Source organism: Netta rufina (assembly GCF_964035555.1).
Source record: "Netta rufina genome assembly, chromosome: 2".
In the NCBI taxonomy this organism is placed as follows: Eukaryota; Metazoa; Chordata; class Aves; order Anseriformes; family Anatidae; genus Netta; species Netta rufina.
The window spans coordinates 27,190,523-27,334,701 of NC_140124.1; the positions used below are offsets into that span (position 1 = coordinate 27,190,523).

The following is a 144,179-nucleotide window of genomic DNA, read 5'->3' on the forward strand; positions in this document are numbered from 1 at the left end:
GGAATAGTTAAGAAATGTAAATTCTTAGTATTATGCATTAATTGATAAAATGATTTGTAGCATGGAGTCTACTGTAAGAACAGTCGATACTTTACACGCAAACAAGAGATGCTGCCCAGAAGCATGGCACTCTTTTGCATTTTTTTTATTTTTATTTTTTGTATCGCTACACATCTTCAAAAGCTTGAACATGAGCATAAGTAAAAGTAGTTGTATAGTGTTTTATTTCTAGACTGGCACACCATTCCAGGATAGGCAGCACAGAAGAGAGGCCAGGAGGTTGGGCTTCTTCATAGGGAAGAAATGGAAGTTGATAAAACTCTCCTTCATATTTTGGAGGTGATGGCAAAAAGACCAGTGAAGAGACATGACTTAGACCAAGACGTTGTGTTACTCATCGATAATCTGTGCAAGGCCACTGTGTGCAGGGCAGTATTGGTCTCTCATAACAAAAGAAAGATTATCTCCATATAGAGAGAAAGACAGGAAACATCAGTTAAGGAAAAAAAAAAGACAATAGGACAACTAAATGTTGCATAATAACAGCAATATAGTACATATATACTTATAATATACTATATATTCCTACTTTAGGGAAGAGTTCTTCACCCTTGCAGTGTAAATGTACAGAAACCAGTACCAAAGATGTGTTTTAAGAAATCATATACAGTACATTTATGACTGATTTGGTAAACTGTGAAAAAGCATCTCATAGGAAATCCATTGACATATTTTATTGGTTCAAATAGTTACATATTTCTCTGTGTACATCAAATATTCCTTCTGTGTCTGGAGGAAAATACGATATGTGGATATAAAATTAAGTGGTAATTCTGACTCTCATCATCCAATTAATTTCTTCTAGAATTTTCTTCCTTAGATAAATTATGGATTATATCAGCTCACTATAGCATTTACTATGTTGTTATTCTATCGATGTACCATTATTATTTCGATATAGGGTAACAGTAAATCAAAATCAAGGTTTCCCTTTCCAATCTGCTGATATATAGCAGAATTTGGCACAACAACTCACTTCCTTGGTTTTCTGAAAAGTCTATCATGTAATTACTACAAACATTCCCTGTTCTCTCTGAATGTAAATGAATTCATAATGGTGTACTTTTATAATATATGCTTTGCTTCTACAGATTCAGGTTTCCTTGTTCTGCTGATTCCTTTTAATTAAAGCATGCCCATGAAAGCTGGAATGTCAGAGGATGATGTTTGTTGGAGCTGCTGCTGGGTGCTCATGAGTTTGCTGCAGATCTCGAAAGAAAATGGTGGTTTTGAGACAAGCCTAAATGTCTTCGAACAGCTTGCTCTGTACTTATAATTTATGCTTCTTTTTTAAACATGTTAAATTTTAGTTTATACGTAGGCTCAGCCCAGTACTTTTGTACCAAGTGTGTAAAGCTGCTGAGGCGAATGATGCACTCACTACAAGCTATAATTTAGGGCAGGTGGGAACTGCTTGAAATACATGTATCTTCAGAAGTTATTCCTAAAACGCTATTATTACCTAAACTCTCTCTAGTTTCAGAACTAAATATCCTTCCATCCCCCCTGCCCTTTTTCTCTGCTTCAAGAAGAGACTGGTGGAGAGGTGCCTGATTCAGACTTGGGGTTTTAAAAAGTTTTAGCAGCCATTCATCTGCAAGCAACCATCTTCTGTGAGTTGCAGCCACGCTTGGGCTTCAGGATGCACAGCGGGGAATACAGGAGAGTCAGCAGCAAAGACCCAGCTGCCGAATTTCCGCTTTTTCTCAACTGCTGGAATTTATATACTCCCTGCTCATCCCTGTATATTTAACAGTGTTAGCCCCATATGCAGAGAGAATATTTGTCTTTGGCTGTCTGTCTGTGTGCCACGGAGAAGCAGTGGGGGAGGAGGTTATTTTTGTATTTTCATGGCTGTGGAGCTGTTTTCATGGCCAGTGCCTCCCAGAGCCTGCATGAGCCGAGGGATGCAGCTGTACTGCTGAGCGCTGCTCTAGGTCTGCCCAAAGCAGGGCTTACCAAGACACAAAGAAAGCCTCAGAAAACCTGTGCAGGACTATCAGCACACATAATGAAGCTGGTACACATATACAAAAGGCCCACCTACCTGTTACAAACTTCTGAAAGTGAGCAGCACGAATTAATGTAGCACTCATATGTGTCAGTGATGCCCATTCAATGCATCCTGGTGCTGGGCTCAAAGGATCAAGGCGGTCATGCCAGTGTGTTTTACGGTGTCCAGATAAATTACTTAAAGTGCTGTTGCAAAAGTTAAACCCATGTGATCTTTCTTCTGATAAATCTTAAATTTATTCTTTGCATTGTGGCTCATATGGAAGACTTTTGCACAGCTATTCAAATCCTTGAGTGCTTCTACTAAACTAGCACTAATTAAAATTCTTCACTTGCATATAATAAAGTGGGATATTTTGGGTGTTATTTAGCATAGTGAATGTGTATATATGGAAAATGGCTATAAAATGCTGAAATTTAAATTTAATAAACTGCTAGATGGGAAGTTGTAAATGAGAACTCTTATTTAGAAAGTTTGCCACTTGAAAGAGGGCAACTCGCACTCCTACTGGATAGGATATTCCAGTTTTTAGGACCATAACGCATTGCCTGAAGCAATTACCTCAGATGGTGTCCTGCCAACTGCACTGCTTTCCAGGTTTTCAGTTTCTTCTGTGTATGCTCCAGTCAGATGTTTTGAGGTCACCATTAAAGATGTGACCAAATCTCAGGACTTCTTCCATCTTCATGGCCTGTGATGTTAGTGATCCTACTGTGACCCTGAACTCTCTGTCTCTTGTTTTCTTTTCCAAATCATTGCCAATTCTTTAACCTTTCTTTCAGCAGTGGGAGATCCCCCATCCAAGCTTTCTCTTTCAACAGAAATCTCACCAGGCTCTATTTCTACCTCTTATTATTCTATTTGTGTGTTTTCTTAGGTGATTTCTTGTGATTGCATCAACTCAGCTATCACCTCTACAATGCAAGTACTCCTCTTTTCATTATATACACCTGGTTCCCCCTGGGGCTAACATGCTGAAGTCAAGATGACCTTCCTGAATTCTTGCTATGATTTTATCAGCCTGGCTTTGTATCCTTTCCTGGCATACTTCTTTCCTGCAATTCTGAATACAAATTAGAGCCATACAAGTTATGACCATCCGTTGGACACTCATTTATAACCTTATCTTGTATTTTATCATGCAGTTCTTTGTTCTGAGCTAGTTATGCCCATGCATCTCTTCCTCTCAGAAGTGCTCTCATTCACTTCTTTCAGACTTTATTCTAGAAAACTATGCCCAAAATAGATTTTAAAAGCTTCTCAACCCTCCTTCTAAGCTATTTCAAATCCCACTACTTTCATGAAGCATTCGGGAAACTGAGAATTGGTATTGGCCTGGGACATTTTCATCAGGGAAATATTTTTATTATTATTGTTTTTTGTAGCCTTATAAATATATTGTATGCTGCATTTTGTATTACAGAAATCTAGTCTATACTATATAAATACTCAGCTTTATTTTTGCTCCCTTCTTGTTTGTTACTTCAGTTTCTCTTATAAACATTATAAGCTCGTTTGCTTTAAGACCCGCCTTTTTTGGGTGTGTAGAGTATGCAGTACGATATCCCATGACACAACACATAACACTAATGATTATTATTATTTTTAGCTCTACTAACGTAGCATTGCTGAGATTTCCAAAAACACCTGTTCTCCCTGAACACCTGTAGTAACACATGCATAGCAGTAAGAATCAGCACTAAATACCATAATGGTAAAAAGTGAATTAAGTTGAAAAAGTTTAGATAGATTGAGGCATTATTCCTGTGTCATGCCAGCTCATTTCATTGCATCAAAATAATGTAAAAAAAAAAACAACAGTGTGTAAACCAAACTTGTGTAGTATCACATGGCTCAGTCTGGTCAATCTGGTCAGGATTTCACCCTGATTTTTAGGATATTGAGACAATCCCCTGCTGCTAGTCAGAACAGCATGTATCAGGAGAGGAGGAGGGGATGGAGAAGTACTTACGGACTGTGTATGTACAATGCCAGACATAACAGGATCATGATTAATCACTCAGTCACTCGGCTGCTATGACAGTAAACAGGAAAAACGGTTCAATTAAAGAAGGCTGAGGATTATTCTGAATTTAGTTTCTTAAAGGTGTGACAATCCCAGGTCATGTCAGATTCAGCATGTTCTACTTTGGTATAATACCAGCAGCTCAGGCCCACTGAATTGCATAATTTATAAATCACTTCAAGGGAATTCAGTGTGAAAGGTGATATGAAAGTGCAAGTTGTTAACCACCACTGCAGCTGGCTGAGCGTTTTGTTTATTTGCTAACCATATTCTGCGTCAGGAGCCTGTACCACAACTAATTAACCATAATGCTTTATAATTGTATAAACAGAATATATAATAGATCTGTATGATATATAATTAATTCTGCCCTTAAGGAAAGCTTTTGTAACTCAAACCACGTGCTCTTTGAGAACTGCCTCTTTATGCTCTCACTTACAAGGCGTATGCCCCTGCTGGCAGAGCTTGAGGAACCTTCTAGAAAACAGCGTTCGTTAAGCCTGGCCAGGTGTTTTTGTGCAGGACTGAATACTCGTAGCCACATCTCTGATGCAGAGGTGGCTGCAGCTGCCCCTGTGCCTTCCTTTAGGCAGCCAGCAGGGAGGAGAGGGGCTCCTGCACAGAAGTTTATTCATTAAAAACAAAACAAAACAAAACAAAACAAAAAATCCCAACAGCATCAGACTGACCTGCTGTTTTTGTAATCCTTTGTAATTTAAAAAAAAAAAAAAAGTTATTTTTTGTAATCTTGAATTTTGTTGCCCTTACTTTTTTGTATTTGTGTATGTGTGTGCGGTGAGTCCAGGCTTAACTCCCTTATAGCTACTGGACCCACGACACCAGAACAAAACCTGAAACAAACACAAATGTATTTTTTTCTGCATTATGATCCATAAATAAGTACAGCCTGGTGTGGTTAGAGGATTACCACCCTCCTGGCTGGTGTTTGATTTGCTTATCCATCCTTCCTAACAAAAATTAAAAAGGCACACCAGACTTCAGGACACAAGACTTCAAGAGACCCGTGGGATCAGACATCTGATTTCATCTTAGGTGAGGGCCTGCTTCCTCCAGGTGAGAGAACAGGCAGCATCCATCTCTGGGACCCGTTCGAGCAGAGGAGTGAAGTGCCACGTCGCCTTTATGGGGACCTGAGCTTTGCATGTGCCAGGCTGCGGCTGGTATAGAAGTCCTGAAACACCACTAGGCTTAGCAGAGCTGAGTCAGGCTGGTGACAGGCACCATCAGATCCTGTCTCCAGATGAAGCTAGTTACTGCCAGGTGCTAATCAGAGCCAGCAGCCATACCAGCAACCCAGGATGGGAAACTCTCATCCACCTTGCACCCTGCTGATGTTCTCATTGGAGATCCTTTTCCAAAGACCACTCTGCCTTGTGGCATTGGCTCACACTTAGAACATTTAAATGTTAATGATAAAATAAGTTAATACCAACATAAATTGTTTGTAGGAAGGAAAGAAAGAAAAGATAAAAAGAAGGAAAAGATAAAAAGAAAGGAAGGAAGGAAGAAAGAACAGAGCAAGCCATGAGCAGAAGCCTTCTGGATCTCGCAACTGCTCAGCTGAATGGGAGGCATAGCTTCACTTCACACTCCTCTGGAATGATAATCACACCCTTTCTGAAGCCTGACACACCATGGGGAGGATTATCTTTGCACGGCTGTCCAGATCCTTCCCACTGATAACGTTTCTGTACCTGAGAAGTATTTGGCAGAACTGTCGCCATATACACAAACAGAGGAGCTGACTCGCTTAACCTCAGACACTTGTGTTTAGGAGTAGTCTGTGTCAGCTTGTGTGCCCTCCAAACCAACTCTACAGGTCACTTGTGTAATCTTGAAAGCAAAATATACAACTTCCGTGGGGAGCTTTGAGGTTGGTTTATTAATTGGCTTCCAAACCTTTTGAGGTAACTTTTTTTGAGGTAACAAGATTTTTTTGTCTTCTTTCACTGCTTTCCCACCCACACCCACTTCTGAATTCAGAACTGCCTTCTGTCCCTTTGGGAGCTAAGAAGGCAAAAATAAAATAAAATAAAATAAAATCATTTTCTTTTTCCTTCTCCTTTCCAAAATTAAGAGACACAGCCTCTATCTTCTTTCATGATCAACTGCACTTCTTACTCCCTTTCTCTACACTTCATACAATGAGTTATCTTACTTATTGTTCTTTTTCCAAATACGTTGTTTAGTTTGTTTAACATTCCCTCTCATACAACAGAGACAAGCCATTTGCTGCAAGAGCCAAAGCTATAACTCAGTAGTGTAGGGAAGGTCTTCCCCTTGAGATGTTTCATCCTGGGCATACAATAACAGAACAATTACATCAAACAGTTTGGTTTCTGCATGATGACACTGCTTTAAGCTGTTTATCTGAGTGCAGTAGTTATATCCCCACCAGTGCCACGGTGGTTCCATTATATCTCAAGCATCAGGGAAATGATGCATGTCTACCTGACTGGCCAGTCCGTCCGCACATGACTATCCTGGAAAAAAATTCTTAAAGTAGTGTGTGGGTTTTTGCCCATGAAAGCAATTAAGAACCTGAAGAAAACATACAGAACACATTATTGGAACTGCCCTGATATCTCAAAGAAAAAGCTCTTTTCCTGGGCAAATAATACATATAAATGGATTTGCCAAATAACACTTTTCTTTCCAAGGGCCCATAAATCTCAGATTACTCTTGAGAGTAATAAATACTGAAATAATGTTGTTCTTGATTACAGGCAACACTATAACAGCCCTGACTGGTAGTGATTTTATAATTATGTTTGATTACAGACATGTTGCTATTGTACTGATGCAAAGGGGTTATTTGTTTCCTTCTATCAGTCTACTGGATTCCACCGGAGACCAAGAGCACGCCGTGCCAGCGTGCACAGCTTACTCAGCTGCCTTCCTCAGAGCTCTGCCACTAAAGCACAGCTTTTAATAAGGACTTCTGATAACTGGGCCAGCAAAACTTTTTATTGAATTGTGATTAAAACTCTGTGTAACTACATCAGTGGAGGCCACTTTCTAAAAAGATCCTGAATTTTAGCAACTCCTGAGGGCTCTGTCTTGCAAATAAAGTTTTACTTCACAGTGCAAAGGCTAAAGTGACTCATCTTTTTACTATATTACCATTACAGCAAGAAGCAACATGACAGTGAGAAATAAAGAAAAACTATATCCATAACATTATCCCTGCTTTCTATTACTAGAGAACTAAAAAAAGGAAAAGATCTATTAAGTCAATTAGCCCTCCCTCTGTCAATGAACAACAACAACAAAAAAATCACGCCTTACAATTTATTCTCCAGTGCTTTGTTTATTTGGTATTAAATGACTCATGGAATAAGGTTTCCACCTCTCCCCCTGGGAGATTATCCCAGCTGCTGAAACTTTGTAGCAGTTCCCTTTCTTTTGTCTCACTTTTAATGATGCCCAACTTTTTCATTCTATTTTTGTTTGGGATATAAAGGCTACAAAGGAAACTCACCTTCTCAAACCTGCTTTTAAATGCAATTAAGGCTGTGACATGGACCCACAACCCAAGGAAACATGCAGTTAAAATAGAAATGCATCGTATGTTTCACTTAAATATGATGCCACCTCAACAGTACACTTTAAAGCAAACTGCACGCTTCCTTGCTTTTGCAGGTTTATTCCTCAGTGTTATGTAAATGCACTTTTATTGTATGTAAATTACCACTAGGCTAGCTGTTAAAGCCTGTTTTATAGCTGTCACACCAACAAACAACATTTACAAGTAAATATTTGTTCCACCGGCAAATATATTACTTGCCTGGAAATAATTATTATTTCCAGCATTTTGTCTCAGTGCCGTGCCTCTGTTCTGGCCCCATAACCTGTTGTGGGCACAGAACCTCTCAAAAGGGAACTTACATATTAAGAGCATGTAGCCTGTGGAGAAGCAAAATTTTATTCTAAATTTCTTTAAGCAGCTTGGCTCTGTAATACATTTTATTCTTACCCTTCTTACCAGACTGCAGTACCTAATTGACAGGAGACTATTCTCCTGCTTTGAAGATGTAGAGACAACATCTTTATTCCCTGGCCATGGTTGTGGAGCGTGCTGTGTCACTCAATGGCATCCCCATTGGCTGGTAAGGGAAAGGTGATGACAAGTGATGCCAGAGAAAGTTCTGTCCTGTTTGTTGTGCCTGGAAAGAAAGATGGTGGTGAACAAGGCTTCACTGGTGAACAGAAGCAAAGTAGGGTAAATAGAGAGGCAGAAGAAACCCAGACATCTCTCTGAAATGGAGATAGGAGTTCTCAAACCCTCAAATTTGCTTTTTTAAATTGGTATTGTCAAAATATACCCTTATTTAGAAACTGCAGACCCGACAGCTAGGGCACGGTTGTGATAACATTTCATGGTTAATGCAGTTCAAATAAAAATAAATAAACGAATAAATAACAAATAACAACAACAACAACAAACAGATATACATGTAGATCAAATCAAGAAATCTTAATGGAAAGATGCCAGGGACTGTACTATCCGACAATTTTAACTGATTTGATGGACCAGGACAGCTTTTTAAGGGGAGCTACTCATTTAAAAAGTAAAATGCCATAAAAATCGAAGTATTATACAGCACATTTGTGCCTTCCTAATGTCCTTAGAAAAGTAACTGCACACACAAAAAGGTGCCTTTCCTTTCATTTGTTATATTTGGCATGATTAGTAATAAATGTAACTGATATAAATATACTCGGTTTGCTACTGCTATTTGCCTGCTCTTTCCCTCTTTTCCATTCCCTATTGCAGCACAGAGTACCTAACTGGCTTTCTCACAGCTGGCTGTACAGTGTAGCACGAGGGTGCTTTATAAATACTAATAATTATTTTCATTACATTATTGCAAAATAAAGTGTTGTATTATTTAGATATTATCATTGATATATGACAGATAAGACATAGGCAGGAAAAATTAAGGTAAAAAAATACCAGCAGAGTCCATTACTTTTTGACATCTCAGGTTATTAGAATATTTAGCATTTTACACTGTTTCATTAATTTAAGGCACCATAAGGCTTCACCTCGGTGTTCACCAGGCCTCAAGAGTCGTCACACTGCCTGGAAATGGAGTAAAGGGAAAACAAACCCTTACAACCCCTCAGCTATGCTGGTGAAGGGAGTTGGGCTTAGTCCCAGCTGTGCAAATTGGATTTTTTTCCCAAATGATGATCCAGGAAAAGTGATGGTGCTCAAATCAAGTGACCGAACATGGAACAGTAACACAGGGCAGGGTGGCAGGCTAGAGGCAACTCACTTTCTTGCAGGGCATGGTCTGAGATGTTTGACTTGTGAGCTACAGAAGAGTTTTGAATGGAATTACCTGTACCAATAGACAGAAAGAAAAACTTCAGAATGAATAAGGAGCCTGGAAAGAAGAAGGACTGGTGATTTTAGCCGCAAGTTGGATGTTTGCCTTTGTGTTAAACCGAACGCCCAAGGAATACATAATTCAGAAGTCCCAAGAGGTTGGCCTATTTTCCTGAAGACGAGAAGAGGATGTAGCAGCAGGTCTGATTCCCGATGAGATAAGATTTTGTTATAACAAAAGTAATGGTTAATGAGCATGTTCTGGTTTAAATGAGTTATCCACTATTACAAATAAAGCTTCTGGCAGACAGGGAAAAAAAAATAGACAATTATCCAAAATGCTTTTTGATATTCTTAAGGGGAAATCTTATGGTTCTTATTCAGTAGTTTCCTGGCTTCTTCATTATACATTCCTTACTCACAGCAACAATCTTGTGTGCTCAGTGAAGTAGAGCAACAAGTAGCATTTGGCTAAAAAGAAAGCACTGTAATACCTGTAATTCCACTTGACCACATGTTTGGCCCTAAATTGGACCATGAGCAATGCAGCACGAGGTTGTGCTGATGCTCAGGAAGGCACAGCTCCATGGCTGCAGTGTGAGGGACGGAAGGTAAGTCCTGAGCAGGGGGTTTCCTTTTGTTGTGGGAAGATAACCTGAGCGTGTGGAGACTTGAAAGAGGTGGTAGTGCTTTGTGGGGTACTGAACTGAAAACAGAAGTTTTGTCTGCATCTACCTGTTCCATTTTTGCTCCTGGTCCTTCTATTGCTCCTGTTTATTCTCTGTGCTTGAACTTCCTGGCCCTCCTACCTCATTCCCAAATACTTCACTTCTTTTCTTCTTTTCTTTTCTTTTTTTTTTTTTTTTTTTTTTTCTATTTTTTCTCCCTCTTTGTCTTGTCCCATGTCTCATTCGTCTGTTTTACCCAGACTTGTCAAAGGCAACTTCTTCTCTGGAGAGCATCAGCAAATACAGCAGTGGGGGTAATGACTTTGTAATGGCAGCCCTGGAGAATTCAAGGGTGCAATTGCAAGGTAAGTCCCAAGGAGTCTACAGACAGAAGTGCTCAGCCGGTTGGAGGACATCAGATCTGGGCCAGTGAACATTCTGGAGCTGTAAGGAGATGGAGCATGCTTGACTAAGGCAATCTCCAAAGTTCAGCTGACAAAAAAAAACTTTTGATAAAAAAAAAAAAACACCTACATTTTGTTTTGCAAATGCCTGACTTTCTCTAACTAGAACTTTTTCAAGGCAAAATGGGCCAAAATACAAGTGAACCCCACTTGTAGGACAATTTGCAAGTCCTTTAGCAGAGCTGTGCAGCACCAGGAGCTGTATTTTACACCGGAGCCCTGACTACAGATGGCGCCCTCATTCCTGGCTGTGGAGCCCCCAAGTGCAGCTTCTTCAGGACCAAATTTCATCACTTGAGAGCTGCACCTTGGCTTGTTCTAGTCCTCTGCTGCAGCTGGTGTTATCTGATTGTCTCCACCAGAACAGCACTTGGATGTACATACTTCATCTTGTTGTTTTTCTCATCCCAAATGTAATTTTCCCAACTGTAAACTCATTAGAAATAAGTCAACTGTAGGGAGTGGATCAGAAGATACGTAAAGAGAAACACACCCTTTTTCATTGCTGTTTTGTGTTAGATGCTGCAAAAACCTCAGAGGGGATCACAAAGGACTTGATTCTAAGTGGAATGGGCAAAGGGCAGCAAAGAAAATGTAGATGGAGGGAGATAAAAGAGACATGAAAACAATGAAACAAGCTGGTTCATACACTGGGAGCAGAGCATTGATGTCCTCACACCCAGGTAAGAACCCAGAAGAAAAAGACATGTACAGACTTTTTTTTTAAGTGTTTATTTATTAATTTATTTATCTAGCCGTTTTATATATACATATTATTTTATTTTTTTGTAGTTTTTCCTCTCTAAAAACTTCAGGTAGGGACAAACTAACAAAGATTAGGATTGTGTGTGCCTCATGACTGCCTAAACCTTCTCGGTTTCCATGGCTCGTGGCACTCAAGTAAGCCTGTTTCTGCCCTAGAGAGATGAACCCATTAATTGATAATGGTGGGATAGATGTGTGTAGCTTTGCTCCATGCTTGTCTGCAGCTGCCCTGCTCCTTCAGTTTACTCCCTTGCTTCCATGATCTTGCTGTAATGTATAATTTCCACTGCTTTCAAGATGCCTCTCTCAACTGTGCTAAGAATGCCCATGCCTCCCAAAAGGCTTTAATTTCAGACATTCCCGTTACCTCCAGTGTAAACTCCCTAAAGCACATGTGATCTGATACGATTTTCAAGGCAGTTTATTAAAATGTAAATTAGAAGCAAGAAACACTTTTTATGTGGCTTTTGAAAACTTGTCTCAAGGTATTTAAGGCAAATGTGTGTTTTTGAAAGATATGTAGACTCTGATATGAACCTAGTTTTAACTTCACTTTCCCCGTTACATCTTTCTCTGAACATTACAGAGCAATGGTATTCCCTGGGGGAAGTACTCCAAAACCTAGAGCAAACACTTAATGGAAAATACCAGCAATTGGCATATCACTTTAAAATAAGGATAACGCTTTCTTCATCTTGTCTGAACTAGATGTGACATATGATTCCTGGGAGTATGGTGTGGTGGTGTTATACACTGTATGCTAACTCTAGCTGAGACAGCGACAAGGAGGAAGACAACTTTTGGGAAGCAAAGTCTACCCCGTACAGCTGTTGATGGGCTTGGTAAATTTGACTGGAAATGCCCCCGGTGGACCACTGCTCTGAAGGCTATGCAGGCTATGTGTTCACTGGGCTGGGACAGGAAGGCGTAGTCCTGGGTTTGTTTGGAAAGGGAGAATTACTACTGATACTTCACACTGCTGTGTCTGACTATTGCTGGGGAGGTTTGGGGGGAGGGAGGGGTATTTTATTTTGTGGGATTTTCTTTGTCACATGTTTAGCTTCTCTTTATGCATCTGTTGTTCCTATTCAAATATCTCATTTCTTTTGATGGAGAAGGACATGATGGAATTATTTGCAGGGGTTTTAGAATAGTGCCTAAACACTATCTAAATTCAAGGGTTGTGCTAGTTCTTCTTTACTTTAGTCTGGTGTAACTCTGAGCACCGGCAATAACTGCATCGTACCAGTCATTGTCCTGGTCAAACAAAGATGCACTTTTTCTCAGCTGATCCTAAACGATTTTTGCTCTGTAAGACATTACTGTATCAGCAATGTTATCTGACAAAGTTACAGATAGAGAAAAATGTGCTTACTGTTTAAAATACTAGTGTGCACAGACTGCTTCTACAGGTGAATGCTTCCCAGCCATTTTGATTCCAGTGCAGTGAAGTAGAAAAAACAAACTAGATAGACTTCATAAGCTGTGATTAAGCACTGTGCAAAATCCTAGGGGAAAAAACGTCTCCACGCTGTAGTTATACAAGCAAAGTTGGCTTGTGCTAGCAGAAGACTGGACTAATGGAAAAATATATGGTTGATGACTTTTCTTAAAATTAATTTATACAAGTGGCTCTGTTGCCTGAGCACACGTTCATGTGGATGTGAGGTGTATTATTTCTACCCTTTCTGTAACATAACCGTGGTGACTGCATCACATGATGCTAGTGCAAACAAAGTCTCATTAGCAGCCCATGAATAGATGCATTTTCCTAGAATACAGTTTCGCATTAGGACTATCGACTGGTGCCTGGGCTACCAGAGGATAAGGATAGGTACAGACAGCTTTGGAAGTAGAGAATAAGGATGGTAGTCTTTAGTGTAAAGACAAGGATGAGTGTGTATTATATAATTGAAAACAGTACGTGGGACATCGTTAATTCTGTGACACTATTACTTAATTACCAATTGACTCTAAAGCTGTATCAAATAGACTATAACTTTTTAATCGCCACCCATTCTAATTATACCTCTATTATATGCCCTTTTTGTTCTCTTAAAGCCCTCATTTTAGATCTGAGAAGCCAATGCACTAGGCTGGCTTCCTCCAAGAAGCAAGATTCACTGCGTTTCCCTTTCATTAACATCCTATTCACATCGAATTCAACATAAACACTGCTCTCTTGATGGACTCTGCTCATCTTCCTGATCTCATAGCCATTTATTTTTTCCTAGCTATTAAGCTACTCATCTTAATCTTTATTTTCTTTCTGTCCCGTTGTCCTGTGTTACCAATTCATCTAGTGGGGGAACAAAAGCTCTTTCCTTAATGCTGCTGTGGAACTTATTTTCCCCTTCACTCCCTGAAAACTGTTTTTTGGTGTATGTTAGGAAAAAAAAAATAAGATTTCATGTAAACGTAACACGAAATGAGACTACGTTTAATTAGAACCTGAAGAATGCTTTCCAGCGAGAGCTGGCTGTGAGGGCTCAGCACACCCACACAGGCTCGACGTGAGCAAACTTTGTTGCAGGTAACTTAAGATTTGTTCCTGCAAGCGTGGGGAGCGGCGGAGCCCCCCGTAGCTCGGCTCCGCTCTCCACAGCTCGAATCGGGTCGGTTCCCCCTGGGCCCTGCCGAGCTGCCCACCGGGGACTGCCCCCACACGCCGCGGGGGCCGCCATCTTTGCCCCCCCCCCCCCCCCCCCCAGGGACGGCGATGAAGGCAGCCCCCTCCCCGCCCCCTCCCACCGCCCACTGCCAGCCTCCCCTCAGCGCCGCCACATCCCACTTCCCTCCGCCCGCCTTCCCCCTCGCAGGCCCCGCCCCGCGCCTCGCCATTGGCTGAGAAGGAAGAGCGACGGCTCCTCCGGGCAATGGAGCCGGCGCTGTGGCGGCGGCGCCGGCCAATGGGCGCGCGTGCTGCCCGCCCCTGCCCGTGGCGGCCGTGCGGCGGGGCGGCGCGGTGCCATTGGGCGGCGGGGCGGCGCGGGGAGCGGATGGTGGTGGCCGCTGCTCCCGGGCGCCGGCGGGGGCAGGAGCTGGCCGCGGACGCGTCCCCACCCCCTCCCGCCCGGAGCCGTACGATGTGAGCGGCCGCGGGGCTCGGCAGCGCCCCCGGTGCCCACGACGCTGGGGCGGGCAGCGATGGCCGGAGCCCGGCGCGGGAGCAGCCGCCGTCGCCGATAGGAAGCGCCGGGGGCAGCCTGCGCGGAGCCTCCCTCGGGCCGCGGAGCGCCCGTCCCGTCCCGTGCAGCCCCGTCCCGTCCCATCCCCCCCCCTCCACCCCTATTCCCCCCGCACCCCGCGGCCGGTGCATGCGGGGCTCTGGGGACCCCCCTCGGTCCCCCCCCGCCGCCGCCCCGCCATGTCCTCGTCGTCCAGCTCCTCGCAGACGCCCCCGTCCCACCACCAGCCCCCGGCGCAGAGGATGAGGCGCGGCGCCGCCGGCTCCCCCACCGCCGCCAGCGGCACGGCCGGGGGCGGCCCCGGTAACGGCGGCGGCGGCGGCGGGGGGTGCGCGGCGGGGCCCGGCCGGCTGCTGCAGCCCATCCGAGCCACCGTGCCCTACCAGCTGCTGCGGGGCGGGCAGCGCAGCCCGACCCGCTCCCCCTCCGCCTCGGCGGGCAGCGGCACCGGCCCGGGGGGGCGCGGCGGAGGCGGCGGTGGCAGCGGCAGCCCCCCCCCGGCGCCCAGCGCCACGCCGCCGCTGGAGCCGGGCAGGGCGAAGGGGCGGCAGCGGCGCTCGCCCGACAGCGGCAGCAGCAGGAGGAGCAGCTCCCCGGAGAGGCGCAGCCCCAGCTCCCCGGTGTACCGAGGTAACGTGGGGGGGAGGCAGGGAAAGAGCCTCGTCCCGCACCCCCATACGTCCCCCCGCGACCGTGGGAGGGGGGTGCGAGATCCCAAATGTCGCCACACAGCCCTGGAGAGACACCCTAGGGGGGTGGGACAGCCCCTGTCCCCGCTGTGCCCCCCTCCCCCGAGCCGGGCTGTGGGTGTAGGGGCACGGGCAGACCCCAGGTGTGGTGCCCAGGGGCTCAGATGGGTGCCAAAGCAAACCCCGTGCACTCTGTGCTGCTGTGGGGTTTGCTTTCTTAAGGGCTTGCTTCCCTACCCCCCCCCTTCTTCTTTTTTTTTTTTTTTTTTTTTAAAAGTCTTAAGGTTAAAATTATGTAATGTTTTCAAACACAGCCTCCAAAACAAAACCAAAGAAAAAAAGAATATCCCATCTTGAAGTGCTTAAAAGCAAATAACGCCGCCTGCCTCCGTGCGGTGTTTAATGCCGAGCCCTTAGATGGAAAACCAAACAAACAAGCCCCGTGGCCAGAACGGGCCTGTGGAGTTTAAAACGTAAAATTGATCACTGGTGGGTCCGACTTAACCTGTGTCAGGTTGTCTGCTAAATTATTGAGTGTGTTAGAGTGGCAGTGGCCATCTTACCTCCCCCCTTCCCCCACTGCTTGGGCAGCTGAATGAACCGGGCTCAGTGCACTTTTTATGTTGCCCAGCTGTAGCTATCAGGTATCACGCATCACCTCTTCCTGCGAGCGCTTTATGTGCTCCAGCACCCCTCACGCCTTCTGTCCTCTCCCCAGGTCTGTCTCCTTCGTTTCTGTGGCAGGTCGTGGTCCGTGTGGGTTGCCAGCCTGTTTTGTAGCGGTGGAATCTGTTACCTTCTCCCCAGCCCTCCCCCTTCCAGTCTTCGACGTGTAGTAAATCCTTACACACCGTAGTAGTTGTAACTTCAGTAAATCTGCGTAGCCGGAATGGTCCTAGGACACAGGCAGCGTCTCTCCAGTGAGCAAAATGTCACTGCCACCTATGCGCGGAGTTAATTTACGCTGCACGGCATTTGTGCATATGCAGATGACCAAATCTGTTATAATTGGAACAGGGATACCTCATAAGTTCTATCTCAAAATGATCACATGCAGAAGTTTTTGCATGCTCTAAAATGGAGCTGGTCTTCAGTGGGTTTGGTTCATTCAAGCTCTACTTAAAATTGTAAAGGTATATTTCCCCCACTCTGTGAAATATTAGATGTAGATTTCTCTTTTTCTTCTTTCTTCAACTTTTGGAAAATGCTAATGGAAAACCAGGCAAAATGTGTGTGTGTGTGTGTGTGTATATATATATATATATATATATATATATATATATATATATATATATATATATATATATATATATATATATATATAAATAAATCAGTGCCTGTGGGTAGCGCTACCACTGAAGCTGATGATGAGTACTGTAAATGATTTCATTATGGGAACCTGGCGCAAAACATTGTAGTGGTGCAGTATATGAGGGTCTACGCTTAAAGGTGTATTGAGAGGTAGGAATGTGGGCAGTTACCTTCAAGCAAGGGAAAATACTGCTAAGCTGTGAAGCGTTTCATTAGTACATGTAAATTTTTTTTGTTGTTTGAGGGGAAACTTTAATTTTAGAAAGTGGTTTTAGTCTTCTTCATCTGTGGGCTATTTTAGCCTTAATAAATCAGATTGTAAATTAGTACTGAATGTCTTTTCAGTCATTAAACTTGTTTGAGCTTGCCTCTTGGTGAACCACGTTAGCAGCATATACAGCCTGGTTTAGTTTAGTGAGTGCAATATATAAAATCATAAATAGTCCATCAAGAAATCCACCCTGTAATCTGTATGCACTGAGAGGAATTTGGTCTCCCCCCCCCCCCCCCCCCCCCCCCAGGTCAAGCCAGCTGCTGCTGCAGAAGCTGACATCCTCCAGCAAATCCTGAATGAATGAATGAATGAAAACAACGTGATCGCCCTAATAATGACCACAATCGCACACGTCAACAGCTTTATTTTACAGAAATACAGGCACCATTTTCTAGCAGGTTAGGGCAATAAGGTACCCTATTTCTTCAGCCTTGCAAATAAAAAAAGGTTACAGACAACCTCCTTTGCCCCCCCCCCCCCCCCCCATCTAGAGTAGTTTTACGCAATTTGGAATATGGTCGCATGCCACAGGGCAGGATTTTGTCTTTGTTTCCCAGCTTGTTCCCATCATTTTAACACAAGATGTGGAGGTGCTGGAAATGATGTTTGTAGTGTATACGGTGGTAGTAGTATATAGAAAATTGGTCGGGGAGCTGAAGCACTGCTGCAGTAATAATGGAGGACTTGGAAAAAAAAAAATCTGTTTTCAAACACAGACCGTCTTGCTGCAGCTTGTTAAACAATGTGCTACTCCAGCTATTTATAGTTGCTATCAGCACGCAAGTCTCGGGGAAGCTACTTGATTAAGTTTTTTTGGTCAGTTTTTAAAAATGGTTCTCACTGCTGCAAAATGTAAGCTTATGCTCTAGGTATAATCCTGTTGTTTTTCTCACCAGTGCAAGAGCTCTGTTTGTCTTTGGCTCTGCAGTCTGACTTAGATTGTTTCACAAATGTGCTTGTGCTGGAGGCTGCTTATGATTCTGATGGATAGATGTTTTTCTCGTCTCGAGACACCTGCCCCTTTCCCACCTCCTTTCAGCCTTTTCCACTGCAGATTCTTCAAATTGGATGTCCCACCAAGCTATTTTGTTGTGGATATTTTAGTGATTTGCCAGAGGTCCTTTTTCTAAATGAGATTCCGTGAAAACACTTCAGCTTTGAGCCTCTACAGGTCAGCGCAGCTACCATTGCAGACATTGACATCACTACTACATGAATGAAAGCAGCAGGCTGTTTCCTCTCCTATCAGCATCTTTTCTGCTCTAGTTCTAGGATGCTGTAGATGTTTTTGTTCTGCAGCAAAATACCGTGTTTAGAACTGAAACCTGAATTTGGTATTTCATTTAAGCAAACTTGAGGATTTTGTAGTTCTTAAGAAACCATTGATGTCAGTATTTGGTTAATATTGATACTAGATGAGAAATCATGAATTTCAAGATGCCAATTTCAGGATGCTAAAGAAGTAGGAAAAGGGGGATGGGGGGAGCGGATGGGGAATGACTCCTGCTACCGTAGGATAAACCTGCAATGTGCAAATCTACTCCTTTCTTTTTTTTTTTTTTTTTTTTAAACGTGTTATTCCTTACTCACAGATATGTTTTTATAGCTTGTATTCATATTTTAGGGAGCTGGCAACTTAAAAAGTGGTTGGATGTAACAGCATACGGTTCTCTTAGAAGGGATAATAAATGTACCTCTGATAGCATAAATGTCATGCCAACAGAACATGAAGCAGCATGGTTTATGACAAAGGACTATTCAATAATAACAATACAGAAAACCAACCACTTTGAAATGATCAAATGAAAGCTATTACTTGTAAACACTTGTGTTTTGCAAGTTGTTTTCTTCCTTGCGTTACCTGGATAAAATCAGTAGGTTCTGTTATGTAAAGCAGCTTGTATAAATATAAGAGTGGGTTTCCTGTTTAGTTTTTCTTTCACATGGTATGTGATGTTTTGTGCACAAGGAACGTGCAAATGTCGTCTTTATGATTCATGCTCAATGTTGCTTTCATCAAATGCTTTGATTTGTGTAGTGTTAACCATGGTGGTACTTCAGTATTATGCTTCAGTATTTTCTTCACTATTTTGCTAACTTTCAATTACATGGCTTATATAAACTCTTTTCCATAGAAGATTTAGGAGGCAAAGGTTAGTTTTAAAAATGTGGAAAATACTGTAATCAACTTGCCTGTTAAGAGTTCCCAATATCTATTACTTATCAAAATAACTCCTGTTGCCCACACTAGTAAAAAAAGAGGAATTAAAGAAGATGCAAAACAACTGCATAACCAAGGCCTGAGCAATATGTATATCTGTTATGCTAGCAGAATAAAGCCCTGTGGAGTGAGGAATAGGGGAGTACAAACAGTATTGCTGATCTGTAGACTTGTAAGGGATATCAGTATTTAAAAAATAAAAAAATAAAAAAAAAAACAGACTTCAAAAGGCAGAACTATTTTAACATCCTGGATTAAAGCCATCTAATATTTTGGCATCATAAGCATTTGTACCAGAGATCAAGAAGATCTTTCCTTTATTTCTAACAAATGTAGGTAAGGAAGTAATTTTTGTGACGCTTCCTATTTCCTGATGCCTGAATAATAACAGTATTCCCATAATTGTATGGCCAAAACAGTTTTGCTCCAGCTTTGTCCCTCTCTCTTCCCAAAATAGCTTTAGCTGGAGTGTAATATGGTGATATAAAAGACACTGGCTAAATTTGAACCAGTTGTTTTAAAGTCAGAGGCCTTTTAGTTAGATTTCTAACATCATCACATCGGATAAGAAGTTTATTAGATCTCCTTAAAAGTGCTTTGTAAGACAAATGAACTATGCTCCTTTCAGGTGTTAACACAACTGCAGGAAAGAAAAATGGAAAGGTATTTTCTGTACTCCCTCCCCTTGTGTATGCAAAAATGAAGTATATTTATATATCTCTTTTAAATCACTACATGACCTTCAATTCTTATTCTTTGGGAGTATGTGAATACCAGTATGCTACATAGGGTGAAACTGAAGATACTTGCCAACATCCTTGCACGTGTTAAACAGTGCCTAATGCTGACATCTGGTTTCTGAAATTCACTATTCCCGTTTTTTGCCCCGTTCTCAGGGTAGCGGTGGGGTGAACAGAGGCCGTATCTTTAAATTCAGGTAGTGTAGATCAAGAGAACTTGTGGTAGAATCTTCTGAAAAGTCAGTGTTTGCCAAAGTCAGGTTGACACATCATGAGTCGTTGAGCTTTGCTATATTGCTAAATTTGACAGTGGAAAGTTATTTTTAAAATGGGGCTTATGCTCCTACTCTAGATATGATCATGAAAGAAAAAAAAGATACAATTGACGCAGTAATTCTGAAATTTTGTTTCAAAGAAATAGCTGTAATGATGTGAGACCTATTGGAAATATATGCCCCTTAATATTTCAGTCTCTGAATACTTGAGAAACTTTTTATGGTTCTTCATCTGAAGAAGGTAATGGCTTTTCTTCATGGTGGAAAATGAAAGTTCCTGTTTAAACCAGTTGGCACTGTCTTCTGTAGAGAAAAGTGTTGCCAACACTTGACACAATAGTAAGTGCTCCACAGATTTAGCATATGTTCGACAAAATTGTTAATATAGTAGGGTTTGACACACTGAGTAGTACTTTTTTTCATCAATAAAAAATTTAAAAAAGGCCTTGTAGTAAAGAGATGTAACGGAAAAAAATTCCTCTAGACTTAAGATGGTTAACTGTGTTAATGATGATTGTCTTGCTTTAATGTTAATATTTAAATACATTAAGTTCTTTTTCTTTCAGCGCTGCCTCCTGTGTAAACCTGTAGTGCCTAAACAATGGCCTAAGGTGTTTTTAGGCAAGTAAACTAATACTTGTATCTCATCATTAGAAGGGATATATCCCCAGCAACTTGTCAGCTGAAGATTATCCCCTTTTCCTTTGTGTCACCATTTTCAAGGTGTGGACGATTGCAAAATGAAGAGAATGAGACTGCAGTGAAGGAACATGAGTGTTTTTACTTAATATACGTTTCAAACATCCATTCCTCCAAAAAATTCTTCTTCAGTTATGCTTTAATTTTTTCCTCCCTGATTTGACTCTGAAGTTCGCAACCGGTGATTTGTGTTTTGACTATTTTTGAATCAAATTAAATCCCGAAGCTTGAAAATGATTGACAGGTACTGAAAGGGATCACAGTGTGATACTTCTGCAGTACAGGCATCACATGAAGTGTCATGATAGTGTGTAATATTAATCCTTTTGAATAGCGAGATAGTTTCTCCAGCTCTGTAGGTGGGATGCCATCCATGGAAGTACTCTCACCCATGGTTGAAATGGAAATACGTGCTCCCTCAGGAACCCTTTCCTTCTCTCCCAGCTGTGTGAATGTGGCCTTGGGATCACAGCTGTTCCTTTGTGTTCCTGGTGACAAGTGGTGACTCTGCTCATACTGCTGCCCTGGGTAAGACGGAAGAGGGCATCTAGCTACTGGAAGCCCGTCTCAGGGAAGGAAACCCTGTGTGGCCATGCTGGGCAGTGCCCTCAGCATGCGTGGTCTTTAGCCTTGCAGTACTGCCTCGGTCCAGTTCTGTGCATTTGTCTCCTTCACCTTCACATCTGCTTTGGTATCAGTACTGCTTCTTATTAGCCATTAGTCTTACCAAAATACTAACTAGCACACTGCTAAAAACAGATTACTTTTTTTCCGACCAGAGAAAGCTAGAAGGTGTGGGTGTCTTCTCTCAAGTGATAGCTGTTTTCTGCACAGATGACTTGTAAATAGGGATTAACTGAACCTGCTTGTCTTGGGTCAATGTAGGACAGTTGTGATGGAAAGTTTTCATTTTTTGTGGTAGTAGATCTCTTAAGTAGCTTTCTGTATGAGATATTGCTACTTTGGAGACAATAGACGGTTCCCAGTAGGTCATAAAATGTTACGACTTTGAGTTTTGAAACTTTAATGCCAGATTTTTATCTAAACGCTGTATTGGTTAGATCTTATTTAGTGTTGCATGTGCCCTAACAATAAACAATGACACAGTTGTTTATAAGGGTTTAACTTTCACTGCTATTATTGTTAAATTGAGGAGTTGCTATTCGAAATGGATTTCATTCTCTGAATCAAGCACAAATGAGTGATTAACAGCACAGGTTTTTATGTGCAATTTGTTTTGCACAACCTGAAACTAGTTTTACCCAAACTACGCACTTTACTTCTCTTCTAGGAAGAATGTCTTGTATTTTGCTCAGAAAAGTGGTAACTAAGAACAGTATGACAGCAATTCTGTCACAGATTTCTAATTATCTAAAACCTACTGTAAACTATCCTCTTCTCCCTCTTTCTTGCATTATGATTCCACTTTAGACTGTACTTCAACTGTTCTGTTTCTTGAACTGTGCAAGTAACACGTCTGAACGTTAGCTTCATCTTTTTTCCACGTTTCTCACACCAGGCATTAAACAAGGAGATTATAACTGTAGACACACTTCTGAATTTTGAGAATTAATGCTCATACCTGTCTGGCTTTACTGATCATTGCAAGTTCGCTGGTGTTCATACTATGAACTTGAAACTCATTTCTCCAATTAGAGAAATTTATAAATTTCTCTTTTTTGTAAGTACAAATCTATCTTCTGGAAATATTTTCAGTCATAGTAACCACTTGGTTCTGAAATAATTAAATTATTTCTGCCTTACTGTGTGAACAGGGTACCAAGGCATTTTCAGGGTCATAACAAGCAGAGGAGCTGGGCAGCTGTGTGAAGCTGCCCAGCTCCTCTGCAGGTGAACACGAAGTCTTCCTGATAACGTGGTTATAGCACTTGGTGGTATTCCAAGTGGTAAGAAATTTCAGTGTGGGCTTTGTCATGTGGCGTTTGGGATGCCTGGAGTACACCATGCTCCTGCTTAGTCAGCTGAGGACAGATAGCTCACGTGCAGTTGCAAGTGGAGGGCTTGTATGGCAAAACAGGTATCATTATATGCTTTTTAATCTCTGGTGTTTTGGTGTACAGCACCTGTTCTGGTATAATACCTTGTGAAGTTTGCCTGGATGCATACACACACTTTTTTTAAAGGCTTTGTAATTAGAGAAGCCTAAACACTTTAAAGTAGGTGTTTAGGCTGTGGTACCAAAAATTCAAAACTCTGATTTCTGTTGATATCTGTCAGCATTTGGAAGACAAACTGATTTGGAAATAACACGTTGTTAGTAGAAAACAAATTCCGGCTGTTAAATACTTGGCCACTAGCTGTTAATGCTAGTCTGCAGAAATCACCCATAAATCCAATCCCCTGCTTTCTCCAAGTCTGACATGTAAGTCAGCCATCAGCTGTTTGGGAGTAGCTTATGTCAGTGTAGATACGAATGCCTAAGTCTGTGAACGCACCACTTCTAGGGGTAGTAGTAAAGGTGCTTTCATTAGATGAAATGTTGTACTTCATAACCCATGCCAGATCAGAAATGTTGCTGCATAAACCTTTAAAATTTTGCTCTGAGTTGCCACAACTCAGGCTACCCAGACATACAGCATAGAGGAGCCCGTGAGCAGCTCTGCAGGATCTGTGGGTATTTAACGTAGTGTCACGCCTTCCACGCATGATGGCGGAGCTCATTAGGCCAGTAGGACTGGAAGGCACTAATGAGCATAGCAGGTACCTGTGCGGTCTGTGCTCTGGAAAGGTTTGGTCTTCTCATACGGAGTCAGCTGAAGCCGAGTGCTGCTGATCAGTCTTTCTGGAGGGCTGGAAAGTACATTGTAAAACCCAAGTGGCCGTGCAGCGTTGGCTCAATGCTGTTAGGTGTGCACCTCTATATCCAGCATGTCATACGTTACTCAAAGTCTGTCTGTTACGCAGGCTATCTTAACTTTGTTTTTCAAAGCAATGGAGAGTTTGACTTGTTCACTAAAAATTAAACCCCTTTTTATGCTGAGTGTCCCGGAACAGACTTCGAACAGTGTGACTAAAAATATCAAGTAACTGCTGAAGAATGCAGAATGAAAGTTAGGTTTACACAGAAGTTGGGCAGCTGCCAGGTGAAGGGAGAAGTTGTTCTTACTGAAGTAAATTTCAGTTCAAGGACTTCAAAAATTTCTATTCTTAACTGGTAGCTCTCCTTGCTTAATTGTGGCAGTTGGTTGTAAAATAGCCTTACACATCCTTTCTGTAACACTCTGATTCCTCTAGTATTTCACCCTCAGTGGCTCTTTGTTTAAAAAAAAAAGTCAACATGCATGTTTGAAAATATCTGTATTTGAGAAATGTCAGTACAAAGAAGCTTCAGTAATCTTCATAGGTGAAGTGACAGGAGATATATACCGATCTTAGGAGGTTGTCCACCCAGAACATCCAGGTAATTTTGGGGCATTACTGTAGAAACAGAACAATTCATATTTCCAAACCAAGTTGTGTATGCAGTCCATGTAGTGTTTAAAGTAACTCATTGTAAAATTATTGTATACATCAGGCTAATTCCTTCTTCAGAAGCAATTATGGTAATTAAGGTTATTTTATGGAGACTCATGGTTTTATTTAGTGGTATGTTACCTTTAATATCGAGTTGGAGGATGTGGAACGATCTTCTGATTGCAAGAATTGAAGCGGAAACCTAGTTTGACCAAATGAAAGACAGAAATTACTGAGTCTGACAACTCAAAATGTGGGTGAACAGAAGAAATGAATGTACTGACATTACATGTGTAGTAGATGATTTGAGATGTTAGTTTTCTACAGCTAGGCCTGCTTAAGTTGTCCAAAGTTATCTGCATGTCCAGCAAAATAAAAAATCTTACAAAGAGGTAAATGACACATAAGGCTAGATTAAAGTTTCATGTTTCAGAAGAAAATAGTATGATAAATTTGGTTAAACAAGGTTGCTCTGACGAATGTGGAGAGAATCTGATTTAATTAAAAATAGACTATTGGAATCTTTCGAACATCAGTAAAACCTGATGATCTGATTACATGCACATTTATCTCAAAAAGGCTGCTAGGAATTAGAGGAGAGTCTGATGGAAACAGCATGAACTAAAAAGAGCAAGTCACATTATCAATCAAAAAAGTCTTAGCTGAGAATTGTTAAAACCCAAGCAGGCTTTGTCTTTGCATGTTTCTGGTTTTGGTCTTAAAGTGTGCAAGTAAAAGTATGGGAAAAATAGTTGGGGCCAGTCTGTAGCAAGAAAAAAAAATATTAAGGATGGTCCAGGATTAATTTATTGGAACTTACTTTTTCAAAATTGACTCCAAAGTATAGTAGCAAAAATCTGAGGAAATACCATGAGTATTTATTCAATGTTTTCTCCTCACTAATGTGGAGTATAGGCAATCAGTTTTCACTGAGGGCGGTGATTTTTCATCCAAGAAGACACAAGGTGGAAGCCTGAGGGGGAGGATTGTCTGGAATTAGGAATTGCCACAGCTGGGATAGATGCAGATTACAGATTTTAATCAAGTCAATTAAGTGCTTTCTTTTACAGGATTCCAGAAAAGCCTACTCAGAAATTCATTGCTTGCAATTTTCTAAAGCAGTCTTCTGGATAGGTGTTACTGTTTGAGTATAGATAGGAGAAGAGCAGATATAGTCATAGTCTTAAAATTTGGAAATTGCTAAGACCAGTTCTGAAAAGTAGAGATCTATCGGTCTAACTTCTGCTTCGTGTAAAAGCTCAGAGCAAATTCTAAGGGATAGTGGAAAGTGGTGAGTGAGGAACATTGAATGCAGGATGAGAATTCCAAATAGTGTCATGCTCACCTGGTAGTTTTTGTAGGAGAAATAATTTCCTGCGCAGGAAGTAGATCTTATCTGCATAGGCAAATCTCAAAATTAAGGTGATGAAACTTGATGAATTTGAGGATGTTTAATTAGTATGTAGGAAGATTATGCAGCAAGAGTTGAAGGAGCTTGGGAATTTGAAATAACAGAAAATGTGAAATTTGAAAGTATAAAATGGATGCTCATGGATATAAGGTTGCTCTTGAACAGGGTATCTTTTCCTTTATGTGGGGGCTTGTTGTTTGGAAATGCTGAAGGGTGGACTTGAGTGATGTTGGGACTTCTGACTGTCAGCATGAAATGACCCCAGAAAACGCTGGGTATCAGGTTTTGTGGGAATGGGCATCCTGCTGTGTGGGGGCCTGCTGAGACATTGTCTGAGGTACTGCAGAGTTTTGGTCCTCCACGTTCTAAATAAGCAATTCAAATCTAGTTTAACATTTCTATTTTTCAGTATTTTCAGAAGAAAATACTATTTTTGCTTAGTATAATTAGTTCCAGCTAGGGGGATGCTTTCTATCCCTGCTTGCTGATGATCAGAATGGTGGCATCGTACATACGGCCTGACATAGGCTGATTGCAGTTTTTTCTGAATTTTGAGTGTGAAAATGGTGAATCGTGCCTTCTAACTTAAAAAAAAAAATTTTTTTTGTTAATTCAGGATTGTCTGGCTACATTTTGAAGGAAAGTGGAATTAAATTAAAGGTGTACAAAAGCCTTGCTTTTCTAAAACATTGTATTAAATTATCATTATACAAACAAAAAAATCCTTTCAGTCACCCAGTTTATTTGACAGAGGTAGTATTATCTTTAGTAACTGAATTAATTGTAAGTGTTTACAATTTCGTTCAGGATTTTAATTTGCAGTATACTGGAAGTAGAAAAAAACAACTTTACTGCTCTTCTTGGCTCCTAGTTTATTTCTCAAGATTGGATGAATTTATTATTTGGCTGATCTAAATTAATGAACTAAAATGAAAATAATCTCTTTACTTGCAGAAGTGTACAGCAGTTAATGGGTTGGTTTTACATTTCCTAAGTGTTTAGCTACAGAGCTCCAGTCAGTTTCTTTAAAAGTAGGAATATATTTGAAATAGCATAATTTAATAAAATCATGTAAGTTTAGCTTTTTGCGTAGTATTTACATTGTAAGTGATAACCTTACAAAGAAAGATATGTTCTGAAAGTCTTAAATACATAAAAATCTGAAAGGTTTTAAATTAGCGTTTTATCTACCTTGTAGCGTGTCCTGGTAAGGTGCAAGCACGTAGGTGTTACATCTGTTGAACAAAGCAGGCTTTTGTGATCTTAAATGCTTAGTCATTTTATACAGGTCCTACACATGCCGGCTGTAATCTTTGTTAGAAGAATAACTTAGCTTTAGAGGGCAGAAACTTTCTTCCTTATAGTTTGTTTGCTTTTCTTACTCAGATTAGAGTTTCCTTTCTATGCTTGATCTCTAAAGATAATGTTGATTTTAAATGGGAGTTTTGCTCTGAACAAAATCTGACTTCTAAATGATGCACGTAAACCACATTTCACTTGACCTGTCGCTAGGTGGAATGGGGACATGAGGCAGAGACCATGTTTCAACATGTGTAGACAACCAAGTTTTTAAGTCAGCTGTAGGTCCGAAGAAACTTGTGTGCCTGTGGGTTCATTCCTATCTGCCTTTTCCTCTAGGTGTCTGTTCACTCGCTCTGAGCATGGTGCCTTCCTGTGCAGGTGTATGCAAGGAGTTGTATGTCCTTGCAGAGTCATGCATAAAGCCTTTGTGGAAGGAAATGCCTTGATCTGCCTGTTGGATTCAGTGACTCGTCAGAATCCATCGTCCTTCCAGGCTCCTTATCTGTAGCTATAAAAGATAACTCAGTATAATTGATTCTGAAGATCCTTACAGTGGGTGTTGGTCTACAGTTTTATGCGTACAGCCTCCTTTATCAATTGGGCACTCTAGCTTGTAGATTATTTTGGATGACAAGTCTGGGGTTGGAGACCTGTGGACTGCTTTCTGGTTGTCCAATTTGGTTGTTGGGGCCTTGGTTAGATCATGATGTTGTTCTATGCCTTCTTTTTTTGGTCAATTCAATGTGAATTGTATCGGTCTATTTTGAGCAGTTACTTCAGACCGTCATCCCCCTTCATTTTTAGTCATCTTCTGTGTCAGTTTCTGAAAATAGAAACTTCAGAATAGTTTCCGAAGTTGATAAAACTCAATCAAAAACAATGTGGTGCGCATAATACAGACAGACATTTTACGGAGCTGCAATTACAGTATTTTTACTGATGTATCAGAAAATAACTTGAAATGACTGCCTCTTACATCCTCATAGAAGAAAAATTTTTGTGCATTTTCAACGTTTGAACATACTGTTTTGCTTTGTTTTAAGCTATTGATGAGATTAAGCTGTCTTGTTGCAGGAGGAAGACTGCAGTAGCTTAAAATTCATATTTTTACGCACTTAGTTGCATATTAGGGTGGTTTTTTGAATTGCTGTTTGAAATCCTATTTTTGGTTATTATTAGGAACAGCACATGGCAAACAGTATGCCCATTGTTCTGGACTGTTAATAGGTAGGTCAGCAAGTTTGCAGGTTGAGTGAGAAACCAGTCTGTCAGTCACCGGCAACTGGGAAATGTCTTTTGAGTTAGTAGGTCTGTCCTGCGAAGTAATGTCTAGGGACCCGAAATCTCTCACTAATCGTTTTCTTGAGAGATTTTTAGCTCTAGTTACAAGAGAAAAGCCTTCTTGAAAACGAAGATTGAATTTTTATTTATCTTTTTTTTTCTGAGCAGCCTCTAAATTCTCATTATTCAGTCTTTTCCTTTATGGTATCTTAGAGACACGTTCTGAAAATGAGTATGCATTGGTTTCTTCACCTACCTACATAATCAGAGTGGGAAATACCCATCAAATATAAATTCAAGAATCAGTATAGTATCAATATATGCTAAAAAAATCAACAACCTTGAACAGGCTCTTCCAAGACTGTTCCTCCTCTTCTATCTGAAAGTCTGTTAGTAGTACTCAAGGAATCGTGGTCTGAAATAAGTAAGAGCAGATGTATCCTGTTTCTTGCTTCTAGAAGGTCTAACAGAAGAGGGGAATTTCGTCTAGAAATGTTTAGGGTAGCCATGAACAGCTGCTGCTGTAGTAACTGGGCCCCAAGCATTGGGCCATCATTCTCAGTGGTTGCTGTGGGTCACCATTCCTTAATATTCAGCTTTCTATCTTTACATTACAATTTCTGTTCCTGTGCTGTGTTCCCACATAGTTCATTATTCAAAAAGGATTTGCATGGGCACTTCTGAGTCATTGGTATTGCAGATTGCTGTAAATTTATTGCAGTCTCTAGTAGAAATGTCCCAGACAAACATGATTGTTCTTTGTACTGATTTCTAGTCCTCTGCATCTCCTAGCCAGACTAATTGAGCTCCGCCTTTGGGACTTTTGAGAGGAGTCTTAAGCAGATGGATGTCCATCAAGTCACACCAAGCAAGTCCTGTCGAGAGTCTTGCAGGCCTCATGTTTTGAGTATATTTGGACAAAATTCTTCAGAAGTGTTGACTTCCTGGGTAAAATCTGAAATTCTTGTCAATGGGACCCAGGCCTGGGACTCAGTTCAGTAGTAGCTCTGAAGGTGAACCAGAAGGTTCTGCAGAGTACCAAGTAATTGAACCGAAGAGAAGCAACACCTCATGAAACAGTCTCACCTGTGTTGTGGAAATCTGTACCTATATTTCATGGTGTGGTGACTTGGCTGTCTTAAGTAAAGTCATCTGTTACAGATGAGCTTTCAAGAGGAGGTTGAGGTGTTAGTGTGAAAGTCTTACCTAGCCTTTGGGTAGAAGAGTGTTGCAGTTAGCTGATGTTGGTAAAGAGATGGCAATATTAATACTGCTGGCTTCAGGGAAGAATGAGCTTTATTTTTATTTCATGTTTTTGCTCTCAACTTGAGAGGAATCTGTCATCTGAGAAGTTCTTTGGATAATTTTAGTCTTTTGGAGCTGGATATATCTATGCAAAGATGTGAGTGGAAGAGCCTTGGCCAAATTTGAGCTGCATCTGCTAGCTGTTGAAGGAGATGAGGGTGGAAAAGATGCTGATAAATGAACTCCGGTGGATTTCGCTGAAGCAGTTTTTTTTTATCACAGTACCAATGCTAACTGTCAGTCTTGTTCCTCTTCTGCAGGTAACTTGCCTCATTGCGTGCGTGGCAGCACACATTATTTAAGCTGAAATGGACTGTGATCATGGCTGTGAGATTATGTGCAGGTTAGCTGCCTCTCTGCTGGGTGGGGAGGCAATCTCTTCGTTTCAGAGCTGTAGCAGATGGCTTTATTTGAGCCCTATGTCCTTTTCAAAAGAACTGTCATGTGCTAGTCGTACTGAATTACATTTTGCTGGCAGAGAAATGGAAACCTTTTTTTCAGTCAGTCTAGGTGGTATAGCTAGAATTCTTTTGGCTGTCGATGCAGCATGCAGAACCATGACTTCATGTGGTTTATTTTAGCTGATTCCTGCTGGGAGGTAGGATCACTCAGAATTTTACCAGCTGTAGTATTCAAGTGGACCCTTGTGTCACTTTATGTAAAATCATTTATAACTAGAAAGGTCTAGCAATAGTCCTTATATACATACCATTAAAACTCGGGGTGTATTTTAAATAATGCGTGAAGTATTTTGTTTTCCTATAAGCATGTCTTGCTTCTGTAACTTACAGCAACTTTTCTAAGTAATGTTATGTTTCTTAAGTTCTGTGTTCCTAAGGTTACTTGTTCTGGAGGTAGAGCTGAGCTCCTTGTGAGATGGAGCATCTCATCACTGAAAAAGAAAAAGTGTTGTTCTGACTTCTTACCACTGCAGCAGAAACAGTTCATGTTCTTTGAGTGTTGTCAGAGGTGGTACAGTCCAAAACTTGTATGATTTTAGAAACTTTTTTTATATTGCTCATGCTTTTCTCAGTGCTAAAGCCTGCTGGCTAACTTCAGGAATTGTTGAAGTGCTTGAGATTTTGGAAGGTACTTGTTGTGCTTTTTTTTTTTTTTTATTCCTGTACAGGAAAACCAGAGTATGAGGTTCCCATCAGGTGAAAGTGGTTGGGACTGAAGAAAAATATTCATGATAATAACATTAAATCCAGTTGGTAATGAAAGTCTGGGGAGAAGTGAAAGCTCTGTAGTAGTTCCAGAGTAGCAAGAACTCAGACTTAAAATGAACCTTGTTGCCTGTGGCTCCACAACAGTTTAAAACTGATCTGAACCAGCAGTGTTGTGGTCCAGTTCAAGCCTGCTCTCCACTACATCCAGTCACCTTTAAATTATCCCTGTACAAGACAATTTGTCAAATACTAATTTGTAGAAGTTCCTTCAAACTTCATGCTTGCAGATCCCCTTGTCCTTTTTTTTTTATGGTCTAAGGATGTACATATCATAAAACGGTAAGAGATTAAATATTTATTGACTAGAACACAACGCTGCTGGAGCCCTGGCTCTCCTGTGGTTGTTTCTGCCCCATATGTGCTACCACCTCTGCCTCTACTGGTGAAAACTGCATATTTATGGCTTTTTTGGTGTAGATTTTAGTTTTCTTTATATTTAACTCAGTGCATCACTGTGCTATGAGTTCACACATCTGCTCATGCTGTCTCAAGGTAGATGGGAGGAGCAGACAGCAGTAGCTTTGATTTATTGGTTTATGCAGTTGAGAAATTGTCCTTGGTTTATTTTGTGTGATTCGAAGAAATACTAAGAGTAATGGGGACTTAACAAGACTGACTTGAACTCTCCTTCTAGCTTTAGGGTTTGATAGTGTCCTGCAGTTCACATCCAAGATCACTATATTTATAACTTTCCACAGTAGTTTTCGGTGGTGGTTTCTGTCCCCCTTGCAGTGGAATTCTGGGGGTTATTAATGTTGGGATTGCTGTTGCCTTTCTTCTGGCTGTAGAACAAGAAACAGACCTTAGTTCACTCTAGTTGCATGGTTTTTGTTTGTGTGTTTTGGGCTTGCTTTCTTGTGGTGGTGGTTTTTCATAATATTTTTAAAAGCAAACATAGACTTTGCTTATTTCTTACTTCACCATCATTAGACTTTATCCTGCCAGTTTCTCTTTGCATGGTCTCTAGCTTGCTTTGGAATTACTATTTATTTTTTTAAGAACATACCTCACTGCTTACACACTTAGCAACTTCCTTATAGTTTTGTGCTGTGTAATATATTGCTAGTGAACAGAGCATTCAGAGGAATTTTCTATACTCAGACTATCAGGAGTAGTGTAGTGCCATAGTTTAACAGTGAAGATTGGAAGAATGCTTTATAGGTATGCACCCTTGATGTGTTTCAGCACAAAGGTAAATGCTGGCTTCATGTTTAAAATGTGTCACCTTTATTTTGGATTTCAGCCTCCTTCACTTGTAGAAGTTCAAAAGTTTTTTTTCTTAAAATGCAAAATTTTCAAGATTGGAATTCTGTGAGGGTAGATCTGTTTGAAACTGTAGGGATCTGATTTGTAAGTAACAAAGCAATCAAAAAAATTACATTACACAAAGGCAAAATACATATGTACACACCATTGCACTTAGTACACTAATTTATGGCATTATTTAGAACTCATCACCTAGAATGTGTTGTTAACAAGTTGTTTCAGCAGTGTAAATTCATATATCATACAATAAGCATGCTGTATTAGTGCAGACTGTACCCTAATCATCATGTTAATGCTATGTAAAACTCCAGAGGTGTCTGCCTTTTGAGATTTAGTGGTTCTATATGATATACCAAGAGAAGATGTGTTTGGAGGCACTGGCTGTGGTGGGCCACAAAAGCATGCTAGTAGGTCAGTTCTCAAGTTCTGAGCAGTGAACAGGATTTTGGTGGGTTAGATCGGGGCATAGCATGTGACTATTTTGAAAGTAATTTCACTTGCAAACTTATTTTAGTGGGGTGAGCAAGATAGACAGTAGCTATAATATAGGGCTTAGACTGGCTTATGTAAAGCCTTGAAAATGAATATATGAAGTAATTTTGCCTAAAGGACAAAGCTAGACGATCCAGAGAGCATGCCATAAACTGATGTGGGAAAGAGCGATCTCATGAATCACGCGCCTTTCTGCTTTCCAAATGCATGTAGAAGTGTTCCATGATCTAGGTGTATGGGGAGAGAAATGCAGGGAGGAGCCAAAGATTGCAGGTACTGTGATGAGTGAAGGCAAACACAGCAGCTGCCTTGACCTGAGCTGTGTCAGGGAGAAGTACACAGTCACACACTTCAGCTTGCTGAGGCCTGTATTGGGATATCGTAAACAATATGGAATGAGAGACATGAGAGCAAGAAATTTGATGCGTGTTCTCTTAAGAATCATTTTTGCCAGGATTTGTTTTAGTATTTGTAAAGCTGAGCAAGCTGACTTCAAAATAAATAAATAAAAACCTGAACGGATACAATGTTATGCTTTCTTATTCTAAATATCTGGCTTTCCTAAGTAGCATCATCAACATGTTTAAGTTTGCTTTATGTTCTTTGTTGATGAAAATGTATCAAGTAAGTAGCCTTGTTCTTTGCAGATATGGACACATCAAGTGTTGTTGGATTTTGTAGCTAAGTTTTAGCTTTTGTATTTTTCTGTTGTCTGATGTTATCTGCTTTGATGTAATGACATTCTTTTCAGCTTAGCATTTAGACAAAGATTTCTGATATGTTCTAGCCATTGTCTGTCATAGCTAGCTTTTAACATTTCACGACAAATGTAGCCTGACTTTTTTTTTGTTGATTTTGCTCTGGTTTTCCACAGTGGACAGGCCAAAATCCCAGCAAATCAGAACTTCTGGTACCATAAGGCGAACTTCTTCTTTGGACACAATTACAGGACCTTACCTCACAGGACAGTGGCCACGTGATCCCCACGTACACTACCCATCATGTATGAAAGATAAATCTACTCAGGTAAAAGCCATAAGACAACATAACAGATGTTTCATATAATTAATGTCTTTTTGGTAATACTTTTATCACCTGATTTGGAACCTAAGCTCCACTCAATTCCAAAGAAATGTGGTTTCACTTTATAATAAACATGAAGCCCTAAAAATAGGGTACAGTAGTCTTAACCGGTTAGCATCAGTTCAGTAACATTATGCAACTGATAGTTAATATTTTTATGCTTTTATAAAGCGTTTGTTAAAAATTTTCTCTGTGGGCAGGTCTATTGATGCTGAATAAACAGGTTTAAATCTTAGACTTGTATCTGGTCATTTTGAAGCTGCTATATGCAAAATTGTGCTGACTGTTACTTAAAACATAATAGTAGTGGCTGTCAAACTAAAGATTTTATTAAATTGTAATAAATCCATGGGTCTTAAAAAGTTGGGGGGGGGGGTGAGGAGTGAGGTCACTGTTGAGAAGAATTGATCAACGTGTCACTAGAGGGAACTGAAGAAGAGAAAGCATACGGTGCAGTCTTGAGATGTACCTTCTGCTTAGTAGCAAGAAAGATGAATAAAAATGCTCTGTGGAAAATTTGCTTCTTGAAGCCAGACATCAGAATGAGAGCCTTACACCAGCTGCAAAGGGAAGGCTGCTGAGATTGTCCCAGTACTCCTGGATTCTCCTGAGGGCTCTGTCCTTAGTAGGATCCTCTGGCAGGTAGGCTGCTGTGGCATTCCTATTGCTCTAGCACTCCTTGGCTGGGAAAGTGAATGCTGTTGCTTGCCCAAGTCCTCCTTACATTGGGCTTGTTGCCCACAGAAACGATCGCCATCAAACAGGTTTAAAAAAAAACAAACAAAACAAAACAAAAAAAAACAAAGCACATAATTCTGAAAAACCTCATTCCTAGCAAATAAGTCATGCTCTTAGTTTTCCGGTAACGTTGTTAGGGTAAGTCATCTTAGTCTCCGTATTCTGAACTACAGTTGAAAAATACAAGAAACTGTCTTCGGTTGTATTTTTAGTCAAGAGGCCCTGTAGCGATGGTTACATCAGTTGTCTAGCTCTTGTGCCGTGATTCTGGTGCATTGTTACCATGGGTGTCCTGCAAAGAAAAAACAATAGATACTTCTGTCACCCTCGCTTTTGCTTGTAACTCTATTGTGCCGTTAATATTTTTCTTCATGGAAGCTTACAATTTACGTGACACCTTTTAGATATCAAAGATTTTTTCCTGTGGTAACTTTACCTGTAGATATATAGTTTTTGGTTAATTTTCTGTTTCCACTAATTTGTTACATTCTGCCCATTCTGTCGCCACTGCTTAGAGCAAATGCAGCAGCTCTTTAAAATGAGACTTTAAAAAAGTCTTTTGTGTAATACAGAATTTCACATGACAAGTTAGAATGTATAAATAATTTTGCACATCTCTTTGAAGTGTACTGTAACGTGGTGCAGAAAGTCTTCTGACAGGAAAAATAAGGATAGAAAGATTAGAAAAGGAAAAAAACAGTCTGAATTCTCTAAAGCTTGTATTGCTTTTGTAGGTTTTGGAGAGCTATTAGTTGTATGTGTTTCTTAGCTGTAGTATGATCCAGAAGTTCTGTGTAACAAATTTGGGAATAAAACGCGTAAAATTTGTGCTAAGAAAGTTAGGTTTTACAGGAAACTGTGATTGGATCCTTTAAGAAAATACCATCTTCATATTCTACTCATTCATTTTGAAACCAGCCAACCAGTTCTAGCAAAGACGAATAAGCAATCATGAAAGATTTACCTAAAAAGCTGTTAATTGTGGATTTTTTCCCAAGGTGCCTTCATTTCACTACAGACTTTTTTTTTTTAAAACTAATTTCTATTCATCTTCACTTCTATCTATGGCATGCTTCATAGATACTATATTTCTTAACCCTTCTCTCAGAATATCAGACTTAACAAATGCTGTTATGAATGGAATATTTGGAATATTTAAGCATTCACAAACCTTTTCAATAGTTACAGAAAACAGAAACAAACTTGTTACAGAACAAGTTTTGTTTGTTTCTATTATACATGAGCTCTGCACATTTGGCAGTTAAATTGCTTTCCTGTTGAGTTGAAAGTAAGTGTTTCGGTTATTTGACCTGTTGGCTGCCACCCTTGGCCTCTTTCAGAAACAAAGCTCAGGAAAGGACAATGTTTTACCTTTTCAACATAATCAAATGGAAAAAAAGAGGAAGGGTAATATTGTGGTCATTAAAAGGTGAAGGATTATTTCAAATAAAGGTCTCCACCTTTATTCTTAGTTTGGATTTGTGTGGTCCTCTTCTAATGAGGAATTAATTGTTCACTGTCTGTTTATTCAAATTATGCATATATTTAAAAAAAAAAAACACAAACATTTAGCAGTTTAAGTTGGATATATAAATACACATTTTTTCAACCCATGCAGTCCTGAGTAGTTAAAATGTAATAAGCATTGGGCATGGCAACTTTCAGCTTTTTATATGTAAAATGCTTAGTGTGAAGGCTTATGATAGAACTTGCTCATAAACCATTATTGAGTTTTGGTTATGTTTTTGTTTCGGTTACTTTCAAGGACCAAGGATGAGGTCCCAGTTGTTGATAGAGTGCATGCATGGCAAATTAAATTAAAATCTTGCTCTCTATGTGAGTACCAGCACAAGTACTTCTACTTCATGTTTCTTGGCTAAGTAACGCTTCAGCTCAAGGGAGTTCATATAATTTTCAGCAGCTAAAAATAATAATACTTGGTAGTTCAGCAGAATGGAAGATGGTAACAAACAAAATCAATAAAACAAGATAATGAAAATCAATAAACCCCATTTTTTGTATGATCATATTTCATTGGAGAATAAATTCTTGATTGACTTCTAAACCCATGAACAGAATTATCAGTATAACTTTTGTAGGTGGAATAATTATTCCTCTTTCAAGGGTACTTATTTTCCCTAATCAAGCCTTAATTTTAAATCTTGATTTTGTGCAGTTTCATGAAGGTGGTGATTATGGCTGTTCCAAGTTCCTCAGAATTTTTCTAGTTAAAATAATAATAATAAAGAGGTCATATTCTGGTCGTCACTGTGATTAGATGAACCATTAATGACTTTTATTGCAATTCTTTAAACCTGCATATGCTCATGAATAAAATATTTCTCCTTTCTCTAAAATTAAGCCAGTGTTCTAAAGAGTTCTCAATAGCACCTTATTTAAACAGAGGAACAATTTTATTGTTTTAATTTCAGTTGCATTTTGGAGAATAGTAACTATCGTTCATATTGCTCCTACCTCGAGTGTTTTGACAGAAAGCACTGAAGAGGAGCGAGGTTTGTATTTGCTTTTAGAAAAATATGCTACAATTCATATATTCGTGATATTTATGCAATTCCAAATGTCTCAGAATTCCTGTACCTTTGTATGTATATGTATACAACTAGCTGATCTTCAGGGAGCAGTATGTTTTTAGATAATCAACTATTATTTAGTACCATTACAAATGTTATAAATAAATAGTACTAAATAAAACGTTTTAGTACTTCAAAAAATCAGAAATGCAAATAAATTTACTGCTATAAAATGTTATTGCCCATGTTGATGTACCTTGTGTTGACTTTCCCAAATTCTTCTGCTGTTCTACTTCCCTCTTCTTTTTGGTAAAGTTAAAATTTCCATTTAAAACTATTTAAAATTCACTATAGCTTCATTCCATGTTTCTTCTGTCAGGGCTGGGGGCGTTGATTGAGCAACTTTGTATAATTCTCCTGTGTGCTATAGATGTAAGAAATTCCCCCCCCCCACCCCCCACCTTTGAGGAGTAATTCTGTGTTGAAATGGTTATGCCTAACCACAGAATCCCCAGAAACAGTTGGGTAGTTGTCATAGTTTATTAATGTAATTATTTGGCAGTAGTTAAATCATTGAAAACATTTTTAGAAAAATAAAAAAGGGAGGCTAGGGATAAACATATGATGCTGATGTCATAACAAATATATTGCCAGTTAAAATGAATCAATCTGATCTTTCTCAATCTGAATAATACAACCAAAAAAACACCAAATGTCCAAGTGGTATATGATTCAGTGATTCCTCCCCCTTTTTTAACTGGATTCCAAGATGCTCGGATATGCCTTTTTTCATTCTGCATGACAATTACATATTACGCAAACAGCAATGAAGAAAGTTTGCAAAAACGCGTTTCAGAATTTTTACTCCACTACTCTTTAGATTAGAGAGTTAAGCTGGAATGCTGGAGTAAAATGTTTTTCTTCCATGTAGGTCAAGGCTTTAAGGTAATTAGTTACCTGTCATTACTACCCTAGATAAAGTTTTTGTTTTCTTCTGTGTAGAGATTTTGTTTGTTAAAAATAGGCGACATAAACCATGAGGCTGAATTACATGGAGCTTTTCTGAATTGGTTTATCAGTTATCATTATTCTCATGTTATTTAACAAGATACTTTGGGGGGAGGGAACAAGGACAAGGATACTTGTTACATAGCTATGAATTTATCATTCTGACTTTTTCTTAACCTCTCAAATATTTAAGAGGAGTCACCTATAATTGAGTTAATTTCTAACTCTTTAGGACATTTATTTTTGTAAATCTCTAGATTTGAATGCTTTAGAAATATGTAAACACTGATTTGACTTTATCTTCTAGTGCTATTGTTACATTTCTTTTGAGCATGGAAATTCTTCAAAAACATTAGCAAATCCATTGTAAAATGGAGACTTGTTCTTAATCTTTGCATGCATCCCCCAAAACTAGTTCATCTGGGATGCAAGCTAGATATAGTAATTAAAACCAAGGGGTGGCAATAAAATGAGAAATTTAGAGTAATTCAGTCTTATTTTAGGTTTAGGTAGGTTGGTACTCCATGCGGTTATTCTGATCTAAATGAAGTGGAAAGAATGTAGGTGTATATCCCTGATATGGATGGAAAATCAAGGCAGAATTACCAAATGCTTTGGAAGAAATGCTAATCTCTGCAAGGTTGGATGAGTTAGAACAATGGTAATTGTGATTTACATTAGGACTGAGGAGAGCAACCAGATGTGGTGTTCTCAGCGCGCCCTATCCTGTGCACATGCTTTAAGCATTGTGTCAACAGACGGGGACCGTAAGCCTCTGCGCTTCAAAATATAAGTGACTTTCCTCTTAAAGTTGAAACATGCATTGTTTAATGCTTTCTAGATTCTTGCCCTGAAGTGTTTTAAATCTTAGTTTCATCACATAAACTTGTAGGAAAAATCCTACTTAGTTCATAATTAATATAATAAATTTATTTCAACTCTGAAATGGCATTGCCAGATTCAGAGACAGTACCCATGACCTCTTATTTTGTTTCTGACTTGAGGTGCAGCAATTTTGCTTTCATCTATTGTGATTAAGAAATTTATCTTCAAATACTCTTGAGTTTTTTTCTTTTACTCTGTTTTGGTTTGGATGTTTAACACATGGGGAGTACGCTTTACAGCAGCTTATATAAAATAGAAGATTCCATGAACACAGTTCGCAGAAATGGTAAATAAAGCTGGGAGAACAACTTTCAGGAAATGTGGCATATCAAGGGTTCTATACAACCCCATCTTATTTGTGATGTAAATTGCAACATTCAAATGAGATATGAGGTGCTTCTGTATCAACTAAATGTACAAAAAAGAATTCCTGTTCGAATGTGACAAGGGTTTTTTATTTTTTCTGTTTTTGATTGATTATAAAGTTTTGATTGAATATAAGGCTTTGGGGTTACAAAAGTAGAACTTATTTTCATATAGTGTAGGTTACAATATATTAGATGCAGCAATTCATAGAGTTTAAAGAAGAGACTGGCTTGCTATAATAGTCTAGCAACTGCTTATGTTATTTTTTTGATTTTTTTCCCCACCTGATTAAAAATAGAGCATTAATACAACATTGCTTGAGTTCAGCACTATGCTAGGAACATCATACAGTCTGTGTAACCTAATTCTGCACATAAATGTGAGGGGCACAGTCTGCCCCCCCTGTATCTTGATACTTGTATGTATATTTTGAAAGGTTGTGACTTGACTCAATTTTCCAGAGATTGAAATCAGCTATGTGCAATCCTTGTCTCAAGGGACAGTATCTGAGTGGAAGAGCCTGTCAAAGGATATTTGAGGCAGTACAAAATCTGGTGTTAAGTGAATGGATGTTATATATTTGTTATTCAGAATTCTGATTAAATCAGCTGTAATGTAAACATTTCTACTTCTTTAGTAACAGTCACCAGTGTTGTTGATTAATTTTTTTGTGTTGCTATTAGTTTTTGTCCTTCCTATTTGGATCAATATCTGTGCTTTAAAAAATTCTAGCATGTTCTCACTACATATGTTTTTATTTTAAGTCTTTCTATTTGTTGAGAAACTTGCACTCCTTAGTCACTCAGTGTCTTTTCTGTTCTGTTTATTATGCTGTAGCTGATGGGTTGTGAGTTTGTAGTGATCCCTGGTAACGTCCATCTTTCTGGATGTTTCTGCTTTGTCCTTGAATTGTTCACCAAACTATGGAGTAATGTGTTCAGAAAGCATTCTCAGAACATAAATTTCAAAGAATTCTTTTTGCATTGGAGTTTGTCTGTTTTTATAGCATGAGAGTACGTCTACATCTGCACTCAGAATATAGTAAAAATACTTCCAGAAAAGAGTAATTTAAACTGAAAATAAATTGTGAAAGCTCACGATTTTAAAAAGGGAATCATTTTACCCCCATTTTCTTTAGTGCTTTAGAAAAGTGCAAGCCACTTAAATACTGGTGACACTTTAAGAAACATGAGAAGGTAGTAAAAATATGTTCTATTGAGAAATTTCAGGAAGGTGGTAAGCACCTAATCTGCAAGAACAAGTAATTATTTAGAACATAGCTTCATTAAAATGCAGAGCAAGTAAATGTACGCATAGGTAGCATGTGTGTGGCACTGAGGCTTTGATTTTAGGGAAAAGAATAGTGGATTGCTTGGCTGAGTGACTCATGTATTTTTATGGTAGTTTTAAATAGCTGCTTTAACTTGTTTCTCTTGGGTTTTGTTTTGTTTTTTAATAACTGCATTATGGCTTCTTCCCTGGACCTACAGAGTCATATAATCAATACACAGAACCCAAACTTTTTATAAAAACAATTTTTTTCTCTTGGGAACACGCAGGAAAAGGATCAGTAAAAGCTGATTTTCAAAATGGTTGTCATTTTGTTTTCTAGTCGCCCACACAGCTTTGATGGAAGTATTCTTGGTGGCATAAAAATAACAGAAGAAGATGCAGAAACTGCAGGGCTGTCACAAAAGAGCAATGGGATACGTGGGCATATGCATGTGACTTAACACATTAAACATTGGCGCTGGTGCTGGGCTGTAGGCCATATAATACCACAGCAGCCTAACGGTACAACCTATATACAGCCTGAGACTAAAATTCAGTGCTTAATGGCATGTGGGGCTCAACTCTCCAGTCCCCAGGCAGCTGCTCCTACCCCTCTTTCATGAGCAGCAAGAGCGAGCAGCTCCAGGCGTTGCTTATTGTGGTGTTCTCCAAGGCCATGCCAAGCCTCCTTACTTACCAGACAAGTGCCACTTCCATGTGCAAGTGCTGTAGAGATTTCTACATCCTGGAGAGGAAGCAGTAGAGAAAAGCTGTGGAGGACCCAGGCTTCCATGTGTGGAGGGGATGAAGACTAAAGAGAATGAATCTCTGTGGAGAGGTGGATCCCTGATGCTGTCTGACTGCTGGGGTGGGCTGCCACCGCCCCTGGGAAAGTGTCTGCCATGATCCTCTGGTGTTGCCCTGATCCCGTAGCCATGAAAACCACCTCTCATAGTTCTTAGTGGCATGGTTTTATTTCTTGCAGTCAGTATCATTGTTAAGGGTTCAGCTAGTAGCAGTAGGAAATGCTGAAAACGTTTTGTTTTCGTGGATTTCTGTGTTTTTAGCCCTTTTATGTTGTTCATACCCCAAACTCACTCTGGATTTTAACTGTCCTCATTGGTCCTCTGACAGACAGTTGACTCATCTTTTGAAGTGCTGGTGAATGCCCACAATTTTATAAGTCTTGTGGTGAACGAACCCAGGAGGGAGGTGCAGATCTGGCTTCTAGACCCTTCTCAGTCAGGGTTTAGTTTTATAGCTCCGACATACAAGGATTGTTACCAACCTTCTGGGCTTCCAGACAAGGCTGGAAAAGGTCTGGTCTTCTGCCTGTTTAGGTCAGTGTCAGAAATAATCAGTGGTGTACTGAGTCAGAGTTAGCAGTAAGGAATTGATTATATGGCACAGTGACTAAGGAACACAGGTGAGAGAAGGAAATACTGGCTTTTGGTTTCTAAGGTTGTGTTTATATACTTTATTCTTGTGGTTTTCTTAACTCTGCACTGGGTGAAAAATAGAAATGGATGCTGAAGCAGAGATGGAACTAGTCAGGTAATGGTTTTTTGTGATTATCAGGCAGCTATTTTCTTCAATAATGTTCATTGTCTTCATCCTTTGTAAATACAAGTTTACAAAGCCTTAAAATCCATGCTTGTATTTTTATTACTATAGACACTGTTACTGTGGTATATCAAGTTCTGATACTTATTCTTTATGTGTGATGCCTGGACACTGACATGGCAGAAAGATTAAACCAGTAATTTGTGCCAAAAATTTTCTTATGTGGGGAGTTCAGTACAATATGTATTTTTTTTCTCTCCAGACACCTAGCTGTTGGGCTGAAGAAGGAGCAGAAAAGAGATCTCATCAGCGCTCGGCATCATGGGGAAGTGCTGATCAACTAAAAGAGGTGAGAAGTTCTTGCACAGTGGAGCCTTTCAAGTCTTGATATGCCCAGGACATATTTTTTTAATCCCTATCTGGAGTTCAGGAAACTGCACCCTTTCCCTCCCCTCTGTTGCTTTTGAAACAGGTTTTATGTCCAACATAAGAGTTGTTTCAAGACTGGTTGTTTTTATGCCTGTTGGATTTCCTCCCCTCCTACTACACAGTGTTGTCAGCAGAGGAGTGGCCAGAGTGCTGAGGAACCAGTTTGTTGCTGTTATTGTTTGTTCAAAGTTACCTTAGCTAGCTTTCTGTTCTTTAATACTGAAAGAGACAAAGTATTTGTCAGGATGTTACCATAATCTTGTTCAGAAATTTTGGTCGAGTTTAAGGGTAGAGATAGAGAGGATGTCAGTTTCGCAAATGAAACAGGGTAAGTGTTGATACAGTAGTGGTATGGTTACTTGAAATGCTCTTTAGTCATATGTTTTTCTTGTAGACTACAATAGCAACTAGAAAGAACCCATCAGAAATGAAGCAATTTGCATAATGAGAAATTAGATACAGGAAAAGGGTTTCCATCTCTCAGCTGAATGTGCACTATTTCAGCCTTATGCACCAGTGAACTACATTCTGTCCCAACTTCATGCAACTCTGGCTCTGGTCAGTGCCACATAGTTGGCCTCATGTCCCCACAGGAAGGCTATACCCTTCTTCTAGAGCTACACCTTTCTCTTTAAGAAACAAATCTTGCAGCTTATTGTGGTGGTTCCTCCCGCATAGGATGGGACTTTGCACTACTTCTTCATTTTTTTGTGTACGCTCTCCTGGCTGCCTGTCTAATAGAGCATTCAGAAATGAGGAGAAACATATAGGTTGTCTAAGGAGGCATTGTTATTGGCAGTAGATAGTTTTTAGATAGCTGTTGATAGTTATTCTTCCTATCAAAAGGAATGGTGTAAGTTTGATTCCTCAAATACAGAAATCAACTTTGAATATGGAGTAATCGTTCATTCTGGTAGTAGCAATATCCTCATTTTTAAAGACGGGGACCTGAGCTGAAGAGAGGTAAGGATTGTCTGTTTCTGTTTCATCGAGTACCCAATACGAAGCCCATTTTAACTGATTTATTTTACGTGGGCTTTCCAAATGCCCGTGTGACTTCATTTGCAGCTGTAAGCAAATACTCAGAATCACAAGTTAAGTGCCCAGGAATTAGTGCAGAATGAGTTTTGTATCTGAAAAGTTTTTGGCTTAAACATTAGCTACCAGCACAAAGGAATTGTACCAGAGGCAGGAATAACATCTGTATATCCGGGATAACACTTGCTTTTACTGAGAGACCATCCTTCATCATCTGGTGGTTCCTATCAAGTTTTGCAGCAAGCAGCTTTTCTTCACCACATGGCTGTGACTGTCAGTGATAGGGAAACCTTCAGTATGTGAGTGAGTCTTTGCCACTTGATAGCAGTGATCCATTATGCTAGGTTGCCATCCTCTTTATGAGCTGAGCTCAAGAGAAAGATAAACATGTGGCTGGTGGGTTTCATGGTTCCTTACAGATAGAACACAGTAATAAAAAAGGTAAAATAAATAAATAAATTGGGATGTGTAGAAGGGAATTACTTCTATTCGAACTTTGTAAGGGTTATTCACCCTAAGACCTGTCTTACCTCTTCCAGCTTGCAGCTCTTTCCCTTCCTCTGTTTTCCTTTCTCTCTCTCCAGCTTTTCTACGCTGTTTTGTTGCCTTTTCCAGTTCCGCAGGTTTATAATTCCAGTGTCTTTCTGTTTATATTATCCAACTAGCTCTAGTTTACCTTCCATTACTTGAGCTCTTTTCTCAGTTCTGTTTGGCTTCTATTTTTGTCCCTGAATTTTTCCTTTCCCTCACCTGTAAGGCCTGGTTCCAGCCTCTCTGTCCAGCCGTTCTGTGTGTGTGGTGTTTGCTCTCCTGGACATGCAAACCTGTCCCCTTCCTCCACCAAACTACTTAATGCCTGTGTGGTGGATGGTAAGAGTTTGATCAATACCAATAGTATTTGTGCATTCAGTTTCTTTGTGTCTCAGCAATCTGTGGTTTCTGGAAGGAAAAATTCTGAGATGGTTCTGTTTAAGTCTAAAGCTCAGTAGAAAAAGCTGCTGATAACAGCAAATGTAGTTGCCATTTCAAAACATCTTTCATAAACAAATGCAAACTGAAATTTTGCTGAAACTTGACCAGACATAAAGGCTTTTCCAGTGAAATAGGTGCATTCCCAACATAAAGGACTCCCAATCAAATGTTTGTCTTTTTCTTCTGTGTGATTCTTCCAAGGCATTAAACATCTGAAAACTATGCTAATGTGTCTTAGCATAGATAAAATGATTTTTCTCCCCTTCACTTTAATATCAGTCTTAAAACAACTTTAATACTTGTGCTGAAATTTCTGATGGGAATGTTAATAGGAGAGCTGAATACAGCATTGGAAGAAGTCAAATAAAAAATTGACCAAGCTGTAGGTATCTGTAAATAAGAGCTTAAATAATAGAAATAAAAGTATCACCTTTACTGGACAACTGCATTTGTTACCAGTAACGTTAGGTAACGGTACTCCTGCTCAATATTTAGGATTGTTTTCCATAAGCATTTGAGTAAATAAACAGATAGCTATTTACAGTTTCCTTGGTTTGTCACAGGAGTTTAAATTCGTGTTTTCTTGTTCCAACAACTAATGGAATAATTTCTAGCATGTGATTTTTTTTTCCATTGTTTTGATACTGTAAACTAACCAAATATTTGTATGTGTGGTTTTAATTGTCATAAAAGAAGATTGGATGTCCTTCAATCTTTTAAAAAAAAAAAAAGTTTTTTTTCTTGGTTTGAGAACTATTTCAATCAAATGTATTTGTTACCACAACAGGAAACTCTTCTAAAAGCATTCAAATTTATAAACCCTAAAAATGTGCACGTTTCTTATCACTTCCTAACAAGAAGCCTCTTTTTTGATTGATTTTGATTCTGATCTACTGCTTTTTTTTTTTTTTTAACCAAGTCTGGAATATAACTTCTCATAAGCTAATGCCAGGCTTCTTTAAAGTTATTTTAATAGATATCACTCTTGAGTGAGAGGTGAAGATTGTGTCACATACAACAACTCTGATAAAAAAAAAAAAAAAAAAAAATAGAGGCTTGAACCACGGGTATTTTTTCTTCTTTGAACCTGAATAGATAATTATTCAAAGTCAACAGAATTTTAAAAGACCATTCTAGTTATAGCTTACCCTGGATTTTACCCTCAGCTGGAAAAAGAACAAACAAACAGGGTTTGGGGCAAATAGTTTTCAGTATACTAAGACTTTAGTATTTCAGACATCTGATTTCCACCTACCTTAAATACCTCTGTATGTCGTATTTGTTACACTGACATCAGGAAACTCCTGGTGGAAGGGTCCTCATTTTTTGTCTAATAGGATGCTCGAAAAAGACTTCAGAATAAAAGAATAAGATCTGAAGGCTTGAACTTTTTTATATGCTTTCATATATGTATTGAAAGATTGTATGCAAAGGTTTAAGTTGAATTTCTAATTCTTGTTTTACTCTTTGACCTGTTTGTTAACTTGTTTAACAAGCAGCTCACGGATGAGTTAAAGCTTTCTATTGTTAATGATGAGTTTGTGGCTTGTTCAGCAATGGGAAGTTACTGTATTGTGTACTTGATTTGTAGAAGTACAATCTACTAGCTGATAAATATTAATGAACAGTTAGGAGTGGTGAGATGTGACATGTTCTTTCATATTTGTAGTCTGTTTGTCTCTTCAAATGAAAAATTATCAGGATACTCAGATTATTGCAATGCTGTAAAGAGCCAACAGAATTTGCTTATTTATCAGGTTTGTGCCATTAGCTATATTAGATTACATGCATATTACAAGTGATGTAGACAAGCTTTGTATTTATTGCAAATATACTTCTCATTATAAAAATACTCAGCAAGCAGAAAATAGACTTTTCCTAACTTTACTGAATAATCCTTGCTTCAGTTCAGCATGTGTAGTCATCTTATAATTGGCTGCGTGACAATAACCCGTGCACTGATCTTTTTCTTCTTTTTGATTCTGTTGTATAAATGACTTGATGTCAAGGAAAAGTCTTTTCAATACATCAAGAATATTGAAGGCAATGGCCACTGGAGAAAAAAGGCTGAAACATTTCTTAATTCTTCTGAAAAGTGCACAGATATGTTTGTTCTCCATCCCCAGTACAGTCACGCTAAAGTACTTGCAAAGTGTGAATTTAAAAATGCCTTTTGAAACTTAACAGCTTATATGTTTGCAGCTTGTGAAGTAGTGTAATTTTTAAGTAAGTGTATCTGAACATTGGAAGTAGGGTTCAAGTTGCTTTTATTCCCCGAGGAATAAAAGGAAGCTCGGGTCTTTAGAGCTTTGAAAGTAAATTTCACATTTTGAAAGTAAATGTTCACAAAAAGTACGCACACCTGTCAGTAATATTTTTTCTGTAATGGGAACAATGATAAAAAAACAGTTTATTTTTTTCTGGGACAGATCTTGTAAAGATCTTCTAACTATCATTACTGCAATTTGCAGGTATTACTTTCTATGTGAAGTCTTTTTTTGTTGGTGTTCTGTGCAGTCATTTTTTTTTTTTTGCACATCAGTGAAACCACCATTTTGATTTCTCTTTGGGAAAAAAAAATCAGCTGTACCCTCTAAATCTTGATTTAAGACCTATTATGTGGGAAAATACCTGTACTGCATGAAAGGAATTTTGTGCCTTCCCCCTCAAGTTGGTAGAAGGGGAGAGCATTTGAGTTGGTACACTAAAATCATGTTTGTGTTTTTTGGATACACATGTGCAAAGTTAAGGCTTTAATGTTTTCAACAACTGGATGCTTTAAAGGATACATGCTAGATGTTTAAGTGATTATTTACGTGTGTGCTTTTATTAAGGTTGTGTGTGTGTTGGTCACCTTCATGTTCCTTACTTGGGAACGTAAGGAAAATGGTGTTCAAAACCCTTTCAGTTCTTTGTGTCTGCCCTGTTAAGATGGAGTGTTTCATTGCTGTTCTTATTTTTCCCCCAGCATAGCACTTTATTCTCTTTCTGCCTAATATTTCTCACTGCAATCTCTCTATTGCTGTACAGCTTGAGGGCAAGATTCCATCTCCCAGCCTATGAGCAAGGCACCCTTTACTGCCTTGTAGAGGGATGTTTGTTAAATGTCCAGGTAAACCCTAGAAAAAGTGTTACTTGTTACTTAATTTGCAGAACTCTACTCAAAAGTATAACAAAGCTATTGCCTGATCAGGCTGAGGTTGTTGTGAGAGGTATCTTCTGTGTATTGTTTGGCATGCTTGCTTACGCAGGTGAAAACTTGCCACAATGTGCTCACTCCTGTATTTCCTTGTGGCATGTTTTACCTGGTCTACATCCTTAATATGTTCATTTGATATAACTATAATTCCTGATCACATAGTGGTGCTGGGAAAATGTGTGTATTGGCATCAGGTTGCTTTGTGAAAACCACAATACAAGCCATAGCTATTTCTTTCTCTCTTGACTTCAGAATGAAGCTTTCAAAACCTGCTGGCCTTCAAACACTCAGTATCTCATAGCCGGGCTTCAATGACACCGTATTGGTCATCTCTGCTCTCAGAAACAGGAAGAGTTGTTTTTTTTTGTTGTTGTTGTTGTTGTTGTTCTTCTGGTACACTCTAGCACTGTCAGCAGCCCTGAATGAAGTTCAGTGTCAGGGTGTATTTACACTGGTGTAGTACCTGCATCTTCAAGTGCAGGTTCTACCCGGTACCGATCACCTGGGAGGTGCCGTTTACTTTCCTGGAGGGAAGAGAGGCCTTGCAGATGGATTTAGATGGATCGGAGCACTGGGCAGCCATCAATGGCATGGAATTTACAAGGGTAAATGCTGGGTGCTGTAGCTGGGATGGAGCAATCCCAGGCCCAGGCTGGGCGACGAGTGGCTGGGAGCAGCTCAGCAGAAAGGGACCTGGGGGTGCTGGTGGCAGCGGGTGCAGCGAGAGCCAGCAGCGTGCCCTGGCAGCCAGGAGGACAAACCTCATTTTGGGGTGCCCTGAGCACAGCACAGCCAGCCGGCCAGAAGAGGTGATCCTCCCTCCAGCTCCACTGAGTGTGGTGTGGCCCCACTTCGACTGCTGCGTGTGGGTCTTGGCTCCACCACAGAACAGGATGTTCAGGGCCCTGACAGACAGGGGGGCATCACAGCATCAAGATTTTAGACAGTCTAGAGGTGTGTTGGCCTGATATAGCCTATCGCACTGTCCAGATATTATAGTAAGAGGCTATGTTCTCTTAAAGATTTGCAAGCTGCTTGCATCAAAAATCTGAGTCAGAACTCTGATGTGGATTTGTATAGATCTTTTTTATAGCATGGTCCTGAGGAAAGCTCAGAAAGCTAGATTTCATTTAAACAAAAAATAGGGTAATTAACTTTTTAAATAGGAGGAAGCCCACAGGACCAGGCAAAGGCAGCAGAAATGAAAGATTTATATACGGTACTCTCCCTGCCTAGTGTCTTTGCTTTTTGGTTATTCCTGTAGCCATCCATTTCAGTCCACAGCTGTCTTCTAGTCTGGGCCTCATTTTTGGGCCTCATTTTTTTCTTTCATTTTTTTTAAAGGAGCTGAAGATCTTTTCCCTGTTTTTCCCCTACTTCAGCATTCTAGATATAAATCATCATAGATTTATTTTCACATTCCCATATCAAACTGGTTACTTTCCTGCTGCTTCATCTTTCTGAGCTGAGTTTCCTAACTTCCATTGCTCTTACAGCCAGAATGGGAAAGTTCTGGACAAATATTTTTTGTAGAGGTGAAGTATCTCTTCAAACTCCTTTGAAGTTTCTTCTATCATGGTGCCCAGGTGGCACCTTTCATCAAGAGATTAGTCTTGTTCTCTAAATCCAGCTTGTCTGTGTTAGAAACTTGGCCATGCTAAGGCTCTATCTTTCTCCGTGTATTTGACACAGACCCTTTTGGAAATCTAAACTGTCTGTCATTGAAGATTAAGAGTAGTCAACCATTTCTGAGTAGCAGTTCTCTGAATGTGGATAATGAGGTGTGGCAAGACTTGATATGAAGCATTAGAGATGGATCTGTCTTTTGTGAGTGATATTAGAAACACCAAGAAAATTGCAAAGCCTGGAGCAAGGCTCCATTGAAAGCTTCACCAAGCACTGTCATCTCTGACACAGTGTGTTAGAGCAACACTTCACTGTTCAAAGCTGCTTTGAAAGAGCAATAGTGATATATTTAACTACTTGGAGTTGACCACAGAGTGAATGTGCTTGTAGTCTGTCAATCAAAAAGAGGATACTTCCAGGTGATGAAGTTCTTTGAAACTATTTCTGTGTGAATTCACATCTCCTTATTTGCACTTCAGGTTTTTAAAATTTTTATCTATAGCTGAGTTAAAAATGAAATAGGGCCATGCATACTTTGCCTTATATGCTAGCGTGCTGATGTGCTGATCATGGAAGATAGTGAGAAGCGAGCACAAAGGCGGGGGGGAAGGTAATTTTAAAGAAGTATCGCTACCTGTTGTATGAATTTGCGTGTAGTATGAACTTCTCAGGCAATGCTTATTAGAGGGTGAATACTCTTTCATGTAGAAACTATTCAGGAGGATTAAATAAATGGAGGAATTCATGAATGAAATTCTTTAGTTTCTGTTAAGGAACATGTCAAATGAATAATGACTGTAGTTGCATTTGACCTTTAAAATATGTATCATTTGATTACCCATCTTTACAGCAGACAGTAGAAAAGACAATTCTGTCTGCCTGAAGGAATCTGTGGTAATGTAGCCTGTGGGGAAATACTGTTAAATGTATTAAATAAGTTCTCCAAGATGGAGCAACACATACTGATTGATTTTGTTTGTAGAGGCTCTTTTATTTTTCAGTTGAATTACTGGAAAATTTTGGTTTGGCTTAAGGTCAAATAAATTAAGCTATGGGCTTTGCAGTCCCCCAGTTTAAGCCAATTAGTCTAGAAATTGCTACAAATTGTCAGGAGGACTACTTTTGTTTGCATCAGTTATTACAGTGCTTGTTTGTAAATGAGGAAGTTTAGTAATAAGCTAAGCCTGTTGACATGTTCAGGTCTGCAAATAGTGCAGATGCTTTGCAGAAAGTGTCCAGAAGCAGAAGCTTTAATGGTTACGCTTAGAGGGAAGAAAATCCAATGTGCTTCTATAATTCTTTAAAGAGGAGTTAAGATGTCTGTGATTCACTTCATAAAGGAAGAAATGAGCAGATATTAATTTGATACCTCATTATCACTTCACCTGAACTTCTTTCCAGCAGATTGCCAAACTGAGGCAGCAGCTTCAGCGCAGTAAGCAGAGTAGTCGTCACAGTAAAGAGAAAGAACGTCAGTCACCTCTCCATGGCAACCACATAGCAATCAGTCAGACTCAGGTAAGCAGATAGTTGCTTATATTAACAGCCTCCTATCTTATCTGTGTTGGGTGAATAGTCTGCTGTTTCTTCCCATCTTTCTCCTGTTTGGCTTCTTACGTGCTTGAAATTGAAATGCTTAACACCCTGCTGCCATTGCATCTACACTGAATTTTATCTGATAGCCATAATATAATAAAATAATGAGGGCTTGCAAGCAAACATATTAAGATGCTGTAAAAATTCTGAGCATGGCCAGATAAGGCTGTCTTTCCATGAATATGCACTTGCTTCCAAGACTAATTTTTGTGGTGTACTTTCAAAAGTCTGTGTTCCTCTGGAGGGTATTTTCTTATTGGTTTTACAACACAGCTTCATCTGAGCTTGTTTTATAAATAAAAAAAAAACGCACTAAAAGTAAGTGGACTGGATTGGAAGCCCAACAATTTATAAGTCTTTGAGCAGCAGGCCGAACTTCGAATGGGACCCCTTAGACAGTATTTGCATTGAAATTACAGAACCTAGTTTTCTGCTTCTCGAAACTAATCAGTTAGTTACACAGAGGCTTGTAATTCACCCTATTATATATGCATCAGTAAAAGGCAGTGTTGCATCATCAGATACTTGAGGGAAGACCTCATTTTCTTGTCCTATTTCAGGAGTTTTTGTGATACTTTGCTTATTGGTCATTTCCTGGCCAGAAAGGCCAGATCAGAGTATCCCTGTGAAGTTGAGTAAAACAATATTGTTGTCTGCTTTCTAAAAAGATAATTCACCTCAAATATAAACTTAGCTGAAATCAAGGTGGTGCTTGCCACAGTTAACCACATCCCTGGAATTAGAGGACTGGTCATCATCTCATGCTACAGGATGCAAACCTTCATGGTTTTGTTTAGGACAAAGGTTGTCTATAACAACCTTTTGGTTGTTATGGTACTTTAGAATCATTGTCAATACAGGATTGTCTTCTTTGAGAGCCTTCACATACTTTGGTACTAGTGGCTTACTTGAGGTGGAACAACATTAGTGTGTTACAGCTTATGTTGAATTTCCATCATATTAAATGGAAAAATTGTCATCATTGTTAGGCTGTTCCTGTTCCAGACACTGTGACTTGCAGGAAAAACTTAATTCAGACAGGATCCAAGACTGAGGTTTTAGGATGAAAACTCCTGTGTTCAGATTGATGACCATTCTTATGTTCTGTATCAATGGGCAATGTGATGACAGGACTCTTTCCAGCAGTAAGTCTATGATATCAACCAACTTTTTTTTGTTTCCTGTTCCCTATCTCAGGTCTTATATACCTGAGCAAACATTATCAGGAAGCACATCTATGTGAATCATGAATAGGACATCATAATCTCTTAACCTCTCTGATGGGTAAAGCTCAGGCTCCTAGCCTAACATCTTCTGTTTTCTGTTGTTATCCATTTTTCAAAATTTTTCAAAATTATTTGTGAATTTATGCAAACTGTAATATAGCTGATCATTTTCGTGCTAGCCAGGCCAACATTTGTTTTCAGGTCATTTTTGTGTATCGTGAAGTTCTTTTTTAGAGAAAAAAAAAAAAAAGTCACCTGTCCTCTGAGCATCTCTCTCTCTCTCTCTCTCTGTCTCTCTCTTATTAGAAAGGTGCTGACACTGTGAAGAATAGCTTTGGCAAATTACATGGGCAAATTACGTGAGCCTGAACTAGACTCTCAGCAGGGTGCAATGGAGGATGCTCCACAGAGTGCCTGTTCTCTAGATATCGCAAACTGACAGTGAAACTGAAACCAAATGGATTTTAAAACTCAGGCAAGGTTCAGTGAATAACTTTGTGAACCTTAAGCCATTTGTAAAAAGCAGTTAATCTTTTCTCATTTGGCAGTACAGACGTTTGAGTTCTGATTAAATTTCATCTACAGTGGATCTTTAACTTGGTCTCCATGTTACTAACAAGCAACTGTTTGATCTCCTTAAATGTTTGCTCTGTCATTGTATTTTCTGCCAGCCTTTCTAAATAAGTAGTGTTTCAGAAAGAAGCTCTGATGGCTGATCTTTTGTGTTGGTCAGTCCTTTCATGTTCATTCAGTTTAGATAAAATCTCATGTTTAAAACCTGATCTTGTGATGAAGATGTATAAGGAATTAATGTTCTTCGTGAAACTTTTATGCCTCTATAACAAAGGATTCACTGCATTTTGTGTAGGAAGGTATTCTGCTTTCCATCCCAAGGTATGATGTTGCAGGTATCAGTGCCACTATTTGTGCTAAAAACAGTGTTTTTCACAGGCTGAAATCCACTTAAGACGTGTACTTTGCAGTAACATTCTGTAGCACTTGAAACTCGTTCACACGTTTCTGATTTCTCAATAAAGTGTTCTCTAATGAGACTAGTGAAGTTTTCAGTTCTGGTACCGCTGTGAGAAGCTATCCTGCAGGCACTTTTTTTTTTAACGTTCATTTTGCATGAACTCAACCAAAAAAAGGGGGGAGGGAGAGTCCCCCCACCCTAAGGCAATTAACTCAGTAATCTCTTGGAAATGTCCACAGGTATGTTTTACGTTTTGTCTTATCACATGTTGCTGTGGATGAGAGGAAAATATACATTAGGAAGTGACCACTATTGATGGCTGTCAGTGTAGGTGCTAAGCTAAAGCTTTTGGGGTTGACTGTGCAAGACATGCTTTCTTGAGAATGGCTTCTGTTGGTAACAGAACTCCATTTCAACATGTTTTTTCTTTTCCAGAAATCTTGCTTGCGTTTTTTTTTTTAGGTGCTTGATTCTTAAACTCCAATTGTTTTCTTTTAAGACTTCTGACATAAAGTTCTGAAATGTTAGAAGCTAATGAAATTAGAGGTTGAGAATGAATACTTTATTTTTCATTTACTAAAGCCAACGAAGTGCATTAAGTGAATATTTCAGTTGAGTCGTTAAGGTTCAGGAATGTTGCGAAATGCCTTTTAGATCGCAGTTAAAACCATCCACATCCCCCTATTGTGTATTCTGCAGTCTATAAGTCTGAAAAGTACATATACTTGCCTACCTACTGATAAGTAAGGTAGTAGAAAGATTTTATTATAGAATTGTATTGAGTTAAGTAGAGGTGTTTTTAGTGGCTTTTGATTTTATGCAGGCATTTTTTAGTTAAATTTGACAAAGATGATCTACATGGCAAATAATACATGGTTTCTTACTTTACCTGCTTTAGTGCTGATCTCAGACTTATGTTTTATTCCATTTTCCAACTTCAAATCATGTGGCTCTCTACCTTCTAGGCTTCTATTTCCAGATCAGTCCCTATGCCACTGTCAAACATTTCAGTGCCAAAATCAACTGTTTCACGTGTGCCGTGTAATGTAGAAGGAATAAGCCCTGAACTGGAAAAAGTATTCATTAAGGAAAACAGTGGAAAAGAAGAGGTATCCAAGGTAAGCTTATATTAACGTGCTCATAGTTGTTTTTTTTTCTTTGTAACCTATAAACACGTGAGTAAACTTCCTCATGGCTGAAACTACAAATACTTTTCTTCACAGACATTGTTTGAAAATTGTTTAAATAATTTTTATTTTTAAAAGGGCTATTTTTAAAGTGCCCAGTATTTTTAAAGGGCTACTTAGAATGCCCTTCCTATGAAGAACTTGAAAGTTTTTGTGAGAAATGTAAGTGCTCAAAAACTTAGATACTTTAGGCTACAGTACTAAGAAGGGACAGAGATTAATTTACTTGCTTCTATTTATTTGTTTTGTTTTTTTAGGCAAGACTTAAGTTTCCTGTGCTCTGCTCAGCTTTTTGGTTTTAATACTTTTCTTCCATAAACCAAATATGAACTGTTTTTACTTCCTAAAACCAACTGTGATCTCTTGTGGGAGATATCTGTATGGGAAATATAATCTAAGGAGCATTGGAATTCTCATTGAAGACTGTTGCAGTGCTTAGATGACACTTAAAATGTGAAATACTTAGTTTACAGCCACTCATTTCTAAATAACCAATGAAACTTTGCTGTGGTATCAACTGCTGTTTTTTTATCTTCTGTAAATTGTAGGTTCTGTTCTTGTGAATGGTCCTCTAATAGCAATTCAGTACACAAATCAAGCTATAAAACTTTAATCGGAGGGTTAAGATTCCAAAACCTGGTATTTGTATTTCTTTATTATGGCAGTAAACTTAAAAAGCTTTGGAATATTCTTGGCTTCTCCAGAGATGTAGATGTGTTCTGTCATTAAGAATAAAATACGGTAGTAGTAAATGTTTTATGCTAGGTTGCCTTTCCCAAAGCTGTCTCATCCCTTTAGAAGGGTCTGTGTTGGGATAGGGAATAAAGGGGAAAAAAAAAAAAAAAGAAATAACTGAAACCAAAACAAAAAGCCCAAATCAATAAACCTTGTTGCCATCTCCAAAGAGAGTATAAAAAGGTGTATTATAGTGCCACTACTGATGTTGCTATGGCTAGGGTTGTTATCTCTTATGGTTAGAGGACGTTTCATTTATTTATCAGACAAATCATCTTCGTAAATGTTGTCCTTGGGCTTTAACAGCTTATTACTTTGGATGCAGAACTCAGTCTCATAAGTTACTGAATGTACTGGCTCTGGTCCAGCCAAACAGTTAAGCACATACTTAAGTGCATTGTTGGATTGAGGCCAGAGGTGCTCAGCAGTTTACGCAACCAAGGCAATAGTGAACCCTTCGTCCAAACATCTAGTTGGGGAGAGTCTTCAGGCACAAAAGGAGGTCATAAATTAGACATTGCCCTTGAAGTCAAGTCCATCTATGTGGGCAGAGGGCTGTTTCCTGTTACATAACTGTTAATTTCTGTCAGATCTCTTCTGGTGGGACCTAAAGAGGGACTACTAGCACTGTCTTTGAGCTTATTAGATTTCATTGCTTACTTATGGAAGATCATAATAAGAGTAATTCACTGAATCTTACTGCTGGTGAACTTTCTCCTAATGCAGCAATTTAGCTTCTTTTTTAGCCTGGGGGAGTTGGGGCAGCTGGGTTAAAGGTTAGGAATTACTGAACAAAAGATAAACCATAGGAAACCAAAATTCATTAGTTTCACTGCTGGTGAAACAATTTGTTTTTCTTTCAATTTTCTGCCATTCTTTCTAGTAACATTCTGTTTTTTAAAAAAAAAAAAAAAAATGTAACAATCAAAAGCAATTGGTTGCTTTGGGTGATGTGTGAATGATAAGCATTTTAACAGGCTTGTTTGTAAGATTGGTGGGCAACTAGAGCTTTTCTGGTTTCTTTTAACCTGTTTCCAAGCATACTTCCTGTTTCAGTGCATGTTTAAAACTTAGTATGTAAGGAAAGATTTTTTTTTTGTGGTGGGGGAGATACAATTTACAAAAAACACGGAAGAATGATTACCTTTGTTTTTTAGATGCAGTTGCTTATCTAAAATTTAATTCAGATTTAGATGGTATATGAATAGCTTTCTGATTTCTTCCATTTCCTTTCAATAAACACATTTTTACTTAAGTTAAAACAAAATGCATTTTAGTTCTGTTAACTTTTAAAATTTTAGTTTTGTTTTCTTGAACTTTTTTTTGGTTTCTTATCTATTCAGTAGAAATGTGTGAATTTTGGAGCGAACTGTTCCTTAGTTCATCATCTCAAAAGGGGACTAGGTGATGCATAGGACAAAAATAAGTTTGTGGTTAAAGTAGACCTAGTTTATGGATGTTACTTGAATTACTTTTTTAATTTAGCTCCTAGTTAAAATTGGAAACTAGTGAAACTTTCCTTTCATGTTCACACTTTCCTACATAGTCTTTGGATACACAAATCAGTTTCATTTATTTCTAGATTTTTTTTTATTTTGTAGGGTATGATATTCTGTACTTTGTTTTCCTTCTCACTGACTTCAATTTTGGTCATCCTGCATCATAAAGTATAAATTGATCTGGAATATATTTTGTCATATCTTTTGCTGACTTAGTTATATGAATACTTTGGAAACTTTTTTGCCTTTTTCCTACAATCTTCTAGTGATAAAAGTAATTTTACTTCTAGAAGGGTAACTGTAGAGAGAGTAGCCATGTTGTTTTTGTGTTTCACAAAGATAACGGATGATACAGTAATGTCATTAGCTTTTTATTTAATAATCTAATTTAGTATAAAGTTTAGTAATACATGGGCAAAACATTCCAAGCATTTTTTCCTTTTCAGTTTGGCCATATATGTATATATTTTTTCAGATCATCCCTCTTGCTTAGTCAGCTGCAGGCATTTTCATTTTCCTTTCATAAAAACAGAGTTAGAGCTGGCATTTTTTTAGTCCCTTTTTAATAGCATCTTTCTCCTCAGGTTTACTAATAAATGTTATTTCATCTTCTAATGCATTTATTCAAAGATCTGGGATATATTCTCCTTCCTGCTTTATAATTTGGTGACTAGCTTTCCAGGAAATTATAGTTGTGTCCCACTACAAATCGTAAGAGGGAATCAGCTTTCTTGTGTAGTTGTGACTGGTTTTTATTCTTTGTCCTGTTGTGATTCTACTATGTCTACAAATGTTGGGGACTTTGGAACAGTAAGATGATGGACTTACTGTATTTAGAAGCTCCCTGTTAGAATACACTGTGAAACTAGTGAAACATGCCCTGCACTTGGAGGCCTACATGGTCATAGGTCTCTTATTAGGAAAAATAGGAAAAATATTACCTCATCTATTTTTCAAATATACAAAAGATATTAGAAATGAAGCAGTTCTGACCAAATGTCATGCAATAAATGTTAAACTGATTCATGTGTTTCTTGTTTAATTTCTAATGCCTCTGGAAGTAGGTAGTAAAATTCTTTTTATATACCTATCAGAAAACTCGGTCCTATAATAAAATGATTGTTTTGCTAATTTGAGCAGAAGACGACTATCTTTACCTTTATCTGAAAGGTCTTTTCTCCCCTCTCCACGTGTTTGTTGCCAGGAGCAGTCTCTTCAAGATACGTGATGTCTTTTTGCATTTGCACCTTGTCTAATGCACTGATGACTGCATTTACGCTAAAAGGCAGAACCAGTTTCCCATATCTGCCTTTGTTGTTCCAGTGTAGAGAATAGTTTCGATATCAGAAGCATTGAATACTCTGCTCTGAAGAAGTTGCCTCCCAGACGGGCTTGTGAAGAACAGATTATTTTTAAGGATCCCACTGGTATATTATAGTAGCATTCCTGATGCTACTATGGAGGGTGGCTTTAATTTTTTCAAGCAGAAATATTGATACTGGAAAAAAAAAGTGAATTTTAACAGTGTATTAAGAAATGCATACTGTTGTCAAATCGACGGTTTCCATACCTTTGCAGGGAGTTATGAGAATAGTATATAATATCCAAGAACGTACTGTCCCATAGTGGTTGACTGGTGTCTTGTCGGAATGCATTTGGCATAAAGTTAGTACATGACTGGAGTCTTTTACAAAAAAAAAAAAAACAGTATACAGAATGCAGTAATTTCCAGTCATTTTCCATGCATTGAGCATTATGAAAACTAATAACAGCTGTACTGAATTAGCTACCCTATTTCTTGCGCTTTAATGTTGTGAGGGCTTCAGTTTTTAGTATAGTTTAGGAATGACTCATGGAAAGTAACCAGTATTTTTTTTATGTTGATCAGGTTTGATTCATAAGTTTTAAGAAGTGGAATAGTATCTAGCTGATATTTTCATGAGGGGTTTTGCTCTTGTCAAAACCTGGATTCAGTGTGAAGGGGAAGAAATATAAAGAAGCACAATAATCTGAAATACTTGTAGGTGTTTTCTACGTGTTAAGTTATTCTACTTGGAAAGAGTGATAAATATTCAGCTTTTTCCACTTGTATATAGAGGCATACTTGAAAATACAGATTACTTTCTATACCTTAAGTTTTAATTCCGTGGAGGCTGAAGTGAGTAATTTGGAATATACTTCCTGACTACATAAGACCACACTGTTTCTACAGGTGTGGAAGAACATCTGTGTTATACTGAAGTCCTGAATTATGTGCTTACCTTTTCCTGCCTGGAATCCTTGCTTTACCTGTTATGTAGAGTGTGTGCACTTAATGAGTAGCTGTTCAATGTTTTTGTTTTCTCCCTGTTAGATGTGTCCTAATGCTCACTATTAAACCTTGCTTTGAAGTCAAAAATTTATATTTCTTCCTGTTTTTTTTCTATGTAATAGTGTCTCTGAAATATCGTTCTTTTCATCTCACCTGTGTAAGAAGGATGATATCTGTACTTTATGGATGGAGAAACACAAATCCATCAGGCTTCTTCTATAATGTGATTCTTCATGTAATTCAGGGTATTGAATGTCATTTTCAGAGTTTAAAGTGCAGCTCCAGTGGTTTCCTTCTGCATCTGTGAATGAGGAAGACTTTTTTGCAGACCCGGTCCTATACAGACTGGGCTCCCATAAAAGAGAAGGGTTGCCTCAGATGACTTCCTGGCATCTTGTAAAATTTTTGTGAGAGACAGAGACAGAATGCTGTTCTACATGGCAGTTATTTTTTGGTTATGTTAATTGCAAGACTGTTTCCTTTCCACAGCTTCAGTCTTGTTTTCTACCTCTCTTCGGTCTGTGTAACAAATGATATAATGCTTTAGGTCTATCTTGTGCATTGAATGAGTCATGGCCTGTTGGGGGTGATGGGAAGAGCAACACGTAGTCGTGTTGTAACGCATATGCAATGTGAGCAGAACTGTTGGAACAGACTACGCAGCCTTGTCCAAACTTCTGAGCACTTGATGTAGCAACTGTAATGTTCTCTTTATAGCGTGTTACTTTGCTTTTAAATGAAATGTGAAATGCTGTTAACTGGAAGGCTCGTAAGAAGGGAAGGCTCCTCTGACTTTACTGTGTCTGCCTCTTTGTGTAGTATGGGGTGGTTTTCTGGACAGACTATTGCTGAAGAGAGGTGAATGTGATACTTGGACAGTGTACTCTTGTGAAATATTTGGGCTGAATTTTAAGCTCTAGAATGGGCTGTTCTGATTCTGGCATGAATGGAAAAGAAGAAAACAATAAAATAAAAATCTTCAATTGACGTGAAAAGGAAAAAAGGATTCTTGCAGCTAGAACATTTAATCTGTTCTCTATGGCTTGAATACAATCCTCACTGAAGTGAGGATAAAGCTATTATTTTAAATCTTGGAGGTATTTTTACCCCTTCACTTTTAACTGGAACTTTAATACTCTTTCTTTCAAAAAAAAAAAAAAAAAATAGTGCTGTCTTCATGATAAAACTAATTTTCCCACAGGGAGCAAGAAGTAGGGTGTACCAACCTACTACAGTGAACATGTCTGTGCAGTATGTTGCAGACTAGGATGCAAGATCACTTTTGCCAGTGCCAACTAGACTGCTGTGAGCAGGCACTGCTTGCTATCTTAGGTTCAGAACAAAGCTGGTGAATCTTATATAAGCTTGTACTTCTGCTTAGTTCTCAATTTATCCTACAAAAGTGAAGGATGAAGAGTACAGGTGTGTTAGAGGATTACTGCCTACTAGCAAAGCTTGGATAGTTTAATTTGTAACAGTAATTCAGTTTGTTATGACAATAATATGCTGTTGTATTTTGTTTTCTGCTTTTTGTTTTATCCAAATGTGGTATCAGAGTACTTGTTTTTGCTTTATAACAAGTGACCTGTATTGAAGATTGTACTACTAAGTACAATTACGTACAAGGTCTATTTGTCGAGTGTGTGTGAGGGAAGTTGCTTTCTAAAATACCTGTTTAAGCATTTTTCTGATAACACTAATGTGTGTAGATAAATATTGAAGTGTGTTCTATTGTTAACTTTGCATAAGAGGATATAGTTGGCTGGGAACATCTGCATATTATCCCAGCATTGAGCATAATTTATGTTAATTGTGTCCATTTTACATTACATTAATGTTCTTTCAAACCTGATTTGTTTGCTGTTCTTAAGGCCTTGCCTTATTGCTTCAGCTGTGAGTGCTGCAGGCTGACATTACTTGGGAGTTGGATCTTTTCTCTGTAACCTGAATCGCTTCTTTTTCTTGCAGCCTTTGGATATCCCCGATGGTCGAAGGGCCCCATTACCTGCTCACTATCGTAGTAGTAGTACACGAAGCATTGACACTCAGACTCCATCTGTCCAGGAGCGCAGCAGCAGCTGCAGCAGTCATTCACCGTGTGTCTCTCCCTTTTGCCCTCCTGAATCTCAGGATGGGAGTCCTTGCTCAACAGAAGATTTACTCTATGACCGTGATAAAGGTGAGAGTAGAATGGCCTGCCTTTACCTATGGGAGGCATGTGATGTCCTGCTTTTACAACTATCTTCATTTTACTCATTACATCAGTTTTTGTTTTGTTTGATTGTTGTGGAGGGACTGAAGATTTATCTTAAAATTGGTTTTGTTTGTTTACATATCTTTTTCCCTCTTGTTTGTGAAACTTCACAAACATCTTCCATAAATATGTCAGAGGAGCACAGCAAACAGCCTTAACTATTTATGAAGATTCTAATGTGAAGAATTCAGATTGTAACATGTTTCTGTTTAAAAAAGGTTTCAAGAAGGTTTGTGTATGTAGGATTGTGATGTATGCTCATCATGGGTGAGTTACTTGCTGATCAAAACAGTGATGAATTTTTGGACTGCTTTAAAGTACTCTGCTTCTGAACTCATCCCACTTGAAGCTGTTTGGTGAAGAACTCGAATATGAGTTTGAATAATCTGATGGAGAGTAATTATCTGTCACAACCCAAAAATTTCTGAATAATTTCTGTTTATATGTCAATATTCTGCATTTTTTTCTAAGTCTGTAAAAAGTAGTTTAGTATTGCAGGAGTAATCGAGTAATTAAAGGGTAATTCACAGACAGGACACAGTATGAAAATAGAAGCACTAGTGTAAAAAGACTGGACAGTTCTATTTATGAATGAAATTATTGGGCTTCGGATGGCTAGCTAGACTTGATTCTTTTATCAACTGCAAATATGGCCCTCTGTTTGGAGGGATGCATTTGGAAGAAATGTGGAAGCTAAGAGTATATTTCACATGAGATGAAAACTAAGATCTTGATTTGGCAACTATTTACTGATTAGCTAAAGGCAGCAGTGTTTTGATGTTATGAGTAAGATTGAAGCTTTGTTTGTAAATATTCTGTTTTAATCATTCTTTAAGTAATTTTAATTCTATGTAATCTAAAAGCAATAAGATTGGGGCAGAAAAAATCACACTTCTTTGTTTCTGAAAATTATTGCTTTTCCCTCTTAGATTTAAAAGTAAGTAGTAGAAAGCAAATCCACCAGCCCAAATCCTGAACTGGGGGGTATGTGTGTAAGTTAACCACATGAAAGTAAAAGTCTTAGCACAGCATAATAGGTGGCCATGTTCCAAAAATAACATGGATATCATCTCCCCCCACCACATACTACTTTCATTACTTTCCTTTCTTAGAGTATTTGTGTGAGTTGTAATTTGTCAAGACTGAATCACGATATAGATATCCACTAAAGTACTGGCAGACAACGAAATATCTTGACAGGTAATTTGTTCGTATATGTTCTGAAAACTTGTATGCTAAAAAGCAAGGAAATGGAAAGAATCATTCCTTTTACAGTTAGTACTTAATTAACAAAATAACTGGAAACTTTTGGTGTTTTTTATTGGTAGTAAGTAAAGACAGTTTGAAATACTGCATTTAACTTAATGATTTTCAAGGGTTTTATCTTCTATCTAGGATGTTTTTGAACAGCTAATTGGAGTAAAATTTATTGTTGAACTTCATAAGGAGAAGATACTTATTTGTAGGTTTCAATCTTGAGGCTGGCTTTAATGTTAGGTTTGTATTAAAAGCCTGTTTTAGTAGTGGTATATAGGTGATTGTGATAAATGAGCAGCTTTGTAGACTTTAACATAATTGCATTTTTAAATTAAAGATTTATTATACCACATTCATGAAAAATAAAATCTTGAATTGCTCATTGCAACTTTGTTCTTTATGGGCAAGATAGAAACTAGAAAAACATGTAGCAGTTTCCCAAGAAAAAGTAACTTGTTCAGAGGTTGTAAAAGTGCATTGGTAGCCAGATAGGTGCCATTTACGCTCAGATCATTGAGATCACGGAGGCTGGTTGTTCTGAATAAGAATGTTATCAAAATAAAATAAAATACAAATGACAGATATAAATTATCAAATTATAAATGAGGGATATAGGTAGGAATTATGAAGAAATAGCAAAATTTGAGAGAAAGTTTCTTAACATCTGTACTGATGTGAACTACTTTTTAAAAAACTCATTTTTTTTGCACGTTCATTTTAAAGTGATGCTGGAATACAACTTCTGCAAGTTTTCTACAAAGCCTTTCAATTTTGAAAAATGTATTTCCAAATATAACCATGTGTAGACATCTTAAACCAAGATTTTCTGTTATTTTTCTCAAGTTGGAGTTTTATGTTCCTTTTCTGCTGGAATAATTTAGATTTACCATTAAAATTACCAGTTTTATAAATGCTCCTGAGTGTTTCTGAATAGGAAATGAAGGTTAGTAGTTTGAGACTCATAAGCAGTGCAAGGAGCCAGCACTCATACAGACACAGCACTGCTTTACATTTCTAAAGCATCTTTTATTTCTTGTGCAAAGCTGTGCTTTGGCCTGAGGCCCTCACAGCTGCTCTTTGGACTGTATCAGCTGTTTGGTTTACTTTTTTGCAAGGAGCTGCTAAATCTATTGAATTTTTCAAAAGAAAGTGAATGCTAAATTTCAGAGAAGGATCACAACCCTGGTCTAAATAAGAGTAGTGGTACTAAATAGTATAAATTGGAGCAGAGAAGGAAGGGTGGGAAGGTATTTTCATGCCAGCTGGCTTTTATGATTTTGTTTTCAAATATCAGCCTACTGCAAGATAAGTGTAATGCCTTGCTGCATTAAAGCTACCGGTTTCAGTAGATCTGTTTCATGATACTCTGCTCCTTGAGACTAAAATTTTAGAGTGCCATGTAGCATACTTAGTAACTGTGACAGAGGTGAAATTCAAAGCCATCTTAATATATAAGATGAAATGATTCTTTTTCGTATGAAAATAGTGTAACCTGTTTTTCAGGGATTTTGATTTAGGTGCTTCTGCATAGGATTGTGTATTCCTGCTGTTGCTAGCGGGCTGTAACAAGCAGTGTATTCATGAAGATGCTATCTCTTGGACTGGAGATATTTTTTTTTTTTTAACTTCTGGGCATCTGATTCATAGTTTTTAAAATTAAAATTGTATGAGAAGTCTTTGGGCAGTCTTAAAAAAAAAAAAAAAAAAAACCACGAAAAACAAAGGCATTTTTGAGCTTGGAAAATCCTTTTGAACCTATCAGACCAGATCCCAAGGTTCACTGACAGTTTCTTGTTTCATTTAAGTTGTGTCACTCAAAATAAATTGTTCTACGGGTTCTCTTAATCTTTCTTTTCTGTTATTATAATATATGCAAGCTAAAGTTGTGGTGTTAAATATTTTGGTTAAAATAATATTGTTTAGTGTCTAATTACAATTTCAAACATTTTCTAGATAATGGACTGTCCGTTTTAAATATTTATATTCAGAAATTTTGTGTAATAAGGCTCCATATTGTCTTCAGCGCAGTTATGGTAACAAAGCTTGCTTTAGAGGTTACATCTGTTAATCTTCAATCATTGTCATCATAATGAAATTTGATTAGTTTGTTGAAATATGCCAGCAGAGCACACCCTACTGGTGGGAGCCTGGAAGATGCAGATGACAGAGCATGCATTACAGTCTCTGAGAAAGTAAAATAAATAAATAAATAAAACCATGTATGAATACAATTGTTTGAGAATTGCATTTGCAGTGTCGTTAAGGATTAATGATGTTACAGTTCAGCACTTAAGACCTTACAGGATACACACCTACGGACTGGCTTAAGCCACAGACTTCCTCTTATCACTTCAGCTGATGATCTGTTCTTCTCAGGACCCTTCCGTTCTAACTCTGCTGCTGTACGTGTAGAACTAACACTAAGCTTATATGTTTCAGCCTCCTAGTAACCTCATGTATTTTTCAAATGTTCATGTGATGTGTTTGGTCGAAATTAAAAGCTAAGAATTTAGTAAGCTTTAGAAGCTCAGGGAGGCAAAGGGAGGAACAGATGAGTTAAATTATATTGTATATTTTTTCCATGTTTAACAGCTGTCCTGTATAGAAAGTTTCAGCCAAACAGGGCTAAATAAACCAAAAACTTTATTGAAAACTGTACTGGCTAGACAACACACTGAATCTTCCAAGAACTGACTTAACTTTGAATGCAGTTTGATTCTTTCCTTGGATGTACTTCCACAGTTTTCCAGTATTCACTGGAATGAACAGTAGCTCATTTTACATTTCAGAGTTCTTAAATAGAAACTTGGATCTTCAATTTTAAATATTAGAAGAAGGAAACAAACTGTCTGGGTTCTGTTAATGATTTCTGTGTTTGCAATGAGCTGTGTGGGCCAACAGTGGATAGATTCCAAAAGACCATCGTGTGCTCAGCTTGACAAATATCTGTATTGTCTCTAGGCTTTTTCTGCCTTCATACAGTTAACACCAAAAATTCTGTAAATAACAAGTCTGTGTTCACTATAGAGCAGGAAAGAGCAGAATAATCAATATACTACTGAGGTCCACTTCAACCATTTTCTCGTATCTTTCATAGTAAAAAAAAAAAAAAAAAAAAAAAGTGACATTTCAGTTGATTTGTCTTGTAAAGGAAGCACTGATATTTCAAAACCTCTAATGATAAACCTCTAATGATCAGCCTCTATATTTGAGTCGTGCCTATACAAGTGTTTATGTAGTTACTGTTTGCAGGCTCTTAAAGAAAACCTTATATGCTTCAGAGAATCTGGATTATAATGCTTGAAGCTTTGGTTGGTCTTCCACTGTTGCCTGAAAGGCACACCTGAACAGCAGCAGAATAAACAAAGGTATCTGAGATAAAAATGCTAGGGTATCCCAGTCTGGTGGAAAGACTTGAAAGGAGCTAAAGCAGGAGCTGTTAGCTCTCTTCAAGTTACATTCACTTGTAAGTTGGTGGATCCTTTACAATCTTGCCTTTTCGACTCATTTTAATTGTAAACCCACGCACAGAACATGGAGCTACTAATATTAGCCTGAGATAGCTGTTGCTCTTTGAAAAAGTAGAAGCCACTGCAGAAAGCTAAATTTCTGTAATAATTTTTGTACATACTTTGTCTTAATGCATTGAATGTTCTGTTTTCAAGATGAAGGGAAGGGTGGTTCACTTTCTGTTTAAAGTGAACCCTTTTGTGGTCTTAGTCTGTCAAACTTTTGTTCTTCTGATGCTACCAGAGTTGTCTTATCTCAGATTTGCCAAGAAGTACAATGAAGTCTACCTGTTGTGGAGTCTGTCTTGTGTCCTAGGTGTTTATGTCTTCAGTTCTAAACTTGTTTGGTAATCATCTGTAAAAAAAAAAATAAAAAAAAAAAATACACAGGCAGCTAGAGTCATGAAGAATACCTAGATCATATAGTTAGTAGTGAGGACAGAATTGAATTATGAAAGTTTTTACTCTGGATACTAAAACAACTAAATTGTGAACCCAGTAAGGTAGAAGATTGCAATGATGAGATATCAGTACCTGTATTACAAATGTGCTTTGTTTCTTTGCAAATTCTGAACTGTTCATGAGACTTATGAGGTCAATGTTCCCGTGAATTGTTTTAACATATGATGTGCTGTATACACACACTTTCAATAACCGTGTTTATACAGTGAAAAGGCATATTATCATTACCACTCATAATTCTTCTGCATGTGTTATGCATATTACCTTGTTTATTTATGTTTTTTGAATTACATAATAAAGAGTTTGTTTCCAGGATCACAGCTCTGCTTTGTTCCAGTTGCAGAGTTCTGGATGAAAATACCCTCCTGCTATGTGTTGTTTGTTATGTGATAGATTGTTGCTGCACTGAAGCTTTTATTTAGAAGAAATGTGCTATACAAGGGTGTTAGAAGTAGTCTGCAATAAAGGAAGCATTGTGGTAGAAGCAAACCAGCATAGTGGCTAAATTGTGAAAAAAGGCATCTTGTTTGGAAGTCGAATTTAATTAAAAAGCACTCTCAATCTCTAGTAATATAACTGCTTTAAATTTTCAGACAGTGGGAGTAGCTCACCGTTGCCCAAGTATGCCTCATCTCCCAAACCAAACAACAGCTACATGTTCAAACGAGAGCCCCCAGAGGGATGTGAGCGAGTGAAGGTCTTTGAGGAAATGTCGTAAGTAATGCCTTTTATATCAGCTGGTATCTGCAAAGCAGTAAACCTGTTTACTGAGCCTATTCAACTGCAGATGAATAAACTATTCCAGCTGATGGGTTTTTCAGGAGCAAACTATTCTTAGAGTTTGCACAGAAGAGAAATTGAAGTGTTCACGTTGGTTTGAAGAAGAAATGGAGTCTTTTATGCTTGAACTCTTTTTGTGCATTTATAAAAGGCAACAAAAACCCAAGCAGAAAAGCTAAGGTACATTTAATTTCCTAAGCATTTATAAACCTCTTTCCATATATTTTTATGAACTTTGTAAATATTTGTGGCTTAAAACAAAAACTGTTATTTTTTATCAATTCAATCATAGGTTACATTTTGATGTGTATAAAGCATATAAAATGGAATGAAACCTATGTGAAGTGTTGGTAGGCGGTATATTTAATGGCAGACTTTGCTCAACAGCAGAACTATTGAGCAAGAAGTCAGAAATTAAACTGTTGGATGTTTTTTTCCCTAGACTCAGCAGTATTTGAGCACATGCTGTCGAGGTTGCATGCTTAGCTCCTGTGGATGAAAGCATTAAGAAAGGGATGGTTCTTGCTCTTAATAGCATTCGTTGCCTGCTGGATGGTGAAGGAGCAATGTTGGGTTGTGGAGGAAGCCTCCAAAAAAATTACGGAATATGGGAAAGGAGAGGTTTATTTTATGGAGTTTCTCAAAGGGAATTAATATGACCGTGCGTTGTTGCTGCAGTGTTATTATTAAAGAAAGATTTGGGTCATTCCAAATTACCATGGCATTTTTTCATGTGCATATGTAGTGCAGACTTTTTTCTTGCTGGAAGTTGCATGTTTATCCAGTAACGGTCAAGTCATTTTTGTGACGGCACTATTTTTCATGCTGTGGATCAGTTAGCTGACTACCAATATGGAAGATGTTTGCCCCTCTGTCCAATTAATCCCATTCCTTGTCATTCACATTTTAGCAATTTGTAGAACCACAAAGTTTGTGACACACACAACCACCTTCCTTGGCCAGGTATATAATCTCTTTTCTTGTTGTAGGTCTCGTCAGCCTGTCTCAACCCCTCTCTTTTCATGTCCTGACAAAAACAAGGTTAACTTCATCCCAACCGGATCAGCTTTCTGTCCTGTAAAACTTCTGGGCCCCCTACTTCCAGCTTCAGACCTGACGCTGAAGAACTCTCCCAACTCTGGTCAAAGCACAGCTTTGAGTACCCTGACTGTTGAGCAGCTTTCGTCTCGGGTCTCTTTCTCATCTCTGTCAGATGACACCAGCACAATGGACTCTACAGAGGTCTCGGTACAGCAACCATCCCAGCAGCAGCAGCCGCTTTTGCAAGAAATTCAGACTGAAGATCATTCCTCTCCTCAGAGCTACGCGTTAATCTAGACCAAGGTGGAGCAGGCCTCTGCCCCAAAGCAAGGATTGAGGAGATAACGTCTCAGATACATCTGCATGAGGTGGCAACCTTTCAGAACAAAACAGAATACTTAGCAGCATTTGAAAAAATATCTCAACGCTGTTCTTGGCAGGGACAGAATTCATATTCAGCATTTTTTTGTGAGAAAGCAGTAATGCCTGCAAAATCCATATATCATTAAGCATTTTAAGTGGAGACTATGCATTTCATAGTATGTTTGACCAGATTAGTACTGTGTCCTGTGTTCTGTTTCAAATTCTACAGTATAAATAAGCTCTATATATATAAAAAAAAAAAAAAAAGTTGCCTGTCTGAATAGAAAATGTCTTGCTGTGTTGTGTCCTATGGAAAATACTGTACTTCAGGATTATGTTTACAATTGATCCAGGTGTTTGTTTCTAACTTCTGTAATACACACAATGCAAAAAAAAAAAAAAAAAATGGCCACAACAGTTGCACAGTGCCCACCCTATGGCCTAGCTTCAGGTACTTCTCTCGAAGTGTAAACTCAGGTAACTTGGAATGTATATCATATTGGGATATAAAATATTTTACAGCTACAAAGCTAAAGAGGGAACATCACTCTTTTGCCTTTCCTTATTTTATGCATTAATATTTCCTCATTAACATTCCACTTTCTTGGAATAAGTGCATTCAGCTCCAGGTGAATGATGACCCTGGACATGGGTGAACATGAGGAGAACCAGCAAATCTGTGATGTATATCACTTTGTCATGTGCTTACAAGTAAAAACAACTGTTGCATTTACTGTCATTTCAATATATGTAAAATGTGGCATTTAAAGGTTTCAGGTGTTGCTCAGTTAATGACTGTTAAACTGTTGCAAATAAAGTGTTCAGTACTAGGCTGTACATGAGAAACATTCCACATTGTGTGTGAGAGGATTTTGAAAGACAAGAATGTTTTTGTTCAAGGACAGAAATTCTTTCAGGTTTCACAGGGGGTGATGGGGATTTCCTCTCATGTTTTTGTTGGCAGTTAAGGATGTGAAATGCTACTGTTACCGTCTAAAAGTCAAATTAATGTTTAGTTTCTCTTTTGGAAATGTTCATTCATTTGCTGGTTGGAACTAGGTTTTCAGATTTTTGTCAAGCAGTGTTAGATGAGCAGCATTTTATTTATATAGTGAGTAATTGTGTTTGGATTGAAGTCCAAAAGTAGCAAGTGGGTGTTTTAAGAGGGGTGGGGAAAACAATAGTTTTAAGTTCGTGTTACGTAATCAAAGCTTCTCCCGTAACTTTTGCTTACTTAAGTTATGTGTGTAAAAGTGTGTTTTCCCCCCTCCTTAAGTATGAATAAAAAAAATCCTGGTGAAATAATCCTGGTTTTGCAGGCTGGACGCTTTCTCAAAATAGTACATGGCAAGAACGGTTTAGTGGTGCTCTTCTGTTGTACTAGAACAAGAGCACTGCTTTCAGAGATAATTTCCTGTGATACAAAGAGGACCCCAAAGGCAAAATAAACTTGATGTTCTTGCTCCATTGCTTTCAGCTCAGTGGAACTACATTTGTGCTGTCTGCTCCTAAGAGAATAAGGCTCACCTTTTCCAGGAATTGAGGAGATCAGTAGCCTGCAGCTACTGAGCATTTAAACTTGCTCCATTATTCTTTTTTTTTTTCTTCTTTTGAAGATGAGATTGGAGGGGGTGAGAGTGAACCACCAATAACTGCTCACTAAATACATGCTTTCTTTGGAGATAATGCATGGTTTCCTTTTTATTACGGAGGTTTTGTTAATGCTGTCTTACAAGGTGGAATTTGCAGCCTATAAAAGTCACTTTTTTTGGCTCCCCTTGCAGAAAACATAAGGAGAGAGAGGTCTGTCTCTAACCATTTTCATGTGAAAAACCTGCTTGAAACACAACAGCCATCTTTAAACCCTACTAATCTCAGGCCTAGGTGAAAACACTATATTTTATAGATTGAAGATAAAGGGGAGAAAATACTCATGATGTAAGTATCAATTCCTTTTAATATTTTTCCTTCTAGATTAACATTGCAGTATGATGACCTTTTTATTCTCTGGTTTTATCCAGATAAGAAATCGTAGTCTCAGTTGTTGGTGTTAGGTTACCAGGGGATACGATGAGTTGTTTTTAGATCAGTGATGAACTCTGTACAATAATTGCAATGCCATTACGTGTTCTTTTTATTTTTTTTTCCATGAGAAACTAAATATTAATTAAATTGCACATTTGTTCTTAGCAGATTTGAAGGTTTTGAACCAAATGTGTTAAAGCTAATGCTTTGCCATGTAAATTTCCCAGCAGTTGTTTATCTCAATTGTATTCTACATCCAGCTGTAGAAATTTGTCAAATATTGTTTAAAGTTTTGTACATAGTTGTACTGTTATTTCTAGCCACTGTGCTGAACAGTATTCAAGTTATCACACAATATTGCTTTACACAAGGAAGTGTGTGGCTTTTGTTTTGTATTTTTTTTTTTGGTATAGAAGTTCCTGTGTCTTATTTAAATAAAAACTATAGTTAAAAAATAAAATTGTGTGTGTGGGGGGGACAAAAGCAGTGGTTCATTTATTTGTTTTGGAAACTGTGTATGAAACCCCATAGAATGAGATTAAAGTTTAATATTGTTCCAAATTTGTATCTAGAACAGTGTCAACCATCTATCTTTATGACCATTGTGCTACACCTTACCTACTAATTTTTTCAAAAACATTACATTCTAAGGAGGAAAGAATATCTTTTTTTAAAAAGTGCTATTTTTAGCATATTTAACTATTTAGCTATTTGATAATGAACTTTGTCTTTCCTCGGAACATAGGAAAAACAGGCATTATTGGAAACTGTGCATCCACTGCTGTGTTTGTGGTACGGCTAATTTCAAGTTATCTGTTAGCTTATGAAAGCCATTAGATGTTTCACTATGTGAAACTAAACTAAAACCTTAAAGGATGTGGTATAAATCTACTGACAGTCTTGGTTTCATGTTGTTTTGTGTGAGTCAAATGATTGTCATTTGACTTGCAAAATAATTCTTTCCAGATGAGGAGGGGGGAGGAGGGAGGAAAAAAGAAGAATAATACTTAAATACATGTAAATCCTCCAGAGTTGGTGTTTACTGAAAAGCACCATGGCAATAACCAGTAAGCATGGTTTAATGCATATTATCCCAGAGTCAAAATTTAGGATTTCAGCATCCCAACGATTACAAGGTTTATGCATGACTGTGTTAAAAACATTAACTGAAACTTAAGTGCTGACAGTCTGGAGCTTCAAAGGCTGTAGTATCCTACCCTGCTCTGAAAACAGTTGATGCACATCACTCATTTCATCATAAGCTTATATGGCTTACTAGGGAAAGCTTTGTGGCTGTCTTGCTCTCAGAAAGGATTTGGCTGCTGCAGCTTCAGTCTGTCCTGGTGTGGGAAGGCATTTGCTTCTCAAGAATTCCTTCAGCAAAAGCACCTAGCTTACCCTAGAAGACGTGATACAACTTGTACCGTGAATGACTTTTTCTCACCATCCCTGTGACTGCAGGCCCTTGCCTTGTTAGTTTATGGTTGTGGTAACATGCAGCTTTGTAGCTCACTGCATACATCTTCCTCAGAGAGAGCAATGAAGATGAGCAGCCTAAAATGAGCTGAGAATAGAGTGGTAATGAAATGGTTTTGCATTGTGTCCCTGCTTTCATGGAAGGATTTTCCTTGACTTGCATGTTATATTTCCTAGCAGTTCATGGCTCTAGTTCATGGCTCTGGCAGGGGACCCTTTGGGACACTGGAGGCTGTGGAGGAGTGTGTAAAGGGAGCCCTTGAGGATGCTGGGCCAGGGGCAGCAGATAGTGACCTGCTTGTTTTAGGAAGCAGGGTGCTGTCAGGGAAATGATTTATGGCTTCCTGGCAAATCACCTCTTGGGAAGGGCCAGATAGCGGCCTGTGGGTAGAGCCTCAATATCTTCCCAGTATTTAAACATAAGCCTGGAGTAATACAAAATAAACAGAAGAAATTGAATGGATTAGAGATGTCAGCTGATGTTGCAGTTGCAGGCAAAGACCACCGAGTCTTAGCGAACTCGCTCTGGGCCTTGCTTGGTGATAGCAGGTCGATACGTAGAACTGTTTCTTGAGGTAAAATCCGAGCAGCCTGGAGATGACAGGCGGCCGGTAGGAGTATAAATCAATTACTGCTGTAAAACAGCCTGGCTTGCTCTGCAAAACGCAGCCCTGCAAACAGAAACTTGAAGCTGCGCAACTGGGAGGAAATAACCATAGTTCTGGCAATGTGTTTCCAGAACCTAAATGCAAGGAAAAAGTGATTGAAGCTAGGAAAGTACATTTGTTAATGGGCTGCACACGTACTGCCATTCCTCGTGTGGTGCTTGGCTAAAGGAAGTTGTTTGATCAAAGATCGTCAAGCAGTTAAAATATGTGTATCTTGTCTCTGTTTGCATTAGTGTAACCACTCCAGGAAAACTATCTGGTTCAAGAAAAACCGTAAAAGGTTGGAGAAGGTTCAGGAAAGGGCTCTAGGAATGAGTGAGGTACTGGAAAAAAACACACAGCAAAGTTTTGCATTTAACTTAACAGATGAAGACTAATTTAATTCCAGTTAGTAAATACCTGTATAGAATATGCTTAGTATCAAGCTAGTTAAATTTAAAAGAATAAAACAGACTATGAAGCTAGATAAATACATACTAGAAATATGGATTGATTTATTTTCTGGCCCTAAGGGTAGTCGGGTACTTGGCCATCTTGGAAAGGTGGATTGTCAAGCACTGGTATGCTTAGTGTGAGGTGGTTTTACAAAAGGTGCTCTCAAAGAAGAATCAGTTTCTGAAAGTTGAAATGCTGCTACTGTGTAGATGACAGAAGACAATGTTAAGTCCTAGTAGCTCATGATTATGTTGGGCTTTTTACATTTCACTTGACATTGAAGAGGCATTTTTTAACAAACCTGAAGCATTCTTGCATCACTGAAAAAATAGCATCCTGAAATATTTTTTAACTGGGGTGGGGGTGGGTGGGGTTAACACTTTTTTAAACCTTTCTGCAATATTCTTTGAAGATAACTTCTGAAGATTTTTGCTTTGCATCACACTTGAATGAAGCCTCCAGTGAAGCAGAGGTGGCTGACTAGCTTTAGAGTTGTTTTGATTTCTGTCACCTCCTCAATAATGCTGTGATTTTGGACAGATGGCGAGGAACTAGAGTAGGTGGTGCCTTTTCAGAGTGCATTGGTCAGAGAAATAATGTGTCAAGTGGAGCTGATAGGAAGATGTTGATTGAGAAGGTAGAGTGTTTCCTCAGTAAAGACCTCAGTGGAGGTGAGTGAATATGGATATTAAACTGCTAATTCAACAAGAAAGAATAGGAATCAGATCAAGCTTGATAGGTGACCCCCCACCCCTTTTTTTTTTTTTTTTTTTTTTTTTTTTTTTTTTTTTTAAGAAGAACTTGAAATTTTATGTCAGGTTGTAACAAGTTCTGATTTTAAATTGGCTGCCTTGAGCTGTAGCCTGGAAGCTCAGAAACAGAAAAGCTGAAAGCCTGGGAGAACAAGAAGTTTTGTAATCTTTTTTTCTTCCCTCTGAATTAGTGACTGTGCTTGTTAACGAAGCACAATTATACTAAACTATGCCTGTAGAAAAGTAATTTCTGGTGGTGGTTGGATTTTGTGTGTGTATGTGCATAGTGAAGTGCGTGGCTAAACTTTGCAGGGATTTGTACAGCTGTTGGTTGGGTTTGCTCAGGGCAGCATATGTTTTGTAATACTCATGGTAATATGCTTCTTGCACCCTTGCTTTAACTTTTAGCTCTCCAAATAAGCTGCAAGTCAATAGCCTTTTTTAAATACAGACTGGGAGACATAGTGGTCACGTTAAGTAATTATGGATGTCTAACTGCTTGCTGAAAGAGCAGCTGAGGTCTAAGAGGGTCACTGAGATTTTGGCAGAAGGAGGTTCTTTCTCCAAGGAGGAAAAAGCTGAGAGAGAGTAGATTCCTTGTTGAGGTTTGGTGCCAAGAATATGGGTGATGCAATTCCTCCATTCTGATTTTTATTTGGATAAGAATTTCTAGTTTTGCCCTATGTTTGTGATGCAGAAGTTTCTCAGGGAGTAACAGCCTCCCTTTCCATAAGATTGGTGGTATCTTTGGGCTTGTTACATCAGGAAGGAAGAACTCATTCGTGTGAAGAATGAAGAAAGGGTGTTGCCTTTGGAAACAAAACCTTGTTTTCAGGAAACAAAACCAAATGCCTGGCTCCGCTTTTGTGATTCCTTTGGATTAATTCTAATTCATTGCACCTCCTGAGAAAGCTCTGAAAAATATGTAGCATTTCAATATCGATCTCTGAAAAAAATGTGTAAGGTGTAGCCTACATTGCTATGACAGTGCAGGGATGGTACCATACTACAGGCTTTCACTGCATGGTCTTACCTTAGATGGGGTGAGTGTATGTTAAGGATTGCCACCTCATTCAGGGACTTTTATTTATAAACTGAAGTTGGGTACAGCAGAGGATATGATCGTTGTCTGTTCTGGTGGATAATGCTAAGGAGAGAGTTCAGACAGTTGTTGAGTTCAGGTACCAGGAAGGACTTCCTGTTTTGACCCTCTTCTTGAGGGAAATGCCTACAACCTAAGAAAAAAAAATGTTGGTAATAGGTCTTTCACCTTTCAAGCAACAGGAGAACAAAAGCAGCGTATGCTCCACCTCTACGTGATTTGGAGGATTGTCTTGTATCTGTGTATTTGTACATACAGGATGTTCCTTGGGTTAGGAAGAAAGCAGATGCCTTGATGCTCCCTACGAGCATAAACCTGGGTAGATGTAACCCAAATCAAGCCATCGGTATGTTGAAGTCTGTGTCTCTGGTGGCCTCCTAACTGATAGGCTGTTGAGTGCAGCGCTGTCGAGTAATTGTTTTTTGAAAGTGGCAAAAAAAATATATCCACTAAGTGACAAAGTGTACCTACTAGACTGGCCAGCAAACTAGATGCTGAGCAAAGAGTGAAGTTTGTGAATCCTGTGACTGCTTCAGTGTGGGACGCCCCAGGTGCCTGAGGTCTTTGGTATCTGCATAGCTGCCCTTGGTGTAGGTGCTTGTGGAAACACATTGAGGGAAACTGAAATGCGTGGAGATTTGTGTGTCTTTGGGATCAGGGACTGTTGAATAGAATTGGAAGATTATTCTGGACATGGCAAGTCAATTTTTGGGTATAAACCTGGTGATCATAAATGTCATAGTTGTCATAAATATCAACTGGAACTGGGTTGCTCGCATCATGTCCAGTTGGGTTTGGAGACTCTCTGGGGATGGAGACCATACCCCTCTGGGCAACATATTCCAGTGTCTGACCACACTCACAGTGAAAAAGTAATTCTTATGTTTAAATGGTATTTCATGTGTTTCAGTTTGTGCCCATTGTCTCCACTGAGAAAAGTTTGGCTCCAATTTTTTTTGGCACCCTGTTTCCTGCCTATCTTCAGGCCTGCTTCCCTGTCCATGTGTCTACATGGATAAGACCCCCATTGAGTCTTTTCTTCTCCAGACTGAACAAGGTCCCCTACTGTGCTTCCATCATTTGTACAGTTCCTTTCTCTGTTTCAGTTTTGTCAGGAGCTACTTGTTCATCCATGCAGGCCTCCTGCCACCTTAGCTGGATTTCCTGCTTGTGGGGTTGGAGTACTATTGAGCTTGGAGGACGTGAAAATCAACCTGGTTTTCTGAACTCCTTTCCAGAGCTGTATCCCATGGGATTCTTCCAAGCAGGTCGCTGAAGAGCCCAAAGGATGTTCTCCTGGAGTCCAGGGTTATGATCCAGCTTTCTTTTTTTTTTTTTGTTTTGTTTTGTTTTGTTTTGTTTTTCCCCTCTTTTCAGGATCCCAAGCTTCTTCACCTCATACAGCTCGTTCAAGAAACCACCCCTAATTCCCAGAAATGGTAGGAGATCTTCCCTGTAATGCTGTTGTCTTGGCACTTTCCTTACTGGTGTATCTACACCTTGGATGGGCCTTCTTCAGCTGCATTGGTTGATCCCTGAGGTCTCTCTTGTCCATGTGGCCTGACACCCTGTGTTTGACAACCTGGGCAACTTTGTCACCTGGTTGGGGATCTGAGGCCTGGATAGGCCTCAGCAGGCTTTCCATGACATCCAGGATCCAAGTTCCTGGGATGCTGCAAATCTCGATAGATGATAGGTCGGGATGGCAGCAGAGAGTTGTCTCTGCTCTCAGTTGCTGCTTCCTCCTGGTACCGCTGCATGGCTCTGCTGGTGTGGGTGCTTCGTTGGACATAGCTGCATCCCCTGGCATGTCAGCAGGGCACTGGGGCTGTCCTGGAGCTGCAGATCTGAAGGTGGAGCAGGAGCTGTTGTCCTGGTGCCAGAAGTCACTAGCAGTCTTCAAGACTTAAGCAGTTTCAGCACTGTTTCAGGCTCCAGGGACAAGCTGGGGACAGGAACCATCACACCTGTGAGTTGTGGTACAACTGGCCTCCAAGGGACTCGACACTGCCATGGGTCAGGCTTTTTTTTTTTTTCCTTTTTTTTTTTTCTTTTTTTTTTTTTTCGTATGTGCTGGTGCAGAAACTTAATAGAGGTTTTTGTCAATGCTGATGGTGTGTACATTGCATTAAGTCTTCCCTGTGTAAAGGAACTTGCTTCATTTTGGCAGCATGCCCTGTGGAAAGGAACCTCTGCTATTCTGGCAGTGCTGCACAAGGGGAGGACTGATTTTAGGATCATAAAAGCATTTTCCTGTATTTTAAAACACTTTCCTTCTTTCACTTGGATAACAGCATATCAAAGAAAACAGCATTATGTACCTTCACATCAATTCAGCACTCCCTCCATTACATACTTTGTGTGATTATAGGGAATGGAAGTAGAAGCCAAAACACTGACAGGCAAGCTGTAGTGTTCTCTAAAAACAACCCCGGGACAGGCTATTCAACCTGCTCCTTAAAAGCTCAGGTAGAAAAATGACCCATTATGGACTCTGTGTGTTTTCCAATTGTGTTCCCTGTTTGCTAACAGGGTGGGCTGTTAGCCTGGAGGGGAGTGCGGGGAACAGGACCGACTTGAAGCAGGCAGTGCAACCTTTCTTCCTGAAAGTCTCTGTTTGCTTTTTAATCTTGTTTCCCTTTTACTTTGTCTTGGCGAAGTTCCCACTGCTTAAACTGCAAGTTACGAGATAGACAGATGCTCTCTGAGGTCCCTCTAGCCTTCAAAGCACAGCAAAAAGAACTAATGAGTGGCAAAGGCCAGCAAATCCAGGAGCACCTCTACCTCCAAGGAGACCTGGATTGGATCCATTTCCTTAAAAATGAAAGAAAAAGCTGTAAAGCACTCAGCATGGGAGTGGGTTAAGGGTGGCTAACAGTGAGATTTTGTTCATTTTAGGGTTTTTCATAATTATTATTTCCCTACATGAAGAGCAGCAATGGCTGTACACACCTTGCAGGTAAACTTGCCTGCGCTTTGGAGACAAATAGCCAAAGGCTCTGGTGCCACTGCTGCCAATCCACACTGCTCATGTGCCTGTGTGGAGCTGCAGTGGCTCAAACTTCTTTTTTTTTCTTTTTTTTTTTTTTTTCTTTTCCCTAGATTTTCAGCGAGATTACAAATGCTTCTTTAGCAGTTGGAAAGTGCCTGCTATAAGACCATGGGGCTGATGGTAGGAGAGCGGTGGCCCCCTTTTTTATGGGTTGGGGATGCTCATTGATCTGACCCCTGGGCAGGATTCTGTGACTTAACAGTATGGGCAGCCATTTTGGAGAAAAAGCCTTGGAGCACTTGTCTATCTATGGCTTGTTTGCAGCCCTTGCTGCTGTCACCAAATTCAGGGACAGCCTCACAGAAAGGTCAGATTGGCTCAAGACTGAGCTGTAATGTAGATCAGAAAAATCACTTCAGGGTGTGTCTCGTTATCAGAATTGTTGTCTTCTTCACAAAACTGAATCAGACTAAACCCTGTTACAGTGAGGCCATCTCTCTGTTGTCAGACTTTGGTGTTTTGAAGCCCTGGTACTCATGTTCAAAGCAGAGTCGCTCATGGCAGGCTGCAGAAAACCACATGGACTGCCTGAACAGTCCAGGAAAACAAGCAACTACATTAACAATGCAGTTACTTCAGTGGACTGTGAATTTAGTTTCTATACTTTCTGTGTGTCAAGTATTTATTGTGAAGATTGCACTTGGAATAAGAGTAGTGTTTTTGTTTGTTTTCCTCATTGGATCCTGCTCCTGCTATATTCAGCATGCTTGTTTCCTGCAGCCATCTACCCAAATAGGTGGAGACAGGATGGATGATTTCATATTATAGCACATTCTTTTTAATTTCCAGCCTGTTCATGAAGCATATGGCTTCCAGCACCTGTCCTGGGGCTTTTCCTGCTGCCTTAATAGCTATGGAAGTCCAAAATAAAAGAAACACCCTACGGAGAAGGTTTTTGGGAACTTTTGTTTAAAAAGAAGGCTGGCTGAGCTCAGCTAATGTGCCTAATGGCTTAGGTAGGTCTGCAGGCATTTAGCTATTTCTTAAACTCCTTATCTATTTGTGTGTGTGTTCATTACCCCATAAAGATTTCAAAAGCAACCCATGTAAGCAGCTGGCAGGTAGAATGAGACAGACCTTCACTTCCATGCTATAGCATGCATGCTTCTCTCTCTTTTTTTTTTTTTCTTTTTTCCTTTTTAAATTCCATATATTTTTTTTTTAAAAGCAGCAAACTCCAACCCCCCCCCCCCTTCTGCTATGGCTCAGTACGAGCTCAGGCACAACCTTCCAATATGATAGAAGAGTTAAAATTTGATGTAGTTTCTAGGAGCTGGATGCTGCTCCCTGGCAAGTGGCAGCATCCTCCCTTCATGGTGGCTCCTGTGCAGACAAATACCTTGTGTTCTTTAACTGCATAATTAGACCGTTTTATAATTACTGCATGAGGGGAAAAGTCAGTGTAATGCTGAGGAGAATATTGTTAATAACCACCTGGTTAGCACAGTGATTGACTGCAAAGCCAGGTTGCCTAAGAGATGGAGGGCTGGTGGTCACCAAGGGGAAAAATGTGCTGAGCCTGCCTGGCCCCTTTGGTCATGGTGTCCTTGTCCACTGCTACGGGCAAGTGTGCAGGTGAATCGCCCTAAAAGCACCTGGGTCATATCTGGCATGTGTAAACACAGCTGCACTCCCAGGGACAATGACTAAATGCAGCCAAGTGGCAGAAAATAAGGATTCCTGTTAGTTGAGAAACTTTTGCCACAGGGCTGAGGCCTAGATTTCTGACTAGTCATTCCTTGTCACAGTGACTATGTAGCTGCAGGCCTGTGTGCCTGTCGTGTACTGGGCAGTCAGCAGGTCCTGATGCTGGGGCACCCAGGTGCAGCCCTGGGTCCACACCTGTGGTTGTGAGCCTCATTTACTCTACAGCATCATCAGATAATCACAGAATGGGTTGGGTTGGAAGAGACCTTAAAGACCATCCAGTTCCAAACCCCTGCCATGGGCAGGGACACCTCCCACTGGATCAGGTTGCCCAAAGCCCCATCTAGCCTAGCCTTAAACACCTCCAGGAATGAAGCATCCACAGTTTCTCTGGGCAACCTGTGCTGGTGCCTCACCATCCTCTGAGTGAAGAATGTCCTCCTTTTGCATTATCTGAACCTACCCTCTTTTAGTTTAAAGCCATTCTCCTTGTGCTATCCCTCCACTCCCTGACCCAGTCACTCCCCAGCTTTCCTGTAGGCCCTCTTTAGGTACAGGCAGGCTGCTGTAAGGTCTCCCTGGAACCTTCTCTTCTCAGGACTGAGCAACCCCAGCTCCCTCAGCCTGTCCTCATAGGAGAGGTGCTCCAGCCTCTGATCATCCTCCTGGCCCTCCTCTGGACCTACTCCACCAGGCCCACATCCTTCCTGTGCTGGGGCCCCAGAGCTGAAGGCAGCACTCCCGCTGGGGTCTCAGGAGCACAGAGTACCAGGACAGACTCCTCTCCCTTGTACACCAAGCAAAGGCTGAATGAGGATGGCAGCACAGCCCTAACAGCCCGTTTGGGCCCAGCTCGCCAACATAGCGCTAGACTGTCAGCACTGCTGCTTCTCAGCTGAGGCAAACCCTCTGCTTGCCGGCTGTTGGCAAGCTGAGCTGTTGCTCTGCTTCCTGCCTTCCCATATGGTGCCTTATTTAAAAATAAGGCACTGACAAAGAGCGTCAATTGTAAAAGTAGGCCAACCAGAGTGGGGTACAGCAAACCCCAGGTTTCAGTGAGGACTCAACATCCACATAATTACACACCAGAGGGTCAAAAGCCTACAAACACGCAGGGCCCCTGGGATGTCTACAGGTTACTGCGGCACAAGTACGGGCTCCTCAACTCATCCTAGCCTGCAAGGTGAGCAAGTGTCGCTGCAGGTGGCCCAGGATGCTCTCAGCAACCAGGGACAGTACAACCCCCCTTCATCACTGTACTTTGCTTATCCAGTATCACTAGCAGGTGCTTGTGATGGTAGATGGCAAAGGCCCTGGGAAAACTCAGCTTGAAGCATGACAGTGACTGGGTGCTGTGTCCTCACATCATTCTGCTGCTCCACTGAGCCCTTCAGGCTTGGAGCTGTCATGGCCAGGTGGCCCTGCTTCAAAGAAAGTACATCAATTTCATGCCCATGCAATATTGTATATGGAAAGAATAGAAAGGAACAAGCTGCATCATATTACTGTGGTGGAAGTGAATTCTGATCACTTAAGGAGGTCAGAAAAGTTACTTTTTTTAGTTACTGGTTTTTCCATAAGCTATTCAACTTCCCAAGGTGCACAGTCCAATTCTCCTGAATTCTCCTGAAGTAGCTGTTTTTAGATTTGCAAAATCCTAGACTCACCAAAATCAACTTTAATAAACTTCCTGATAAAGACAGTTAATCAATTACCACTGTTTTCATCTGCCATAGGGGTTCTGCAGCTGTTTTTATTTTAAGACAATCCTCTACTAAACAAGAATATGCAATTGGAATGAAGCATATTAAATCAAGATGAACATTATGTGTGTAGAACAATCAATCTGTAATTTTACCAGGATGATTAACTACCCTGTTGTCCCAATTACTGCTGAGCTTGCACACACATCACAGAAAATCCTATAACAATGGCACTGTGGCTTGGAGTTACTCTGCAGCCCAGACTGCACAGAGAAGTGCATGCCATACACTTCTCTATGATTAAGGAAGTATTGTTTGTAACTGCAATTAAGATTTTTTCTGCCGAAAAAAATGGCTATTTGCAGGGTGTTTCTTTTCTTGCTCTAGTTTTCTACTTAAATAATAATCACGATAGTAATGCATTGTACATGGCAATTTCACTTGCTTTTCTTAAAGCAAATTTAATCATGTATTAAAAACCTCTGGCTTCTTTTTTTTAATTGAAAAATGTGAAAAAAATGCATAGGCAGAAAGCACAAAATTCAAAGCTAACTTTAATTTAAAAAAATCACATATTACAAGAAAATGCATAATATGAACCAATCAGTATTGCAGCTTGAGGTAAAAAACCTGCAGCTATGGTTTCTCTGGTGTAAAAAGGATGATTATTCAGCTATTTTTCTACCTAAAAACATGACAAGGATTCACAACACATTTAGCTGAAACTTGTACAATGTCCTTAATTTTCCCAATCAAGAAGGAGGGTTTTGTTTGTTTTAAACATCCTGAAAGTCTAGAATCTGTGACCTAAAAAACAACCATTTTCTGAGTCTTAATTCTAACTTAACATACAGTTAGCTATTTTGAATATAGGCCACATTTTAGCCTCACCTGTGCTTTTATTGTAACTGCTTTAGCCATTAAAAATGCTAGAATAGATCATCCAGAAGTGTTTTAAGAAGTATTGAGACAAACATAATCTAAAACAAGTTTAGTAACCACAGACTTGCTTAACGTTGCAAGAATCTGTTTGATGATTTCAGTGGTAACCAAGCTGGGCTGAAAATGCCAGCAGCCTGTCTATTCCTAGAGCTGCTAACATTTTTGGTGTTGCAGATAATTACTGTTTGAGATGAAGAGGATTTCAGGCAAACATCTAGTGTTTTGAGTGCAAACTAACACTCATAAGTGTAAATGCACCTCAGCATAAGTGTTAGGTGTTTTCCAGTTAATCTTCTTTGCAGATGCCTTCCTTAATGCCAGAGACTGCAGCTCAAAGTCAGGACCTCAGGCTCCAGCCCTAATGCTCAAGGAAGTTACATGTCTCAGGAGAGACTTCACAGGTGACAGCTTTTTGAGCAAGAAGCTGCCAACTACCAAACAGCAGGAAACAGTGATCTTTGCAAACAGTTAGGTATCCACATCTGTATCAACTTCCATGTCTTAATTGCCACACGATAGAATGGTCTTACTGTTGGGGATCAGTGGGCTGGGAACTCCATAAAGAGAAGACCAGGCTGTCCATTATCCAGTATAATAACAGCTGAAGAACATCTCTGGCAAAAAATGGAAGTACCTTGAGACTTTCCAGCTATGTGGCACCTTAAGAAGGATTTTGAACACTACAGATTTGTACGGAGGTGATTAAAACTTGCTGAGGGTTCAGTCAGGTGGATCCCAGTCAGTCCAGCTTGTGCGTCCACTAAGTAGCACGTAGCTTTTTAGCTAGAACATATCAAACACACATTAATACTGCTCAGTGCAGCTTCCAGATGATGTTCTGCTGTGCTTGAGAAGCAGGACAGTTTAGATAACTTCTGCATTTACATGGTTATTTTGAGGCTTACAGTGTAGGTATGTAGTTATCTAATAGATCATGAGAAATTGACTAACTACCTGAGCATACAAATTAACTGGGGATGAAAAACTTCATCAACATAAAACAAAAATCAATTGAATTAAAAAAGGCCAAATATAATAACTGCAAAGCAGATCCTATACAGCACATATAGCAAACATGCAGAACTTGTGATATTGTGGCTGCTGCCATCCTTTTCACCTTCCTTCACTGTAAAAGGAGAGAAGGGAGGCAAAGAGAGACCATCAAGTTCAGATTTTCTTACTGTCCTACTGCATCACTATTCAGAAACAGTGTGAGCTAATGATATGAATTATCAGATACTCTCTAAAAGCTAGTTATATGTTATCTTCAGATGCTTGTTACATACCAATTCAACAGCACACCAACATTCCAGGGGGAATAAAATATCTTTTTTTGTCAAAATCATTTTATTAAAGAGTTAATGTCACAACAAGCTCAAAATAACACATGCTTCAGAAATAAATTTGATGAAAAACACTCTGAACAGAAATACGTTTTGAAGGCATGGTAAATCATCAGTTGCAAGAAACTTCTGCAAACAGGTGCAAATTCTGTTGGTGCAATGGAAAAAAAAAAGTCAGAAAAGAAGCCTTTTGGGCATTACTTCTGTTTAGGTAGTACAGTTTGTCTAATAATTTAAATCAGAAAGGGCACAATTTCCATGGCTGCGTAGACCCAAATGTATTTCTTCAATAATTAACTCCAGCACAGATTTTTCACTGTGAGTACTAACAAAACAAGTTCAGTTAACGTCTTAACATAGCAGTAATATATATATATTATAGATGTGATAGATGTTCGATTCATGCAGCCTCCTCAGTTACATGATATATGTATTTTTTAATTTACTCAAGAAACATTATAAAAAAATAGGTTTGCAATTTGTATTTCACTCCAGTATTAGCTCTGCATCACCTCAGGCAAAGACAGTGTTTCAGCAGATAATCTTATTTGGCAAGAAATCTGCCCTAATTCTTAACCTCATTTTTGTAAATCCACGTAGAAAATAAATGCTAAGTCTTTATACAAAACAAGAGCAAATAACTGTACGTATATAAAAGGGGGTTCATTCCCTTTAGTTTTGTTATCATGGCACATACTTCATAGTTTCACAACAGCATACTAGTTTTCATTTAGTTTCTTTAAAACCCAAAAATAGCATTGATGAATGGAAGAATGTGAGTTACCATAGGCAGCTGACTCATGCATTAAGCAATTCATGTTCTTTATCAGTTTTCCCAACAGCATCAGGATTGGATAATGGGTCAAGGTCAGCAAAGAGACTGAACCAAGCAGTCAAGTCTTTAGGATTCCTTGTAGGTTCTGGAAAAAGAGAAAAAAAAAAAAAAAAGAAAGAAAAAGGAAAAGTACAAACTTGGAATTCTTGCTTGTCAGCTATTTTAAAACAAAAGTGACTGAAAGTTTGACTAAGGTCAAACAAACGCCATGCTATTGTTTAATTTATTACTAAGGGCACTTCTGACAAGAAAATCAGAATGAGTGATTACATTTTAAAACACCACCTTTAACAGAATATGGAACTTTAGTAAGAATGAATGTTTTACATCTGGCTGCCTGTGTGCTTTATATACCTCCTGCCATGATAAGTACAGGAACACTTTAATTAAAAATAGAAACAATCTCTCTCTGTCTAGCTTTGTTTAGTGAAAGGTATTTTACTTGTGTGTGCACCTGTAGGCCTGTGAAAGACCAAAAGCTAAGCAAACTCTACTTTACCTTACCATCTTACAGTCCTGAATTCCTTAACCTAAATCCAGTTCATGTGACTTTCCTGTTCCCCCTGTATATGACCACACAATATCATTATTCATGTCCCAAGTATGGCTTCTGGTATTAGGGTATATTTTTTGATTTATATTAAAAAAAAAAAAAAAAAAAAAAAAAAAAAGTGAACCAGGAATATGTTGAATACCAGCAACAGTTGGACTATTGCATCTATTGTATCTGTATTGACATATAGATGTTGCAGAGGTCTCCTGCCTTCCTGCTTCCTTTGGAACCTGATTGTTCCAAAAGGGCAGATTTTCAAATTAAAGAGGAAGTGAGTTTGGCTGCTATAAAGAAGCTACATCACCACTTGCTTTTTTTGTGATCTCATGCTTAACACACATTATATTCATAGAGAAATAAGATATGGAGATGTGCTATTCTACTCAGAAAGATAACGTTGCATGTTAAATGAAAGCACCCTTTGTGCTAGGAGGAATTCATGGACAGAATAGGCTCCATTTAGCATGATTTCTATCTTCATGTCTGCAAGGCTAGAAGATCTGTCACTTTTACAAACAGATTTTGAAATAGCTGAAGGCTGTTCCTTTTTCTGGTGAAGCTATTGTGGCTGTGACATCTCGCTTTTCCCAAAATTGTTCCCAAAACATCTTAACCATCTTTTTCTACTGGGCTGAAATTAGTCAGTCTTTTAATCCCAGGGGGCAGGGGAAGGAATACACATTGCTCCTTCCTTCTGCACTGAACACCTTTCACATAGCTTTTGTTTGAATATGAATGCAGAAAATATACTGCAAACTGGCAATAAGGATGCAATGTGCTCCTAGTTTGCCTACCCATAAAACACTAGTCAAAATAGTGGGGCTCGATATCAGTTGATGACAGGACTCCTGGCTCACTTGCCACAAGTGAATTGCTTCATTTGACTACTGATATGATGTGTGTTATCAATGAAATCTGTAATCAGGTCTCTTCTGCCTTATTAGTAGCTTGTATTTTAGCCACAGAGTCTTCCCAGAGCTTCAAAACAGTGTTTAGCTTAGACTAAGTGCATGCAGATGCTATTCTGTATGACTCAAAATTAAAGTAGTAGAAGAAACTGTTGTTTCAGCTCCCTTGTTATATATATAGCACGCTACTCCTCTGACAGATTACCAGCATTGAAGCCTACACACAATACACAGACACACACATATTATATGTGTAACTGACACCGAAAGAGTAATCAGCAGTAAGCACAAGACTCCTGATATGTAACTACTACAAAAATAGGTTTTATTATGGTAGATTAGATGGGAAGACTAGAAAGATGCATGAGTCACAGCTAAACAGGAAAAGCTAAATAACTGAAGAACTAAATGACTTACCACCTTTCATTGGCGTCTTGTTAGCATTCACATTCAGGCTGTTTGGTTTCTGTGCTGGCCGTGGTATAGATGGAGGGCTCCCACTGTTAGCTGCCCATCCTAGAATTCAATAATATAACAGCGTTAGCATTAAGAATTACTTTGTCCACTCTGCCACCCTATCTAGCAGCACAGCACTCACACCAGGTGAAGGAGCAGAGTATTCTGTTTTGGTTATGGCTATTTGTATCTTTCCTCATACACGAGAAATCAACAGTCAGATTCTGCAGACAACCACTGTCCTTGAGAACAGAGTAGCTGTGGAGTGGTTTCTTCATCTCCAGATCCAAGTAACTGTACTCTTCTCAAACCTTTAATATGTCTAAACAAAGACTTTTTTCTCAATTCTTTTATCCAATCACAGCTAATACTTGTTCACAGAAATGCCAGCACAGTAATCAAGTCAAGCATAGCTGTAGAGCAAAGAATATCAGTTACATTTGGGCAAAAATATCACACATACTAAACATTTTTTCCTCCTTCCTTTACTTTTACAATTCCAAAGACTTCCATTCCAACTGGTCCAGAAAAAATTGTGACCCTGTTTTTTAAATTAATTTTAAAACGAAGAATTCTGAAAAAGTTCATTTGTTGCAAAATACCCTGAAGAATTTAATTCTAGATGCACTATTTACTGTTAACTTAAAACTAGGTTTTAATTGAATATTTTTTTGTTATCTTTCATTTGTAAGAATCTTCTCAGCAGGAGAGAGCAACTATGTGGGAAAAACTGAAACTACTCACAATTTATTGTTCCTACATGCATATTCTCCATCCGCAAGAGAGTAATGATAACTACAGTTATTGAAGCTGGATGCTCTAGGCTGGCAAAATGAACTAGGGATGGCATAGTGTGGATACATATTAGGAAATAATGGAGCATTTTTATCCCTGGTTTAAGGTATTTAAATTCCTATGCTTTATCACATTTAGAGGACAAACAGTCACATTTTTAACACCAATGTTACAATACAGGCCTGTATAGATAGCTTTTATGTTTTATTTCAACTCTGTCTCCTCTAAGTGTTGCCTGGTCAATTATCTATCCATCACAGGGAGCTGCTATATCTGACTTGGCAGTATCAGAAACAAGATATTAATCTGTACATACAGCTAGCATTTCCTTATTCAGTCTACAAGTTCATGCTCTCACATCATTTTTTTCTCTCTTCTTCCTTTCTCCCTTTACTTTCTCAATTTTTGAGGTTGCTGTCAGATATTGGTACCCAGCCTCCTGAGAACTCCTGCAACAGCTGCTAAATCACAGGAGCCCTTCCTTCCTCTAACAGATTATTTCTTTCACTCTCTGATCTGGCCTTGACTCTAAAGGGCTCGAAGCCCAAGCAGTGTTGTTAAAAGGGGGCAAGAAGAATGTTTCCATAAAATCACATAGCTTAGAAAGGGAATTTTAAGCCACAAACATCCTCTGTATCTCCAAGGAGAGGAAACAAAACCTTTTTCAAAATCTGGATGCAGAGGGGTCACAAACATTTATTCTAGGCAAAGTTGATAATGGCTTATAAGCCAGCCTGTGCCTCCTAAAAATGAGGTTTTAAGAGTTTAATCTTTCAAATAAGCAAATCTGAATCATAACTAATAAAAAAGTATGCATTACCACTTCAGAATGACATGCTTTTTTCAGGCATTTTGTCTCTTGTGTTACACAAGAGAAGACTGGCAGAGATTACAAACAACTAGAGAAAACATGTAATGCATTTTTTTTCTTTCCAGATAAATTGCAAGAAAGTGCTTTATATATCATGGATGGCAACAGACAAATTGAGTGGCTGAAATGAACAGAGCCAAATCCAAATTTCATATAAGTGAATGGGGGCACTGCTCAGAGACATTCTGTGCAAGTTCCACTGCCTTCAGTGAGGTCAGAAGCTGTCTCTCCAAGGACTCACCCAGGTGAGTTTGCACTGATGCAATCAGCAAGCCATGAGGCAAAACTCTGCAGGGCACCTAACTCCTTTGGGGCCTTCCTTTTGACTCCCTGGCCTGAGTCTTGGCAAGCAGCATGTCCATGGGAGATGCTGTGCTCCAGTTCTGTGTTCATTGAAACACAGCTAGCTTAAGCACCACTTAGAAAACAAAAAGGACTTAACCAAGGAAAAAAAAAATCCATGCCCAAAGTGTTCCTCAAAATAGCTGATGCTTTCGTAATGAAGGTTTTGGGAAGGATTACCACTGATTTTTTATGAAATACTTTCATGGATTTTATTTTTAGTGTCCGCTCACGGTGAGTTACAGAGAACAAAAGCTTTGCCTTCCAAAACAAAATTGCAGTCTTTATCAAATCGCAAGCTCTTGCTGGCCTGACGCCTACTCTGGTTTGCCTCTTCACAGGATGGATTCATTACGTGACTAGACAAAAGATTATCGTTGAGACAGCAAGGAAACCAAACAGCTTACTTTTCAGTTAGCATCTTCACAAAAGCTACCACAATTACATTTAGAAATGGAACCAGTGCACTGCACATTTTCGTACTAATCAGAACACGACCATGTGTAGGTAATATAAAGAGGAATTCTCAGTGGTGTAAAGGGGGCTATATACATTATGAAAGAGAAAGCCAGTGCTGTCTGAAAAAAATGGCAAGGCAACCAAATCACAAAACTGTATCTGGAGTGGAATATAAAAAAAAAAAAATTGCTGTGAGCATGCGTTGCTTCTAATATTTATACATATTTATACATATTTTAAAAACAGCACCTGGTAGTCCCATAGCAACTCAAAGTCCCATTGTGCTAGATCCTGTCCATAAATACAGCCAGAGAAAACTCGGAGCTGGGAATTCCTGACCATAACAGTTTATAACCTGCATAGCATTGTGCCTGTTTTACAGATTAAGATCTGAGGCAGAGAGAAAACAAAGCCCCAAAGATTTATGAGTGTGCTTAACGTAAAATAAGTAAGTAATCCCACTGAAGTTAATAGAAAAGTTAATGTGCTTAAAGTTAAGCATGTGAGTTTTAAGAATCTTTATGGTCTTAAGGCCAAATTCACACAGGAAGCATGCACCATCTAGGCTCTACTGCAGCACCTCACACTGAATATTTATTAAGCATTATCAATTAGAGTAAAAAAGAGTACAGCAGTGTAAAATATGTATTACAGATCCTCAGTAAAATACCCATAAATCATATTGTCTGATCTTTTCAACTTTAATGTTTAGATATGTTTACTCTGCAGTTAGTATTTTATTTTTTAAAAAATAGTCCCTGTTCCCAAATTTATTAGCAAGGTCAAATTACGAAAGAAGTGCTGTGAAATGAAATGCAGTTTAAAATTAAAGTTGAAACGCAAATGGACAGAATTTCACCTTCAGTTAAAATATGGAAAAAATTAAAAATATTCTGTAAGAGTTAGTTTAAATAATGTATTTCACTTGGCAATTAGAGTCATCTGGGAACATGCTGATTATCAGATACAATCATGGAGTTGATTAGCCATGACTTTTCAAATGCCAGTAGATCAATTACTATGATCTTCTGCCAAAACCTTGGAAATTCATTTTGAAAACATCAACATATTTTACTCTTTTAATACATATTTACATTTTTCTTATTCAAAACAATTCTGGGATATTATATTGACTGGAACTGATTTTCTATTTCTGGTGTTTCTTGAATGCCATAGATCTGACTTCTGATTTTGAAGTGGCAAAAACACAGCCGATGTCACGGTCTCATGAGAATAAAAGAGGTAACATCAGAAAGGATACACAAGTCTGTTTGCCACTTACATCTTAAAAATATTTTATCTTCAAAATAATGCTTACCTTTAAAAACATGCAAAAACTAAGCTATAACAATAATAACACAAAACACAACCCAATCTCATAATATATCTGCTATTTTTAGTAATCTGCTTAAAATTTGTTTATGTCTCTATATCAAAAAAAGGTGTTTCTCATTGCTCCTTTTTCTCCTTTCAGTAGATAGCATGTCTACTTCTGGTCAGAAACTGCTCAGTTTACAATGTAATAACTAAACCTCGTGATTTTTTTCTTTTCATATTTTATGGAGTCAAATCCTCTCCAGTCCCTCTTTACTCTATTAATCATACTCCTGTATGATGTATCACTATATATAAATATATATATATAAACATATATATATAAAAAATATATATATACATATATATATATATATATATGTAAAAGATATATCCTCCTATGTATCGTCACAAAATTGTGCAGCATTGCAAATGTCACTTGCCCAGTTCCCATCTAATCCTTGAAGTCAGTGAACCTAAGTATTTGCATTTGGGTGGATGGCGGGAAGGAGTTGTATCTGAATTAATTATAACTTAAACTGTCTTATTTTTGCCAAAACGGCACAGTTCACTTCAGATCACATGTGACTGTGTGAGTTTCATGGGTTCCAAGAAGTAGTCTTCAGGAAGAAATCAGTCTGCTAGTCTCCCTACTCTGCTCTTCCCCAAATGAGATGAAAATGACTGTTGGGCTTGGCCCAAAACGCCAAGCTTCTCCCCTAGCCCTACAGAGAAACCTAGGCTGGCAGCCGAGTATGGTGGGGAGGACAAAGGTAGTTGCTGTTGGCTTAATACCATCTGCATCCCTCCCCCAAGCCACATAAGCAATAGGAAAGTTTTCTCCTAGTATCACTCCCACCTTTTCCCTTCCCACAGCAGCAACTCAAAAAGCCCCAAAAAAACAATCGGCACAGAACAAGGGGGAGAGAAGGAGCTGTTACCTGCAGTGGTAGGCAGATATGCAGCCCACAAGAGGAATCCACCTGTTGCTTGGATGAGAAACATTCCATTCTACCTTACCCATATCCCTACATTGCAGCAGTGTTGGATGCATTAAAAATAAGGCAGCGAATGAATGCACCTGATTTTCATTAAGTTGTTTAAAAATAGTTATTTCCAGACAAAATACAGTAATCATTTTTGGTTCTTTGGCTCCCTAACTGTCACAGCAGCTATGATTTAAACAGTAAAACCTACCAAAACATATTTTCTATTACAGAAAAAAAACATTTCAAAGGCCTACAGAATATTTCAGAAAGTTTAATGAAAATATTCAAGACAATTATTTGTACTTCAGGCTTTAGACTAATTCATTCAACACTGAGTGAGCAGGACTTGAAAAACAAATACACATATTTTTCTCCAGGCCACACCTTACTTTAACTTCAGGGTTTCTGCAGCTCCTGACACGATGTAAGACAATACCACACTTACAAGAAGCAAAAAGACATACTCTAAAGCCCAAAAGCAGAAACAAAGATCTAACAAACCAAGATGAGCTCTCACCGTGTAAAGATGACTGGAGGTCATTCATGTTTTGGTCTAACAGTTGTGAGGGCAAATAGCCTGATGGTGTTGATGTCATGGACGATGAAGTGGTCTCCTCATCTCCAGCTGAAGAGTTCATGGTGAGATCAGTAAGTGCAACCTGTCCAAAAACAGCTGTCCACTCTTTGCTGAATTCCCCCTCATCCAGGGAGGAAGCATTGAGGATCTCATTCAGTAACACCATGTCATCCTTATCACCAGGTTCTGACTCCAAGGGCCTCAAAAACTGATCCTTTGATGCTGTCTCAGAGCAAAACAGAGAGTAAAGATAAATCAACTTTTAAACAATCAAAGAATAGAAGGAACATTTAAAAAATATACAATCTAGTTTTTATATATTAACTGAGATGGGATATTTTTCTGTGAATATTTGTTGTTTTTTTTTTTAGAACCAATTCTCTTGAACAGCTGGGCTGTAGCTTATGCAACAAATTATTCCTTGATTACCTTAGATAACTTCACTGTTCAGACTAATTTCCCATTAAAAAAATACAGATATACTTAAAAATCTATTAAATGTCCCACCAAAACCATTACATAGTCCAATACTTAAAAGCATCGAAGAAACTTTTTGAAGCATCATATGAAGTTCCTCTCAAAAAAGCCGATTGGTACAAACTGAAAATAAAGAACAGTTGGGCATGATTCTAGAATTTTGTGAGAATGTATTTCAGATAGCCTTTATGACCTTCTATTCATTGTTTATTTGTATTTTTTTCCCCACATGAACAGGTTATTCCACACAAAGTGAGATTTCTACACTGTTCAATGCTATAGTAATATTTTTTTTTTTCTTTCTTAGGCCACTGAGAAATAACTGGGGCCACTTTCCTTCTGATTACCCTTGTTAGTTTTCCTAGTTCCAGAACTGCAGCAGAGGAATCTTATGCTGACATTCCTTAAAAACATTTTTTTTCCTATTTTAGAAACGTTAAACAGTTATATAAAATAAATGAAGCTTGTAACCAGGATTACAATCCCTTTCCCTAGCTTACAAAATGTTTGGAGAGTGCAAGAACTATCAAGGAATCCCAAGTGTTATTTTACTTGGAAACATTTAGAACTCCACTGTGGGAGTATGTGGAGGACAAAAATGGTGGTTAACAATGCTGATAATGCTTTGTTACTAAAACACAGATCAGTTTGTCTTAATTACAATCATTTCAAACTTGTGGTAAAGTGCAGAAACAACTTCAGTTTTCCAAAGCTCTGGTAGATCAGCTGAGTTCTCCAAGCTGCATACAGCTTGCAAAGATGTTTTAACCCTTCTGGGTTGGGATAAACGATGGATAGCAGCAAAGTGTCTGCTATCAGAGCAACAGATGATTTTTATTGATTTAAATGCAACTACCTTCTCAGGAAAGTTCCCTTATAAAAGCTGTAATCATTTGTAATGAAATGGCTGAATTTGAGTCATAGGAGAAAAAAAAGTACAAAACTGTTTTAAAAATAGGCTGATGAGTCAACATACACACCTACATGCTAAGAAACAAACAAGCCAACACATAATATAAGGATTTTTTTAAGTCAACACTGAAGTCAACACTGAGGTTCAGTTCCTTTCTAATTTTACATTTTATATTCCCTGACAGGACCAAAAAATGGAAACAGAAACTTTACAAACAAATCAATTCTTCTAATATTTCCACTAGACTATAACTAAAACCATATAAAACAACTTGTTCTCACGAACTTTCAGGCACTTTCCAAACTTCAGATAAATAGTAATAAATGTGAATGTTCTCCCAGCACCTATAGTTCTCTCAAGCCCATAGCTGTTCCATCATGTGAGGAAGAGGGGTGAATCCTTCCACAGGGAAAAGACAATTATTATTTCTAAGACATGTAAGAACTGATTTTTACTGGACAGCACCATCTCAAAACTGCTTGCACTAGGCCCCTTCATGAACTTGGAAGGAGATGCATAAGTGAGCATCCTTAGTAACAGAACTGTTGAAACAAACCAATAGTGTGCCTAACCACAAATTACGTTTACTATAATGGAACAGAAGTTCTGCAGCAACCCAGCTCAGAGCAAAACTGTGCTTCATTTGGCTATCCCATTGCAGTAGTCCCATTATTACTGTGTGAAAAAGCAAAACATATAGATTTACATCTGAAGAGCACTTAGATCTTGCTGTACTTCACGTGACCACCAGAAAAGAAGAGTGACACATTTAATGTCTCAGCAGTCTTTCTGGTTTCCCTGGAGAGAAAACGCACACAGAGTAGGGGAGGACAGGGTGATGCTTACGTTGAGACTACCCCAAGTAAACAGCAGTAAGCTTGACTTGTTTGACATAAAAGTTATCTTGAAACCAGTCTTGCTTATCAAGACATTACTCATGTGGTATCTGCTAGATTACTAGAATGATATGGACTTTCTCACCTCACCCATAGAACTTCTATTCTTTCTTTTCCTGTTTCTCTGTTTTCATTGCCCATTTTCACAGTCAAGATCCCTTCTTTGCCTTCACATGCTGCCCCTCATCTTATAAATGTCCACAAAAAAAAAAACTTCCAGTAAAACACCCAAAAAACCAATGTCACTATATTCTGTGTTTATATGAACAAGCCTCTAACAACCCTCATACTCCTTTGCAATGTCACCTCATTTTGCTGGTATTTAAAAATATTCATAGGAAGAGAAGCGAAAAATGTTTACAGTGATACATGGTCTGAAATACAGGATAAAGAGTACTACCTTCTGAAACACACAAAAAAGGGTGTTTGGGAGCAATTAAAATAATACAGTATTCACTAGCCTAAAGCTAGCTATTGTGTGAAATTAGGGTAGACAGCTGATATCATAACATTAACATAAGCATCTTTATCTGATGTAGCTGTCCCACAACTGCTTTCATATTGACATAGCTATTTCACTTATAAAAAAAAAAAAAAGAAAAGAAAAGAAAAAAAGAAAGCACTTCTAACTGACAAGGCTAAACTTGTATGACCAGTAATTGTATGCATTATCTGTACCTGCTCTAAGAAGGTCCAAGAAAGAATGCAAATGATTAAGGGGAAAACCAGGAGGAAAAAGGCCACACACTGACCTTTTTGTTATTAACCACAGAAACGAAGTAATCACTACCTTATCTGTTCACAGATTAGGACTATCTGCACAGGTACCCGAGGAAACTTTCCCTTTTTCTGCCTTCGTGAGTGGAGGTGTAATTTCCCCACAGTGCGACAGACTGCTTGTGGCAAATCCAAAGTCAAAGTGTTTGCAAGTCCACTGTTCCTTACCTAACATGAAGGCAGTACCTTAAATACTCCAAATAACACTAAGGCTGACTGACTAAACCACAGGGAGGGATTTTTTCTTTGCTTGCTTTTTTTGCCTTGCCACAGGTTTTTCTTTTCATTGTTCTTAAGATAGCTTTTGCTCATTCTTCTGCGATGAATGAAGTGAAGAGCAAATCAAGAAACTACGAGCAATAGCCTTACTCCATGCGAGAACTCGATACAAATTTTTTGCCTAGATCTTTCATATGTTACATGGTAAAACAGCCCCTTTGGTACAGCATATCCCCTTGAGCTGTCACTAATCTAACAGAAGTTTAACAATAGGAGTAGAGTCCAGAATTAAAGACTGCTTTTGCATGGGTATTTGAGAAAAGCACAGCAGATTTAATTAACTACGTGGCTGAAAATGTTACCTGTTCTTACATGTTTTCTAAGAGGATTTAATCATTTGTTTCTTATATGTCCATTTATGATATAAAATCTTGTGGTTACAAAGTATTGCCAAGTGAAGGGTTGGGGTACAACAAGAGAACTAAAAACAAAAGATTTTGAAAAGTTATAGGAAAGGTAGGTTTACAGTGGAACTTACTTTAATGGGGAAAATGCAATATACCCTTGAATCACCTCTGGCATACCAATAAGGTATGCTTTATATTCTAACATCGGGTATAGTGCCTCTGTAGGTTTATGAAGTTGAGCTTCTTTTAACACTATTTAAAAACTAACTGAACAATTTCATTCAGAAACACATGAACCCTTTAGATTAGGAAAACAATTAACATCTAGGATTAAAATTATACTTGAAACCTACAATGGAAAGGCAAATGAAAGAGATATACACAAACGTTTCATACCATTTTCTTCAGGTTGTAGGTCTAATAAGTCATCTATGGCACCTAAGATCAGGAAAAAAAATAATTAGAAAGTAACAAAAGAAGACTTGCAGTACACTGGCAATTATGATATATATATTTAGAGGTAGTTTTCTTAAGACACTTCACCTGAGTTCTGCTTGTGATTACAATTTCCTTGTAACTTGGATAGGGCATCCTTGCCATCGGCAGCTGTAATCAAGATCCATAAACATGTCAAATTGCACTTGGCACAAGAATATATGTTCATAAACAATGTCACTAAGTTCAACATGCAACAGTTGTTGGTATTCATGTTTAAAATTAACCTCATTGCAACTGATGAAAGACCCAGCCTAGATACAAGCACTTTAAAGGATGTCAAATTTCTGATCTTCCTTTTAATTACCACCTGCCACAGAAGCCCATCTCCAGGCTAGGTGCACCCAGCTGAGGCAACTGCAAGAATCAGACAGGTATCTGCTTTTCTGCAGAAGCAGAGATTTTATTTTATTTTTTTTCAGAAGCTTGTACTTGCACAGGGCAGGAGAGAGCATAAAAGTGCCCAGGACCTCATTGTTCCTTAAACTGCCATTCTTGACCATACATCAGTTGAATGGCATATATGATGGAGCCAATCTTAAAAACATCCATAGCACATTAAAGGCAAATGCAGAGCAAATGATACAAATTGGAAGTTATGAAGTAGCATTCCTCATAAACTGCTCTTATGAAGAAACAGCACTAGCAGTGCTGCCTATTATTTTAGGATGTACAGAGTACTTCAAGAAAAAAAAAAACAACAAAACTTAGACTCACTAGTATAGGGAAATGGAAAAATTTAGCAGAGGTATTACAAAATACTTCAGTTCCTTTTAAAGGTGACACAGAAAGAGACAGAACAAGGTATTTACATTACGGATGATGCTGAAATATATTGCAGTCTGTAAATAACTGAGAAAGGTTCTAGAAAACATCTGCTAATACAGTATCTTAAAAGTCAGATTTTGCATCCAGGAACGCTAAAATATATGATAAAACAGATATTTGATCTTACTGATTACTTGCAAAATGGGTTAAACTTCAGAACACCAAAAAAGTCCTATTATGGTGCCACTATTAAAAAAAACACTCGAACAACAACAGTAATTAACAGGGTGATTCAAATAACTGTAGGTAACTAGGGGCTCATAGCTCATCATTACTCCAAGGTGAAACATTAACTGATTCAATAAAGAATAGGAGCATAATAAATGCTCCTATAATAAAAGGTATTTTTATGGAAAGCATGCTTAGTTTTTTTTTTTTTTTTAATTTTTTAAAAGAAACAAAACACAAAATGACTAATTCCATTCTTTGATGAAACTGTGAGCTTATTTTAGTAAAGATATTTGTTTAGAAACAAGTTGACTTTGCACTGCATAGCCTTCCAGCTAAAAAGTTAGCACTGCATAATAACTATAGGGAACATATTGAATGGATTAGGAACATGACAACTAACAGATGTCAAAAAAAGTTGTTAGCAGAAACAACTGCAAAGTAGAAGTGTTTCTAGTTTAGATCTGCAAGGTTTAGTGTTATTTCCATTGCTCTTCAATGGCTTTAACAGTCATCTGGAAGTAAACACAGAATCCCTCTTGAATAAAACGTACAAACAACTATAACAGACTGTTAGAGGTGGTCATTCAGGCCAGTCATTGAGTTTCTATAGTCAAGCTGGGAGAATTTACTACCACTAAGCCTTAAGTTATATCTCAAGGAATACGGAATACAAGCTGTGCTCCAGAATGGAAGAATGAGTCATGGAAATCTGTGACCAAAATGAACTGAGTTTTTATGAACAACAACAAAATCAAATATGAGCTTCTAATGTGATGTTACTGAAAAATTAGATATTCCTGGAAATCCAAAAAGGAAGGTGATGAGTTGAAAAAGGAACGTGATTTTACTTTCTAGAAACACTACTGGGGAGACCAACATCAGGAATGTTTCTTACAGTAGTATTTTTCAAATTTTAAAAGGAATGTTGGAAGTGGAATGGAAACAAAAGCTTCAAAACTAAAGGTCTATAGGAGATGTCTTAAAGACATTGATATGCTTAGCCTACCAAGAGGAAGATTTGAGGGGAGTTTTGATTTTAATGTAGTACTTTTTAAGAACCTTTATGGAGGCTGAAATACTACATATTGGATGGATTCTCCATTAATTTATTAGATAAAAATATACTATAAAGCCATGGCATAATTTAGGCTACAAGGATGTCTGGGAGTCATTTTGTCCAAGCCAGCTAGAGTAGTTAGAGTACAGCCAGCTATGAAGCTCGATCAGGTTTCCCAGGGATGGGTCAAGTTTTGAATATCTGCAGGGATGAAGATTCCACAGCTTCACCAAGAACTTGTTGCAAATGCTTTGCCATCCTCAATGTGAAGCTTTTTTCTGAGTATCTGACCAGAATTTCCTTCTTGTAACTTGTGTCCATTGTCTCCCCTTCTTTCACTGTACACCTCCAATTAGAGCCTGGCTGTGTCTCCGGGTAATAACCACCCACCAGGTCACTGGCAGCAGCTGAATAGGACTTTGCCTAACTTAGCCAGAAGTTCCACCAAATTTAACAAGTTTTTAACAGAGTGGATATTTAATCACTGGGATAAACTAGCAAGCTAAGTGGCATACTTTCCTTGTCTTGACATCAACTAATCAGAAAATCCCTTCCTTGAGGACATGCCCAGTGTAAGAATTACACTTTGGAAGACAAACTATTTGACCTGTCTGAGAGTAATTGAGTGAAATGCATTATGATACAATATATAAGGTATTATGTTTACCAGATCTTCCTGGCCTTAAGTTTTATGCATTTATATGGATTTGCTTGTTGAAGCTGAATGTATATTAAATAACAGAAATGAAAACAACATGAATTACAGCATTTAGCAAGTTATGAACACATGAAATAAAATACCTGAATAGTCTGATTCCTTGGTATGGCTCTCCTCATCTAATGAAATCAACCTTAATTTGAAAGAGTAAGAAAAAAAAAATATGAGGAAACAATTCTACCGCTATCATATATTTTTCTTTTTGGTCACATCACTATAGAATCATATTGACAATAAACAAACACTAATTCATATGGATTCCTGCATTTGCTGTATATGCTAGTTTGTTGTTAAATTTTATTGCTTCATTGGCAGAAGTCTGTTGAAAACCAAAATAATATTGAAGACCAACTGTCAAAACCTACCACCTACCTACATATCTATAATAAAAAGCGTAGACCAAATCTGGAAAAGCACAATATGCTGTCATTAATATCACTAAGGAGGTATAACTGGTCCACAGAAAAACAATTTGCACTCCTCTTTTTAACTTTGTAATAGTGACTAAATAAAAACAACTGTCAGGTGAGTTTTGTCCCATGACAGCAGGTTTCTAAAGAACCAAATCAGCACTATTGATGAAACAGCTCTTGCAATAAAGAAAACAAAACAAAACAAAACACACACACACAAAAAAACACCAATGGTTTACAAGCAATTCTTACACAAAGGGAAGTTACTCAGGCCAAACTCTAGTATAATGAATGTTTAGAGTGAATGGAAAGATCATGAAGATTTGAAAAGCTTTATTTTACTTTGTATCATTCTTCTAGAATCTTAGATGCATGTTTATGCTTTGATGGATACACCAAAGTTGTAAGGAAATGTTATTTTCCCCACTTTAATGAAAGGAAAAAGATAATCCATAAGTAAAAAGCAGTGAAACCATTACATGGATCTGACGCATTTGCTGGTAGATGCCAATGCACAGATTTTGCATAAATCATGCATTTATTCTAGAATTTTATTTTCAACACTAAAGAAAACAATTGTTTCTGAAATTCTCTATTATTGTCACGTGAGAGGCATCAGACTCAATGAACTGCTATGAAAACAGCCACCTGCCAAATGGTACTTGGCCAAGTCATTTCTCATCTGCTTAGCCCCAAACCTGACCAATTTATAAACCGGTTTTGGTCAGTGGATGTGAATCTAAGCAAGCAAAAACAACTGAAAAACTGAACTCTTTCAAAAACTGTTACCATAAATAGCCAAGCAAAATACACTAATTACCGGCCAAGCTGTTCTCTGCTTTTTGACAACTGATCCTTAGCTGGGTGCTTTACTTAACCATGGATAGTCAAAACAACAGGTGGCAGCAGGATTGTATCAATGTAGCATCTCGTTGCAACTGAATCCTGATGGTCCCATAGGAGAGGGATCACATCTCATTCTCCTGTTCTTCTCTCTCTATAGCAGCCCATTCATAATTCTCTTTCACCTCAGAGCTACAGGTAACCCAAACCTTGATAGCATCAGTTCACTTAGATGTACTTTTTACTAAGTACCTCCTGCTTTGCTGGATTACTAACCAATGCTGTATACATTACAAAAACTAATCGCTGCCCAAAGCAATCAGGAATCCATATCCTGTTCCCAGGTGTAAGGAGACGCTGCTGAAGGGAGAAATACAAAGCTCATATATCTTCTCCCATGTGATGCTGTTTAGCACTTCTTTTACTAAAGAAAAGATGAAGCAAAAGCAGAAAAATAAAGAGGTGGCTAAGAAAAATGAGTAACATATAAAGGTTAAATGGGTCCTTTTTAAGCTCTTAAACTCACCATAAAGTTTAGTAATTTTCATACACACAGTACATAATTTCAGTAATGCTTGTATTAAGCTTACTGTTTGCTAGTGTGGTCCGACTACCAGTGTCTACATTTTTAGTTTTAAATATTTGGTGACTAGCAAAGAGAAAGTAGATTATAGATAAAATTACTTATTATTTTGAGATACAGGACATGTGACTTACTGACTCTGCTGATCTTCTACTGATTTGGTGCTCTCAATCTGCAGGTCCTCCTTTTCTGCTCTTTCTGTTAGTTTATTCACAGGATCTTGCAAGCTCTAGATCATAATCATTATAAATGAAAAGAGAGAAGAAAAAAGATTCAGGGAAGCAAAAATGTGTCATGTAAGGCCAAACCAGACTATAAAGCCTATATAAATTAGTCTAGTATCAAAAGCATATCTGACTCAAACAGAATGAATAGATGCACTCTTTAAACCTATTTGTTCCTTGTACTGCTTCTTTATTTCTTTACTCTTTTTTTCCCTGACCCAACTCTTCACAGAACCTTAGCAGCTGCAGTGCCACTAGGACAGTACTGCTCATATCCTCAATCCAAAAGCAGGGGTTAAAATCTTGGATAATCTGATAGAGGCCAGGTGTGATATTACCACAGCCTGCTGACCCTTTGCAATGTGAAAGACCAGGCTATAAGATAACAATGAGCAGTTTCACGGTCTGCACTTTTATAACCCAAAGTTGGGCAAGTGAACAAGCCAACACATAAAAGCATTGTGTAGTGACTGTTTGAGACTACTGAAGTATTAATATACTACTAGTTTTCCCCATAATTAATGTTATGCATTAATGTTATGCATTAATTATGGTTGCTGCACGAAAACTTAAATAACTGAAGGTTACTTAACATGTTTGCTAAGTCTGTCTCACCTACTGAATAAAGGTTAGAGTCCCCAGCTCACCTGCTGTGAGAAAAATATTCCCACACATGTTGTAGCTCTTGTATGCACTGCCCTGTTAACCAGAATGCATTAGTCACCAGAAGGGGCATTCCAGTTTCTGTTTCTGTTAGTACTTGCGTGGAGATGTATACTTCTGTGTTTTAGAAACCAAACGAATGGACTTGTCATATACTGCAGTTGGATTTTTTTTTTTCTCCTCCCAGTAAGTTAATGCCTTTATCTAGTGCCACGGATTAATTTGTCATAAGCACCTAGAGCACTGCAGACATCATGTGTCAGAAGATGAGGGATCACAAAGGCAGCAATAACAACTAGAGGCCTTAAAGAAATGTACCTTATCTATGGTTGCCACTTTTTTTTTCCTTTAACACTGTAACAGTGCTAACCAGAACCACTGCTAAGTGTACTTCTTGGATTCTGAATAACGGACACAAGCCACGTCAGCTAGATCACCTATGAACGAATGTTACTCTTCAGCTGTGTTTGTACCAGCTGTTGACTAGACTGCACTGTGTACTACTAAAACTGGTGGGGGATTATTCCATTGATTCCGTGAGGACCTGGGTTAAAGTTCAGAAACATACGCACAGAACTGGAGCGCAGAGAATGACAGCAATGCTTCTGGCACTTGACCCATCTCTGACACCTCCACTGTAGAGCACATCGTGCACTGCACTCAGAAGGTGATGCTGCAACTGTGTGTGGTGCTCTGTGGCTACGCATAGCAGCACTGAGCCTGCCTGAGAAGGATGTAATGGTTTCAAACAACAAACAGCTACGTTAACTACAGCCTAACTTGTAGAAGTTAGAGAATTTGTGCAACTTAGAGAATTATCAGAAGTAAAACCTTCCACATCTTCATGAAAAATACAGAGAAATCAGCATCCTTCTTCAAGAAACTATATTATGATGCTTCCTTCATTGTTAAAGAGTGTTTCAGGAAATCCATTTTTAAAGGACTGTGATCAACCCACGGAAAAAGCATATAGAAATGGAGTTCATGAGTACCTCGGGAAGGAAACAGCACGATAATAATGGGAGTTACTATTTCCTGTATTAGAAAAATAAATATAGCTCTGAAATACAGCTTCAGTTTAAGTAGAGACTATGATAAAATTGTTGAAAATTAGCAGAAACAATAATTCAATTTACCTAATTATTTTGACATATAGCCAATATTTCCTCCAATTCTAACAGCAAATAATTAAATTACTATCCTCTCCCCTGCCTCCTCCACTCTGCAGCCCAGTGTGTACTACGAACTGAGGTATCTTTATAAAAGGATAAACAAAATCTAGACAATGGGTATGAAATAAGTGTTAAAAAGCCATTCTCAACTGTTTTCTAAACAAAAAGCCACAGTAATGTGATCACTATTGTCAACATGCATAGAAATGACACTGACATTCTGTTGTTTCAGGTTAGATCTAAAGAAAGGAAGAACTCCCATCATCTAGGAAATAAAATGATTAAACAAAGTTGTGAGATACAGACTGAATTCAGACAAAAGCAAGCATACTTGTTTGGTGTGTAAAGCATCACTGACCTCATTGGCTCTGAACAGACAAATGTGCAACTTCACAGCATGTGTCTGGATGCTAGCAAGAACTCACATGGACTTTGTTGTAAGCCACACATGTATGTAAGCCACACATGTATGTGACTGAAGGTTTCAGGTCTAAAAAGCTTTCTTCTTAGCTTCATTATGTCTCTCTTTTTTTTTTTTTTTTTTTTTTTTTAAAACTATAAAAATCAGGATAAGACCGTACACGCTACAGAAGCAAGTTCACAGTCATTCCTTGTGCTTATCCTGACTCTGCAACCAAAAGTCACCCAGTGACATTTTGCTTGCTACCATCACTCAGACTGGATATCCCCAGCCAGTTAACTGTGAGATTCCTCCACCATGGAGGCAGCTCTGATTCCAGTTCAGGCACTGTTCCTAAGCTGACTGCTACTCATGAAAACTCCTTCGCTTATGTTATAGCTTCTTTCAAGACTAGCTGAGATGACCTGGACTGCACACAAAATCTGTTCTCTGTAGTTACACCACCAGAGTGCTGACAATGCATTCAGCTTGCCCACAATTCCTCCCAAGTGCCTTGGACAACTTATGCTCTTCCTCTTTACTGAGGAAGGAATCAAAGTAACATGATTAAGGGCAGCTCCAGGAACCAGCGATACATCCCAGGACATCATAACAACATCCAGAAATGCATAACACCACTGAAGAGACAAAAGTTTGGATCTGCTTCATTTTAAGAGAGGGCTGAGAGGGAGGAGGACAATCAGGTAGCTTCAGTATTTCCTCAGGGAGATTTATGAAAAAATAGAAAAGAAAAAGAAAAGAACAGAGATGTAAGATTATATGCAGTTCTGCCTAGGCAATAAAGTCATGGTGCAACAAAATGGAAATGAGAAAGGATACCGGTCCACAGCAAGTGTCAGCAGAAGGCAGCAGTACTGAAGTAGCTGTGTTAGGGCAGGGTTTTCCAAACCAAGTAATCAGCAGAAGCAGCAGTGCTCCACTTTGCACACAAATAGATGGATGCATTGAGATTTAGGCCTTTTGACTCCCTCGCCAGTGCTAATACTGTTTCTAGGCTCATCTGAACTCTTTAGGAAGTTTATTATTAGAGTAGTGAAATGTAAACAATATGACTAAAGATTCATGAAGTACCGAAGACAAATAAACAGTGACAGAAATTAGAAATAGGTACCATTCATGAAAAGTAGCCCCTGAAATAAATTTGAATTCCTTTGATATATAGTGATTTCAAGACAATGAAACCTTAAAGATTTTACCAAAGCAGCAGCCCATCATCTTTAATACTGCAGTAATGGATACTTTTACATCGTGATACATAGATCTGTTAGCACATTAATAATCATCTTTCATCAAGCATAAAACTAGCAGTTAGGAAATACAGCTGCAAAAGCACAATTATACTACTCTCAGCATATACCCTGAAGCAAAGAAAACAAATGGGCTGCTTTTCATTAAGGGAGTTTGGCAAACATCTCTAAAGACAATGTTTTCTTTCCAGAAACAACCCCGAGAGGCATTTAAGAGTCTCTTTCCTGAGGTAAATCTAGTACATTAATATATTCATACTACAAAATACAAATAGTAATTTTCCAGTACACGGCACCTTCTAATTTTTCAGTAAGTCAATTTACATCTAAGTCAAATATTAACATTGTTTCCTTAAATTCTTGTTTTGAAGTAAAAATGCTGACCCTACATACACATAAGCTTTGCTTAATTCGGCAGGACCACTCCTGAATTAAGGATGAGTAAAGTTAAGCTGCTAGTAGTAAGCTGCTAACAGAACTAGAATCACAAAAGAAAAATGATTTGCTTCATTCACTATTTTAGAAAAGATCCCTTTAAAGAATATTTTCCTTGTCTTATATCTAAGAGAGAACTCCCAATTAAACATGTAGAAATGGGCACATCAAAATATTTTATGTTTTAAGCAATTATATATCCCATTTGTATGTTTTTAACACATAAACAGCAGACATGATATCTTTTTTGACCAGAAGTTTCTCCACTAGAAACTACACTTACCCAAGATCACCTATAGCCATTTATTATATGTTATAAAAAAGTAATACTTGAAGTAGGTTGCAACTCCTTAAACTCTGGCATAAGCACATGACATGACTGGTAAGGATCAGTTCCTAACCATAAACATCTCTTGTTTTTCCACACTCTAGCACGTCTAGCAGAGAAGGCATGGGACTTGAGGGAGTCCACACTCTTCTGGAGGTTTGGAGACTGACCTGAATGTCCCTGAAGCAGCAGTAGACACCCAAGCTGTCAGGCAACAGAACCTCACCTGATGCAATTAACAGATTTTAACTGAATCTTCTCAGCAACCATTTAATGTGAACAAACAGAAACTAATTGAGGCAAAAGAGATCATATAGGAGACTGAACTTTGATGTACTAAAAAAAAAAAAAAAATAATCCCACACTCCAGAGACCAAAAGAAATAAAGAACTGATACTAAAAGGCAGCAACAGAGTCTTATCCCCAAGCAGCTGTTTTCTGCAAGCAGAGACTTCCATGAAATTCTGTAGTATAAAACTAACCCCTGATTAGCATTATTTCTCAACATACATATAACTGCACAAGCAGGAAATCACATCTTTTCAGAGCAGGAGGCCAGCAATAAAAACGGTTATGATTCTCATAACAAAGGGCTTCACCCTAAACATACTACAATATCCACAATCATTTTTACAGTTACTTTCTATTCCAGGGAGTGCTTGTTGCATATGTGCACGCAATATAGATTGCATTTCTCCATCACAGATTCCCAATTTATTTCCAAATTTAGATTATACTAAAATCTTTCACAGGAGAAAGTTCAAAAGATAACAGGCATTCCAAAATCTCTCTCATCCTCCAACACGAGGGTACTTCTCATTCTCCATCACAAGGGTATTTCATGCTCCAGAAGTGGTGCATTTTCCATACAAGCTTCTTTACAAGGTATCTAAACATTATGTGTTTTAAAACATGTCTTGTTCACATAATCATGTTTTTAGATATGAAAGAGAATAAATAGCCTATATTTTTTTCTGAGTATCTGCACAAATTAGATTGGAAAGAGTTTGTTTAAAAGCGTAGAGAAAAAAATCTTCAGAAAACTTCAAACATCATGAGGTTAGGAGCAGAACAGCCCCACTGCATGCTTCCCAGGCTCCTCAACAGGACTCTGGCCATGCTAAACCCAGGCTGTGAACCAGCCGTCACTGCAATGGGAAGTGATGATGGGGAAACAAAGAGGACCTTTTTACTGATTTAGAGTTTAACTGGTGAGTCTGTAGGCAATTACTGGCAGTGTCAAGATAACTATTCCCAACTGTCTCCTGCTGGAATTTGGAGATGCACTCTGGCTAGAACCCATGTACGGACGATGTGAGAAGGAAGCGCAGAGTTCTGTGAGCTTCATAGCAAATGCAGACTTTTCCGGCAGGACAGACTGGGTAAGATGGAAAAGGTTGAGTCTTTAAAGCTGTCCAGAGCAGAACTTCCTTTTCCTTCTGTCCTCTGGTCAGGAGAGACTGAAGCTTGAAATGTGTTTGGCCGGTTCTTTTGTTGTGTTTCAAGCTGCCGGAATAACAGTCTCCACAAGCTCTTTATGCACTTCAAAGATCAGAAACCACTCCCTCCCAACACACGTTCTAGAAAACAACTTTAAATATAGCATAGTCATGTACGAGCAAGTATGGTAGCCTGGGGTGAACTAAACTTTATACCTTCAGGTGCTTGTTCTCCAGGAGCTCTGGGGTAGCCACAGGCTATACAGCACACTGCAGCCCAGCTTCTACTTCTGCATGTCATATGCACAAACATCTCACAGACTGAGGCTATGACTCCTAATTGCTTTCAAACTGAGCCGCCTCTTCAAGTACAGAGTGCTTTGCAGCATTAATTCATTGTGGAATTTTGGAGGGGAGCATAAATCCCTAATTATGCTGGACTTCATGATTCTTCAGGAACAATCAAAACCAATCCCAGTTAGCGCTTAAACACATACTTAAGTGTAGCCCTGAATATTGTCTTCCTTTGAAATATGTCCTTTATCACTACACTGTACATGCAGTTTTTGATCTTACTAGCCAGAAATGCATTTGACAGAAAGCACGTATTCAAATGAAAAGACGGGACAGGGATTAAATTGCCAGACAACATATGGACAAAATATGAATGTGTGCTTTCTACATGGTTATACGGTCTCTTATTTGTTATCACTGGGCAGACAAACACACTGATGTATTCCTTACCTTTAGCATTGTGAATTCATATGGCTGATAACCTTTGAAACTTTCATGGATAGCTGCCATCGTGTGTGAAGTTTTTTCCCAAAAATGAAGAAGTGTTGTCTGTAAGGGAGAGTAAAATTTCAAGGCAATATTAGCTTAAACACCAATCTGCTTTTTACAGATTTTACATCTCCCCTCCAGTATTAGTTACATATTCTTGTATTTAAAAATTGCTATAGTAACCTGTTAAAAACACCTTAACGGGAAATCTTATTTTGGAGGCTTATAGGGTTTTGAATACCTGATACGTCGTTAACACATGAGAAAGAAGGTTGCATCTGCTTGCTCCCAAAAGATCGACTTTTTGACAGACATCAGTCTTCAGTTTGTCAAAGTTGAGTTTTGCATGTCGCACTTGAGCTTGAACCTTCAAAAAAAGGAAAATTGTTTATGTAGTGATTTTTTTTCCTCTGTTTTTCCTCATGAAAGAGCAAACTAATACAACTTTCGGGGGAAAAATCAAAATTCTGAACAGACTCAATTAAAAATTATGCAGAACTTTATTATAGTATTTAGTATTATAGTATTTATTATAGTCCAACACAAAATAAGCTATGGCAGGCTAACATGCTATAATATGGTTCTTACTATCATTTATATTACTACTTTTCTAATATATTCAGTGAAGAGACTTTTCTAACCTGTTTATAAGATGAATAGTTTTATTGTATATACACCAGGAAGATAACTAGAAAACACACTTATTTTTCTCTATAGAAATACCAATCCAAATCCTGACCAACAGATTTGGAATTTTAAATTTATAACACAATATACATGCACACACAGACTTCTCCATGTATGTACAGTAGGAAACCAATTATACTGACAAACTTAAAATGCAGTCTGAATTTCTTGTTGACAGTATAGCACTTCAATAACTTTGAACTGGCAGAAAAAGTTCTCACTAAAATTTTACTTGAAATAGGAGTGCTTACCCCATTCGTTGCTAAAACACAAACATCAAGGCCCAACAATCAATTTCTGTTTCAAAGAATTTTAGTTTTTCAAATGATTCTTCTCCTATGTGTTAGGTGCATACACGATACTGTCTGTTACACAAACAGCACATTTTTTTTTGCATTTTTTGTAATACAAGTATTTATACAAAAATACTCGTATTTTATACAAAAATACTTGTATTCTAATCATGTATCAGGGTACACAGTTGATGAAGGCATTTTGTGCACAGAATAGCTCATTTTTAAAACAGCTTTGTACAACACGCTAAATATTGTATTAACAGAGAACTTTATGTACAGCAAAATTCGTACACAAAATCTAGTTTTCATCCAAGTAAATACGAAATTATCAAAGCAGAAAATGCGATAATTTTTCCTATAACTCCTTCACTGTCATTATAAAATGGTTACCGCCCCCCCCCCCAAAAAAAAAATCAGTGAAAAAAAAACAACAACACACAAACTCAAATCAAATACATTTCTTTTTCTTTACTTGACTAATTCCGAGAGTAAACTTATTTTGTTCAGAATACACAGACTCAGTCACAAAAGATACGACAAACTTGTATGCTTCTGGTCTTCAGAAGTGACTCCAGCACCTCGCAGCAAGTACCTGTGCTCATTTACACAGGAAGGACAACGACATACCTCATAACATAACCTGAAGCATTAGGGTTACCATATTTCCAATCACATTTACCTAAACTCACTTATAGTACATGAGACTTCTGGTCACACAACTACATCCCATACTCCTGGCCTGATCCAGTACTCTAAACACTAGACTACAGCATTTTACTGACTACTGCCCATGGCAGGGGCATTGGAACTAAGACGATCGTTAAGGTTGCTTCCAACCCGAGCTACTCTGTGATTCTACAATTCCACTCTACTTGTGTTGTTTTAGCATATTGAAAGAACTTCAAACTAAAGAGGGCTGTCCATAGCTGGAAGATTTCTTTGGTAGTTAGGATATGTTTTGGAGAGGCAGAGACAGATTTGAATTCTCTTAGAAAGGAGGAAATTGCATCCATGGTTTCCACTTCATGCAACAGACCGGGATTTGTGTCTACCTCATGTCTCCAACTCCTTGAAAGACAAGTAAAAAGGCCAGAAAACAAAAAAAACTTGTAGAGTTTCTAGTTGCAGTCTTCAGCGACACTTAGCAAGAAACAACATCAACGTTTTATCTTAACATGCAATTAGTGCCTCTTTTGAAACCTAGAACACTGACAAAAAGGATTCATAACACAACATGGAATATCAAGCATATATGCTTGATATGTCCATATAGATGACCCAAAATACCTAATACAGTGCTGCATTACCAAATGACGCACATTTATCGTGCCAACCAGGGAAGACGCAAAAGTATAAGAACTGTTAAATGAAGAATGTTTTTCAGCTTTTTTGATATCCTGAAGGTTTATTCAGCAGAAGCACTCTCCATTTTACAGCAGCAATGTAGGACAGCCCAGGAAGACCACCACATTAATGCATCAGCACAAGCTTTTGCCTTTCATGTATAAGTGCATTTTCAATTTGAATTATTATTAGACAACATTTAAAACTACTTGTGGCTTCAGGAATTAGGTATAAAACCTTTACGCTTACGAAGTGTAATCTGCTTAATACCACACAAGTTATAAGAATGAACCTTTGCTTTTCTACTCAAGGGAAAGCTAATGTAATACATATTAATCTTCTCCTTTTCCTTCAATTACTCTAAGACATTACAAACAGGACTTCATTGTGGTTTCTATCCTGCAAATTTTTATTTGTATGTTTTGTTTCACTGGAGCACAACATAAAAAATTCCTTCAAAATCCTGGTCTGAGAAGTGTTGGGAGTTTACTAAGAGAATTGTACTGAAGCAAAGGCAAGGCAGACATTTTACAATAAAAGAGCTCTGAAGCATCTGAAGCGATAGGTGCTAGTTATGAGATTTATGCTGTACAAGAAAATCTTACCATGGCAGCACTGACATAAAAAAAAGACCATTACCCTCCATATTTTCCTTTTTCTAAGGAAAAACAATCTGCTTTTAATTTTCCAATGCAAATATCAAAGTACAATATTACAATATAAATATGTAATATTTAATATTACAGAATTCTTTAAAGAGAACACATGAGAAAACAAAGTATTAAATCAATAGCTTGATAAACTTTAAGAAGCCAGATAAAACTGAAATAATTTGAATAGATTGAAATAAATAATCAGTGTTAAGATCCTAAATCCTGGGAGTTTGAAAGTCAGACTCTGGCATGCTTGATTGTAAGGGCGAATATCTGCAAACACAGGTTCCTAAATCTCAGACAGAAAAGGCCCAGCTTTCAAGAGTGCTATCATAAAAAAAAATAATAATAATAATAATAATATTCAGATGCAATCAAAAATCCTGTTCAGTACATTCAGTTACTAAAATATGGATTTGTCACGTGTTTTCAAGAAACCTTTATGTCTTCTATATTACTACTTTCTTTCAGTCTATCATAACATGGAAAATTTATTTCTAGTAGTAGCCCAGTTTCAGGGAGAATACAGCTAGTGAGGCATCATCTCCAAACCGAACTTAAATCAGATAAATGCACTAACTCATTCTATATACTGTATATTTTTGTCTCAGCACTTTCAGCATAGAAGCAGAAACAGATGCTTTCAGTCTAATTTGTCACCCAGCCTCTCACTTACTCGATCTGAAAAGCATGCACAGTGTGTGTACAGGGTGGAAAAGGGGGGGGAAGTAAATCAAGAGGGAAGAATTCCTGGAATATAGCAAACCTTCCTGCTGGGGGCTCTGGGTAAACTCCACCAGCAGATGGAATCGACACAAATCTCTGCATTAAGTAAGTGTAGCACCTTCTGGCATACCTGATTGTTGTAAAGACTACGGGAAACTGAAATGGAAACTAAAGTAGACTGCAGTTTGAGAACAAATTATGTAGCATACAGCACAGAAAGCATAAGGAACTAGGTTATCACAGTTCCCACAGAACTGTAAGAACACCATTCAAGCTACGAAGTTATGAAAAGGAGCACCCATTACAATTTTACACCAACACATGCAAGCACATGATGATTTTTATTTATTTATTTTTTTAAAGTCAAGACTGATGCCACATAATCTGAGAACATAAAAGGTAATGTTTTATACAAAATAATGACTGTAACTAAACTATTCCATGTGCAACATGCGGACTTCCTAAGTCTTGCACAGTACTAAGCCTGATTTTAGTGTGCTTCACTATGTTCTGCATTTTGCAGGCTATACTTCGGCTCAACTGTTCCCTTGAGTGGGAATAGTATTTATTGCATGTATTAATCTCTGTTCCATGAACTTGTAGGAATAACACATAAGAATAATGTTTAAAAAAGAGGTAGCGAACTTCTGTTCGTTTGCCTTAGCCCTTCATTTATGAACCGATGAGAAACACTGATAAAAGTTAATTTTAGGAGATGAAATTTACAAAGTGAGAAATGGCTACCTAGAAAGGAAAACCACTTGGACAGTGTAATAGATCCTAATAATATCTGCCAGGTTTGAAGCTAAGCAGACGTACACCAAATCTGTTCAAGAAGTGGAACAATTCTTGAAAGAGGTAAGAGTTTAGGTAACCTGGAAAAAAGTGTGTAAGTTCCAATGATACATTTCTCAAGTTTGACATTTTGGACTTAATTGCAATTTCTCCTGCTTGAGCACACATTCCCAGGCACCTCACCCTATTAAGCTTGATTAAGCAGATTAACAGTCGTGTTGCAATTCTTATAAAGGACTTAATTACCATTAGTTGTCTACCTGTCTTACTCTTTAAAGCAAGAAAAATATCGTCAGCCTTTCTGCCACAGAAGAACAGCAGAAATATCAGCTCTGAAGTAATGGTTAATTCTGTGTGATGAGTGGAAAAAATGCAGATATGCCTGCCCTACAGACTGCCTTTTTCTTCTATTCCTATACAAGACTAGCAGAGTAGAATTGCTACCCATGACTCAGATCCCAGTCACTACAGCAGTACAAGCAAATAAAGCTTTGGAACAGCGTTATTGAAAACTGAAATGTCCTGTTTCAAGATTGTTTCTGTGTATTAGAAAATCCATGAGAAAAGACAACAGATGTAAGTGAAAGCTAAATTAAACATATATTAGGCCAGTTGTGTTGTAAGCTATAAAGATTCTGGAAAGGAGACTGAGAAAACGTTCTGGTATCCAAAGGGGCATAAAACTCTCATTATGTATGGACTTGATCAAGGCAAGTCTATCATAAGATAGAACACAGCAAAAAGACTTTTCAGCAATGTAAGACCATTTTTTTTTTAGCAGCTGAAACATTTATAGTGAGAACATCAAACATTCAGCTGAAACAGTGATATCCAACATAACATGACGAAATCAATCTCTATTCAAATAATTGCAAATACCTACTAGCAGTTTACCTGACATAATTACCCAGAAATTTTAGATTTAATTGGAATATCTAATTCACTTGTTCGGAGTTCTCACTGCAGCATGTTCATACAGTCCTGGAATTGAACGTACACAATAAAGCAAGAGTGCTAGAAGTACCGCAAAGAAAGAAGAGGGGGAGTAGGGGAAGCAGAAGAAATGCTAAAGCATTCTGTAGCAGAATACAGAGAAATGCAGCTTAATATGGGTTAGTGAACCAGTAGCAGCATTTTGCTGTATTTACTGGGACAAAGAACAACCATGTTTCTCTGTCAAACAGCTAGATCTGAAACATTGTGTACAAACAAGGTGACCATAAAATCTTCATCATATGCTGGTAAAAGTGTTTTGTTTGTTTGTTTTTTTCTTTAATCACATTTCTAGTCAGAACAATTAAATCTCCATGACTGATATATATTTTGCTGTGCTTTTACTCTGACGAAGCTGTCTAAAGAAAAGAACTAGTAGAAAGTCACTTTGTAATTGAAATGTTATTCCCCCAAACCTGGTAGCTTGCATGCAAATTCTGTCATTCAAACCAGCTCTATTATACCCATTTTCACTATAACATCCTATTTGAATTTGTGTGTTAGCATCATTCTTACACTCAGTTTTCCTTCTCACAAAATGTAATCAAAATGTGAGACAAAGTAATAGCTGTACTAGTTTTAATTCTCACATAAGAACAATAGTCTTTGATGATAATTCCCATTTTCATCTATCCCCTTTGATTTCAATACTATTGCTCATTATTATGTAAAATTTGTATTGCAGCAGGTACTGAAGGTTTCAATGAGAGGAATCCCACTGCATCAGACACCAAAAAGCACCAAATAAGTTACAGGTCTTGCCCCAGTGATATGCAATACTGAAGTACAAGCCCCATTGTTTGAAGGATGGATGTTTAAACTGGGGCTGCGCTGGGAAAACAAGCCTTGGTAAAACTTTTCTAAGTTTCACTAAGCATGGATGCCAGCCATGCTAGCACCAAGTCCAGCACCAGCACACACTGTAAGAGACCATGCAATGCACTTGCACAGAAGCCCTGAGATGAGACCACCCTGGGCATCTCCGAAGTAGTGGAGTCAGGCACTTGGTAATGCAGGCTGAAAGCAAAGCACAGAAGGTAGAAGAAATTAAAAGGTTCCTTCACAAGGTAGGAATCCCTCCTATTTTCAAAAAAAGCAAAAACAAAAACAAACACTACCACCTAAACATCCCTATCATGTAGCCATGATTGTGAACAGCGTGCGCTATTCTTGACTTGGGTAGTACAGTTCTCTTAAACCTTCAGTGCAGTACACACTTCAGTACATGTGCACGCACATGCACAGCTCTACCACCAACACCTACCAGCTAAAAAGCATCAGAGCTGCCACAGGGTGTCTGGACAAAACACATTCAAATGAGCTTCAGCCTTCAACTGTGCTTCTTGATCTGAGAATTATGAGAGTTTGAAGGGATTGGATTTTTCTTCTGCTTCTACTGTTTTGTAATAAGAATATAAACATATCCTGACTAAAGTGAAGATAAAACTGAACTCAAATTACTGCTTAACGTTTCATGCTTTGCAGGGGGCTTTTTTTGCACACTGTGTACCATTTCTCATGGGTAAGGCCATAGGATTTTAAACTTCCCTCTCTCTTCTCCTACTGTCCCCCTCTGGAAGATGCTACAGACAGGAAAATTTCTGTGTACCAAGCATGGAAAGGATTACATGACAGAACTAGATTTCACATGGACACTTTACACCGACACATGATAGCTTTGACACAATGTACAGCTCTAAATAAGTGTGCAGCATGCAATGCATAATACAACGGAGTTTCTTAGGCCCATGAAATTAATAGAAATAAAAATGCTTTTTGTGTTCTACTCCCATCAGTGGCTCTGATGCTACACCACAGAACTGGGGTTTTAATTATTTTTTCATCAGGGAACTGATTGTACTCTCACAGCTTACTTCTGCTTCTAACATGCCGTGCTGACCTGAGGCACTACATATATTATAATTTGAAAAGGAAAATTTTAAGAGCCTTTTAAGAAGCTATATTTAAGAAACTTTGCAAGGTTGCATTACTTAGAACCTAAACTGAATATACAAACATACATATACATATTTATCACTAGAGATCATTATCATCTCCCAGAATGGAACAGAACAACCTGAAAGTCTTTTAAGGTGGGATGATAATATTCTGTACTTTAAACCCATCGGCAATTACAACATTTAAAACCTTAGCTACCTAGAAAACAACATAATTAGGTAATAGGTGAAGCTTAATCAGGTGCAAATATACTAAGTTTTCAGAGTTGGTTTTTGTTTTTTTTTTAAATCAGATTTGTCGTTAGCTTTAGCTGAACTACTAATTTTAAAAATACTGCAATTTTGGATATTAAATAAAACGAATTTATACTTCATTTTCTTTTTTTTGTTTTCTTTTTTTTTTTTTTTTTTTTTAATATGTTAAAAACACTTCATTAAAATGTCCAGGTATTTGTGGGTAACAAACCTTTAAACTCCAGGAAGCACTAAGAGAGATCCATTATTTTTTGTGATTCTGCGATTGTCAATACATATCCTGATAGGACAGGGCCCATTTTAGCAATTCTTTGAAAGCCACTGTAACTCCCATAGTAATCTTCAAAGTTGTAGTCACTATTTTGCCAAAATTTTCCCTTATGCATAGCTGAATCATTCATACCTTATCCAGCTTTGAGAAGTTTTGTAGCTTTTCTTGAAGTGTTCCTAGATAGTTGCTTTGTATTTGCCTAGAGAGTTTAGGGACAGAACAGATCAATCACATAACATCTCTCCTGCGCTTGCCCTAAGGCACATCTTCCAGAAAGACACACTAGGTGCAACTAGTTTAGCCACTGACATCTACACCGTTACTCTGCAGTCTTTTTTAGTTTGTGCTGGCCAGCTCTGCATCCACTATTGACTCTAGAGTTTGATTCATGTTACCCTAAAACCACCCATTTCCTTTCATTGAACTAAAAAGGGAGCTTTTGATGATTAGCTTAAGTGCAGACATCTACATAGCAACTATCAGAAGTTAAAGGCAAGGAATCCTAACCTAAGTGATGTCTGGAAATAAAACAAGCTCCTTTATTGCTAATAACAACCATAACTATTTAAATATGTGCTCATTTACTATTTGAATTCATGTAGGATAAGCTTCCAATAAATGATTCTTGCTAAACTCCTGAAAAGGGGACTGAGGAGCTTCGGGAACTTATATACCACAGTCAAGCCAACTCTCCATCTTCTCTTTGATAAGTGAGACAGACTGACCTAGAAACACCTTGTCTAAAGCAATTTCCCCTAGTCCTCAAGTTACCTCTTACAGTTTTTGATTCTCTCTCTCTTTATCTCTCTGCCCCTCCAGTTTTTCAGGCCAGAAGTGTGGACTGCTCAGAAAAACTGTCTCAGTTTCCTAGGAATCCTGCTGCTGGTTAAGCTACACCTTCACAGAAGATCTTGACAAAAACTGGCGCAGACACCTTGCAAATGCAGCTGCATCGCTGCAATTAGCAATTAGTTGCCTGAGAGCAGAAAAGAAAGATATACAAAGAGATGAAATTACAATTAAGTGTACAAAAGAGCTCCTAAATACAGGACTCCATTATGCTCAGGATACAAATGTATGCCAAACTACGATTTCCATTCTCTGTTTTTTTTTTTTTTTTTTTTTTTTCTCTTTAACTGCCTAATACTTTTCTTTCTTTTTCCCCGCCTGTGTAGCTTTTTCCTAATTTCTATCCCTACCCCTATCCTCCCAGTACTTTGGGTCAGATACCTGCCTTTTTCTTCCTGTTTCAAGACCCATGTCACCTAGTTGGCTGTCTGCAACATGTTCTTCTGTGGTAAGCCACTCAGGTCAAGGACAACGTCATGGCAAGAAGCAAAGTGCTTAATGAACCTTCCTGTATTTTGTTTTTTCCTTAAGAGCAATATATAAGGTAACAAAATATGTTATTGGAAACAGTGCTATTTTTAAATCCCAACAGAGGATTTTTTTTCTAAAGGATATTATACAAATACCATATTTACAAAACAGCAAGGTCATGGACTCAAGCCACCATTTTTGTGGAATATGAAATCTGCTGTTTGTGTCACATTTCTGTCTAATCTCCCTCTTAAGTTTTTCAGTACTCAGCCTGTAAAAATTTTACTGCCTAGAGTCTATTGGCTTACATGCCATGTAACTCCAGCCTGGCAGTAATGACTAAGCCATGGTCAAGGCTGCTTGCTTCATAACCACTGACAATCAGCAGATGTAAGCAATTCTCTGACCCCTGTGAGGATATAAAATTATGGGTGACTTGAATATTCTTCCTTTTTTCCCCCCAAAAAACAAAGGCTGGTTGTACCATCTTCTAATATATTCAAAGATGGCTATCATGGAAATTGAATCCTACTGAGAAGCTTTCCTCTTTGGTTTATACAAATACACAAACACCTTACTCATTTCTCTTTCCCTTTTCCTACCACCTCCCTTCCTTCCTAGCCCTGTTTATTCCTGCTGTTTTGCACTGTACCTCTCTTGTGTCTCTTTAGGTATGTGGAGAAACAAGTACCTACTCACACATTGTGTATTTGGTTCCATGAATATTATACAGTGGCATGAAGATTTTTTTCCCCACTGGATATTTTTCTTCTGCCCAGAGCCAGGATGGATCTGCAAAAGTGTACCAGTTTGGCCTTAGAACTGAGGGAAAAAAGCTACATTACTCTGGAAAGGGAAAAAGGCAGGATAGAACAAATGTATGACCAAAGATGTAACTAGCTTCTATAGGAAGAATGATTAGGGTTTTTCAGTATGGAAAAAAAAGCTGAATAAGGAGAGTGTTGGGAGGCCATCAGATCGCATATACAAACATTGGGAAAGACTATACATTGGCCAACGCAGGAAGCAGAGAGCATTATACTAAACCAGCAGTTTGGGTCAACAGAAGGACAGTGGATCTTTATATAACATCTGTGTTAGTAGGGCAACTCTCAATCATAGCAATACATTGTGAGAACCAGAGTTCAAAAGGCAAATGGTCAATTTTATAGAAAAAAACAACACTGCAGCTTATGATGCGTCCATTGGTCACAGTATAAGAAAATATCAACATATATTTGCTCTGTGCAACTGGTTGCTACCATTGGTCACAAACAAAGATATTGGACAGATGGCGGGATGAGTTTGAGCTAACGCATCCATTGTTAAGAATCAGGTAACTCTGAGGCAGGTCAAGGTGGCTTTGTGAGCAAGGTGCTGTGCTGAACTCCCACTGGCTTGGTGCCTTCTCATGGTGCTGCCTGAGAGCTGTTCTGTCATGGATACTTCCGTTTTTCCAAAAAGGTATTAATCTCTTTTCTTACTGCAGTAATAGCAGGTTTTCCCTTACGAAAATTCAAAAACACATTGAATTAAAGAATTTTTTAACTCTAAGAGCGTTCATCTTCAATTGCCAGGGTGTATTCAAGCACTGTGTATGCCCAAACATGCCTAAATAATAGAAAGCATGTACAAATACTCCCTATATTGTAACTGTATGACAGCAAGTAGGCTTTGCATTCACAGATTCATTTGGGGAAGGAATGGGAGCAATTTTCAAACACTCCAACATTTTTACAATTATATCTGTAGTGCAGAGAAAAGCCCAGACCTCAATATTTTATTTTCACAAAATTCTGTACACCACTCCACCTAAGTCTACGTATACATATATATATATACACACACATATATATATATAAAATTGAAACCCCAGGTCTGAATATAATATGGGGTTTCAATTTTGCAAACTGCCAAAACCTACTAGATAGGTCTAGCTTGGTTTCCAGTATCCATTGCCCAAGCATGCAGGCACCACTCCTCTCTTCTTGTTCAAGTCCTAAAGTCCTACAGGGTTTTCTGCTGAGTGAAACTTGTACTCATGATATTTAAAAGGGGAGTGGTGCACTGAACAGTAATATCATCGATATGAATCCTCTAGAAAAAGCATATATACAGCTAATTTTTTTTCTCCTTTTTATAATTTTTGACAAGGTAGTTTGCTAAAAACAAATATTGTTAGAGGAGCCCTACTACTGGTTTAGATATTCTAGTCAGAACCGATCCATCAGTTAAAGATACCCCAAATTCATGTGCCAAAGGTCTTCACGGTATTCAACCAACAAGGTATTCTGCTTGAATACATCTCAGGAGAGTCCTTTTCTTTTCCTTCTCTGTTTAACTTTCTGAGCTGAATCTGACACCTTTTCCACCCTACTATTAATACTGTTGTAGTGCAAAGATCTGGATCCAAATGCATCTTTGCAGCAGCAAAATTTTGTTACATCCAAATCAAATATCTTCGAGACATGGAAACAGTCTGTGGTGAGTAACATTGCTGCTTTCTGTGCAAAATAACTTTCTGAACAACTGCCCTGCAGCAATATGAATACACTTTCTCCTCCATTATTAAAAAATAATTTAGTCCCTTCAGAGGAAAAACAAAACAAAACCAACAGACTGAGAGGTACAGCCCAATAGCAACAGAAAAACTCTTAAGTTTGTTTTGCTAAGGAGATCTGGAGATATGTTCTTCTTCCTTCCCAATTTCCCATGCCCCTCCAGCATGGCCCAACACAAGGAGACATGGTCATATTATTTGGTGAGAGCAGCCTCTGTTGAATCCTTTTCACATAACCAGCAGCTGGACACAGCCCTAGCTAAAGTTACATTTCTCAGCACAATCCAGCAAGTCCAACCAGCCAAAATCCAGAGAACAAATCTTTAGCTGTAAGCCTCACAACAGCTTTTACAAACAGAGCACCACAGCGCAATTGCAGAATATGAATCCAACCACTCTACTAGCAATGAACTATTTGCAACAAAACACACAACACAAAGCAAAAACAATAAGCCAGCTTTAAGAAAAAGATCTATCAAATACAGGATGCAACTGACTCAGGCATGAGAGGTGGGTCACTTCCATAACTCCAATCATGACTTCCTATAAAACAGGGAAAAGTCTGTTAAATTTAAGAAGCAAAAAGCAGCAACAGTAAGTCTTCAATCCATCAGATGCACAAAGTCATTACTAAAATTAAGATCACAGCACAACATAACCACACACTAAAACTCAGGCAAAGCAAAAAACATGACTGAGTCACACCATCTTACAACATTCAAGTTCAGTCCTAGAGATGGAGGAGATGTGTTACTTTTCTGCAGCTTAACTGAAGTGTTTTAAAAATGACTTTGAATTAAACACTTGCTAAGCATGTTTAAACAAGACTTTATTTACTTGATTTAAGCTGTGAAGAATACATTTTTAAGCTAAGTTCATATATGCTATTATCAAAACACAGTGAACATTTGCATTGAGTTTCACACCAGTTAAACTACATTTAGGCAACATCTTTCAGAAGAGCAGCTCATCTGTACAGCCATTCCTATTCCCAGAAGAAAAAACTCAACAACTCCTATTAGTACTATTGGCTTTTTCTTTCCAAAAATCTTGCCCTACTTTTCAAATACATAGCTCAGTGCTCTTTACATGGTACATACCAACTTCCCCATCTCCTGCCTGTGCAGAGTGAAAGAAATGAACTCCAAACAAATGTGCCTACACTGTATGTAGGGTATGCTCTGACCTCAGGGGCTTTGACCCAATGAGCCATAGCCCTTGTGCCAGATGAGGACATGGGACAGAACTGGGGCGCTGTCAGCAGCTCCATCCCCACTGACACCAGTGCTGGATGCATGAGGCTTCTCCTCTATTTTGGTTAGGCATATGGACAAACTCCTTAGGGTTAAAGTAATCTGTATAACTTTGAACTGTGCCAAAGAAGGAGCAGTTGCCATGCAGTCAGGTACATGACAGCTGAGAGCAAGAACACCAGTGGAATCTCCTCAAAACCTGCTCACATTGGGTGAACGCAATTTCCCTGGCCATCTGGTATTTACATGACAAAAAGGGGTTTTATACTGTTAAAAACAAACAAACAAACAAAAAAACAACCTAGAACAGCAGCTGTGAACGGGCCACAAAGCAGGAGCACATTCAGGGTAGCTACACAGGGTGGCCACAGTGACACACAGAGCCTTGACGGGGCAGAACACAGCCACTCATGCAACTGCTAGGTCTGCATGACTGCAGGCCTTGGCCTGCTGCAACTTTCTACACCCACATCCTCCCTCAAAGTCTTTTGCTTTGTTGTAAAGGGAAGATGGACTTTGTTTCGATTCACGTGGCAGATGAAGCCTCACTCAAACCTCTTACTTGGCCTGACCAAATCCCTGTCAAACCTGCGACAGGAATAATCTCCAGTCCAGGAGAGGAGTTCACAGGCATAAACTGTGTGAGAGCAGCATTACCTCTCACAGGGTAAACACCTTCTGGCTACTCTTTGATTATCAGCCAACACATAACATATCACTCAAGCAATTGCAATGGAAAGATTTTTCACAGTACTTCATTTTTAGCTTGGATCAATACAGAAATTGTTTTCAGAAGGGAACAAATAGAAAATGACAATTTAAAGGAAGGGAAGGCAGTAACCATCTAGCATCTAACCTTCCTAGCAGGTCTGCTTTTTCTACCTTAAGCAGCCTACATATGTGCCTCAGCTTTCTGTTGGTGACAAGTTTCAGTATTAGTCAAACTCAGGATGTGTGCTATACTAAGCTGAAAGAAAAAAAAAAAAAAAAAGTATTTACACTAATGGAGACCTCGAAGCAATGACAATGCACAGAAAATAATTACCAATGATTTCTCTGTTCTGTTGACCAAGAAACTCTTAACTGCAAACAGGACAACACTCACTTAAGTAGCATTACTTCATAGTTTTGGGATAGACTTTTACATTATGAGGCCCAAATGTAGTTCCAGTAGTAAGCACGCATCTGTCAGTCTGCAGTTGTGAGTAATTACCACAACAACATGCTTGGACACATACTATTCCTAACTGTAAACGGGTGCACATTTTTGTACAAGAATATACATCCTCTTTAGGGAAGATGTTGTTCCTGGTAACCAAAAACTCAGAACATCTCCTCAAATGACTGTGAGGGAGTTGATAAAATCCAACAGTTCTTTGCACACATGCATGTAACTCAACACAGTCTGAATGCAGTCATTTTGGGGATACTATGATGCAAGTCTGCAAGATGCCAAAAATGGTTGTAAAGATTTCTAGCAAGAAGTGGGCCAACCAAAGGAGATGGCAAAGGCAAAGAAATAAGCTTTCAGATATAAAAGATCTTCATCAGCTCTAAACCAGAAGAAACCTGGACTTAGTATTAAATGTACTGAGAACTGCTCCACGTTTTTTCCACAAGTCAATTGTGCTGATTATATTATGGAAACTGAGAACCAAGGATGGTTGGCACACATGGAGCTGGGGAGGTGTTGGCAAGAGGAGAGCAATTAGGCAGTTACCCCCCACAGGAGGCAGAGAAAGGTTGTCAGGACTGAAAGACCAGCAAGAGGGGTTATGTAAAGAAAATTGCAATACAGTGTAAAACTAAACTCTCTACTATGCACAAGATTTTATTCACCTAGTAATTATACAGTTCAGTTTCCATCTCATTTACTGAAGATGTGGTGGAGGTCTTCTTGAATCCTTTAGGTGCAATATCCTCACAGTTAGAAAGTGTCATTTACATTTTTTCATTTATTTGCCTCCAGATTAAATTCTTCATGGTCTGAGCAAGACTGTTATTTGACTTCCAGTCCCTTTTGAGTAGGCGGACAGGGGAAATGAATCAACTGGAATGGGATGTGAAAAGCTCATGCTTAGAGGCACTAGCATTTTCCCCAGTTAAAGCACCGTAATACACTAAGCTGGCCTTCAAGGTCCTCTTGGCCAACACAAATGATGGCAGCATACTTGGGATGGGTGGATACGAGATAATGCTGGGGAATGCAACTGACACACTGCAGACCTTATCAGTATGACACCAACACTCTAAGAAAAATACCTGCAACATCACCACGATGACCAGGTTGCCTTTAATTTTTACTCCCTATATGCTCTCACTGTTGTGAGCATGAAGTTTACAGTGCTAATGCAAGAAAAGAAGTTGTACAGTTGAATTTCAGGTTTTGCTTTCTATTTAATCTTTTTCCGCGTAGATAATAGAATGACACTTACTGATTTGCATTGTTGTACGTAATCCTGTACACTACTACTGCTCCAGTGAGAAACACAACTAAGCTATATATTACCTGAAATGGCAATGTTGTTAAATAGAAAAATAAATGCACGATGATTAATAGGTTTCATGGTTGGTGTTTAATACACCGGTGAGTATACCTCACTCGTATACCTCAAAACACTTTAATTATATTTTGTCCAGATGCAAACTTAGAAAGATTTTAGTTACTATAAAACAAAAAACAAAACAAAAAAAAAAACAAAACAAAACAAAAAACAATCTTACTGCATTGCTTTTTTGACTTTACATTGTCCTATCACAGAAAACATTTAAAATCTAACACGGTTCAGGCAGAATATCCCTAAAATAAAAAAAAATAAATAAAAAGATGAAATGTCACATTAGCCATTTCTCTGCTTAGAATGGTTTTGTGTTTTTTAGATTATTTTTTCTTTTTCATTCATATCTTCAATTTGGTTTCATTATGTTAAGAAGAAAAATCAAACTTAGCATCTTTGTAAAGATTCAAAGCCTATGTAGCACATTACTGAACAGCAAAGGCCTTACGAAGTGAAAGCAGATGGACTACATTATGTATGTGCCCAGGCATTTTAGGAAAGTATAAAAAGGAATTCCTGGGCAGTGGCGACCATAGAAAAACTTTGTTCTCTTGTGTAAACAATGTTTTCCCCAACAGCTGTATTCCCCTTCCTGTTTATTCTTCTCTCCTGCAGAATTCTCTCAGTTCAGTCACATCTGTACTTCATTTATTTTTTAAAAATATTTCTTTAGCTATCCTCCTAGCCTTCCGGATTATTAAAACTGAGAGAATTTTCCAAATCTCATTTCTCCTTTCACAACCTATCTTGTTTACATTTTTACACTTCATTTAGGTTCTGAATTCACATAATGATCCATGTGGGTTAGGGGCTTTACCCACACAGACTGGTTTGCAAGGTTAGAGCATCTGAAATTGCCTACGCAATCATAATTTCCTTCAGATTTTAAGATCAAAACAGAGCAGGATAATTAAGTGAAAACAGCATTTGGTAGTTCCTTTCTTCTTGAAATTAAAAAAAAAAAAAAAAAAAGGAAGATTACATTGAATGCTTACACATTCAATAATTATTGGACTTCAGAAAAAGTCTAATAAAATAAAGTCTAAGAAAAATTGTTGGAGCACAATGTTTTTCACATCATATTTGAGAGTGCTTGTTTAATGCAATAATTATTGTTGCAAACCCCAACGTTAAAGTTTGACTTAACACCATTATTGATTTCAATCACTTATCTTTTTAAAAATTATTATTGTATACTTTTATTTGCTATATTCTGTTGAAGCATTACAAGTTTTTCTGATTATAAGAACAGCAATTTTAGCCTGCTTTTTCTTGGTATACATAAAAGTCTGAAGTTGCACAAGAATTAAACCAAGTCCACCATTTTTTGCATTTCAGCTAGGTTACATTAAACAAGATCATCCAAAAATATATTGTATTTGTAGTCTAACACTTCATTTTATTCTTTTTACAGCCATTTTGCTGGCTCTTATATCTCAGATTCTTCTTAAAAATAATTGAAGAGATGATGAACCACCTCTCAAGGGCAAGCATCAATCTCTGGAAGCAACTATATTCTACAAGCAATACATCTTAAGATGATGTAATCTGTTCCAAGAAGCTTGCTTCTATTTTTAAATAGCATCCTCTTATCATGCTTTTAAAAGGGCATCTCTATCACAAATTGTTACTTTGCTTTTAACCCGGTAACAATCATCAGTGATATTTAATATACATGAAATGGCTTCAGAAAATCATTGATTTTATCTCATTGTCTACAGCAATCCTTACAAATAGTACTTGAAATGGTAATTTAAATTTATAAGACTATAAAATACTTACACTGTGAAAAACATTTCTGCTTAAGGTCATGCTGTCAAAAAAAGTACATCTTTTACAACCAACTAAAAATGCTTAAATATTTTGTATGTAAGGTATCTTGGACTGCTTTGGTTTCTCCACTTAATGCTACTGAAATTGACATTGGAGAACCTGGAAAAAACATTACAGCAGGAATTGCACAAAGAAGACATTCTCAGCACTTAAACTCCACCTGACTTCACAAGGAGAAACAATAATGACAAAGCAAAAGCTATGATTTTGTACAAAGAGCACTATTTACATGTTTTGATTTTCATTACCATGATTTACAGGTAAATCATTAAATTTAACACTTCCAGAATAATATACTTCCATAATAAATAAAAAAAATGCTAAAAAGAAATAACGCTCCTTCTGTTATTCTCTACCAGAATGAAAGCAAATGTAGTCTTGATGCTACAAGCACCTCACAAGAAGTGAAGTATGTAGGTATTGTTTATCATCATATTATAAGAATATGCTATTATCTCTGCCATCACTTGCTACACTGAGATGCGGATCTCTGAGTGCAGAGTGACAATGTTGTACTAATTTTGGTGTATGCAGCTACCTTGCAGCAAAATTGTGTCTCCCGGAAGCTCACCTGTTCATCTAATGAGTAGCAGCATTCCAAATTAGCAAATAGATTGGATTTTTTTTTTTTTTTGAGTGGATTTATATATGTCAAGGAAGGTTTTGAACCAAGAATAATAAAGATGGACTTCTGAAGTGACAGATTCTACCACCTCACATTCCTAATAGGTATTGTAAAAGCCAGCATTATTTTTATTTTTCACATTATAGTGCCACAAACACTTCATACCTAATGTGTGGTCTACTAAAGCTACACAGATCTTTCTGACAATAATCATCTGCTCTCTCGCACGCAAAGATGGTCTTGTCACCTAAAGGCAAAAGAGCTTTACATTTTGCTGAAGAAGTTAAACTTGGAAGTTAACGTGGGAGTATCACCAAAAAAGAAACAGAGGTAATTAGAGTTTAGTTGTGTGGTTTTTTTTTTGTTTGTTTTTGTTTTTGTTTTTTTTTTTAAACAAATCAAAAGTTAGTAAACAGTGAATACCATAGCTGGGTCTAAACTTGAATCCCTTACAGTGCTATTTGTAACTATGGCAGTTGAAAGTCTATTGATTACACCACTGTGATTGCAAAGGCCAAAGACATTTTTCTTTGAGGTACTGGTATACTTTACTGCTTGGAAAACCCAAACACTTCCCAGATCAATGTCATCTGCAGAAGTAATTAACATTATCACATTTTGGTTGACTTTTTAAATAATTAAACTAGAACACAACCAATACCCACAAAAATTCTGAGACCGTCACCCTCAACTGAATTATATTTACTAGATGAACACTTGGAAAAATGTATTACAAAGCACAAAATTTTGTCCTGGCAGGAATACAGCTTAGTTGATATTCATAGTATTTTCCATCCTTGTTTTCTAAGAGTTTCAGAAACTTGTTTTTAACATTCCTCAATCAACATTCTCAACTTCTGAGAGTACTTAATACTTCAGCAAGATTAAATTCATTTTTCCCAGTGATCTCTAAGAAACTGCAACAAATACATTTGAACAATCCAGATTTATGACATGTAATGTATTTTTCTACCAATTTCATAATTTGAATTAAAAACACAAAATAACATCACAAAATTCTGTAATGTTATTTATAAACCTGTGTTGTTTTCTACACCTCACTTTGTTACCCTCTAAATGCCTACAGATTTTTCTTTTCGTCATTTTACCATGAACTGAAATTAAGTTTACAAGGATAGGAACTGCCAAGTCTGGTCTCGTTTCAAAGATCAGTACCATATTATTTTTTTCCCTCCCTAGGCTTTTGCATTTCCTCAGCTTTCCAGGAGTTTTAAAATGTAACAGACAATTAAAAAAATAATCCTCAAGCACTTTTCCATAGTGCCTCCAGGTTTGCAGGGCTGTTTGCAGCTGTGATGTCAATGGCCTGGGGGGTAGAAGGAGAGCTGCAGATGATGCTGTAACATCGTGCAGCCCCTTCAGCACCACACAAGCCAAAGTGCACTCACAGCAGGCACAGTTGATAGGCAAGGGAGGCAGCAGAGAGATAAAGTTGTAGGGCTGACCACAGTCTCCTAAGCCCTCCTTGTAAGGCTGTGGCAGATGTATCTTATCCATACGTGCTGAAATCTTTACAATATATACATATATTTACATGTTTCCCTTCTGACCTTTTGATCAATGGATTTATTTAGATCCTCATTATTCCCCAACTGTCCACACAAGCTTTAACTTTTTCACTGCTAAAAGACATTTAACAGAGAACTGTGCAGACCAGCCACTCCCTACATGAGTACATTTACAAAAACAAGTCTAAACGATCGTTATGTCCTTACAAATCCTTCTTGTTGAGCCTTCCCCTTTCTTACTGCTTTGCCTTTTATTTTGCCAGACTTAACGTTAAAATGCCATTTAAGGGCATTAATTTTGTTTCAAGTATATAGAGTGCTACATCTAGGAAGAACCTGAGATAAACAGCTCCCAAATAGCTCAGCAGCAAGCTTGCAAGTTTCTCACAGCTGTATGAAAAGTAACATCTAGACATTAAGGGTCCTGTAACTCTTAGGATCTTTAGGGGAACTGGGAATATCCTTGAAACTTCTCTTCCATAGTAGGATCTATGCCACTTCCTCAGCATCACTGAAGTAGCTTGGGGTGTTGCATTGTGGGGTAGGGCCTGTCTAATCTCCCAGAACAAGAAGGCCCAGCACAAACCACACTTCTTGTTCCCCCCAGCTGCCACACAAATATATTGACCAAGAACCAGCTCCTCTTCCAGATAGTACCCCTGCCTAATACACAATGCCTTACAAACATATTTATTGCTGCAAAATCTCAGTACCACAGAGGTAGGACTTGCACTGTATTCCAAGCAGATGAATCTGATAGCATTTACAAAGCTGTGGCAAACAACAGACCATGTGCTGCTCCTTAGCCTTGCACAGTTTCCAACTTTTCTTCCTCGCACCTAAGCTTTGTTTGGTTCTTACAGAAGCAGAGCTCCTAGGAAAGAGCTGTTGCCTGGTGGCATAGCCTATTACTGCACATTAGTATGTTCCTCCTCAGGAAATGCATGGAAAATTTTGCATGTTTTTCAGAACCATGGCAAGGAGACTCAGGGACCAAAGTCACTTGGGCTACTTGGTCTGTAATTTTACAGTATCACAGCAGAGCTCATGCTGTAGTGTACAGTCAATAGAACAGCTTAAACTTAAGAGCCTTACAAACCTGATCAGAGGTGGAGAATTTGGTAAGGGGATATTAACTTGTTCAAATTCTTTTAAATATCACAGCATCGCCCACCAAGGCACTGGTTAGATTCTCTCCAACCACACTTCATACTCCAAACTGGGGATGACAAGTGACTATAACTAGTACTACACTTGAGCATCCATAAAATCCGTTTACAGGAAAACCAAAAAGAACAACAAATGTACCCCAAATGGGAGGTACATAGCATTTAGAGAACTCTGTGGGGAAGTAAATACTTTACCTGTTTCCTTGGTTTGACTCAAGCAGCTACAATCACAAGGATCTTAAAATAATAGTGTAAAAGGGTTGTTCTGCAGGTTATTGCTGAAAAATCAACACTGGAACACTTTGAAAGTTGTAATATTGTTGGAACTAGCATCTTTACACAGATGCCTTGGGAACAGCAGTAGAAAATTCTTTCAAGTACCCCACTGTCTGGAAAGAGAGCTACAAAAATGTCAATGTTTTAACTCAGATTTTATCAGCTCTGAAAATACTGACTCAACTATTGATCTTTTAGCCTGAGCTGCTCTGAGGGAAGGTATGAAAAACCCATCTGGATTGATTTAGCTTTGGTCTCTTAAAACAAGTACCATATCTGTATACATAGTGATATATTTAGGATTACATTATAAAAAGCTACTAACTTGAAGAACAGTCCTATAACCAAGTGATATAAATACTGCTGATGCACAAGGTAAATTAAAAATCTCTTAACTAGCAATGCTTACTTGAAATAAAAAAAATGTTTAGTGAAGTAATACTTAGGATTTTTACAACTAGAAGTCTGAAGAAAACTTTTTTTCAAGCGCTCTGTCAGGTCCAGCTTCATTTACTACTTGCTGGTATATCACTACATAAGCAGCTCCAGATCAAACACTTCTCCCTGGTGATGGTATATTTTAGAATTTAAACCCCTACATATGTAGTTATAACATCTCTCTCAACACAAAGCAACACAAAGCTAGCATGACTTAAATTGTTGTTAGAGATCCAAAATAAGCCTTAAAAGCCCAGCATTACACTGCCACACTATGGTACAATTAAGATCTGCAAGCAAAAATATAACAAAAAGACAAAAGAACTCCTATGACTATTTAGGATGGCAGTATTCATCATTAGTTATGTTTGTCTACTACTTTCATAAAGCAATAGAAACATACTATTGTGCCTTGTTCAGCAACAGCCATCTAGGTATGTTATGCTTTAGTATTTTATTTTTGTAAAGTTTTTCCAAAATGAGTAAAATAAAGTTTACTTTTTACAGGTGTTAAAATACATAGGAAAGTTGATACCAAAAACATTTTTTTACTTTGTTGGCTACAAAATAGAGGTTTTTTGCTCTCTGCAATACAACATGATCTGAAAGGTTTTGTGTTGACAGCCAGAGAAAAGAAAGGTTCAAAAACCTTCTCCAAGATATTTTTGAGCTATTCAAGGAAATGCTACATAAGTTTTCAGAATCTACATCTAACACATTGATCATTTCTTTATGTCAGAACATAACTCATTTTAGACCAAGAAATATTTCAAATATACTTAACATGGTAAAAATGGGGAAATTCTAAATGCTACTAAGTTTTATGAGAGCTTAAAAAGTCATTTTTGCTGACCTTGAAGCACAGCAACACAAGAGGGCTGAAATTTCACATGTAACTTTTTAACTACAGCAGCTCACATGTCAAGGCATACATTATTTTAATTACTTTGCCATTTATATAATTTATACCTTCCATAGCATTTATTTTGCAAGAAAGCTATAAATCAGTTTTGTATGACCATTACCAGCACTGCTTTATTCATTCTAACATTCCATTTTTAAGTGTTTTTCTAATAAATCAAACATTTTACATAAGCAATCGGCTGAGGCCAAGACCATACCAATTATTTTACCTGCAAGAACTTGCCATTATAAACATTTCCCACAAGGCATAATAAAATACATGTCTGGTGCCACAAGACTTACAGGAATATCCTGTACTGAAGGATATTAAATAAAGATTAGATGACTAGTTGGAGTTTCACCTGTTCCACTCCTTTCTTAATTGCTATTGTCACCACTTCAGTTTACAAAAATGGCACAGTCTGTATACATACAGGTTCCTTCCCGTTAGGATGGCTTAGTCAAGCTTTTCAAATCCCAAATTAAGCATCTTTCATCTCCAAACACTTTCACTTACAGGAAGACATTAATGAACAGGGATTCTCTTTTCTATGTTACCTGCCTCTAGCACATACATATGCATGTACTTTAATGCAATTTCTATTATTAGGCCTCTGTTTTCAATTATCGCAGTTTTCGTAATTTATTTTTTACTGCATTTACTCAGAGCACAAGCCACCAACTTACAGCTAGAATATTAACTCCTCATAATACTCAACACTTATAAACAGCAAACTGTGAACATTATAGTCTAAAAAAAACACAGCTTTTAAGTTTCATTAACAAATGCAAAGGTCTGAGCATTCCTGAACAGAATCAGCCCAAATAAATTCCATCCTCACATCTGATAGAAAATCTGCAGACTATCTTCTGTAACTTGTGATTTTTGGAAGCCCTTTGGCAGGGGAAGAGTTATAGCAAACTTGAGAGACACTGAGGGAAGACAATTTATGGAGAGTGCATTCTTAATTATTTCAGTATTTAGTGGTTGCCCATGAGTTATGCTGAATTGCATGAGGAACTTAAATTCCAACTTTGCGACTCCTCCCCAAAATCCTACAACAGTCAATTTTGAAATACTGGCCTTTGACTGCACCCAAAGATTTATCAGCTGATGCCATGGCATTTCTGCTATTCTGTCCATTTTAGTTACAAAAGTCAATTTTCCATTTTCCGGCTGAAAGAAGACGTATCTTCTTCCATTAGTCACTCAGGCATCACAGCTAAGTATTTAAAATTAGATAACATTCTTTAAACCATATATTTTATTTAAATTATGAAGATTTAGCTTGAAATTGAATCGGCTACTGAAAAATGCTATTTCTTACTATCATATCTTCCCTTACAGCCCACTCTTCTGTGAAGGATACTGTATTCCATATCAGAATAATTGGAGTTCTGTCACACAGAAAAGATTGGTTATGATTAATGGCATCCTTAGCGCTGCTGAGTTATGTCTTCCTCAGAAGAATCAAAATCACGCTCCATTGTCATTCATCAGGCATCCCCTTCTAGGAAACTACAGGAAACGTCATACCTTCCTGAACTTTTCCATCTGCTTATAAAGATCTGGATCCAGCTCCTGAGACACATCTTTCATCCAAAGTAGAGCTCCTCTGTATTCAGTCCGATACTGTTCCATTCGGTTCACTGTCAGCCATGTGTCTGAGATGGCCCTATATCTGAAAGTCTCCACTTCTTGATATAATCTACTCAAAGGAGTACGCAGTGCTAATCTGGGGAAAGGCAGGAAGGAATGAAGAAAAGAATACATTAAAGCTGTTCCACAAAAGCACACATATTAATACAACTCCTGATACTTTGCTAGCAATCAAAAGACACACAGTTAAAAGAATTCACGTAATTGCTACTCTGCCTTCAGACAGTTCTACAGGTTAGTTGCGGGTATGCATTAATGGGGTAATTTTACAAATATATTGCGCTTGCAACACTCCTGTTCAAAGAGTTACCTTTTACAGTTCCTTTCTCCTACACATGAATGGAAAAGGAACTTTTACTAATGCGTATATTTTATTTAGCCAAACTGCTTGTATTTATGCTATTAAAATTCCTCTTTGTCGGTTGCATTTAACAAATGTAAGAATATACCTGAGATAATTTGTTACTGGATACATACCATTGATGCAGCAGAATTGTCATGTTAAGCCTCAAAAAAAAAGTACTTCTATTAGCATTTAGTCTTCAAATGTACACATAAATAAAGAAGTCATCTGTCAAGTGGATAATTATCTTTTTTTTTTTTTTCTTCTTTTTAAAGAATCTGAACAATTCCTTTGAAGGACATTTATCTTTGGGAAAGTTTTAGGCATTTTCTTACATGTTTGTTCCAGACACCACATTTTGGAGAGGCAGTAGGGGACACTGTTGTCTTCCCTATGCCATCACTTCAGCTCCTAACAGGATCTCAGAACTAGACAGAATTACTCCAACTTTTGCTGTTTCCTCCTGCTGCTTCTGCTTTCCTGTTTGTTGCCAGAAGCCACCTCACTGGAATGGGTTCAATCAGCTCCACATCAGTGTACAGCTAGTTTAATTTGCCACTTAGGGACTTCCTAGGCATGAGAGAATTCTTAATTTCAGCTCCAATAGCCAGCAAATTTCATCTACATGCTCTCCAGCTTGCTATTGGCATACAACATAAATAAGAGCAGTCCTGACTCCAAGATGAGCTTGGGGATGGCTCAAGAAGAGAAGGAAGACAAACAACTGGTTCTATTTTTATGGTTGGTTCTTTATAAAGATGCCTTAAAAATGCATCAAGTAAGACAGATGACAAAATGCAAACTTCTTATTGAGGCTTTTGTAGGTGCAGTGCACATTTCTTCACATTCTACAAGCAGACAAACAGCCATTTAAAGGAAAAATTCAGCTTATGTAGACAAGTCATACAGTGGGATTTCTAAATAATAATAATAATATGTTTTTTAAAGAAGCAAATCATTAGGGTTTTTAATGGTGCTTTACATGTATTTTGAAGATCCCACTCATAGCTTTTACTGGATGTGCTAATAACCAAAATCTAGCCCAAGATAAACATGAAATTCTCAGTGCTTGGTATGTGATGTTTTATTCTGAGCCAAACAGCTGCGCTGTTAAGCTAATTATTGTGAAACTTTCCAAATTTAAGAACCCCCCCAAAATCCTGTAAAAGCATAGAATTTAATTTGTAATTTGTCATAGAATTGACTTTTACTTTCTGAATGATGGAGAAATTCAAGATTCCATAGTACCAATATGGAGCCAACCAAGAAAAATTCACAAAACCGAAAGAAACCCTTATATAGTAAAATCCATAACATCATCAAGTACTGCTACTTCTAAACTCTTTGAATGAACACAGAGTCAGAGTGTCAAAGAGCTCTAGGTAAAAGCAAGAATTTATGTGGATATGAGTTCTTCTGTATTCCTTACCTTTTACCAATTTGCCCCTACTCAATCTGCATGAAGTCAGTTGCAACCTAGGATCTTCTCCTGGAGGCTTTTGTATAAGGTTAAAGCAGGAAATGGCAGACTCCTTTCTTCTCTGTCTACTTAATGCATGAGTCCAGAAAAAGACACTTCCTACTCTCCCAGGACCAATACACTTTTACAAGAGGCCTGCTATAGCAGCATTTCTTTTCAGAGTGTGAAATGCCATCAAGCAGGAGAGAGACCTGATATCAGCTCCTTTACTGTCCTACTGTTAGAAAGGCCATGCAGATGGCACCTGTACAGCTTCAGAAACGCTGATCAGAACAGGCATAGGTGGGGAAATCTGCAGATCAAAAGACATAGCAGATTCATGGACAAAAACCAGGATCAGGCAAAATTACTCACAGTAATATTGCCAATATTGTAGCAGATTTGGTAAATAACAACTTTTGTATCAATTGGTTCCTCATATCTCAAATGAACTGTGGCAATGAATCAACTACCATTATTCCCATGTAATCAGATGGTAACATTGATACACATACCTTTGCTGAGAAGAAAAGCAGAGGGCCTTTCCTGTGGCTTGCATCATTTTTCCTGCTCTCGTTTTATCCTGAGAACCCTGTGATCGAAGAAATTTTCCCAATTCATTTTCTTCCTGAGACAGAACTAATGAAAAATAAATGAGTGGTCAAATGTAATTTAATAGGTTTCTGACAGTTTTAAAGCTGGCCTAATATCAAATACTTTAAATCACTCCAAATCCAAGCAGTGCAGAAAAAATAATTCCACTGAATTCCTGCATTTATATATATATTTATATCTTCAATCAGAAATTATGATTCACTTAAGACATTTGTTGACAGGTTTGCTGTACTTAACAAGAATCACAAAATTCTGTCAGTGCTTAAAGTCGGTAGGAGAAACATGCTACTTTGCTCTTGAACAAAAAAAAAGTAGCTTGGTTAGACTACATAAAGGGCCCACTTAAGGCTTGATTACAGTATCTTTTTGTCTTGTGTTTTGTTTTGTCTTTCATTATCCTTTTTTAGCACATGGACTACCTCAGTTGATTTTAGTTAGCATACTTTTGCTGAAGCTGACTCTTAGCTATACTACCCAAAACTTTTTCAGTTGCTTTTTCTCTTGGTCTCCATTTTTCATGTTCCATTACAATATTGATTTTTTTTTTTTATATGAAAAATACTATTTACGAATTCATTTTTTAAACTAGGATGCAGAAAAATAAAAGTGTTTATACATTTATATGTTGGCTACTTCCAAATTGGAACAATAAGTCTTCACAATCTCATGTCCTTACAAAAGCATTTCATTGTGGCCTCGTCTATTTGTCTTTTTAAGTGGCTGTCTCCTATGGTGCCTATTTTTTCCCAGGCTTAATGAGGAGAATAGTGTAGTATACTGAAAAAAAAGAAGATCTTTTAAGTCCTCTTTTCATTTTAAAATGCTGACAGTCAAATCTATTGCAGTCTAATAGCACATTTTGCCAGAGTATGCACACACATCTTTGCATAAGAGATTTTACCTGCTGTTGTGTAACACTTCTTGAACTCATATTTCTATTCTGTATTACAATTTTACCTCAGTATCCTTAAACATCAGCTCAGAACCTCTTTGGACAGGCAAAAGAAAAGGGAAAGAATGGAGAAAATACGCATAAAATTCAACAAAAAGAAAGTAAATTAAAAGATACATTCATAGCTGATTCTCTTTTCCAGGACAGAAGTTACAGCATCAGAGAATCAAAAATATTGATTAGAGGGAACAATTTCTTTAGGTCATTTAATACAACCTGCTGTTTGAAACTTCCCAAGTGAGGTTCCTCTCTCTCATTAACAACTGCCACTAATTAACATCCACCTGTTGCAGCCAAGTCAGCATAATCAATTTCATCATAATCGCACAGGTTACTTAATTATAAAACTAGTAATAAGACTAGTAATCTTTTCATTGTTAATCCCAATTAAAAAACACAGGAGTTCAGAAGAGAGCTAGAATTTCAAAAGTTCTGAATTTAGATGGGCATAGCAACTAATGGAAAAAAAAAATCCCAAAAAATCAAGCTTTCTCCCATAATTGCCACTTTTCACTGTATAACATCAAATATAAAGCTTAACATAAACTAGGAGATCTTCAAGCAGTTAAACAAGTCTACATTTAATTGTCTGCAGGGAATGTTACCTTTAATTTTAACTAGAAAGAAACTAGTAGTTCTCCAACTTCATTTTTACTTTTTTACATTTTAGATGATTTCATATTGCAGAGTTCCTTATCAACTACTGTATTTGTTCATACTTACAACAAATCCTTTTCTGATAAAGTCCTATTGCTTTCAGCAACTCCATACATGTTCTCTGAATAGAATGGAAGAGCTGAAATTGAAACAGAATACAAAAAAATAAGTGTATGTAAGAAACAGTAAAGACTAAGACACAAGAAAGAGCTTGTCTTTATTTTTGTAGAAATTATTAGGGATCACCATTTCCTTCTTGAACAGCGAGTAATCTTTCAAGCTTGAAAGTGTTTTTTTCCTTATTAATTGTGCTTTTCTTTCAATCAAGTTGTCCACTGAAACTACAGACAGACAACCCAAACATAAAGATAAACAAAGACAAAATAATTTTGGAAACAGATCTATTCCAAACAGCTCACAGTTAACCAAAATACTCTTTTCTTTCTTTTTTTTTTTTTAAATTATCTTTTGATACATACGAAGATGCATAAGTCTTTGATTCTGAACAGCCCTCAATGGAACAAAAGGCTGTCAGTAGTTTCAATGACGTGTGATCAGCAGCAATATGTATACTGAATTTTTAATACCACAAAATCTAGTGCAAGAAACTTGTATGGGTATGCAAACAGGAAGGTTTTTGATTTTAAAATGGACTTTTTACTGTCACAGCTCTGGTACTCTAACCAAACTGACAGAGTAGCAGTTTCCAAAGAAAGTAGAGGAAAAAAAGTCACTTTTGACTAAGTTTGGAGAATTAAGAGGAAAACAGAAATTACTACTTTCTTTCTGCTCACATAAAACCTCTAGACTGTAATTTAAACCTCAACTCCACTATATCAAGTACCATGAAAATATTAGTAAAATGGACTGCTAGTAACTGTCATCCTTTTGCATCTGCTTAACCTCCTGTATGTTTACTAGGATCTTGTCTTTTCAAGAGAGAGCATGACTTGCAGTTTTGAAACTGTTCAAGTGAAAACATGTTTTCATTTTCTACCTGGTAAACACAAATTGCCCTATTTTTAATCCCACATGAAGTAACAAAGCATCCTTCCTGATTAATCTGCCACACAACAAGCACAATAGGAAATCAGGTATGTATTTATAAAATACTATTTCAGTTTCTTCAGCTTGTTTAATACCAATACTTTTGACTTAAAATCTATCATGAAGGCCACACACACAGTTAGAATCTAAGTTTTATAAGTTGTCTTTACAATAGGTAGACTACAAAGATTTGATTGTTGTAAAAGCGCCTCTTGTATTTCAGCTAAAATCTGTATGAAACTGAGATTCCTAAGTCAACAATTTTCTAAGAAAAATAGTGACAAAATATTCACCCTTATGTAACAAAATGATAGAAGTAAAATTTAGCTAGATGCTAACTTTGGAAGTCCATTCTCTGTCTTTTGATCTGTGTCAAAGACGTTTAAGCTCTTCAGTTTGTAGAACCTTAATTCTTTTCCAGTGGGGCTGAGGGTACTGACAGTAGGACTGTAGATATCACCCAGTAGGATTTCTTCTCTCAGTCACACTTCACAGACTTTCAGAAGCTGTCTTTGGTCACGTCAAAAACATGAATCTGCACAAAAGCCTCAGAGAGCAGACTGCAATGTGCATCTATTCCTTCTTTGCATACTCCATATTTTTATGGTCTATGCTACGATATGGCATTTCATAGTTATAAAAAAGAACATCATTTATGTATACTACAGTCTAGTATTTAAAAAAAAAATGATTTAAACTGATACATGGAAAGGATATGGATAGCTAATACAAAGGGTGACGTCCTGCTCCCCCTGACACCAAAAAAGAAAAAAAGCTGCCTGAAAACAGGTACGAGAAATGTTAAGTTCTGAATAAAGTTTTGTGTTACAAAACTTCCACTAGACTCCCTGCATCTGCATAAGTATATTTGTCCAAAATTAGAAAGGATATTACACAAAAGCAATGATAATATTTATATATGTTATTATCTGGTATCTATACGTACACATCTTAGCAACTTTATGGAAATGAAAACATTTTAAGAGTTATCAGAGAACACACGTTACGTAGACATGACAAACCTCTAGCTTTGCATCCAGATCTGCATCTGAAGCCACAACATGTTCATCTTCTTTTTTTCCTGTGACTTTTATAAGGGTTTGTTTTGTTTTCCAGTACTTCTGTTGCATTTTATTGACCACAGATTTTTCCTGGCTTTGAGCATATTGATCATAAAATTCCCTTGGATAATTACTAAAATATTAAGGAAGAAAATTACAAAGTGTCAATAGGATACTTAAAAATAAGACTAACAAGCTAGATTAATACACCCCTATTGGGAATACTGCATTTACATGCAGACACATGTATTCTAGTATGTATTTCCTCATTATGCATTAGTAACAAACCATTAAAATAGTAATATATTTCCACTAACATTTCCCATCCTCCTTCGGAGAATAATACATTGCATATAATATGAATGTATTTAGTGTGTAGTACTTCCAAATCATCAACTGCAAAGAATTCTTTCCAATGCATTATGGAATGATTTACAGCTCCTGGAATTAAAACTTTATTTTTATATAGCTACTAGGAAAGTTTAAAGAGCGCTAGTAGAATTGCTTAAGCAGACAGCAATTTTCACGCAATTTTAGTACTGTCAGGATTTCACAAAGTACATTTTATGAATGAAATTAGACTACTCACTGACTTTTTTTTAATTGAATAAAAAAAGAGAATACTTATCTCTTTTGAGCACACTATGTACAAGATAGCCCATTTCTTTCACTGTGCAATCACTAAGTGATAAATGTAGGTGCAAAACAGAGATTTGTCAAGTACAATCTGCCATTAGTGAAGCCACGCTGGCTGTCACCCATTACCTCCCTATTTTCCATGTGCCTTCGCAAAGTTTCCAGGAGGATCTGCTCCATGATCTTGCTTGGCAGAGTTGGGATTTACTGGCCTGTAGTTCCCTGGGTCTTCCTTTATTCTCTTTTAAAAATGGGGGTTATGTTTGCCCTCTTCTAGTCAGTGGGAACTTCAACAGATGGCCACAAATTCTCAAATATGATGGAAAGTGGCTTAGCAACTACATCTGCCATTTAGCTCAGGAGACGTGGATGTTATCTCGTCAGGTCCCACGGACTTGTGCACCTTTAGGATTCCTTACCTAGTCTTGAACCTTATCTTCTCCTAAAGTGGTCGGTTCTTTCTTCCAGTCCCTGCCTTTGCCTTCTGTAGCCCAGGCTAAGTGTCTGGAGCTCTTGCTGGTGAAGACTGAGCCTTCTCCATATCCTGGGTAACTAGGTCTCCCGTTTCCTTCTGGAGAGGGCCTACAATTTCCCTAGTTTTCCTTTTATCACCGTTGTACCTACAGAAACCTTTCTTGTTGCCTTTGATGTCCCTGGCCAAATTTAATTGTAATAGAAGTTTGGCTTTCCTAACCTGATCCCTGGCTGCTTGGATGATTTCTCTGTACTCCTCCCAGGTTATCTGTTTTTTCTTCCACCCTCCATTCCTGTATGCTTCCCTTTTTGGTTTGAGTTTGGCCAGGAGCTCCCTGTTCATCCCTGCAGGCCTCCCTCCTGGCATTTTTGCCTGACCCTTTGTTGGGATGCATCACTTCTGAGCTTGGAAGAGATGATCCTTGAACACTAACCAGCTTTCTTGGGCCTCTCTTCCTGCTAGGGCTTTGTTCCACAGTATTCTACCAAGCAGATCCCTGCAGAGGCCAAAGTCTGCTCTCCCAAAGTCCAGGGTAGCAAGCTTGTCATGCTGCCTCCTCACTGCCCTCAGGATCCTAAACTGCACCACTTCACGGTCACTGCAGCCAAGACTACCCTTGAGATTCACACTCCCCATGAAGGAGCTCCATGTGCTCCAGCTGCACATTGACATAGAGGGTGACGATCCCTCCTCATCTTCCCTTCACCACCTTGGCAAGCCTATGACCAAAGATGCTCTTCCTCTTCTCCAACAGGTAGAGCCCATCAGCCCCCAGCAGATCGAAGCTCTCAAAGCCAGTCCCATGGTCCAGGTTGCCAAAGCCCTGTCTGTGGCACCAGTCCTGTAAATTCATTGATTTGACACTTTCCACTTGCCTTTTCAGTCCCCTTCCCTTTGACCAGGAGGACTCATGAAAAAACTACCTGTGCTCACGAGTCCTTTACTGCTGTTCCCAGGGCTCTGTAATCCCTCGATACCCCTCAGACTACTCCTGGTTGCATCACTGGTGCCCAGTACGAGGCTTGGCAGTCTCCAGGTGACATCCTTGATACAAGCCCCTGGTAAGCAGCTGACTTCCTTCAAGAGTGGATCAGGCTGGCAAAAGGATGCGTCTCTACCTCTCAGAAGAGAGCCCCTTACCTGTCACCTGTCACTTCTTCTCAGTTGCACCAGTTGTTGTGCTGGGAGCAGATCAGGCTGCCTAACTCAGCTCACTCCACCTCACCCCCTGCAACAGGTCTTTCCTTTTTGGCCAGCACATTCCACAATATTTAAACCATATGAATAGAAATTACAGTTTCACAATGAAATCTTGATCTCTTTCAGTAATAGTTATTCCACTATTAATTTCCCTTATGTGTATAAAGTAAGATATTCAAAATCACTGCAGCTTTTTTTGGAAATACATGGTTGCTTAAATTTATATTAAATAGTCCGAGAAAATTAAAGTGGTTGAATTTATTTTTCAAGTAAAGATGCTCTTTATCTGTTTTACATTACTGAGATACTGCTCACTAGCTCAATTCACATAACACATGGGTAACTCACTGATACTACCCCAAAGAGTCCTCAGACTCAACATACACATCAAGTCATGCAGAGAGACATACAGATATATACACTTGCTGTGAAATATTTCGGATGTTCTGAAAGCCATTGGCACACATATTCACCAAGAGAGGCAGCTCTCCCCTGTGCAGTTACTAATGACACAATTCATCCTGAAAAGAAAATCTGCTTGACAGGGATTTGTTATTTGCTTTGGTTATTTCTAATCAGTGAGTTAGGAGACAGTGACTTAAATCTCCAAAGAGATGGTAAGAAGAAATTGCAGTGTAAAATGAGCAAAGACAAAAGTCAAAATGCACATATATACAGCACCTCCTGGCTTCTTCCCCAAACTTTAAAAGAAAAGGTATTCACCCATTTAATTTTACCAAAGCATCAGTCCAAAGTCCTTAGTTTATGAATTTCATTAAGCTTAGAATAAGACACTTTTTTGGTGCCAAGGCACAAAATAACACTTGGAAAACATATCACATTTCACATGCAGCTTTGCACAAACAAGATATTACACATCCCCTGACAACTCCAGCCTATCAAGTTAAGCGAAGCCTGTATTGACCTGACTTGCTGTACCTCTAATAAATTAGGAGAACATTTAGATATCTCCCAAATCCCCCTGCATTATGATAAAGCAGAATATGTGAGCTTAACTAATAAAACTAACATTACTTTTAAAAGAAAATAAATAAATAAAATCAAACTGATCATGTGGCAGTATTAAGACCCTAGCTATCTGGCTAGTTGTGTGCTTTAACTTGTGCTACAGCTGTGCAAATAACTGATATCTCAGTTCAGTGATCAAACGAAGAAAACACCGTAATTCATTTGCTGTCAACCAGCCTTAATAGCTACCTTGCTTGAGGTCACCAGAAATTCTAGGGACTGGGTGGAAAAAATAAAAATGAGTCATTAATGTGAGGTCACAAAAAAGTCCTGGGATTAATAGAGATTTCTGAATTAGACACAGATAAACAAACCGGGAGAATGTGAAGAATACAATCTTTTACCACTACAGACAAACTCAACTTTCAATTTCATTTGGAGAAATTTCTGGCTCCTGTTTATGTCTAATGTGCTTATAAATAATTATCTTAATGAAATATTTGGTGGACAATTTTTCTGGAGGTTTAAAGGTCCTTGTCAATACCTTTAAAAGTGGATTTTGTCAAGCAATCATAGATATATTTAAATTTTACTAAAAAAAAAAAAAAACAACACAAAAATATAACTAGAAGAAGGATCTACTTTATTCTAACGCTGATGATCACAGATAAATCCATTGAAATGAGACACTCATACAATTTTTGCCATTATGCAGAAAATTGATAACATATGCTACTTTTCCATCTCATCAATTCACTTGTTTTTCCATTCTTTGATAAGTTGGCAGTTTTCCACTTTCTATTTTTATTCTTTTTAAACAGAACATCTACCAGTGACTTCATATAAATACTAGATGCCAGAACATAATGCATGATTATGCAGTCACAAATCAACACGCCAAACACCATTAACTCTTTAGAATAATAAAAAATGACCAAGGTACTTACTACTTATGACCTTCCATGTTTCTTATTTTCTTCAAACACTTAAATAAAATAAGAAATTATCAGTTAATATAAACATCTCTAAAATATAATTCTCAATTTAGACAACAGAAAAACTCCTGCCTTTTCACATATAAAAATTACCATACTTTATCATCTTGTATATGTTACAAAAGAAATTTTTTCCGTCTGTAGACCAAATGCTTTTCTCATATAACACACAATTCTCACTTAAATCCATGACAAACACATTTAAGTGGTGTTGCTGATTTTTTGTATTTTAGCAAGTTTTCCTGTTGTAAATTCAGTGATTTTTGACAAGGCAAGCCCAAAGCATACATGCTAGGAATAATCTAGGAATAATCCCCAGTCAAGTGTGTTTTTCTTTTTCTTTTTGTTTTTTAAACCAGAATTTTAACCACAACCTATTTCAGCTACTCTTTTCACCAATGTCTCATTGATCCACCTTTCAAAAGCATTAGCTACTTTATGTCTTGAGCAATGGATGCAAAATTTAACCACCGGTTGTTTTTTTCTCAGAGGGACATCGCAGTTCCTGTGAATAGAATATGATTTGCATGTGTTTGGACTTTAAATTTTAAAAGTTAATATCTCCAGTTTTGATACACAATGAGCTGACCAGATGGTGCACACATCACCAGTAATTGAGCACACTCCTTCCAGGCCAAATTTACTAGTCAAGCCAGACACTCATTGCAAAAAACCAAGCACCTGGCTTCTCCTCTGCTGCTTTCAGAAAGGACTCTCTGGCACTAATCTTGGAGAGAAAAAAGGGGCTGCAATGGGGAGCCATGGCTCTGGCAACACGTCTAACAAGGTGCTGCCTAAAGACAGTATGGCAAACACTGGATGGTAATGGGGACTGGAACAGATTGCAGGGACTCAGACAAGGCAATGCAAACCTGAGTGCTTCCTGCAACTGTGAAGCACATACACTTCCATTTACAGCCAACTGAAGCCAAATCCCAGGTTTTGGATTCTAGCCTCTCTGCTCTCTGTACCTGTGAAACTTCCTGGCAAAGTTCCATGAGATGCTGGAAGATTTTATCAGAGCAGGACACTTTCCTGAAATGGAATTTTTGTGAAGAGCTCATATGCACTGCAGAAGAGATCATAAGTAAATTCATAACCCTGTCTTCAGCAGCATTTAATTGTAAGGCCAACAGCCAAATAATGAAGAGGAAGAACTGCTTTGGATTGCTGTTTGTATTACAGCACTGTTATGTCAGACAATATGCAGAATGGAGAGCAACAGCCACAGCTTTGCTTTAATTTCTAGAGCCATGAGGCACAGACAACGTTAACTCCAGTTTTCTAATACCTATGTGCTTGACTTCATTGTTTTAATACAGGTTCTGCTTAAGTCAACAGTGGGTGTGTGCGAGAGATAAGAACACAGGATTTGGCTTGTATGCACATCCATGACTCAGTTATTGAGCAGCATGCTTGGCTTGACAGGAAGCAGAGAACAGCCCATCTAGGTGAAATAATGTGTATTATGTGGAACAAAGTGTAGCTCAGCAAGGGGAACAGGTCTTAGGCACTGACCTTAAACACTGTACACGTTCACCTGACTCTCCTGGAAACCAATGTCCCTAAAAAAAGAAGACATAAGGGTCATGGTGACAAAGAGTTCTCATCTTACATGCATAGCTCACATTCTTTTTTCCTATAACTATAATTGACTCTGGGATCTTCTTAGTTATACTCCTTTGAGATCTACATAGTGCCCCCCCCATCCCCACAGGATACTCTTTGTATGGTGTTTTTTTTGTTTTTTTTTTTGTTTTTTTTTTTTAATTCAGAGCACCTGTGAGGACTGTGTCACAGTTATTAGGATAGTGTTTTCATGGTATGAAAATGAGGGTATGCTCTCCTGGCCCTGCTGTGTGACATGAAGGCACATGAGGTGTTTGAGGCCAAAAGGCTACTGAGATAGTGCTGTATGGCTATATAGGGTGGAAGGAAACAGAATTGGAATCTTACCCATATTGTCTACTGGATATGCCTCCTGGCATGCCATCTCCCCCAGAACATGCCAAGAAATAGAGGGTCCCAGAGAACTGTAGGTGGTATAGACAAAAACCACTCTAGGGAGATTACAGCAATTAAACAGCAGGAACAAGAAACAGCCCGGTGCTCAAGCTTAGTCCCTGGCTCCCTTTTATTACCCATACGGAATTAGCTTTTGGTCCTAAATGAGAATTCAGGTTGTACAAAGACGGCTCAGTGAGCACTGGCACTGAATAAACAGAACTGTGGTTGCTTGAAAAGAATCAGATACCATAAGCGTTGGCAAAAGCCATATCACCTGCAATTTCCATCATGAAGAGTTCCTGGATCCCATTCATTCCAGATGCTGTTCAAAGAACATTCATAATGAAACCAGTTATGCCTCTGAAGTCCCAGATGAGTTTCACCTTTCTTACTGACTGAGAATGCTCTGAAAAACCTGAATGCCCACTACTATTATGCCATTTTTAGCTGTTAATTTAGACCACAAAAGTGCACTCAGTTTGGGTCCCACTGGTT

The 144,179-nt window shown here is 38.2% G+C and overlaps 2 protein-coding genes across 11 annotated transcripts in view; one reads left to right on the forward strand and one right to left on the reverse strand.

Moving 5' to 3' along the window:
- Positions 1-14,346: 14,346 nt before the first annotated feature.
- Positions 14,347-70,880, forward strand: GLCCI1 (glucocorticoid induced 1). Of its 4 annotated transcripts, none has more exons than XM_084282881.1 (8): positions 14,347-15,171; positions 33,385-33,536; positions 42,219-42,305; positions 50,622-50,738; positions 53,981-54,133; positions 60,716-60,926; positions 66,823-66,943; positions 67,999-70,880. In XM_084282881.1, exons 1-8 carry the CDS (start codon positions 14,721-14,723, stop codon positions 68,345-68,347), a joined length of 1,641 nt encoding a protein of 546 aa, XP_084139007.1. In that variant the 5' UTR covers positions 14,347-14,720; the 3' UTR covers positions 68,348-70,880. The 4 variants fall into 4 exon arrangements, with proteins under 4 accessions (XP_084139007.1, XP_084139008.1, XP_084139009.1 ...); XM_084282882.1 differs by having other exon boundaries at positions 50,625-50,738; XM_084282883.1 differs by lacking the exon at positions 66,823-66,943 and having other exon boundaries at positions 67,999-68,228.
- Positions 70,881-83,594: 12,714 nt separating this feature from the next.
- The window catches only part of ICA1 (islet cell autoantigen 1), a gene marked incomplete at its 3' end in the record, with an annotated part of 71,063 nt that continues 10,478 nt past the window's right edge, over positions 83,595-144,179 (reverse strand). Inside the window, exons 2-17 of one of the 7 annotated variants that reach the window (XM_084306869.1) lie at positions 143,196-143,242; positions 141,630-141,667; positions 137,364-137,535; positions 135,361-135,433; positions 133,586-133,709; positions 131,146-131,344; positions 107,408-107,533; positions 107,128-107,226; positions 100,589-100,683; positions 98,699-98,748; positions 95,890-95,952; positions 95,743-95,784; positions 91,598-91,879; positions 86,272-86,370; positions 84,343-84,478; positions 83,601-83,706 (exon numbers count right to left, since the gene is read on the reverse strand). In XM_084306869.1, coding sequence (XP_084162995.1) covers positions 84,357-84,478; positions 86,272-86,370; positions 91,598-91,879; positions 95,743-95,784; positions 95,890-95,952; positions 98,699-98,748; positions 100,589-100,683; positions 107,128-107,226; positions 107,408-107,533; positions 131,146-131,344; positions 133,586-133,709; positions 135,361-135,433; positions 137,364-137,535; positions 141,630-141,646 — 1,563 coding nt within the window. In that variant the 5' untranslated portion in view covers positions 141,647-141,667; positions 143,196-143,242. Of the gene's footprint in view, positions 84,479-86,271; positions 86,371-91,597; positions 91,880-95,742; positions 95,785-95,889; positions 95,953-98,698; positions 98,749-100,588; positions 100,684-107,127; positions 107,227-107,407; positions 107,534-131,139; positions 131,345-133,585; positions 133,710-135,360; positions 135,434-137,363; positions 137,536-141,629; positions 141,668-143,195; positions 143,243-144,179 lie in introns of those variants that run through there. The other 6 variants (XM_084306870.1, XM_084306868.1, XM_084306872.1 and 3 more) reach the window with 6 other exon arrangements.

What these genes read in the sequence shown, in the direction of transcription:
- GLCCI1 (XM_084282881.1), top strand. Translation starts at nt 14,721, where the DNA reads ATGTCCTCGTCGTCCAGCTCCTCGCAGACGCCCCCGTCCCACCACCAG. An exon ending in CAGCTCCCCGGTGTACCGAG is followed by an intron (nt 15,172 to 33,384) that starts GTAACGTGGGGG and finishes GGTTTTCCACAG; the next exon opens with TGGACAGGCCAAAATCCCAG. An exon ending in GTGCTGATCAACTAAAAGAG is followed by an intron (nt 42,306 to 50,621) that starts GTGAGAAGTTCT and finishes ACTTCTTTCCAG; the next exon opens with CAGATTGCCAAACTGAGGCA.